Raw genomic sequence first — 121,896 nt, forward strand, 5'->3', positions numbered from 1 at the left:
ATATTTATATTGACTAATTTTGACCTGTCTACATTTAACTTCTCAAGAATGTTCTCTATGCAAAATAATTTATTCCCTAATGTTGTGTCTGACATGGGCACATGTACAAAGTTCTTTGCTCATGTTAAAAAAACCAAAAAACCAAAACCAACAACACATATTGGGTTCCATGAATAAGTATAGTAGCTGCATGATATTATTTATATCAATGGTCTCATCAGTGATAAGAAAAAAATCACAATCGCCTAATGATTTCCTACTTTGTCCTGTATATTTTGAATCCTGTCTTCATCATGCTGAACAACTGCATTTCCAGCAAATACATACCCATGTTGAGACAAAAACAATGAAAATTTCAGTCCATTTCTTCAGTTCAGTGATAGTTTCATTTTCATTTAACTGATTATTTTTCCTTTTTTCCATAATGGGATCTATAGTTGTCTTTTTTTTTGTGTGTTAGGAATAGTTTTATTGAGATACATTTTACATACCAAAAAATTCATTCTTTATGCAATTCTTTAAGTATACAATTCTTTAAGTATACATTCAGGCATTTTTAGTTAACTCAAAATGTTGCATAACCATCACTACTACTTAATTTTCGAACATGTTCAACATCCTCAAAAGAAACTCTACTCATTAGCAGATTCCTGCTGTCCTTCTCCCCCAGCTCCTAGCAACAAATAATCTATAGATTTGCCTATTTTAGATAACTCATATAAATAGTCATACAACATGTGGTCTATTGTGATTGGCTTCTTTCACATAGTATAATGTTTTCCAGATTCATCCACATTGTAGAACGTAACAGTATTTCATTTTTTTGGCCAAATAATATTGCACAGTCTGTGCCACATTTAAAAAATCATTCAATTGATAGACATGTAGATTGTTTCTATTTTTTCGCTATTATAAATAATGCTCCTGTGAACATTTATGTGCAAGTTTTTGTGTAGACATATATTTTCTTTTTTTGTGTGTGTGTATATATATACCCAGGAGTAGAATTTCTGAGTCATATGGTAACTCTATGTTTAATCATTTGAGGAACCACTAAACTATTTCCAAAGTGGTGGCATCATTTGACATTCCCACCGGCAATGAATGAGGATTCTAATATTCCTCCACATCCTTGTCAATATTTGCTATTATCTGACTTTTTGATTCTAGCCACCCTAGTGGGTGTAAAGTGGTATCTCATTGTGGTTTTGATTTGCTTTTCCCTGTTAACTAATGATGCTGAACATGCTTGCTGGCTATTCGTATATCTTTGGACAGATGTTTATTCAAATCCTTTGTCCATTTTTAAATTGGGTTATTTGCCTTTTTATTGTTAAGTTATGAATTCTTTATTTATTTTAGATACTTATCTCTTGGATACATAATTTGAAAATATTTTCTCCCATTCTGTAGATTGTCTTTTCACTTTCTTGATGGTATTCCTTGGAGCACAAAATAATTTCAATGAAATTCAACTTATCTATTTTTCTTTGGTGTTGTATTTAAGAACCATTGCTTAACCCAATGTCATGAAGATTTATGCCTGTTTTCTTCTAAGATTTTTATATTTTTACCTTTTATATTTAGGTATATTATCTATTTTGAGTTGTCTATGATTTGATACAGGGGTCCAACTTTATTCTTTTACATGTTATTATCTAGTTATCTCAGCACCATTTGTTGGGAAAGAATATTCCTTCCCCATTGGCTTGTCTTGGTACCTTTGTCAAAGATTGGTTAGCCACAGAGGTATGGTTTTATTTCCAGACATTCTATTCTATTCTATTGATCTATTTTTTAGGTCCGTTTTGTCTGTTCTTGCACCAATTTCACACTGCTTTGATTCTCATTGTTTTATTGTAGTTTTGAAGTCAGGAACTGTGAGTCCTCCTACTTTTTCTTTTTTTAATATTTGGCTATTCTGGATTCCTGGCAATTCCATATGAATTTTAGAATCACCTTGTTAGTTTCTGCAAAGAAGTCAGCTGAGATTCAGATAGGGATTGCCTGAGTTTGTAGATCAATTTGGGAAGTATTGCCATCTTAACAATGTTAAGTCTTCCAATCCATGAACACGGAGTATAATTTCATTCATTTAGATCTTCCTTAGTTTTTTTCAAAAGTTTTTTGTAGTTTTCTGAGGATAAGTTTTGCACTTCTTTTGTTAAGTTTATTTCTAAGTATTTTATTTGCTGCTGTTGTGAGTTGTTTTCTTAATTTTATGTGTGGGTTGTTCATTGCAAGTATATAGAAATGTGGTTTTTTAAAAGTATTAAACTTGTATCCTGTTACTTTGCTGAACTCATTTATTAGTTCTGATATATATATTTAGGTAGATTCTTTAGGGTTTCCTCTATATAAGATCTGTAATCTATTATATGAATAAAGATCCTTTCCAATATGGATTCTTTTTATTTATTTTTTCTTTCTTAATTGCACTGGTTAGAACCTCCAGTACAATGTTGAATAGAAGTGGTGAGGGTGGACATGTACCATATATCTCTCCTGGTCAAAATTATTTATGTCTTTGCTTAATAAAAACATTGAGTTGCTATTGTTATTGTTGCAGCTAGCTAAATTCATATTATTAACTTCTAGTTTCAGCATATTGTCTTTAGAGAATGTAAATTGTACACTTTTGGTGGGTCACCTTTAGAGTTTTCTCTGTTTCAATGTGCATGGTTTTGTGAAAAAAAGGTTGCATCCAAAGTTTGATATATGCCTTTTATCCTATGTCAATATCTGAAATAGTCATTCAAGGAAACATATCAGTTACAGATTAAATGCTTTTGAGGGTGTTTATGACCTCTCAAAACTCAACTCAAAAACCATAGCATTGGAATTGGGGGTTTAATATGCCTTTGCAAGAGTTACATCATTTGTAATTTCTTTCCCAGAATGGAAATAACCTGGTATCCATATGAATATATACTGAAGGAATAAGGCTTGGATGTGGCTATAATTAAGCCCCATATAGAGCCGCCAGTCATTTTCAGCTGAGAGGTCTTTACTGTATATTCATAGATCCTTAGGTGGGTGGAAGAAGGTTGCAGAATGTTTGGAATGTATTTCTGATCCCGCTGAAGACAACATTAGATCAAAATGTAAAAGATGAAGGGGATAAAAAATGATAGACAACACTCTGTGCTAGATAGTGTTCTAAGCTTTACAAAATGTGCACGTTTAATCTCCACCACCATTCTTTAAGGTATCCTCATTTTATAGTGGAGGAAACTGAGGTGCATAGACATTAAATAACTTGCCCAAGTTCACACAGCTAACAAGTGACAGAGCTGGGATTTGAGCCTAGACAGACTGACTTCTAAGCTGTGCTCTGACCGCTAAGCTACAGTGCAGTGAAGATCAATGGCAGAGGAGTGGTCAGGAGACTACTGGCTTTGGGGGCTTCACAGAGAAGTTATTTGGTATTCCTGACTTTCTTACACAGATTATCAAGAAGGAAACAGGGAGATTTCAGGCTGCATTTGGGAAGAGGGCTGGGAAAATATCTGGGTTAGATTTGTCATAGGGTCTTTAACATGTTCTTTTGCTTCAAAGGCTAGAAGAAAAGCCATGGAAGCTCCATTCACTTATTGTAAATACTAATACTTTCTCTGAGCATAGTACACTTCTGTCTACTTTCAGGGTGTGCCCAAGAAGTTGGTTCCCCTTATCTTTCTTCCAATTTTGTCCCTGGAAATTAAACGTCCATGGGTATACGTGTTTTTCTGCTTTCTAAATAGTACCTTACCTGTTAGGGAGACTCCAAACTCTGTTCATTTCTGCTATATATTTTTTGAATACCTTATGCTATTAGGTACACACATACAGATTTTTATGTATTTTTATATCTTCCTGGTGAATTTAACCTTTTATCATGAAATGTCATAAAGTCTATCTTATGTGAGTATAGCTACACTCGATTTCTTTTACTTGGCATTTTTATAGTCTATTTTTTCTACCTTTTTACCTTTAATTTTTCTGGGTCCATATTTTTCAGGTGCATTTCTTACAAGCAGTACATAGTTAGGTTTTTTTTTAAACCCAGTGTTTGAATTTTAATTGGAATGTTTAGTGTATTTACATTTAATATAGTTACCAATTTAGTTGGGTCAAAATCTCTCATTTGTCCCATTTTTTAAATGTTTATTTTTCTCTTCTTTTGTGCTTTATTTTGGTTCAGTTAAGTTCTTTTTATTTTCCCTTTCCCTCCTCCTTTTAGATTATTGGTTATACATTATTTTACTTTTATTTTAATGGTTACTTTAGAGATTACAACATGCATTCTTGAGTTATTAAGGTCTAATAAAAATTAATAGACTTACCACTTTCTAAGCAATGGAAGAGGTCTTTGAACACTTTACCTCTATTTGCGCATGCCCGTTCCCTAGTATATATGTTATTGCTGTTGGGTATTTTAGTTCTTTAAACATTTTTATACCCACAAGACATCAATATAAAATATAAAGACAAAAATATAAAGTTTTTCCTGATTTATATTCATTTGTGGTTATTCTTTTTTTTTTTTGGAGATGGAGTCTCACTCTGTTGCCCAGGCTGGAGTCCAGTGGTGTGATCTTGGCTCACTGCAACCTCTGCCTCCCAGGTGCAAGCAATTCTCCTGTTTTAGCCTCCCGAGTAGCTGGGACTACAGGCGCTGGCCACCAGGCCCAGCTAATTTTTGTATTTTTAGTAGAGATGGGATTTCACCACAACAGTCAGGCTGGTCTTGAACTCCTGACTTCAGGTGATCCACCTGCCTCGGCCTCCCAAAGTGCTGGGATTACAGGCGTAAGCCACGGCACCCAGCCCATTTATGGTTATTCTTTCTGACACTGTTTATTCCTTTGTCATCCCATGTGAGATCATGTTCCTGCCTGAAGAGTACCATTTAGTATAACTTGTGGTGTGTAGTTTTTTCTGCTGAATTATTTCCCCTTTTGTTTGGCTGCACAATGTCTTTATTCTGTATTAATTTAGGATATTTTCAGTGGACATAGAATTTAGGTGCAAAAGTCCTTAAGAAAATACTAGTGAGTAGAATCCTACAATATTTCTAAATAATGATAAACTCTCTGGTAAATTTATCCATCCAATTTATCCAGGAATTTAGATGTCCATCCATCTGTCCATCCATCCATCCATCCATCCATCCATCCATCCAATTTGATCGTCTACTATGTGTCAAGTATTGAGCTTGATGTCAAATATTTAGTGGTGAAGAAGACAGATATAATTCCTACCCTCCTGGAGCTTACTATCTAGTGGAGGAGACAGATATTAACCTAGTAAAAAATATAATATAAAATGTGGTAAGTTCTATGAGGGAAATGAACATAATACTGGATGGAGAATAACTAGAGTGGAAGGGGTAGTCAGGGTAGGTGGAGTGGACTTACATGTAGGAGTCTCTTGAGGTGACATTTAACTGAGACCTAAAGGAAAAGGAGCCAGTCATAGAAGGGCTCGGGTGGGATGTGAGAAAGAATTTTCCAGAAAAGCAAGGTTTAATGTTAATACAATTTAATTTTGATATAATTTAATATTGATATAAAGTGTTGCCTTATAAATAATACTGGGGAGCCCATATGATTACCTTAAGAGATACCGAAGAGGCATTTGTTCTAGTCCAGGCTCTTTTGGTTTTAGGAAATAAAAATGCATTCAAGCTGGCTCAGGTGAAAAGAGGATATCTTGTTTGTTTTTTGAGATGTAGTCTTGCTCTGTCACCCAGGCTGGAGTGCAGTGGCATGGTCTCGGCTCATTGCAACCTCCACCTCCCCGGTTCAGGCAATTCTCATGCCTCAGCCTCCTGAGTAGCCTGGATTACAGGTATGCGCCACTGTGCCTGGCTAAGTTTTATATTTTTAGTAGAGATGGGGTTTCGCTACATTGGCCAGGCTGTTCTTGAACTCCTGACCTCAAGTGGTCTGCCTTCCTTGGCCTCCCAAAGTGCTGGGATTACAGGCATGAGCCACTGTGCTGGACTGAAAAGAGGATTCCTGTAAAGGCTCAGGGATCAATAGAGCAGAGGTTGCTGTGAGCCAGGTATCACAAGAACAAGAATGGAAAAGTGCTTGGGAATGGGTGTGACTTTCTCTCTTCCTATTAGATGTGCTCTTTCTTTTTCTCTGTGAATCTGCCTCATTGCTTCCTTTTGCAAAATGGCTTCCTCAGCTTAGCCACCTGATTGCTCATGGCCCACCACTGATGGCCCCATTCCCTCAGCCCCATTTTTTCTGTCACAGACTTTCTCCTTCAAAGGAATTCATGGACTAACCAGAGACCTAAGACTTGTGTGACCAATGCATTGACCCCTCAGGGTCCGCAGGGCCTGCCACAGTCCAGTAACTGGGTCTGGAACAAAGGGACAGGGTATCTTGGAAGAAGCGGGAGTCTCTGGCCGACATCTTGGAAGGTGTTAGAGGCACACAGAATCCACATTTGGCAGAATGCCCAATGGCCATTGTTTGAATCAGTATTCTACGAAATCAGAATATCTGCATATTCAAAAGAACTTTTGGTTATGAGAAAAGAATCCAAATTTCATGAAAAAAGGGATTATTATAATTTTATTGTTAAAAAGTAATAATTGTAGCAGATGCTATTTTTGCCACATCATATACCCTCAGACCACCTAATTTCAGTTGCAGCTTTGGAAAAGCTTCCTGTGCTCAGTATCAGTGTCACATATCAGGCCCCTAAGATCTGTGCTGTGTGTGCGTGTGTGTGCGTGTGCGTGTGTGTGTGTGTGTGTGTGTTGGGGGTGGAGGATTAATGACTCTATGGCAACTCTCACCATTGGGTGCATTGGGTGATGGAAGTCAATCGTTAATGCCCAGCCTTCTGATCTGCAGAGGCTAAGTTCAGAGGTGGCATTCTACATATCTCCTTAGTGGGTGTCCAGTAGGATTGAGCCCCAGTTTTACATATTGGTAGTCAGCTCACTGCTAATTTCCTATTGCTGGCTTTTCCTCATTCTCTGTCTCACTCTTCTTACTCTCTCACTCCTGCTTCCTGAAATTGCCTCTAAAATAAAATATCTGTCCCCAAATTATTATCTGAGGCCCTGCCTTTGTGGGAACCCAGATTTAAAAATTTTGTATTATAGAGGAAGGACAGAATTTTGTAGCAAAGTCAGTTGCTGGGTCACTCTTAGACTCATTGTTCTGCCTATTCCTAACACTAAATAGATGTTCTGTTTTGGCTGATAGAGATTATATTCACATCATTGCCTGTTTGGATCAGAGGCCTCTCAAGGGAGCAGATTAGACTTCGAAGAAACCAACCACAAGAAGGAAATCTTGTAGACGAAAGCTTTCTGAGAAACCCCCTCCCATCTTTCTCCTCTCCTTTGTCTTCATGTGCAACTTCCTCCTCTCCAGTGTGAGCTCAGGGCTCAGGCCAGGTTTCCTCCTGTTGGAAGGTTGCTGGGGTGTAGACTGTCAGTCAGCAAATAAAAAGAGCTATGAAATCGTGACCATTCTCCAAAGAGTTAACTCTTCTGTGTGAGACTAACGCAGAGGGTAGAATGGATGTGATTAAAAATTTTTGTCAAATCCACCTAGGCTGTGACAGAATTCTTGGTCAGTCATGGGTCAGAACATACAATGTATTTTTGCCTAGAAGCAAAGCTCCTCATGGTACATAGGGAACCAGGGAGGGTCGCAAAGACCTATTTGACCTTCAAGCGTTCTGATTATAGCAGCCAACACAACATACCAATAATGCAGCCCCACAAGACCCAGGGATCCCATACGACATTGCTCTCTTGCCTCCAGAGACATACGGTGGTCCACCCAAAGCCTCATATCTCTAACGATTTTTTTCCACAGAATGTTACCATGTTACCTACCATGCCTCAGGCATTGCGCTAAATGGCCGGGCTACAAAGATGCACAGAGATTCCTTACCTTGAAGATTCAAGACCTGGGGCACAGAATGGCCAGAGGCGCAAGACAGCTCACGGAGAAGGAATGAAAAGTCCAGCACCTGAGATGAGTATTCAAACGCAAGTATGCAAGGGGCCTTCGGGTGGGGGCATTATCTTTTCATGCTCCGGAAAGGCTCCAGAAGAAAGTGAGGTGTGTGTGAGCTTGTTCTTGAAGGAACAGAAGTTTGCTCAGGCAAAGATGTAGAAAAAGTCTTTCCCAGCAAAGGGAACTACGAAGGTAGAGAGGCGTGAGGGGCCTGGCAGAGCCAGAGACAAGCAGACAGCTTGAGAGGGGCGGCTGCTAACGAATGGTGGCCTGCTGACAGATTGTGCTGGGGCCACAGAGTGGTTCTAAACTGGAACCACACTTAGGAATGGAGATATTTTTATGAAAAGGTCCAGATGTTCTGTTTCTCTTGAAAAAAAAAAAAAAATAGCGAAACTGACCTCCTGCTGGAGATCCACTTTAGACTGGAACTGAGAAGTGACTTCCCCCTTCAGCAGGGGTCAGTGCCTGCCAGTACATCACCGTGTCCACCGCAACCCTGGATTCAGACTCACTTGTGGTCATTCATGCTTTCATCAAGCAGCTGCACTAATTCAGATGACCCACTTCACTCCAGGAGGTGTTTGACTTTTCAACCTCTGGGTAAGCATCATTGGATACTAAAGAGAGAGGAGGGGGAAGACTGGCAGAGTTCTACTGGCAACTGTGGGAAGGCATTACCACCCCAGTACTGAAGGGGCAAGTGGAGGACGTGGTGTCCTGAAGCCCGGTGGGAGCGGGCCTGGGGAGTAGGGGCCCAGGGAGCCTAGCCTTGGGGACACAGTTGCTGCTAGGGAGGCAGCATTGGAGCAGGGAGGGAGCGAGGATGACAAACCCCCATGTCTCTCCTCCTACTCCCACTCCGATCTCCTGCCAGTGCCCCCCACTGGCTGAACTGGAAGCAAGAAGACAAGAGAGCCCCAGGGAGGCAGCCCACAGGGGTCAGCTTCTGGGCACAGGGTAGAAATGGGGAGAATGGAACTGGGAGTGGCAAATGACCGGCACACATAGGCACCTAAGGAGTGGAAAGCGCCAGAGAAAGCCCTCTCCTGATGAGAGTCACTGGGGATGTGGTCCCTGTGTGGGGACCATCCTTAGGATGGCTCTGATGTTAGGAGATGGGAGGTAAGGGGATTGAGCAGGGCCTGAGAACCCCCTCGATCACTGGGAAGCCCTGGGAGGACAGAGGCTCAAGTCTGGGCTCACAAAGATTATTCCAGAAGGGTGCAGTGGGAGGTGGAGGCTTGGAGCTAAATAGGGGTAACCCATGGACTCATAGGTAGGAGACCATGGTCAGATGCCCCAGGTCTTCTGGCTCATGCTCTAGTTCACCAGGAGACCCTCTGGGCCCTGGTTGGCACCCACCTCTGTGTGATTACTTTGGAGTTAGGAAGCACATTTGCCCAGAGGACAGCCAGAGCCAGCAGGCAGCTCTGACAGTGAAACAGAAGCTTCTACTGAAACAAAATTAACCTGTCTCCTGGACTTGCCCCTTGAGGTCAGACCAAACCTCCTTATGTCTGAAGACAGTTGTCCTCACTCCTCTGGGTCATTAACACTTGTAAAGGTGATGTCCTGAGATCATCAACCCCTGGGTTTGGTCCCATTTGATACTGGATCTATGAAAATATTTCTCATGAGCACCTCCCACCTCCCAGCTTCTTTTACCTTGAAGGTCAGTGGGGCACATGGGGAGGGGGGCCTCCCTTGAGCTGGACAACATATTGATAGCATTTAGGATCACACCAGATTTTTTTTATTCCAAGAATCAGGCTGTGCTTACGAGATTTATTTCACAACCCTGGGCTAAATCAGTGGAAATTAAACAGAGAGGCACAGGAGGCTCAGAAGGAAACAGTAACATCCCAGGGTGACACAGTCAGCAAGAAGTAGGCTGTAGTGAAACCCACTACAGCCTTTGCCTCCAAGCCTCCTCCCACCACAGGGTCTCTGGACCTCTGCACTCTGGTTAGGGGGCTCCTTGCATAAGGGCTGGTGGGAGAGTCATGCTGCAGTGGAGGGGCGTGGCTGTTTGCTCTGATCTGGTAGGACACGGTTTAAGTGATGCTGGCTCCTCACAGCCCAGTTCTCCTGGGATGTCACATGTCCAGAATCCCTTTCTGCAGTGTACAGGACCAGCAGCTGAACGCCCAGCCCCAGGTTGGTGGAGATGTCCTCTTGCCCAGCACTCAACTTCACCTACCTCCCACAGGGCTTCCCCTGCAGGTCTTGGGATGGAGGTCCTTGTGGACTCTGGGTCCCAGGCACCTGTGCAGATGCACAAGCCTGAGGCTTCCATTGGAGCAGATGGTCCTGGACAGTGGTTTCCCCTTCCTACTTTCTCTCTTTCCCTTTCAGCATAAATGCCCAACTTTCTTTTATTCCCAAGTGTAAAATTTGGCTCCTAAAAAGCCACTGCCTTGAGAGGCCAAGGCGAGTGGATCACTTGAGGTCAGGAGTTAGAGACCAGCCTGGCCAACATGATGAAACTCCATCTCTACTAAAAATACAAAAGTTAGCCAGGCGTGGTGGCTGGCGCCTATAATCCCAGCTACTTGGGAGGCTGAGGCAGGAGATTTGCTTGAACCTGGGAGGCAGAGGTTGCAGTGAGCTGAGATCATGCCACTGTGCTCCAGCCTGGGTGACAGAGTGAGACCCTGACTTGAAAAAAAAAAAAAAAAGCCACTGCCCACTTGTGCCTGACCTATGACCTCAAGCACCAGCCACAAGGCACTCCTTACAGGAGTACCCACAGGAGATTTCTCACTTCTCTGCCTTAGGCGATCCCACTTGAGAGGAGGCCCAAGCTTCTGTCTCCCCAGAGGTGAACATCTGCTGGATATTAAGGAATCTCCTTGAGGATGGGTGCGCTGGGTGAGCACCAGGTACTCTTAGCTCCAGGCATCACTTCTCCCATGCCACCTGCCCCCTGGGGCCTGGTGTATTCGAAAGGGGAGTAGGGTATGGATTAGAATCACCTGGAGAGATTTTTAAAGTGATGCTTAAGGTCCATCCCCATGTATTCAGATTCCTTATTGATCTTGGGTGACAGACACCACCCTATGAAACAGGCATCGCTAGACACAGCTTCTGTGACTGCAAGCAATTCACTCCTGACTTCTGGAGGTGAAAGGCTGTGGCAGAAACCTCAGAGCCTGCTGGAAGTAGCAAGTCCTGCAGAAGGCAGTTGTGGAAGAGGAATTTCAGGAGTCAGGGGGAAAAAGTGCTGGTAGTGAAGCTCTGAGCTAGAGAGGAAGCAAGGCAAGGGTTTTATACTCAAATGTCCCCAAACAGAGCCAGGCATCAGTCAAGGCAACCAGAAAAAATAGGGGTCTGAAGTTTGGGCCAACAGGATCCAAAAAGCCTGGACCCAAAGCATCCAGAACATGGCTTTCAAATTGTCAACTGCAAGTTACCTGGATGAGGAAAGGTCTGGCTTGATTCAAAGTTGATGGGTGCTTTTTCCTGGGATGGCTCCTTCTCACCCCAGACAGTCCAGTGCACCTGACCAGGACAAGGGACAGTCACTGGACCTTGGTTCTGGCAGGCAGGCAGCCTTGGCAGGTAGATGGCTTAGAAATTGGGAAAGAGGAGAAAAAATGGGGACTAGTGAAAAATCCCACTGGTTAGGAAGAAGGCCTGGAGATGTCTCTGAAGACTAAATGGGGTCATGAGGAGGAAGACCAGGTTTGGGTAGGAAGTCTCCCCACTCTCTTTCAAGAGGTAGGGAAAGAGTTTATTGAGGGCCAGATGCCAGGCCAGGGAGCTTGGGAGGAAGAATTGCTTGAGTTTCCATCTTTCTGCAAGTTTGGCTGATCCTAAGACCTCTGGGGTCTGGACAGCAAGCTCCACATGCTCGTCCCTCTCTACAAAGAGCAGAACTTTCTTTGGGGCCCAGGATTTTATACTATGCAGCAACGATTTCACTCTCCACTTTTCCGTGAGCGCTTCTTATGTTGCACGTGTGAATCCCACCCATGGGTTAGAAGTACAGAGGCCCGGCCGGGCGCGGTGGCTCACGCCTGTAATCCCAGCACTTTGGGAGGGTGAGGCAGGCAGATCACAAGGTCAAGAGATTGAGACCATCCTGGGCAACATGGTGAAACGCCGTCTCTACTAAAAATACAAAAATTAGCTGGGTGTGGTGGCACACACTTGTAGTTCCAGCTACTCCGGAGGCTGAGGCAGGAGAATTTCCTGAACCCGGGAGGCGGAGGTTGTAGCAAGCCGAGATTGCACCACTGCACTCCTGCCCAGGTGATGGAACAAGATACCATCTCAAAAAAAAAAAAAAAAAAAAAAAGGGCAGAGGCCTTACTATGGGTTTGTAAGATCCGGTTGACTGTTTTAGAACAATTCCTTATAATTACAGACTGGGTGGTGGGGAACAGGGGCGGGTGAGCCCGGTGGTGGTTGGGGGTATGGTGGGAGATGGACAGATCTATTTTTTTTCTTCAACTAGGCTGAGCAGAGAAGATCCTTCATTCAAGGCTACGCTTTCTGATGGCTATTACATTTGAACTCCAAGAGGTAAATTGTGTTTCACTTCTTCTGCAAAGCCTCTTCAAAGCTTTTCCATAAAACTGTAGTTCAACACTAAGTTGTCCTTTCACTGAGTCCCGTAGCATAGTAGTTCTTAAATTTGAGCATCAGCCAAGCGCAGTGGCCCACGCCTATAATCCCAGAACTCTGAGGCCAAGGTGGAGGATCGCTTGAGTCCAGGAGTTTGAAACCAGCCTGGAAAACACAGGGAGACCCTGTCTCTCTACAAAATTAAAAAATATTTAAAAATTTTGAGTATGTATTAGAATCACCCAGAGGGCAGAAAGAGTGTGGAGCACCCTCACAGTATAGTAGGTCTGGGCTGGAGCCCAAAGAATTGCATTCCTAACAAGTTCACAGGTTATACCAATGCTGCAGGTCTGGAACCATGCTTTGAGAACCACCACTGTTAACATATATTCTCTACCTTATAATTTCATGGCTTATTTGTATTGTCTAGAAATAGTCCAGAATTATTCTCAGCATATCTGTCTGTCTTCTCCACCAGATTTCAATTCCTGCAGTGGCAGAGATTGTATATTTTCCACCACATCAATTAGCATTATTGGACACATAGTCTACTAAGTACTTATATACTGGGAAGAGCTTCAGAGAACTTGAATTCTTCAAGAAGACAGGGATCAACTGTGGTTAATTATAGGATTTCTACATTTTGTAACAGATCATCTAATTTTTCCACATCAATCACATTTGCAGAGAAAAGTCTTCATTTTCTTGAGCGGTATCCTAATCTCATTAAAGAAACACTCCAGTCTTGACTTAGGAAAAAAAATTCATTCCTTCATCCTTCCAAATAAGGTACAGTACAACTGAATAACAATGCACATTACTGAAAAACACAATTGCATCTTATATTGCTCACTACTCTTGAAGTATAATTCAGATATTAAGGAAAAGAACTGCTAATCACATGAACACATTACAGAAATCAAAATTAACTTACCACACAAAATAAATTAAAACATTAAATATTAACCTTTTCAGTGCAACATATACAGATGTCAGAGTAAGGAGTTCTAAAAAAAAAAAGCATCAGGTTTATTATAATAAAGATAATGAAAAGTTGACCATTTTAGTAAATTATTAAGACTAGGAAGAGGAGTTGCTTTTTCAGTACTCTCTCTCTCTGCGTGTGAACCATTAGACCTTTCAGAAAGCCTGGTAAATCAATGGCTAGGGAGAACAGGTCTTATGTTAGAACACTTAAAAATATACACATGCTTGTCTTACTTCTGCAACGTCCTCTTGGTTTTGGGCATTTGAGTCATTCCTCCCTCCGTGACTGGGCAGGTAGGAAGAGATCAAAGCCCAGAACCAACTAGAGGGCAGAGGTCTCCTGAGCAGTGTTAGAGCCTCATTAGTCCATCCCGGCCAAACTGACTGAAAAAGCAACTGATGACCCATGTGCCCTGGAAAACCTGGCTTGAAGACAACAGACAGTTTTCTGTACTCGCAAAACACAATTCCTTGAGAAGCTCCAGAAGCACAAATTCTCCTCCCTTACCAGTGTGGGTGGGTGAGTGTCAATCCCACCTTTTCCTCCTTTCTCAGGAAAAAGGACTCCAGGGCCATTCTGCCCATCTCTCCCGCAGGGACACAATGGCCAGCGCATCCCTGGCTGGGTTCCATGTGTGTCCAGCTGGGGCCCTGTCTTCCAGATCAGGGTTGGCTGCTGTCTATCTTTCCATGTAGAAGAAAACATTTCCTGCCAGGATGCTTAAACAAAGTCACAGCCTGTAGAGCAGTGGGAAAATCCAGGCTCCATAAGAGTATTGGAGGCCTTTTAAAAAATGTTTGTTATTTTTTTAAATGGGGGCTTTTCATTGTCTCCTGAGCCATTGGAAACAGCGATGCTCCCCACTGCCAGGTGTGTGGGAGCTTACCAGGTCAGGATGTTAAATGATTCTCTAATTGTAGTGAACAATTCATTTTCTAAAGGGCAAGGAAACACAGGGAGCGTGCAGAGATGGATTAGAAGGTGCATTTTTAACCTGAAATGGAGTATTTTTACAGCTAACCAAAGACTACCATTGCCATTAAATGGCAGAGGGATCCAATGCTTATCAGTTATTTGATTTCTAGAAGAAAAATCTGCAAATAAGCCAGGCTGTTCTATCCTGAGGCATGGACAGTGGTCTAACCAGGCTTGCCTTGATGCAGCCTCTTTTTCAGACCTGCTGGTTTCCAAAGAACTGACTTAGAAGGCACTTCTAGGGAGGTGTATATTTGAGGCCTCTCACTGTGTGTGTGTTATGGGCATAAGGATGAGGGCACTGGCAGGTGTGACTTGCTGGACCTAGGAACCAGAGCATTCACAGACACTAAATCTCAAGTCTTTGCAGAGAACCTCTGCTTCTGCCATCTGTCCCGCCTCATCTTCCCATGCCTCTGCAAAGTCTCTTGGATGCTAACTACTGATCAATAGAGGTCTAAAAACCAGTGTCCATTGATTGGTCTCTAAGCAGGATGCTACAGTCAAGCCTCAACCCACATATCTGGCCCAAGGGATGTAAACTTGAACTTATTTTAATAATTTAAAAACCTGGAGCTGTGTCAACTATGTTGCTGGGAGGTCAGCTCTGAACAGATCTGAGGTCTGCATTTAGTGCTTCCAGTGTGGCATTGTTAAATAAGAGTGCCCAAAGTGAAGACATGGGTCAGAATTGTCTGAATTATATATATAAAAAAGAGAAAATTCATAGAAATCGTTCTTCCAGACCAAGGAAGAAGAATTAGGGGGAAGACAAAATTCTCTGAAAAGTTCAAGCCAATTTGACATATTTTAAATGTACCTTTCATGATGTAGTAAGCTAGGTGCACTTAAGAGTTAGTAGGGAGAAATCTTTCACTTTTCAAATATTAGTAGCATTTCCTCACATAAGGAGTTTATATATTATTTCTTCGTTACTCTGTCTCCAAATTTCAATGAAAATTCCTAGGGATGAGCTATCCACTCTGTATTTGAAGGGGCCCACTGCTTCTCACAGGCAGGCCCCACGGGTCAGACGGACCCAGGTGCTCAGGGGAACAATTGCTCCTTCTCTTGCGGGGAAAGGAAGACCCACATAGTGGAGGTGACTTATTAGAGTTTTTATTAATAAAACCGGCATCCTGAATGGAAATGAAGAAAAAAAAATAATGGAATAGTTTTCCTAGTGCTCGAAAATAAATAGCAAAGTTAAACTTCTCCTTTTAAAAATAAAGCAACAAACCAACCAAGCAACAAAATGAAAAATAAACGACTGGTCCCCCTTTCATGGATTTGGCCTGAAATGCCCATGGCTCATGGCTAATGCTCTATTTCTAAACATACTCACGAAGGGCTCATGAGGAAGTGAGCCCATTTAATCACTGAGCAGTACAGTATGTATTGGGTTTATCCTGTGTAGACACACACATTCTTCCTCTCTCCTCAACAGAGGGGACAGATTCCTGCTGATGGATTTGCTAAGTTTTCTCCCAGAATGTATTGAGGCATTTACTGGCTTTGTGGCTTCAATGGCACCACTTCTGAACTCCTACCTTTGTTCCTACCAGTAACCCAGCCTCTGGTTCCATCTCCACACCCCAGAAGACTTTTCCCAAGCCTTAGCTGTCTTGAAGAGGCCAGACATTTCTAATCAGTACAGCTTTTCAGTCAGCAACACATACATCATGAATGTAGAAGTCTGAAGGGGTTTTATGCTTTTTACATTGACTTAAGAGATTAAAAATGAAACCATTATCCATCTAATAAATAAGACATTATCTCCAAGGGTGGCAATAGCTTAGGACAGTCTTCAATGTCATGTGTCCATGGAAGATGTTGGGCTGGTCGAGGGTCTCGTGGTTAGAGGATACAGCTTCTCTTAAAGCTGGGGTCTTCATGTGACATTAAACAGTTTCCCCTCCTTCACTTTCTTCCCCAGTAGGTGGATGATAGAAAACAATAACTACAGAAATCTCCTGTGTTGGGCAGAATTCCGTTGTGGGGAGGTGGCCCATTAAAAAGAAATATGTAGCCCGGAATCCATGGCTGGCAGAAGACAACTGCACACATCTGGACTCAGACACCAACTGATGCACACGCCTCACCTAGGTGAACAGGAGTCCGTCTCTTTGCAGTTCTTTTTTAACCAGTCTTGAAATCGTGGTCCACCGATTTCTTCTCTAGGTCACACTGAATAACCCCAAGCAGACAGAGTTCTCAACAGAGTTTTGAAGGCCCACAAAAGGCTGCACAGGTGATTGTAGGCCAAGTAGGAAGGTCTGTGGCACGTCCAGGCATCTCTGGCAGTGCTGTCCTGAAGAAGCCTTTCTTTATCGATCTGCCACAGTCCGCCTGGCCAAATTCCTCTGGACTCGTCAGACCACTGGCAGGAAGGAAAAACGGGTTAGGTACTGTGGGCCACACCCTGGCCATGTTGGGAAAATAAGCTTAGGAAAGAGACTTGGAGATGGCACAGCCAATTATCACCAAGTTCTCTCGGGGAGTTAGGCCTGAGTCCAAATTCTGCTGGTTCAGTCTTGGGGACCGCAACCTCTGACATTGTGCTTTCAGTGCCAAAGGAAGCTAGAGAGACTGATTGAAAGTGAGTGAGTGAGTGAGTGAGTGGTAGCAGAAGGAAGGCATACGTGGGGGAGCAGGGGGATGCCCCCTGTTGTGAGGGTATCATTTTAATCTGGCCTGCAGCCAGCTTCTGTAAGGGGTGACTTGGTGGGCAGCCCTGGTCCAGGGCTCTGGTGGCAGAAAGGCTTCCCCTGAGGCCATACAAGAATGGACCCATTTATTTTTCAATGGCTGGGCCCTGAGGGTATCCTCTGTATCTGTTGTGGTGAGGCAGCATGGACCATCCTCAGTTCCTGAGTTCAACTTAGTCTGGACATCTTTCTAGGTCCTTGCCATGGTTCCTCTGGAGGTGCTCACAGGTGAGTACCCCTGGTTCACCCATCCTTTAGGCCCAGCAGGCCTGGCAGGTGCTACATGAGGTGGTGATATGCACCATCTGAGGGAAAGGGACTTCAGCCCAGGTGGCCATCTCTAAAGGCCAGACCCATCCCCAGGCTTAGAGCTAACTTCTTAAATGTGGGTAGAGAAGAAGTGACATTAACGAGAAACTTACTCCACCCCAAATGACTCTGTTAGGTTCAGACGAATGCTACAGAATCTATTACAAATTTTCTTAAAAGATTAAAAACATGTTTCTATTGGTGCTAAAAGAAAAAATAAAAAGATTTATCTTCATTAGCTCAATGGATTAGCCCAAGGTGATTGAAAGGAGATGTGGAGAGGGGTCTTTAGAGGCCCTAGTTCTCATCCTCACTCCCCCACTGACTCCCAGTGGGACCCAAGCAGGCTGTCAGCAGACTCAGTTTACCCACATCACTCATGAACCATCCTCTTCCTAAGGCCACTGTAAGGCTGAATGGATTTGCATCCTCAAGAGCTATGGCTCCTAATCTCAAGTGCTGCTCCTGCACAGTCTGTGTGTGCTCACTTACTGCACACAGTGACTATGGTGATTGAAATAAAGAACAAATGCATGTGTTCTTGAGCCTTCAGCTCCCTCCAGATGACCACGAGCTCTAATGAACACACGTGTGTCCAGACTCCCAGCAGCCTTCCTCCCTACCCTCTCCATGGACCCTGGAACTTCTGAACACCAACTGTTTACTAGGGAAGGACACTTCTGGGCGGATTCGCTTTAATGACTGTCTCCTGACCCACTATGTCCTCAAGAAGAACTTTACGATGGGCTCTCTTGGTCAAAACCGCATCCCCGAAAAGCTGGCCGGTGTGAGACTTTTCCTTCCCTGTTTGGATGAAGGACTCTTCACCTCCATGAGCCCAGAGCCACTGATGCTCCGAGGAGGCTCCTGAGGTGCAAGCTGGGCCCCACATCCTGATGTCCAATCTTCTTTATGGATGTTGGCGAAAATGTCCAGGAAAAAAGGTACACTTAATGCAGATCATAGGAAGGGTTTTAAAGTCCTTAGAGACCTTCTATAGGCCAAATGCCTCCTTTTACAGATGAAAAAGGGGAAGTGACTCGCTCAAGGGAAAGAGAATGAACATCTCTTGAGTGCCTACAATTTGGATGATACACTATACTAGGTATTTTATATCAGTACTCATGCAATTTGCACAACATCTTTTTAAGAATAAGAAAACCAAGGCTAAGCCGGCCACAATGGCTCACGCCTGTAATCCCAGCCCTTTGGGAGGCTGAGGTGGGCAGATCACTTGAGGTCAGGAGTTCGAGACCAGCCTGACCCCGGCGAAACCCTGTCTCTACTAAAAATACAAAAATTATCTAGGCGTGGTGGAGGGCAGCCTGTAATCCCAGCTACTCGAGAGGCTGAGGCAGGAGAATCACTTGAAACCGGGAGTTGGAGGTTGCAGTGAGTCCAGATCGTACCATTGCACTCCAGCCTGGGTGACAGAGTAAGACTCCATCTCAAAAAACAGAAACAAAACAAAACAAAACAAAACAACTCGAGGCTCTGAGAGGTTGAGTAACTTGTCAAAGGTCCCACAGCCACCAGCCAGGATATAAGGGGTCCCTCCTAAGTAAAAGGCACCTATGAATAAGCTAAACCTGACTTGGTAGAATGAGACAGTCTCTTCCTTTTCTCCCCTCTTCCTGCTTCATACTCCAGGAACCTCTGCCCTGACTTGGAGAAAGTGGTCGTTTTCTCCACCCAATAGTGTCTCCCACCAGAGAAGAGGCTCGTTACCTGTTTCTGAGTGGCAGCAAGCGGTTCTTCCCTTTAGGAGGGCGCTGGGCTTCTCGTGCCGGCAGATGAGGGCGCGGCACCACTCACAGTGTTTTCGGACCTGGCAGCAGCTGCAAAGACACAGGGGACCCAGTCTGGGCAGGAGCCTGGCAGGAGGGCCGGGGTGGCACAGCATCTGCCCAAGGGCCCTGCTGGGCAGCTCCAGCTCTAAACTAGCTCCCCATGGGGGCTTCTAGAGGGACACGCACCATAGCGGGGTGAGGGCTTGATAGGGCAGTGGTTTTTTGGGGCAGATGCTGGCCAACAACAGAAGCATCTGTTGGCTGCCCTCAAGTATTTGCTCCATTTCTGCAAGCCAACCTGGCTCCAGCTTCCCCAGCCGTCAGAGGGAACTGGTCCTCCACCTGGCTTTCTTGATAAAGAACCAGGTGGGTAACTCCACAAGTGTAATGGCCTCAGAATTGGGACAAAGGACTGGGATAAAGTGGCCACCTCCAGCTGGCATGGCTGTGGGGGTTTAGGAAGAGGTTATTCATCTGGTATTGCCAGTAGCAGAACAGGGAACTTGGATGGCTGAATTGACCCATGGAAAAAAAAATGGAAGAATGAGTTATGGATCTCAATGGCTTTGAATCCTGCTCTCAGGACTAAACTTCTCTAGTTTTGGAACATCTACCCTCTCTGTAAACCTTTGTGACCCGGAGTCCTCCCTCTGTGGGCAGGAATGGAGAGTTTTCAGAGTTTGCAAGAAAAAAAAAAAGCCCCAAAAGAAGAAGAGAAAAGAAAGCACTGAGTGAGAGAGGAGTTACCCACAGATGCTGCCAGCCGTTTCCCTTGGGATATCGTGGAGAACTTCATTTCCACTCATTCTAACCTTAATGCATATATAATTTATGTGTTCCTGGGCTAGGGCTGGAGTTAGGAGAAATTTCCTAAGATGAGCCAGGTGGCAGAGATGAAGAAATAAGACTGTTGCTGGGCTTCTCTCTTGGTATCCAGTGGGCATTTCATGATTCCCATCCCAGTCCCTGTCTTGGCACTGTCCTGCAGTGAGAAGCTGGACAGGTTACTGGAGCCCCTGAATCTTTGGACAGGAGGGCTAGGAGGAGGCTCTGAGACCTTCCCGCCCAACCTGCTTATGTCACAGGTGAAAACTGAGAGCCCAGAGCAGTGTGCCTGGGCATGAGGCCCTCCTGAGTTGCAGAGTCTGGACTGGAAACAGCACATCCCATGCCAGGGGGCTCTAAAGGCCTTGGTTCCAGAGCCATCAATGACTACTTTCTCACAGTCAGCCAGCCAGGTGGGCTTGTCCTTGTCACTTCCCAGACTGGAGCATCCCAGGGCAATGGGATCAAGGCCTCTAGATCCCTCCAGCATGGGACAAGCTGGTCCCAACTTGGACCCTGCAACTCAGGAGGGCCCTAAGCCCAGGAAGCCAGCAGCCTGGCAGGAGTGAGAGCTTAGTCTCTGGCTCATGAATTCTGAACTTGGTCTCTGGCAGGGAGACCAAGGCTGGGAAGAGACACAGGAGTTGGGACTGGCTGCCTCCCTGGAAATGAAAGATGCTGTCTAGGCATCTAGATCATTCCTGTTTCCAGACAATCTGCCAAAATTAGCTCTTAGGTCCCTCTGGGGAGGCCCACATGGGCCCCCAGTCTTATTCCTAAGTCCCTGTGACCCTCCTGGCCACAGAAACAGGACAATGGAAGGATGGGGCAGCACACACAGCTACTGGCCATGAGAAGTAAGGCTGGCAGCCCACTAGCTTGCTCCTGCTCCTTGAGGAGGGTCCTTCTGAGTGGCCCAGCCTGGGCTCTGGCCCAGTCTGAACCAGAGCTGCTTGTCTTCTCCCAGCAAACATGTTTTTCCAAGGCCTCTGGAGGCAGAATGGATACTGCCTGGAGGGGACGGAAAGGGCAACCCAGCTCAGACCCCATCCCTCACCACTCAGTGCTGCCTTGGTCCAGGAGAAGGATGTGAGCAAGCTGTGGCTACTGTCAACAAGCTGGGACTCTAAGGGGTGCCCCACTGTTACCAGAACCAGGGGCATGTGTTTCAGATGTCTCAAGAGCCACAAACCAAAGGGACAGTTTGTTTATCTGTCCAAACCTTAGGCAACCTTGGAGGGTATAAGTTTGGCTTCCTGCATCGACATGTAGCTACCGACCACAACCTTGCCAGAGGGGCCCACCCACTGATCGTCTCCACCATGAGTTAACCTACACTGAATTGAGTGGCAGCCTTTAACTGCTCTGAGACTTCCTTGTGCATATCCAATCAGGTATATCAGGTTGGTGCAAAAGTAATTGTGGTTTTGGTCTTAAAAAGTAATAGTGAAAACCGCAGTTACTTTTGCACAAACCTAACAAATCCCCTAAGATTCAGACTTCAGATATTTCCAGGGAATAAATCTGGCATCGTTCCAAATGCCAGGAATATGGCACTGTATTCCCAGGGTCTCTGACGCTGCAGAGCAGTCCAGTCAGGAGATATGGGCAAGCAAGTGGGGCCAAGACACACCTGAAAAGGTCTCTCCTGGTCTGGGCCCCAGGGAGGCTTCGTGGAAGATACAACACAGTAACTGAGTTTTGGAGGATGAGGAGGGGCGGAGAAGTGGACAAAGAGGAAGAGCTGTACAGAGCGATGGTCATCAGCCTGTAACAGCAACAATGGCCCTCGACATGGTTTAGTATTTGCAAAATGACTTCTGTAGAGAGAAAGCACGTTTGCTGCTGCTGGAAGGAGGCTAGGAGCTGTCTCCAGTCCTCTCTGGAGGACCTGCCCACTTCATCACTATTCTGAAGACTCCAACACAACCGTGGAAAGAACCAGCATGCCTTTGGTTCTGCACTGGCCTCCACGGTGCATGAACCCCCTAGTTGGGGATCCACCCAGCATGTACGAGGCCTTCATGCAGCTTGGCTGCCATGCCATGCCAACAGTCATCAAAGTAGCATTTAGCTTTGCTGACACCACTCAGACATCGCAGCAATAAGCTGTGCTGAGGTGGCCCTGTTATCTGGATGTACTGCAGATGTCCCTGGCAGGGGAGGCAGGCAGGGGACCTGGCCTTAGGAGCAGCAAGTACTCACTGTATCAGCACACATGTGATGATAAGGACAGCCAGGGCCACGATGGAGACCACCACCAAGGCGGTGATGGCCTGCTTCTTCTGACTGGCGGCCACCACAGCCAGGAGGTCCGCATGCTCACAGCGTGCACCAACGTACCCAGAATGGCAGCTGGGGAAGAAAGGAACGTCAGTGCACTCTCCTGACAAAAGGTCTTGTTACCCTAGCTCTCCACGGAGGGCTTGCCTGGAGGGACCCAGAGCCTGCAGGTAAAGCCCAAAGGGGCCCTGCCAGCTTTTGCAACTGGAGGGAAAGGTGTCAGCAAAATGCCTCCTGCGTCCCTGCTGCAGGCAGCACCGCTTATGTGGAGAAGGAAGGGGAATCGAATCATCCTTGTCATCTGAGGAGGCAAGCTACGCCTGAAGCAATCCATGACTATTGTGACTGTGCCACATCCTGGAGGAATAAAGGCAGTAAATGTGTTCATGACACAGGCTTCATTTTGGCAGTTCATAAAAAATCCAGGTTATTTTTAAACCAAATGTGTATTTTCAGAATTTCTGGTGATGAGAAAGAAAACATCTGAACCCAGTGGAGACATAGGCTGTGGTTTGCCTTTTTATCTTCTTCATCAAGTTTAATTAGTTCTTCAAGTATCTACCAGATTACCCAGCACTACTACCTGGTCACTGTAGGACTGTAGACGTCACTACTCTCCTGTGAACCCTGGTGTCCTCCTGTCCATCAATACCTGGTCTACCTCCATACCAGGCTTAGTAAAGGCATAAGCAAGGTCATGTTTGAATGTGCGTGTAGCCTGTACAGTGTGGTGCCAACACCAGGTGATGTAATTCCTGGTATTGCTACCATTCAGAGGTTCTTTGGCATTAATCTTTTAATCACAGCCCCCTGCTATGCACGAGTGGGTCTCAAAAGTGCTTCAGGATGTGCCCTGGCCATAAGGATGGGATGGTCATTTTCTTCTACAGGCATCCCCTCACCCTGAGCCACTAATCCCCCAAGCATGTGATTCTTCTCAATAAAAGATACTTAGCTTAGACACTGGTCCCTTTGTATGGAGTAACATTCTTATTGTCAATAGAAATGTAAGATCACCACCTCCTTTGCCAGGGGGGACTTCTTTGTTTTTTGAGATGGAGTCTCGCTCTTGTCACCCAGCCTGGAGTACAGTGGCGGGATCTCAGCTCATTGCAACCTCCGTCTCCTGAGTTCAAGCGATTCTCCTGCCTTGGCCTCCTGAGTAGCAGGGATTACAGGCACATGCCACCACGCCTGGCTAATGTTTGTATTTTTAGTAGCGACGGGATTTCACCATGTTGGCCAGGCTGGTCTCCAGCTCTTGACCTCAGGTGATCCGCCCGCCTCGGCCTCCCAAAGTGCTGGGATCACAGGCGTGAGCCACCGCGCCCGGCCTGCCGGTGGGGACTTCAGCAGAGCCGCCCCATATCCTATGCTAGATTTAAAGTTTTGTTTTGTTTTGTTTCTCCCCTAGACATGGCAATGATAGCTAAACTTTTTAAAAGAGTTTATCTTTTGATTAATTAGCCTCTAACCTTCACTTTTAGATTAAAAGGCCTTTGAAGACCAGGCACACTGAGAGGGGATCACAGAACTCTGAATAAGAACAGTGACTTTCAATGGCTCAGGGGGCTATGGGACAGGGACAGGGTTTTATTGTTTGTTTGCTTGCTTTGATTTTAATAACAAAATTACATAAAGGCAAAGGTCAAGAAACAGCTCTCCCCGCAGGCACCAGCCCTTTCCTATGAGGTGGAGGCGGAGAGTGGATTAGACTCCAGGCTGAGAGGTGATAAGCAACAGTCTTAGGCAGTGCATAAATCTAAGCCGTCCATATCTCAAGAAAATCCTGCAAAGGGTCCCTCCCTCTAGCTCCTCAAGTTTTCACGCTGCACCCAGATGGCTCTCCGACCTTCCAGATGAGGTCCCTGAGTTGTGCGCTTCCTCTGTGATAGCTAGCCCTCTCTCCCACAGGGCCCTATTCCACGCCTCTACTTTATCTCCCACCCACCTAGGTTCCAGCCAATCCAAGTTGTTGCCAATCCACACACTGCACCTAGCACAGTTCCCAGCATGTGGGGACTCAGGACACACCTGCAGAATGAATGAACAACTACCCTCCACTGTGAATCTCAACTCTGGCTACCTTCTCCACCTGCAATATCATTCTATCATTCCTTATCCTCCTCCTCAGGCTCCATTCCAAGGATCACATTCTCCAGAAGAATGTAATTTACAGACTCATTCACATTCCTTTTTGTCACCCATCCATCCATTCTTCCATAGCTCACTTTGATCTCCCTAACCTCTCCTCCTTGAACCCCCCAGGACTATGCCCACCTTTCTGACTGCTCTTCTCCAACTGTTTCACTTCTGGCCCCAGCCTTCTTGCTCTTGCAGGGCAGGGCCAGGCTTAGCTCTACAGAAACCTCTGGTGAACCACTGAAGGGAATGGGGCCGGGGAGCCTGGGCTTTGGAGTGGATTATCAGATTTGTAACCAGGAGTTGTAGACAAGCCAGTGAGACTTCTCTGCAAAAGGTTAGGGTTAGGGTTAGTGCTTCTTTCTCCTGGCGAAGGGTACCATAATGAGGATTTGCAGAGTCTTTTGTGAAAGTCTCAGGGTATAGGAAGGTGAACTACCCATGACAATTTCACACAACTTGAAACGTTTCTACTCTAACCAGCAGGCCCTGGGAAAGAGGGATTCTAGCACCTCACCTATTATTCAGCTCTAAAAATGCTATGACTTAACACATCAATACTGGAGACCCCAGTAAATTTCATTTAAATAAAATAGTGGCAGCCAACTGCTAATTACAACATGTAACATTTACTGCAAGCAGTAGGCTAAACTCCTACATGAATCATCTCTTTTAATCCCAACAATCGCAACTGACCTGTGAGGTTGCAGCTATTACTTACCTTGTTTGACAGATGAAGAAACAAAAGCTTCTAGAGGTTTGGGAACTAACAGTCTCACCCAATAAGGCTACCTTTCTGGGTTAATGCAAATTGGATTGGAAGATACCCCGGGCTAGTGATTTAGTGACAAACACAAACCTGATCAGACACAAGAGATGGGCTACTGATTGTCCTGTAGCGAGGTCTCCTCGCTGTCAGTGTGGCAAGGTGCAAATGTGCCCTCAGACAGTGCCATCTTAACACACCAAGGGAGACAACTCCCTGGGCTGGGACACACCTTGCTGACTTTCCATGCTTTTTCTCCCAGAGGAACATTTGCCATTCATGCATGCTGGCCCCTGCAAATCAGCTCTGCTTTAAAACCACCCCAGCAGGAGGCCCAGCCCCTTAGGAAAGTCTTCATGCCAACAAGAGTGCCTATCACTCTAGTGTAATAGCTGCAAACACTCAACTCCCAGTCCCACAGAGTGAGGGAGCCCAACATGCTTCTGAGCGAACACTTCCCCAAGGTGGGAGGCACGGGAGGCACCTGGGGAACTGCCTCATCGTTGGGACTCCAGGTCCTGACCTAGAAGAGCTCCAAGAACGCTGTTTCATAGCCCCAAGCAGCCCAGTGGGTCTCACCTACAGCTGGGACCTCCCAGATCAAAATCTCTCTGCAAGTGGGGCCAGGGCATTTTAAAGAAAGGACCAAAAGGTAATTCTGACACAGCCAGAGTTGAGAGCCACCATGAAGTTTTTAATAGTGAAACCAATGTTTCTCAACCTTGGCTGCTCATTGAAATTGCCTGCAGAGCTTTCAAAAATCCTGATGTCCAGGCCACACCTTTAGATCAATTAAATCAGAATCTCTAGGAGTCAGTCCTGAGCATCAAGATTTTTAAAGCTCCCAGCTGATTCTAGTGGGCAGGGGAGGGCGATCTTTTCTCTTCCTAGTTGTAATATTGGGAGTACTTCTCAGTTGCTCTTTATGACGGAAAAGGAAAAAGGTTTAGTGACATACTTAAAAAAAAAAACTTCCCAAGCTTCTACTAATATTAAACTTAATTATGCTGATTAGTTTAGGCACAAGTCACAGAAGGAGTGGGAAGAGTCACCTCACCTGGCTGCAAATGAATCATCACACTTGACCCAGCTGCTGTTCTCTCCTTGGCCTCAGGTAGGCGCTGGTTCCCACCTGGCTGCACATTCCACAGGGCTATGAGGCAGTGGGTGCACTAGGACCAAGGGCACGTGTATTGGACTCACGCATTCTCAGCCTTTTAAGAACCAGATTCACCAAGTCCTACAACCTCTGTGCTCTGGGGGCTGGGTAGGAAAGGGCTGGAGTATGGTCAGCCCTACTTACATACTCCTTCCAGCAGGACCTCACAACATCCCTTGGCTGCGGTGATGATGCCAACAGCGGCCACAATAGCAAACACTTGAGCTCATATGCTGTGCTGGGAACTGGGCTTGAATGTTCTCCGGTGCTGTCTAATAGAACTTTCCATGATCATGACAGAGTCTGTAGCTGGGCAGATGAATACAATAGCCACTAGCTACCCTGAGGTATTACATCCTTAAAATGTGGCTAGTGAGACTGAGAAACTAAATTTTAATCAATTAATTTAAGTAGTCCCATTACTTATGAGTCCAGTGGCTCTTGTCATAGGCAGCAATTGCTCTATATACATTATCATGACCGGGTCCCCATTACAATCCTATGAAGTATTAGTATCCTCATTTTGTGCACAAAGAAACAGAGGCTTAAAGGGGCCAAGTCATTTGTATGGGAGACTCAGCTGGACTTTACCTCTGTCTACCTGACCTCCAGTCCATGCCTTTAACTGCGGTGTCCTCCTGCCTGGTGTGTGACCCCCACTCTGGGAGGACCTGCACTTTCTCCAGACCTGTGGATGGGAGTGATGCCATCCTTCTTAACCCTACCCTCACCACCTGCTGATAGATCTATGTAAGGGGGCTCGAGTACCAACAAGAAAACTGCCCCAATCCTAATCTCTGGGGAGGCGCCACCTTGGTTACACAGGCAGCTGGCTATGAACTGATGGCAGTCAGGTCTCTTTGGGTGTTTGACTCTGTTCAGATTCCACTGGAATGTTCTGTGGCCAGGGCCAGGTGGAGTGTTTCCCTTGGCTGACAGGAATTTGCTTTCATACTTTGCTGTGGGAAACTTGTCAGGGAGTTGGGTCACCAAGGAGCATTTGGGACAGGTGAGAAACTTCAAACTGGTTGCCAGGGGTAAACTTGTCACCTGGGTGGCTTCCTTCAACGGCTTTCCTTTGTTTGAAGGCTTCTGCAGGCAGCAGACCAATGGTGTGAGGAATCTGCCTCGGGGAAAAAGTGATGAGAGTCCTAACCTTGCATTTCTATAGCTTTACTGTCTTTGCAAATTCTCTTCCCATTAGTTTTCTGCTGTGGTTGGGAGCTAGGGGATTTATTAAAGGGAGCTGTAAAATACCATCGAGGGTTCACCTGAAGCATAAATATCTAAGGCTAGTTTTCACCACCTATGGCAGTCTGTGACTAGTCATTTGTTTAAACTTCTTTTCTTTCCCTCATTTTATAGTGTGAGATGCCATTTTAGGTTCTCTGGAAACCTAAAGACTGTTGTTCTTATGGAAGACGGAGTTTATTAGAAAGGGCTCCCTCTGGAGACTAGAATCCTGGCTCCCTGTGGGTTTGCTTGATGAGGCCATGACAGATGGGGCCTGACCTCAGGGTTTGCAGGTTTATTGACCAGGATGTGTGTGTCAGCTTCCCAAGGCTGGGCAAGTCACAGGAGCAGGGACAGAATGTTCTGCTTTCTCTACATGCACTCAAGTGTTTCTGGTCTAGAGGGAATTCATTAATTAGAACATTCTTTTGGGTACTATAAATACAAAAAGGGATAAGGTATGGTTCTGTCTTCCCAGAGCTCACAAGCCATCAGGGGGGTAAGGAGTACTGCAGAGGGGCCTGTCCCAGGGCTGAACACATGCAAGCCCCAAGGGGTCCCGTGGATGGCAAAGTGAGCCAAGTGGGCTGGTGTAAGCAGAGCAGCAGGGCAATAGGGGATCAGGGACCAATGTTCCATGTTGCTGTCGGGAATTTTGGGGAGAGGTGGGGAATGAAGGGCTGGAGAGGGCGAGCCCTATCTGGGGCGGCACACCTGAGTGAGTCCCAGCTGAGGAGCTGCGTTTGGAAGTTCAGGCCCGGTGTTGCCATTCTGCTTATTCAAGAGGACACGGACGTCTGCATGGAAATGTGAAATCTGACTTCTAAAATGCTGACAACTGATTAAAGTCACCTAAGAACAGTGTGGCTCATTATCTGTTGCCACATAAAGCATTTCTGTAGACTGAATACCATCCCTGGGCCATCAAGATCCAGAGGGGAAAATGAGGCAAAGAGGTGTAATTGCTTGCATGGCTGTGGCTCCCCCAAGATGGTCAGCTTTTCCAAATGCAAGTATGTCTCAGCTGTCTCTGTAGCCCTGCACTTGGCCCATAGGAAAAACCTGTTAAGAGTCTGTGGTCAGGGGACTGGGCTTGGGGATGACCCTGACCTTTCTTAGGAGGAGGGTTAATTTGCAGGGGGAAGATGCCTGGAAACAAAAGAGCTGAGTGGTTTGAGGTGAATTTTGCCAAGCGGAGGCACAGCACACTCTGGGCAGCAGCTGGGAGTATGGGTTCTGGCGCTGGAATGATGGGACGGAACCCCACCTCTGCCAGTTACTAGCTCTGGGACTCTGGGCAAGTTGCTCAACTTCTCTGAACCCCAGATTTCTCACTTATACAACAAGGGTAATAATCCCTGCTTGAGAGGGGAGTTGTGAGGGATCCATGGTTACGGTAGGCAGAGTGCTGGGTACCATGCCTGCCACCAACTAAGCTTTTATTGAGCACTTACTATTACTACTAATAGTAATGTATATGATGTGAATGTGGAGAGATGGCCGATCACCCTGATTAGCAAAGTGTAAGGGTGTGTGAATGTGATGGACAGTTATATTTCCCTTGGGCCAAGAGCAGGGCTTGGGACTGAGGGGAGTGGGAGAGCAGTCACCCACCCCAGCGTTCAGGAGGCTTCCAACACTGAAGAGGGGACTTCTCTGCCACACAGGTGGCTGTGGCTTGACTTGCCTGGCTGCCAGCTCTTGGAAAGTTTACACCAGCCCTGATCTGGTGGGGAGGGCACCTGAGGAGAAAAACTGAGCTTCTGACTCACTTTGGGTCAGAACTTGGTAAAGACCTGCCTTTTTCTCCAAAGAGGACTCTCTAAACTCATAGCCCAGTGCACAAGAGGCCTGTATGCTTGATTCTGGGCCGAGCCCTGGACGTGGCTGGTGGGAGAGTACCTTCTGCCTGTTGCACAGGGAAGCTTTCTGGTATCTGGGTCACCAGGGCAAACTTCCTTCAGGGCCAGTGTTTTTCCACAATGACCAGGGCACCAATGAAAACAGCCCCATCAGTCCCCCAGGGGCCCCTAGTATGTTAATTATTAATAAGAATGATAATCATGAATAATGACAGTGTCTATCATCATCATCGTGCTTTGTATTAACAGAGTGTGGAGGCCTGTCATCTGGAGGAGTTTCTTAGCCCTGCGGTGTTCCGAGGAGGAGGGTGGCCAGTGTGCCTCTCCTTCTTCCTCTCCAGGTGAGGCTCAGAGGCACCCTGAGGGGCCTGCTCAGGCTCACACAGCTGCACCTCAGGCAGAGGAAAGCCCTGCCCACACCGCCTACTGCAGCAGGCTCTCCTGGTCCCCAGGCTCCTGGGCTGATGCATCTGATGGCCTTAAGCATCATAGCTAAGAACTCGGCTTCAGGAGCCAGAGAGGCTGGTTTGAGTCCAGGCCCTGCTATGTGAGCTGGGTATAGCCTCTCTTTCTTCTTCATGGGGTCAGTATGATTAAATGAGTTAGCACATGGATTGTACTTCAAACAGTACTTGACATGAAGCCAAAACCTTAATAGGTGCCAGTTTTTATTAACGATGAGTATGAAATTGCTGATCCTCAACCATATTTGACCTACAAAAACGGCAATTTCATATGGATCCGTGACTCTTAACTTGGGGTCAGTTTTGCCCTGCAGAGGACATTTGACAATGTCTGGAGATATTTTTGATTGGCACAGCCAGGGATAGTGGTGCTACTGGCATCTAGTAGATAGAGGCCAGGGATACTGCTGACACCCTTCAGTATACAGGTCAGTTTCCACAACAGAACTACCCAGCTCCAAATGTCATAGTGCCAAGGTTCAATATAGGTCCCCCAATAGTATTCTATTATAGACAGACTGATGGTCTTTAAATATGTCTTTCTGAAACTCACATGACTTCCATTGCCTAAAGAATAAAGACAGCTTTCAACAGGCTCTGGCCGCCAATTTGTCTCTAAGCTGGTCTCCTCTCTGTCTCCCTGGTGTAGCCACGCTCATCTGCAGTAGCAGGTCCCCCGAGCATGTGAGGCCTGGAACAACCTCTCTACTCTCTCCAGCTGGTCTAACCCTAACACCTGCTCTGGGGAGCTTTCTTCGAGTGACTTTCTTCCCCAACCTGGCTGACTGTGGCAATCACCGTGGCTCTGAACTAATGTGATTCCCAGCTCCCACTCCCTGAGATTCTGATTCCGTAGGTCAGAGCAGGGTTCAGTAATACTTCGAGAAGCCCCCCAAGGAGGATGATGATCAGCCAGGTGTGGAGACCACCATGCATGTCCTGCATCTTTATTTCTAAATTGCTCCTGGTTCTGTTACCATTTATGTACACTAGCCCTTCACCTGTGCTTCTGGCTTGTTTTATGACCTGGACTGTGAGGATGCTGGAGGGCAGAGACCACATCTTAGAGACTTTGGCCACTCAAAGGTATCCATCCCAGTGTCTTGTGCTCCAGAAATTCTAAGTTATGAATTAAATTTGAATCCAAGAATTTTCAGACTTTACTGGACCCATGAGTGACCTGAGATTCTTGTTAAAAATGCAGAGCCTCAGGCTTGAACTTCCGGGGGTTCTACCTCAGTGGCTGTGGGCTGGGTGCCCTGGAACCTGGATTTTTACCCAGCTGGTTTTGAAAAAGGTGTCCCTCAGTTCACTGTTCCAATCCTCTGACACATCTGGTTCCAAGGGTCTCTGGGCCTCTGGCAAGTCTTGTGGAGGTAAATGCTCTTCTAATTGGATGTCAGACTGAACCCGCCCCAGAACTCCAGGAGAACAGAGGATACTTACACACACGCTGGCTTGTCCTCCTGCACCAAAAACCTGCAGGTTCCATGGAAACAGAACTGAGTGTGGGAATCTGGGCAGTCATTAAAATGGGACACCACTGCTGCAGCCACGGGCGGGTCTGCTGGGGAGAGGAAAGATGCGGGGCTCAGATCCAGGAACAGCTGACATGCACACCCCACGCCTCCCACCCTACCAGTCAAGAAGGTGGAGCCCCCGATGGCTGGGACTTTGGGTTGTCACCTGGGGCACCCCCTCCTCGGCTCTCACTTACTTCCTAAAGCCTAGGACAGGCCTAGAGCTCCTGTATAGCATGCTTTCCAGCTTTTCGTTTTTGTAGACAGCAAAACAATTTTCCCCCCAAACTAAGGTAATTCAAAGATAACAGAGCAATTTTACTATTTCAACCCAAGAGCCACCTAATTTCACTTTTGCAAAGTGACAGTGATTTTTTTTAAGATAGCTTTCATAAGAATCTGTTTTGAAAGCAAGAGAAGAGAAAGGTACAAAAGAATATTCTGTAACCATTAAATTGATGCAGAAGCGGAAGAGTTAATGATACAAAAGTGCTTATGATATACAGTAAGTGAAGTAAATGGGTTTCCAGTAAGGTCTGTATAGGATGATCCTCCTTAAAAGCAAAACAAAACAACACAAATAGAAATTAGACATGAAGGAGTCTGGGAAGGACATGCACGAAAATGGTAGCAGGGCTTCTCTTGGTAAGATTAGGAGTGATAAGGCTATAAAGATTACTTAAAGCCCCATTACTAGGTATATACCCAAAGGAATATAAATCATTCTATTATAAATATACACACATGCGTATGTTCATGGCAGGCCTATTCACAATAGTAAAGACATGGAACCAACCCAAATGCCCATCAATGATAGACTGAATAAAGAAAATGTGATACATATACACCATGGAATGCCATGCAGCCATAAAAAGGAATGAGATCATGTCCTTTGCAGGGACATGGATGAAACAGGAAGCCATTATCCTCAGCAAACTAAAGCAGGAAGAGAAAACCAAACACTGCATGTTCTCACTTATAAGTGGGAGCTGAACAAAGAGAACACGTGGACACATGGAGGGGAACAATAACACTCACTGGGGCCTTTTGGGGGAGGGCGAGTGGGGAGAACATTAGGGGAAAGAGCTAATGCATGCTGGGCTTAATACTTAGGTGATGGATTGTTATGTGCAGCAAACCACCATGGCACACATTTACCTATGTGACGAACCTGCACATCCTGCACATGTACCTTGGAACTTAAAAAAATTAAATAATTTAAAAAAAGATTACTTAAAGCAAGAAACCCATGTGAGAGCAGCACAGTCAGTGTTGGGAAATTCTTTTCTCTTTCCCATAATGGGGAGAGAGAAAAAAGAGCAGAGTAGGGCCTGAGACGGTCCTACTCAGAGCCCTAGTACCATGACTCTCACGAGATTGGGGTGGTCGCCAAACCTCTCAGGGTTTTCCATCCTTGGCTTTCAGACAGGAATAAAAATAGCCAGCCAATTCAGGAGCACCATCATGCACAACAGACCTGCTGACCAGGCAGCACTTTGGGCTTATTTTATTCCACTCCCATTTTGTCCAAAGTAAATTTGAGGCACGGTATGTCGCTATTTCAGGACAGCTCCATCGATACAGTCTCCGTCGCTCCTTTCAACAGGTCCTCTTATGCTTGTATTTTGGGTATTTCAGGAGTGGGTCTTTCCCACTTAGTTTTTTTTTTGAGGAAAAAAAAAACCATGTTCCTGGAGCTCTTGCTCTCTGAGAAATGACAGAACATTTCATATCTTGGGAGATTTTAGACCATCTCTAAATATTAAACTCCTGTTGCTATCTTTCTATTCATCAGCTGCTTCTAGAAGTCTCATCATTTTAGAAATCCCATAATTCCAGGGGGGAAAAGCAGAGGCTAAAAATACAATAGAATCCTTGACATTGAAGGAGACACATTGTGTAGTGGTTAAAAGCATGGGCTTTGGAGTCAGAGACACGGGTTTGAATCCTGCCTCTGCCACCTGAAGCAGCTGGCCTCTCCTAGCCTGCCTCTATAGTTACAAGACAGCGGGTCCCCCTGCCTCCTTGGTGCCTCTGCGGTTGAATGAGGTAATGCTTGTTAAGTTCTGTACTCAAGAGATTGTCTGGTATGACACTCAGCTGTTAGCTCTCCTGTTGTCAACACTGACAATCCCAAGATATGAATGAATATCCACATGTGGTAAAACCACTACAGTATGTAATCCCCCCATACATTCAGTGAGGTGTAACTAAAAGACCAAGTGTCCCCTTTATCCCTTAATGACAGTTATTGTCTTTCACACCTGAGGACAAGCAGAGAAGCCCAAAGCCAGGTGGAGATATCGACTGGGGGCTGCCGGACTCTCCTCTGAGCAGGAGTCTGCAGGACTGCTGGGTCCAGTTGCCTGGACTGGTTACAGTCACCTGCATGTGCTTGGCCTGAGTGGTTGATGAACGGGCCCAGTCACTGGCTAACAGTAGATGCTGGATGTTGAATTGAGACAGGAAGGGTCTGCTGTGGTTTGCATAACTGGCTTCTCTGTGCTCACTGAATGTGTCAAGGAGCAAACACAGAGAGATGAAGGGGCTAGACCCCGGAGGCCTGATGCAAGCCGGCAAGGCAGCAAAGCTTCATCTGTACTTACAGCCACTTCCCATTGCTCACATTACCACCTGAGCTCCGCCTCCTGTCAGTTTAGCAGGGGCATTAGATCCTCACAGGAGCGGGAAACCTATTGTGAACTGTGCATGTGAGGGATCTAGGCTGTGTGCTCCTTACGAGAATCTAATACCTGATGATCTGTCACTGTCTCCCATCACCCCCAAATGGGACTGTCTAGTTGCAGAGAAACAAGCCCAGGGCTCCTCCTGATTCTACATTATGGTGAGTTGTATAATTATTTCATTAAATATCATAATGTAATAATAATAGAAATAAAGTACACAATAAATGTAACATGCTGGAATCATCCTGAAACCAGCACCCCTCCCAAGTCTGTGGAAAAATCGTGTTCCATGCAACTGGTCCCTGGTGCCAAAAATGTTGGGGACTGCTGGGCTAGTGGATCTCATTTGATGTACATGTTCAAAAAGGCTTTTGACAGGCTCCACAAAAGGCCGTTTAAACCACCACCTCCAAGCGGCTAGAGGAAATCCCTTGTCAGGGCTTTGAGCTGGGTTCCTCCAAGTGTGATCTGCGGACAGACAGCTTCACATTCCCCTGAGTCTGTCTGCCACCCCTACCCAGCCCATACCTTCTGAATCAGGATCTCTGGGGTGGGGCCCGGAAATCTGTGGGACAAGCTTGCCAGGTGATTTTTTAAAGTCAGGCCTATTGAAATAGAATTGCTATACTGTAACGTTTGCCCTGCAGGTGATTTATTTATTTATTTTTGAGACAGGGTCTCACTTTGTCATCCAGGTTGGAGTGCAGTGGCACGTTCATGTCTCACTGCAGCCTTGACCTCCTAGGCTCAAGCCATCCTCCCACCTCAGCCTCCGGCGTAGCTGGGATTAACAGGTACATGCCACTGCACCCAGCTAATTTTTGTATCTTAGTAGAGACGGAGTGTCACCACATTGCCCAGGCTGGTCTCAAACTCCTGGGCTCAGGTGATCCGCCTGCCTCGGCCTCCCAAAGTACTGAGATTATAGATGCGAGCCGCCATGTCTGGCCCCCTGCAGGTGATTCTGATGCACACTAATGTTTGAGATGCAGGCTTGTGTTACACAGAAGCAAAGGATAAATGGGCTCTTGGAAAAGTAGAAAGGCCAGGGTCCTTTTTGGAGTTGATTATCTTCCAGCTCTTCAAACTCCTGTGTGATTCTAAAGCCTTAAATCCGCTGAAGTTCTTCGTAGTAAAGTATTAGGTCAGTAGAAATACACTCAAAGACAGAGAAAACTTGGGATCTGTTTTGGAACACTCTCCTCCAAAACTGATGGGTGAATGGTGGACTCTGCTGTGGTCTCATTTAACCCCTACTGATGGATACCTTTGCCTCTTCTTATAAATGACATGAGGAGGTGTTATAAAAATAGGTACCATAAAAAGGCAACGCAAACGAGAAAGAAGTGTGTGTGGGAGAAAAAGAGAGAAGGAGAGAGACGGGGGACAGGGATATAAAAGGGAAGAAGGAGGGAAGGAGACAGGAAGGGAGACAGAGTATAGAGACATGGGGGGTGGGTTATGAGAGCGATGAGAGAGAGAAGAAAGAGAAGGAGAAGAGGGGAGGGAGGGAAACAGGAAAAAACAGACAAGCAGGCAGTGAGAGAGGGAAGGAGAGATTGGGACAAAGGAAAGTAAAGGTAAGGAGTAGCAATGAGCAAAACAGGCACCAGGTTAATACACAAAGATGGGTGTTAGAAAATCACACGCATGTACCGAAGCTGAGGGACAAATCTAACTCTATGCCTCCTGGCAGTCTTAGCAAGGATGTATAAGGTTCATTAGATAGGAATATATATACCTGTTCTGCACAAGCTGGACAGGCTCAGCTTTCCCTAAGTCTATGGTTGGAGAGCAATGGTCAGAGAGCAACTTCTCTTCTTTTGCGGGTGTTTTTGAAGGGGGCTTCATGTGCTATGATGGATGACATCCTGAACAATTTCCCAAAGAAGCATCTGCCAGTGTAAACCATCAGTTCCTTCACTTCACACAGCTCACTAAGAAGCCAGAAGAGTCCAAGCTGTGAAGAAACTCCATGCAACAGTAACAGTGATGGCAGATGACACGTGGTGGTCTCGCTCTGTGTATTCAGAGACCAGAGTGGAAACAAACCTGAGGCTTAGGGTGCAAGCTCCTGGTCCTCCGTAATTCCACCTGTCTGCCTCAGCCCAAAGGTCAGAGAGGATGAAGGGAGCTTGATGCTAGTGGACTATCATCAAAAGGTTATTTAAAAAAAAAAAAAACCCTTTACCTAACTACAACCATGATACATTCACTCTTGAAACTTTTTCAAGTTTCAAAACATTTTCTCATTACAAAAGTGATACATTTTAGGAAATTAAAATAAATCAATATATAATAAATACCATATTAGAGAATAAAACCCATCTGTAATCCACCATGTAGAGAGAACCATGTAAGTACACGCTGCACGTGAACACGCACCTAAGCTCACTCTTTCTATTCTCTTATGTGCATTCTCCCCCCGCTGCCTTGCCCCCCCCCATATAACCAAACATCTTAAAAACAAGCATTTGATTCAAGTTCGAGGCTCTTTGCACAGGGTGCTGTCCTGCCCCCGCCACCCAGAGGAGTTCAATGTGCACCATGTGCAGGACGGGTTCCGCTTCCACCAGCATATTCGGCAGCTTTGGAGCTTGTCACAGGTTTTCTAATAGGGGATGTGATTCAAACTTGAGACGTAAGTGGACAGGGAGGAGTGGGTCAAACCACAGTCCCAAGGGCAAGCCACACTGTGGCCACTCTGCTCTTCCTGTGCACCCTTCGGGTGAGCCAGCTGCAGGAGGGCGGCACTGGGGCTTGTGTGTCCCTAGGGTGCCTTGTGAGCTGATGTGCTTTACTAAAACCACCTGCAACAAGTGAGGGTGAGTCACTGTTCCCATTTGGGGGCCTTTAAAGGTGTTTGTCTTAGATCCTCCCAGACTCAGCAAAGAACACCCCCAATACCGCAGCAGGGCCGGCCCAGGCAGACAAGGCTATTCCTATGACAGACACTTTGGGGAAGGTGGGGGAGGGCAGGGACAGGGGTGTCACTTACTGAGTGCTGGCTAAGTGCCAGGGGCTTTCCTTACATCATCCCCCAAGTCGAGGCAGGGTAGGCGGCCTGCTTTAACCTAAATAGTCTCCATTTTTTAGATAAGAAAACTAAACTGAAGCTTAGATAACCTTGTCAATGGGCAACGGTTTGCTCAGTAACTTAGAGCACAATCTCCTCCTTGGGGGGCAAAACTGCCTCTAGTTATTTTATAAAAATGAGCATTACAAGGAAACTCCCAAATTCCTTGTATCTTTCCTAAGAATGATTCTCTCAGCCTCTCTCTCAGTCTCTGAGTCTGCCTCTTTCTTTTCTTCCTGCTTTTCTCTCTCTTCCTATTTTTTCTCTACTTCCCTTCACTCTCCCTTTCCCACTCTATTTTTTTTTTTTCCTGAAAATTCAGGAAAATAGTGAGTGAGGGAAGGAAAGGCCTAGAGACTTAAAATTTTTAAAAAAGAATCACTTAGAAAAGGAAGGTGGCAAAGGCCAGCAGGGAATGTCCAAAGAAAGTCTCCTCAAGATGTGCCAGCTGAGGGCAGAGAAGGACTGGCGCTGGCCCCCAGGACTCTGGCTCATCTCCTCCAGACACCAGGTCTGAGTAGCACTCAGGGCGGATGATAGGAAAAGCAAATGTTCCAGTTTTCGGAACAGACCTCATATCGAGCCCACCAGCAGCTGGAGTTTCAAAGCCACTCAGTTCCTGTTGCCATGAAATTTATGAGAGGCCCCTCCAGCATGTTAACCAAACGCACATCTCGCAGACACCACCGCTCTCTGGGGAAGCTGTGAAAGCTTTGCCCAGAGACCACAGACCCACTAATAGGGCCTGGAGCCCAACCCCACTTACAGGAAGAGGGTCTGGAATAGCAATTGAGGGGCAGGGAAATCCCCCATCCAATTCACAGGAGGGGCCTCCGCAGTTCAGAGCAGCCAGGGAGACAGCCATCTGGACAGCTCCTTCCAACAGCCCTGCTCCCGTGGGAGCAGCGTCCACACCACTGAGCACAATCACCCCCTTTAAAAGCAGCCCTAATTGGACTTCATGCTGTGCTGGTCAGTGGGAGCCGGCTGAGCCTGTGGCTCTTAACTCTCTTCCCCGGATGTCAAAAGTTGTGAACACGTTTGCCCATTGCAGAACTTACATCATTTATAGCCATTTCATAACTTCCTCAAATATCATAGCTAACTTTCTAACAATTTAATCATGACGTCTGGCTTTTTAGTAGGAATTTTCAGCCAAAGTTTCTGACCTGGGACTAAATATTTTGTCTTCAGATACTACAATGGCAAAGCCAACTAATACTTTTTGGATGTCTAGGAGAAAAGGCAGTAGATTAATTTAGTAAAGATGGGAGTCAGCAGTAGCTACTGGGGAAGCTGAGGGGGTGTAAGTCTGATACTCCCAGATATCAAGGCCTCCATTGCACCCCGAGGCCAGGCTGGAGTCACCCAAGGCTCTGGACTCAGCTCTGGCATGGGAGGCTGGCTTCAGGGCAGCAGCAGACCCAGTTTACAAGGGTGGCACTTCAAGTTCGGGAGGTGATGCGTGAACCTGCAAAGGCAGCTATGGAGTGAAGGAGAGGCTGGTGCAGAGGCTTACACTCGGGTGGCAGAACTGCTAAGCCAGAGCTTAGAGAAGTAAATGGTCTAGAACCCAGTGCCTGTCCAGAGAGACTTGGTGAGCGGGGGCCCTGCTCCCCTGGGCATGTGGGTGGGGGCAGGTGAGAATGATTCTTACTTTTGTGAATGATCCTGAAGAGGAAGAGCACTGTTAGCATCTGGTGTGGCATTGCCACTGACCTTTGCAGAGGGAGCAACGCCCCATCGCCCCATCGAGGAAACTGATTGATAGGGGTATTTCCTGGGGTGGTGTGTGCGGGCAGAAGAACAAGAGAGTTTTCAAATGAGCGGGGATGTCAGCAGGATTACGGAAAAGGAATCCCCGTCACATTAACAGTAGGAAATTGATCTCAAGTGTTACCAACTAATGAGGGGAATTCAATGTTGCTGTCTTAGAGGGGGGAGTGTGGGATGGTGGAGATGAGATAAATATAATTATGCAACTCATTCATTATAAACCCAAGAACACTGAATATCTTTTAAATGATGGATATAAAACCATTTGAAAACAGAGTTTAGCTTTGCAGTACCATCGTTTAAGAGAGAAGGGGCCTTCATTGTAGTTCAGCAGTGAAAGAGAGAAAGGTAACTACAGTGCTACAGTTCTCTCGCTGTTCCGCTTGTTCAGCTGGGTGGGGTGCGGCAGGGCCATTTTTGTCTCTACCATCCCCCAACCCCAGATTCTCAATTTACTGAGAGAATTTCTGTGCTTAAAAGAGAACATATTTTTCCTATAACATAATCCCTGGAAAATCTACTAGCTCTTCAGTGATCTTTTCCAATATTGAAGAAATTTGACTCTATTTGCGTTTTAACTTTCCCTGATCATACACTGACTTTAGATCCTACCCACCCCTCCATCCCCACTGAAGGGCAGGGACTCCATATTATCTCACTAAACATCAAAACCACCCCGTGGGGTTAGCACTATTAGTCTCTATTTTTAAGATAAGAAAACAAAACTGAAGCTTAGATAACCCTGTCAATGGACATGTACCTGGAATGTAGTAGAACTGAAATTTGGTCCCGGTTTTCTCTGACATTGAGAGACTGAAGAGCTATAGAAAATTAGGATGCTATTCAAGTCCAGAAACACAAATGCTGAGAAGGCACATGATCCCAACCCACAGATCACACTGCAGTGAGGAAGGGGAACACTTCACTTGTGAACATCTTCTAGGAATCAGAAAGGGGCACTTTCAGGAGAAACAAGAGGAAGTTATTTGGGGGAGGAGTGGGGAACTATACATATGGAACTTATTATTCACACAAGGGAGCAGTGGTTGAAAATACAGATGCAAAAGAGATTTCTACATGTCCAGGGATGATGGTTAATTGAGGAGCTGCTGGAAGTAGGGTGGTGGCTGGAACATGAGATGCTCTCAGGCCTTCCACTAAGGGCAGGAACCTCTGGGCTACAAAGTGCTCTTATCCAGGAGCTCAGAGCAGGCCTAAGATGGACTTCTGAATTGCTTTTGCAGCTTCAAACAAGATGCTGTAGGGGAAACCTAAGGGAATATCTGAGCCATTTTAATTCCCTCTGACCATTTCTCCCTTTGGGAAAAACTCAAGGGGCATCAGATGTGATGGAACCAAATTCAAACAAAGGTATTGGTAAAGAAGCAGACAATTTAGTTTCTACTTTCCTACAAAGATACTGGTTATTGATAACTCAGCAGCCGTGTGTGTGTGTGTGCACGCGTGTGTGTGTGTGTGTGTGTGTGTGTACTGGGAAAACAGATATAGTCAGAGAAGCCCAGTGGGGTTCATCACACTTACTTTGAAGGCAAAAGCAGAGTTTGCATCATTTTGGTACCTTTTTCTTTTCCAACAGGGAGAAGAAAATCAGATAATATGAACACAGAAGTATTTTGCCAGCTTTCAATTCCATCTAAAGTACCTGGTCTTAGAGTTTTTAACCCAATGTAGAATTTTCTGAGGTTGGACTGCGATGATGATGATGATATTATTAGTAGCAGCTACTATTAGATTGTTCACTTACTGCAAGTGCTATGCCCAGCATTTTATAGAGAGAATTCTATTTAATTCCCACAAAAATCTTGCAAGGGGATCCTCACTATCTCATCTTACAGATGAGGAAAGTGGAGCTCAGGGGGTTTAAGGTTGTTCAATGCTGTGAAGTCAGCAAATGGCAGAGCTGAAACCAGAATGCATGGTTGGTTTCCTCTAAAGCTCTCGCCCTTTCTAATACAGCACACTGACACTTCAGAGGGCATGTGTGTGTGAGAGAGAGTTGAGAGTTAAGAAGTCCTTGTGGGCATCTTCCACACACTCAAGATTACTCTCATTTGGAAAATAAACAAATCAGGAATTAACAGGAAAATTTAGGGGTATTTTGGAATTAAAAGGGCTAAGAGTCCCAAGGCAAAGGGCTTTAATTAGCAAATAGGCTCTGGGAAATGAAAATAAAACCTCAGTGGAATCATGTTAAGTGAAGGCTAAAACCAGAGATTGTATCCATCTAAAGATGCACGACATGCATATTTCAACTTGGCCTCTTACCTGTACCCCAACTCCCCCTGGGAACATCACTACCTCCCCCAAAAGGCATAAGGAGGAGAGAGGCAGGTGTGAGACTCCACAAGCAGCTTGCCAATCACCATTTTACATTCATTATGGATTAAAATGCAACGGAAATAGATGGGAAATATGCTGGACGAAGATCACACTCTCTCCCACTAAGCTCCTCTTCCTCCTCATGACCCCGTTCTCCAGCTCCCAGGCGGCTTCTTCTATCCTTACCTTGGTCTTAGTAATTTTAAGAAAAAAAAAAGAAAATTACAGGTCATGATTTTGATTTGCGGACTGGAAGCTAAGCCTCCCCCTTTTCTTTTAATATGTGATAATTTGATTTCAAAGAGACAAACCATTTCCTTCTTTCATATCTTCAAACCAGAAAGCCCCTTATTGTAATTACATCCTCTTGGTGTCAACCAGCATTTGGAAAATACTTTACTTCCAAGTTCCATTCACAAAGTAAACAAGGAGGTCTATGTTTGGCTCTCATCAGCTGGCTTTGAATGAGATTGTGAATGGCTCTGGGAACTGGAGGCCAGTCCTGCTGGATGGGGAATTCTGTTCTGGCTTTGTTGGAGGAGCAGCCCCGTTACAGCCCAGGGCTACCTGCCTTTGCAGTCTCTGTGTGCCTCTATTCTCCTTATAAGTATCAAAATTGTTAGGTAAAGTGGTTGGCAGGAAATTCTCAATCCACCCTTAGGAAAAAAGGCTTCCTCTTGTTGAGTCTTTGAACCATAATCCCTTTAAACCCTCTACACTGAGCACATATAAGCACTATTGGGATGATTGTTTTTCTAGAACATTTTATGTCCTCAGAACTTTTGACAGGTGCCTTTTTCATCTGTAGTTTGCAGATGCAGTGTGGGTGGAAGAAGGATACTCCTCATTTTAAGTGAGAAAACTGAAGAATACAGAGGTAAATTTAAGGCAAAGCTCAACAGTCTTAAAAACATAGAAGTGAATTTGTAGTTGGGACTATGTCCCATGACAAAAATGTGACTCTCTTTCCTATTCCCTCTGAGTTTTGTACAGATGATTTTGGTTGTCCTTAGATAAAAGCCCTTCAATCAAGATTATATTCAAGAGGAAAGAGCTGAGATGTAAGAGAGTGGTCGAATTATGCACAATTACTTTCTTTTATAAATTTTCAAATTTCATGAAGTGAGCATTTTAGAGTTTGAACACAACCATTTAAAATTAAAACCCCACAACATTATAAACACAGTTAAAGCTTAACCAATTTTTATTTTTAGTGTTTTATTCACAGACAGAATTGTAGTGTTATAGAAGACTGGCCTTCAGGAATCTAGACTTAATCTGTGCAAGAAAAATCATGTTACTGTCTCACGTTTTATCATTAAAAAGGAATAAGGAGGAAGGAGACAAAATAATCATTTAGAGAAGTCAGAAGATGCTCAGAAGAAAGATGTTTGGTAAGAGATGACCTCAGGCTTGGTCTCTGTGGACAGAAACCTCACACACTCCCACCGTAAACAACAACAAAACCCCAAAAGAGTACAGCCTATTTGATCCATTCCATTTCCAACCACTATACTTATGTAACTTTTTTTCTTTTAATTGAAAGAGTTCAGCTGGGAAACTTCTTTCTTAAGGGGGCAGGAAATATGCAAAAGATGAAGTGTGGGCCAGAGACTCCCAGGATTTCCCGTAAATCTGGAGTCCTTTTTCTTCTCAGAACACAGACTACATTTCCCAGCTTCCCTTGCAGTTAGGTGTGACCATGTGACCAGGATATGGCCAATGGATCTGAGCAGAGGTAACATGCTCCACTTCCAGGCTTGGTCCATAAGATACTCCCTATGTGATCTCCCTTTGTCTTTTCCCAGCTGCTGTCTGAATAGAGAGGCTCCCGCAGGACATGGAGGAGGGAGGAGCCACAGGATGGAAGGAGCCTGGGTCCTTGAATAAATACATGGAAAGAAGTCTGCAGGGTCAGGAAAACCTGCAGAGCCTTTGACATGAGCAGGAAATAAACAACATTCAGGGTTTATCTGTTACAACAGGAGTGTTACTCTAATGCCAAGTGTTAACTCTGAACGGTGTTCGGGGATTGGTTAGAGAATTTCTGATGTGGGACAAATCCTCACAATAAATCATATCATTTTTCTCTCTTTCTCTCACTGTCTCTTCTGGGAGCCTCACCCAAACACCAACATGCCCTGCACTTACAATCTGAAGTCAATCTGTCCCTGATTGGGAGACTCGACCTTGAAACCCTGGTCCCCAGCTTAAGGTCTGTTCTGTCCGTTCTCCATCCTGGAAGGATCAGGTCGACCTTCACAAACCTCTCCAGGGGTAGTGACAGTCTTTTGGGGTGAGGAGTGAGATTAGCTGTGAATTGAACAAAGTGTGGATGGGGCAAAGGCTGCTTCTGCAACTCTATAAAACAAAATATAAAGTGGTGCAGCCACAATTGACAGCAGGCAGGGCACAGCTGTTTTGATGGAAATGATATACAGCTAATGTAAATTTACTGTATTCTCAAAACCCTTTGGGCAGAAATTGCCAAGGCAGGATAGCATGGAAACTACTATAATATCAATCTTCTCGACATAGAAGATGGGTGCTCTACAGTTCTCCAAATGGCCATGATCATGTATCTCACCAGCTGCAAAATCTTAAATCGTTACCACTGGAAAAAAAAAAAAAAAGCACGACCATCCTAGCCCAGAATATCCTGATCATATCTTATTGTAACTGGGAACTTCTTATCCATCCATTCTTTAGTTTTACTGGTAATGTGTTACACATCAAATAACATTTTATAACAGCCCCCACAAGGGATTTTATAATTTGTTATTTAAAATGTTACGCATCTTCATTGTATAATTTTGGAAATACAAATATCCTAAGCAAACGACTTGCCGTCTTATCACTGAGAAGAAATAACCTGTGTTTAGAAAACATTTTACAAATGCTTATTATTTTTAGTAGGTTGCCTTTTTTGTCTTTTGTATAAAAGATCATGTTTCTTTGACTTCTTTCCTCTTTTGTGGTGATTTAGAATACAAATACCCTTTTTATTGTTTAAATTTTTAAAAAATTTAGTTTATTTTCTCAATTATCAATGTTAAAAATGAAATCTGATGTGTCATTAGATTAAAAAAAATAGCATACTTACTTCCTCCTTCTTTTTCTTCCCAGTTACCAGTTTTTATTTCTGTCATCTGATTTCATATCCTCATTATTTTATATATCACTTCTATTTCAATAATTTTGACATCTGTACTAGTATAACTAAACTGACAACAGTTGCTTGAACATATTATCACTGGCTTTGAAAAAATTATATCCTCCCCACTTGGGGGTTTTTAATCTTGATATAGCTGTTATCTAGCTGAAGAGGCTCTTTGGACATTTTTTCCAGGAAGGGCATGTGGGAGGTATGTCCATGTAATGAAATATTATATGTCTGAGAACATCTGTGTTTCATTCATGTACATGACTTTACATATGAATAACAACTTGGGTCATGAGCTTTGGACCCCATAGGCCTCCCACCACTGACTTCTGTCTTGTTGACGAAAAAAACTGAAGCTAGATTTACTATATTCCTTTGTAACCTGTTTTTATTTTCACCTCAGTGCTTATAAGACCTTTTCATTGCAATGAGAACTGGTTAAATTACCCTGAAGTTAATGCTTTCAATCTTAAGGACAAGTCTTTTTCAGCTTAAGAAAGCTCTCTTTAATGATCTTTGATGATTGTGTCAGCCTTGGTTTTCTTTTTTCCTTTTGGAATTACCTGTATATTGGATCACCTTGGGTCTTTTTCCCTTTTTTTCTCATTATTTTTGTTTTTGAGTCCTGAGTTCTGGGAGAAATTTCCCAGCCATTTAAACAAATTACTGACTTTACTGTGATGTCTAATCTTCTGCTTATTAGTGTACTATGGATTTAAAATTGGTCACCATATTCTGTCATCTCTTTGCAGCCGTTTCTTACTTATTTCATAGATGCAATGTCAGCTTCAGTTTTGAAGACATAAATTAGATTATTCAATATCTTTACTTATTTCTTAGGAATAGAGCCATTTGTTTATATTCCTCAAAAAATCTTCTCATATGATAAAATCCTTTCTTGTGGCCAGTGATTTCTTGCATCATCATCTTTACAGAGAAAGATCTGCTTTCGTGTAGCATGATGGGGAGTTACGGTGGGCTCCATCAGAGACAATGGCCCTATTCAATATTTTGGGCCCAGATAAAGACAGAAAAGGGGAAGTTTAATTATAATGCCTTCAAATATCTAAGAAATCTATTTGGTAGAAGCAGGAGACAACAGGTACACACTAAAGAGTTTTCTCTTTTCCCCTGTGTTTTCCAGACATTCATGCCATGCCAGTAGTGAGAGCTGACTGAGTTTGTCACTTATTGTGGCCTTGACTGTGTCCTTTCTTGAGGCACTGATAGGATCCAGTGGCCTGCCCTCACCTTCATACCTTGGCCTTCCAAGGTTGGGCTGTTTGGGTGATTCTGCTCCTGACAATCCTGTCTTCCAGAGTAGTGGTTGTTGGACTAGGGTAGGAGGGCTGCCACCTGCACTGGCATAAAGTCTTCAGAGCTTCCAGTACTGATATACATTTAGAAACAGTTTCATATTTCACTGATCATTTCAGGATCAGGCTAAGGGAGGAGTAAACATGGTATGCTCTAGTGTTAATGTCCCTGGAAACCCTTTGCTTATGGATGTTTTCTACATTATATGCCCACATGGTGACCAATATAGCAGTGCCTCGCCACCCCCATCAACAACTTAAAAAGTTTCCCCAGGCATCTATTTTAGAAATGAGTGCATTCTCAGTTCTCTCTATGGGAATCCCCAGCAAAGCATCAGCTAGTATTTTTGCATACTCAAAGAGTAGACCGATTTCCATTGATGGATATCTGAGCCTTCCCCGGACAATATCTCCCAGAGCTGCAACCCCCCTCCCTCTCTCCAAGGTGTGCCAGGATTCCCCGTGAGGAAAACTCAATGCCAACATTCCTGCCTCTTCCATGATCTAAAGGCTCTGCCTCATAAAAAAGTTGGGAATTCCTGGTTTAAATCCCCTGGGCTAAGTGTAAACCAAACAACTTGGAGCTCTGCTCTTAAAAGGAGAAATGTTAAGGGATTCCAGAAACACCAGGGTCATTTTACCTCTTAATAGTTTCTCTAAGCCATACTGGTTCAGAAGCAAAGATCTCATAGTTCCATGAAAAATTTATTTTTCCTCAAAAGTAAAAGAAATGAAGCCCTAAGGGTCTCCTTTCACAAAATTCTCCCCAATCCAGAAGTGAAATATCAAAGAGTCAGAGGTACTCACAGCTATCTTTCTACCCAGTCAGGGTTCTGCATATGGTGTCCCTGGGAGAGGGTACCCAACCTGTGCTCTACTCTTCCAGTACTCAGGGGCTCAGTCTCTAAGGCAGTACTAAGTACTACTGCCCCAAATAGAATGAGCTGCCTTAGTACTGGCATTCTGTTTGGGCAGATCATTGCTAGGAGGTTCTTCCTTAAACCACACTAACATCTGCCTTCCAGAAACCTGTGTGTATTGTTTTGAATTCCATCCTTGGAAGCCACACAGAATAAGTCTCCCTCTTCTATACAGCAGTCCTTTCCATTTCTATAGTCAGCCACCAAACCTCTGGGTCTTTGTGGTCCTAAACTCCCCTTGTCATCCAGCCTCCAAGATAGCTCCCAATGATCCCTATCTCCTGGTATCCATAGCCTTGTGAAATGCCCTCCCATACTGTCTCAGGGTTGGTCTGTGTGACCAATAGAATATGAATGGGATGTGACTTCAAAGACTAGGTCATAAGAAGCACTGTAACTTCTGCCTTGTTCTCACTCTCTCTCTCTCTCTCTCTCGGATTGGTCACTCTGGGGGAAGCTAGTTGCTAAGTCATTGGGACACACAATGGAGAGGTCCATATGGAAAGACAGAGGCCTCCCACCAACAGCTTGTAAGTAAGTGAGCCATTCTTCAGCCCCACTCAAGCCTTCAGATGACAGTGCACCCCAGTTGCCATCTTGACAGCAACCACAATGAGAGACCCTGACCCAGAACTTCCCAGCAAAGCCACTTCTGAATTCCTCTCAGACCCCATGTGGGAAAATAAATGTTTATTGCTTTAAGCTGCTGAATTTTAATTTATCATATAGCAATAAATAACATACACTTCAAGTTTCTGTAAGTATTCTTTAAGGAAGAAAGTCTGCAAACCTCTTGCCTCCGGAAAAATTCTTATTTATTTATTTATTTATTTATTTATTTTTAGTACCTTTCTTAAAATAATCTACTATAGAGTAATGGTGACAACAACAACAACAAAACACATTTACCAAATACGTTGGATGTTGGTCTTTGTGCTAAGAGTTTTGTACCTACTATCTAATTCTTATAAAAGCCCTGTGATATAGGTTCTATTATTCTATCCATTTTACAGATGAGGAATACAGGTTTAGAGAGGTTAAAAGCCTTGCCTAAAGATGTAGAACTAGGAAGAGGCAGAAGGGAAATCCAAAAATAGGCAGTGTGACCTCAGAGTCCTAGCTCTAAAGCTCTGGGTTACAGGAACAGAGTACAGTAGGAAAACCATCTCCCATGACCTGATTTCTACATTGATAGAACTTAATTATTCATCAATTTTGCCAGCAGTCCTGGAATGCTATTGGATTATATAAGCTTGTGGTCAACTAAGGCCTCTGGCTGTTTCTCCACTTAAACTACTGTCAAATTTGGCCTCATATCTTCCTAATTAAATCATTACTCTTAACCCAAATACTAACTGTTATTATAAATGTGTCACTGTTCAATTTAACTTGGTTAGTTGGCTGTGATCCATTGTTCTGGCTTAAAACTTTTTTTTTCCTGAGTCTTTATTCTATCATCCAATACTTCAGTTATCATTCTGGGCACGGTGTCGTCTCTAAATCTGATAAACTTTGCCTTACATATCTTCCTTCAATTTGCTCATAAAATTCTCAACAGGAAAGAAGGATAAAGCCTGCTGGCACACCGAGGAGGCCCCCTTCTAGGTCAATATGAATACATCAACAAATGTTTTCTGAAGATGACCTAGTTAAAAATGTCCTGCCCTTCCCAAAAGCTCCTAGGTGAACCCATGGCGGGTATGTTTGGGGATCTCTTCATTTAAAGAGGTCACTGGCATTGTTCCTTCTTACCAACTAGTCAACTGTGAACTCTTGTAACTCATATTTCTCCATTTTGTCCAACTGAATACTTTGATTTTGTCATGTGCCCTGCTGAACGCAACCTGTATTCTTTTATACAGCCTTATGCTGGTGGCATTTCCCTCATCAGTCTTACAACACTAAAAAAGAAGTAAAGTTAATCTGCTATGACTCATTTTGATGGATTTACTCAAGGGCCTAGGTTTTCATTCTTTATTTGCTGTAATAAATTGATCTCATGTTTTCCTGGGAGTGTCAAGTTTTATCATCTACATTCTAAACAATCTTCAGGCATTTTTATGTCGTTAAAGTCAGAAATGTATTTGTCTTTTTTCATTCTCTGAGCAATTTTTACATTTGCTGCTATTTCTTAAAAATCACCAACAGGGATGGGTGATTTTTGCTACGTTTCTCAGTACATTGAGGTGAAATTCATCTGTACCCTTGAAGAGTACCTCTGTGGTATTAGGGGTCTTTTACTAGGATACTCATTCAACCTTCTATTTCATATTTACTGTGTTTGTTTCATTCTTTTTGACAGAAAATATAAAAACAAAATTATGTCAATAATAGTCTTTTCCTGGTACTGCACTAACCTTTTCTACCTTCCTTTTCTTACCGGTCTGTTCCCAAAGATAGCTTTAGAAAACCATTGGTTTCGTTTGTGGCCAATAGCCATGTGGACAACTCTAGTTCTTTCTGTCCTTCAGTTTTCCTGGCATTTTCATAAACACCTGCCACCTAGGAGGCACCAACATGCTTGCTCACTCAACAAAGTGCCCTTCCATTCTATTCTTTGTCACCTCTTGGGACACATCCTTCTTTTGATGTTTTTGCATAACTTAGTAGATGATGTATCAGAGAATTCCTTCTGCAGTCACATTTGGGTTCCTTACAGTCTCTCTCCCCTTCACTTTCTCATGCACCCTCTGACTACGAACTCAGAACTCTATAAGCCTCTCAACTGGCCCAGCCATATTCCCTTTTAGAATCATGCTTGTGGGATCACATCTGGTTTTCCCCTGAATTTTTGGACACTCTGATTGCCTGAAATTGAACTCTACCTAGTGTTTCCTTCTCTCACTGCTGTAGCACATATAGATACCAATTTGTTATCCTTTCTGATCAAGACTGCATTCACAGAAGCAGGTGTCCCTGTTGTCTTCTTTATCTTCTGAGTAATACATAACCAACAGGTATGTAAAGAATTCTTCAGGTGTTCAATTTGTGGCATGCTGAGATTTCCAGAAAATGTACCCATCCGAAGTTTGCTGTCGAACCACATTCTATCCTTATGACTACTTTGTCATCAAGATCCAGACAATATTAATTTCTTAGATCATCTATCCACAGAATTGATCTATGATGATATAACTTTTGATATCCTCTTTTTTTCTTCTTGAAGCAACTGTCCATGTCATTATTGAGCCTGTTTATTTATTTGGGACTGCCTGGCAAACATTTCTTTACTTCCTAATAGCACTCGGGTTTCTTTTAGGGAATTACCTCTTTCCCTACAGGTTTACATGGCTTATCACCATGATCAGATGTGCTACCCACCCTTCCATCCTCTCTACCTAAAATATGAATCTTGATAAGAAAGACAAAAAGATAATGTTGTGGAATTCATACATTATAACTGCGGCACTTTGAGCACAGTTTCTCTTCTGAGATAGAACCTGCCATTCCCGATTCCTGGCTTCCTGGAGTCATCTAGGTTACTGTTCTGTTCTGTTAAGGGTGGTTCTCCAGCTTTCCCACAGATTCTGTGTGCTCCCAACAGCCTTCCAACAAGGTTGCTTTTGTTCAAGTTAGTTGGAATTGATTGCTGCAACCAAAGAACCCTAGCTGATGTATTCGGAACAAGGTCTGTTCTTCCACTGACCTTTTATTATGCTATTCCTTGTCACCAACTCTACAGTGCCCACAGGATCATGGAATCACCCATTCAACTCATTGCAACCATTGATTTACTTCAGTTTTCCAAAAACATTTCCTCAACAAGCCCACAGGCAGAAACTGAATTAAAATGTCGAGTTTCACCTATTCACTGCCCCCAGAGTGAGCTGTAAGTCTGTAGTTACCCAAGGTAGTAAGTCTTGTTTATAGCAATACCGTGTTCTGTAGCCTTACTACTCTTCCTTCTTCACTCAAGCTCACCCATCCTAAATTGATGCACCTACCTTCACAGTCCCCCCACCCTGCCACTTTTTTTTTCTGAGACAGAGTCTTGCTCTGTCACTCAGGCTAGAGTGCAGTGGCGTGATCTTGGCTCACTGCAACCTCCGCCTCCTGGGTTCAAGCTATTCTTCTGCCTTAGCCTCCTGAGTAGCTGGGATTACAGATGCCCACCACATTTTTGTATTTTTAATAGAGATGGGGTTTCACCATCTTGGCCAGGCTGGTCTTGAAATCCTGACCTCATGATCCACCTGCCTCGGCCTCCCAAAGTGCTGGCACAGTCCCTTTTAATGTTTTATGAAATTAAAAAATAAATCCAGTATCACCTCTGAGGACTGAGAATCAATCCAAAGGAACCGAGCACTGCTTAGTTTTCAAACCACCCCTGCTACCCTTCCCACAGCATCTGGCTTGATCATTTTGAGTCTTTTTTCTCTCCCCGCAATTTCAGCTTAGGGACACACTGATCAGCCTAGTGGCTCTTTTGCCAAACATGTACTTACTTATTTCCATGTCTTTGTATGCTACAAAGACATTATAGCTGAAATTATATTCATATATTGCATTTATGCAGGCAAACACTCCACTCTGGTGGCTGGCTGTATTGGCCCTTCTCCATCAAGTCTCAGATGAACAGTCAAGAGAAACCAGATACTTACTAATTTGCTACATCAGGGACAACACTGTATCCTGCAGCAGGAAGTCACAATTCACAATCATATTGCCTCCTCCTGGAACTGAGGACTCTTCTATACTCCCAAGTGCCAAGCTGATGGTATTTGAAAGGCAAAAGCTCACGAAGTATATATCTTAATTACAGTGCTCTGAACATATTTTTCCTAGCCTGCTACATCAGGAAGTCATTGCTTTCTACTGCCCACTGGAGTGGACTTTTCCCTCACCTACCCACTTATGACACTCTTCTTGCAGATGGAGGTCTATATTTTGCCTCCAGCCAATGTGGTAAAAATGACTTCTGTAGACTTAGATGGTGAAACAATGAATATTCTGACCTATTCCACAGTGGCCCTTAAGGGATGAAGGGTACAGGGAACAAAGGCAGGGTATTTTGCCTCCTTCCATCCATGTCTGAATACCTCTAAGGTATACTCTTGGTTGTACAAGAGCCCAACCACAAACACCTAAGCTGTCTCTCAAAAACATCTAAACAAATTCCAACAAGATCCTTACAATTGCACCCCCTGCCTTTATTCATTTCTTGTGTTTTTTGTTTGTTTGTTGTTGTTGTTTGTCTTTTTTTTTTTGAGACAGGGTCTCACTTTGTTGCCCAGGCTGGAGTGCAGTGAGGCAAACACAGCCTCCCACCTCTGCCTCCCAAGTAGCTGGGGCTACAGGTGCACACTACCACATCAGGCTAATTTTTGTGGTTTTTTTAGAGACGAGGTTTTGTATGTTGCCCAGACTGGTATCAAACTCTTGAACTCAAGATATCTGCCTGCCATGGCCCCCTGAAGTACTGGAATTACAGGCATAAGCCACCATGCCTGCCTATTTCTTGTTTTTAATCATTTTTGAAATTGCAAAAGCAATACACATTTAAGAGAGAAAACTTGAGATAACAGAAAAGTACAAAAAAGGATAAACTCAAAGCATACAAAAGTCATTCACAGATAACCACTATTAAAACTCTGGAATATAAACATTGTCTTTATTTTGTGTTCTCCTGCGTGCCCAACAGGGAATAAAATGATACTACTCATTACTCATGAACATTTCCCCAACTCAATTAAGTATTATGCTACAGGTTGAGTATTCTTCTTCTTCTTCTTCTTTTTTTTTTTTTTTTTTTTGAGATGGAGTCTCGCTTTGTTGCCCAGGCTGGAGTGCAGTGGCACAATCTCGTTTTGCTGCAAGCTCCGCCTCCTGAGTTCCCGCTATTCTCCTGCCTCAGCCTTCTGAGTAGCTGGGACTACAGGCACCTACTACCACGCCTGGCTTTTTTTTTTTTTTTTTTTTTTTTTTTGTATTTTTAGTAGAGACAGGGTTTCACTGTGTTAGCCAGGATGGTCTCCATCTCCTGACCTCGTGATCCACCCGCCTTGGCCTCCCAAAGTGCTGGGATTACAGGCGTGAGCCACCGCGACCAGCCCAGATTGAGTATTCTTGATTCAAAGTGCCTGGGATTGGAAGTGTTTTGGATTTTGGATTTTTTCAAATTTTGAATATTTGCATATACATATATGAGATATGAGATATCTTGGGGATCGGACCCAACTCTAAACATAAAATTCATTTGTTTCATATATACCTCATACACATATCTTGAAGGTAATTTTATACAACATTGTAGATAACTTTGTGCATGAAACAAAGTTTTAACTGCATTCTGACTGTGACCACATGAGGTCAGGTGTAGAATTTTCCATTTGTGGTGTCATGTGGGTGCTCAAAGAGGTTCAGATTTTGGAGCATTTTAGATTTCAGCTTTTGGGATTAGGGATGCTCAGTCTGGACGTGGTAATCTTTGATGGCTGAAGTTTTCATCTAATATATACTATTTAGCCAATCTCCTCTTATTGGGCATTGTGATAGTTTCCCAATATCTCATATAATATTATGAAGTATTATATGAAACCAAATATCCTTCCACATAGATCTTTGTTCATGCACATTTATGATTATTTTTCTGAGAGTAGAATTAGTGTGGCAAAGAGACACATTGTCAAGCTGCATTCCAGGAAATTTGTAACAATTTACACTCCCCTGAGGAGGAGATGAGTGTTTCTTCATAACTGTTCCAATACTAGATATTTTTCATTTCCCTTTTTGTCAATTTCATGGAGATGTATAAGAATCTCATGTTAATTGCATTTTCTTAATTTCTTGATGTAGATTTTTTTTATATGATTATTAACATTTGTATTTCAACTTTGGTTAATTAGCTGTTTATATCTATTGCCTACTTTTCTAGGGATACATTCTTTCTTATCTATTTGAAAGTGCTCTTTAAAATATTAATAACTCTGTATCCTGTTATATATGTTACAAATAATTTGTGGTTTGTGTCTTCCTTTTGTTTATGCAGAATTCACCCTGACATTATTAGAGGCCTTCCCTTCCTTAAGATTATACAAATATTTACCTATGCTTCCTTCCATTATTTTATTGTTTATATTTTATTTAATTCTAAACTATATATATTTTAGTGCATAAGATGTATTTCATTATTTTCTTTCTTTTTTTTTTTTTTTTTTGAGACGGAGTCTCGCTCTGTCACCCAGGTTGGAGTGCAGCGGCCAGATCTCAGCTCACTGCAAGCTCCGCCTCCCAGGTTCACACCATTCTCCTGCCTCAGCCTCCTGAGTAGCTGGGACTACAGGCGCCCGCCACCTCGCCCGGCTAGTTTTTTGTGTTTTTTTAGTAGAGACGGGGTTTCACCGTGTTAGCCAGGATGGTCTAGATCTCCTGACCTCGTGATCCACCTGGCTCGGCCTCCCAAAGTGCTGGGATTACAGGCTTGAGCCAACGCGCCCGGCCAATATTTCATTATTTTCTAAACAGCCAACTAATTAACCTAACTTCATTTGTTGAACAGTTTGTCATCTCCTTATTGATTTGAAATGTTACCTTTATCATAGGCTAAGAACTCTCTTTGAGTCTTTCTACTTAGTTCCACTGAGATTCTACCTCTGTACCAGCACCAAAGCATTTACTGTAACCTTGTAATATGTTTAATATCTGGCAGTACAAATTTGTCATCTTCCTTGTCCCTACCCCTCATTTTTTTTGAAAACACTTTGAATATTCTCCCCCGTTTGTTTTTCCAGATGACCGTTAGAATCATTTGTAAGTTCTCTTCCCCATATCCAAACTTTTAGGGGACTGACATTATAATTATACATTAAGTTAGAGATAACTGACCCATTTACAACAAGGAGTTTTCCTAGTCACCAATGTGCTATGCTTCTCCATTTATTCACATTTCTGTGGTGCACCCTGCAGTAAAGTTCCATGGAAGTTCTGCATACAACCACCACTGCTGGATTTATTATTTCTCTGTAACACCCTTAGCTTACTTTTAACCGTCCCTGACAGAAAAAGAAAAGGCCTCCAGCCACCAAGCCCTGCTATAATACTTTGGAGACTGGAAGGGTGTGCCAGGGCTGGAAAGACGGCACAAAAGATTCCGAGTCAGTAGCACGGGCCCCAGTAGTAGCTCTGTCACACTCACTCTAGATGACTTTGGCCAAGTCCTTCCCATCCCTGGGTCTCAGTTTCCTCCTCTGTAAAACAAAGGATTTGGTTTACACAGCCAAGATTCCTTTTAGATTAAAATTCTGATTCTATCAAAAAAGAGACAGAGGATGGGAGAGTCCCTGAGGAGCCCTATGGGAATTAAATGTTACATCCATTGTTAATGGAATGATTAGGTGCTAAAGGAATAAAGGTTGATTGTTGAAATGCAGCCAGTTTAATGTGAGAAAACTTGGAGACAGTGAGTTTGAATGTGGGATCTGGAAAGGCACAGCAAATATATGGAGTCAGTTTTCCAGTGTAGAACGTGTGCGCAGAGATGCAGAGGCAGGGTGGTGGGGGCGTTGGGGTGGTAGATGAGATCCAATGTGACTGGAAAGTAGGAATCAAAGTAGTTTTTTTTTTAATTTAGATGGAGTCTCGCTCTGTGATCCAGGCTGGAGTGCAGTGGCGCGATCTCGGCTCACTGCAAGCTCTGCCTCCCGGGTTCATGCCATTGTCCTGCCTCAGCCTCCTGAGTAGCTGGGATGGTTTTTGTACTTTTCTTAGAGATGGGGTGTCACCATGTCGGTCAGGCTGGTCTAGAACTCCTGACCTAGTGATCCGCCTGCCTCGGCCTCCCAAAGTGCTGGGATTACAGGCGTGAGCCACCGCACGCAGCCAAGGTAGACTCTTGACTATAGAGTAGCAATGCAGGAAAATGGAGCTTGAGTAAGTTTTTATGCTTCTTTGAGCTCCGTCTGGGGTGGCAGTTCTACAGAGTCCATCCACTCGAAACACAGAGGGCCTAGTCCTAAGATTTTCTTGGTTCAAAGGATGATCAAAGTCTCCAGTTAAATTGACTCAGGGATCTTGGCCTTGACTTAGACCCTCCCAGGATCTGAGAAGTCATGGGAGGTAGAGAGTAAGATGATCTTTCCTGGTACATAGAAGGAGACTTTTTGTGAAGGGCTGGGTGTGAGAGGCATGGGCAGGAGCTGCTCCCTTGTTCTAGGCCCCAGAGTGAGGCTCAGACAGACCATGTACCCACAGCCACACCAGGGAGGCAGGGCCTCTGTAGGCACTTGTGGGCACAGGCATCCTGGTGCCCTGTGCTGCCTGTCTGCTCCTGGGGAGAGGGTGCCTGGCTCTGTGCCACAGGCAGAGGCTCCCTGGGCAGGTGAGCGCCTTCTCCCACCAGCTGTTAGAGAAAGGTGGGCGTTGGAATGCTGCTCAGAGGTACCCTGGCTTCGCTCAACCTGGCGTTTCACACACCCATTCCTTAGCCTCATTCTCTCCCTATTTCATTCCTCTTCCCACGCAGTGTTTACTAAAATCTCTCCTCAACACCAGACGAAGCACGAGACCAGGATGTTCTGGGCTGCTTGGAGAATGTTCCCACAACGGTGAGCTGCTTGGCAGAGAATCACACGGTTGCCACCCATTCAAGGCGGGGGCACCCCAGTCTCCAACTCAGGGGTCACTGATGTGCTCAGGGACAAGAAAACCATCAGACAATGTCGGAGAGAGGGGCTTTTTCCTTCGGTGCTTACAAATAAACAAAAGTCCTCACAGGAAAAGGAGGATAAAGGCTGTGGTGGCTTTGCTGTTTGTTTACAAAGCAGTCAAGGGACAAGTGAGAACCTGTGTGGCATTTTATATTCACTGTGTCTACAATCTAGGGTCTAGCTATATGTTCTCTTTTATAGTCTAGGATCTTGCTGCTCAAAGTGTGGTCCACAGACGAGTGGCACTGGTGCTACCTGGGAACTTGTTAGAAATGCAGAGTGTAGATGTCACCCCTGAGCTGCTGAATCTGAATTTGCATTTTAACCAGGCCCCCAGGAGAGTCTTCCACACATTGTAGGCTGAGATATGTGGCTCTGGTTTACTGCCTGTCAATCTTCCACGTGCATTGCAATCACCTTGGAAAAGTACCCATGCCAGGGCCCACCCCCGCACCCAGAGATAATGATTTAATTGTGATGGGGTGCAGCCAGGACAATGGGGTTTTTAAAAACTCTTCAGGTGATTCTAATATATAGCAAAGTTTGAGAACCACTGGTCTAGTATACATATAAATAGATTAAAAGAAAGAATGAGAAATCGCTTCCTGGACTATAAATAGAATCATAGAAAGTTTATAAACAACTATAGCAAAATTTATTGAAAATAAATTGAACATACAACCACCAATCTGATGTCTTTACCATATAATGTCAATAAATGATGTACTTGAGAAAAACAATGAATTGCACTATTCAGAGAAGGTAAAAGGTAACATATTCTCTCCCCCATCTTCTTTCCACCTTGTGACTAATTAAAACAAAACCTCCCCATATAGTAATTTTCAAATGATGGCAAATGGGAATATTTTTATGCTTCAGCCTTAGCACAATTTTCCTTTAGCACTGGAAATTTCAGTCTGATAATGTGCTTTGCACTACAGTTACATAAGCACAGTGGAAGTTCTTGTGTTCACTTGTAGAATACAGAGTTTCCTTTTACTCACACACTCCTTTAATGCAGTTGGACATCAATCTTTCCCGCTTAGAAAGGAGGTTTTGTTTCACTGCCAGGGGATAGAACTTCCAAAAAACACAAATGTCTTTCAGCATCATGTTGAGTAAATAATCAAGGGGGTATGAATTGGTCTCTCTCTAACTTCCTGCCTTATTTTGCTTTCAACTCATAGGTGAGTTATGAAAAGACATCTGCCCTAACGTTCCAGTCACCTAGGCAGGATGTCAGCTCCAAAGACAAGTCTCAGCTTATGGTGCTTCCCGTGTCTTTTTTTGTTTATCTGGTCCTGGAGTCCACTTCAAAACATGAAATGTAGATATGTGTGTGGACCAATTAGTGCCTTTCCATTCAATTCAAGCCATTCATAAAATTTACTCAGGAAAATAGAAAATGGCTCTTGGTTCAGGTTTCCCCAATCAGATCAGGTTTTATATAGGATATGACATGTTGGGTTAACATGTCATAACTACGACCCTTTTACATGTTTCTTAATCACCAATTGTGCTTAATCACCAATTGTGGGGGAACTGACCACAGAAAAACTGACAGCATTCTGTAGTCCAAGCCCAGAGGCAGCACAGAGTTCACCCACCCACCTACCCATCCACTTGTAATTGAACTCCTATTACGAAGGCACTGTAAGCTCCTACAGCCCCACCAGAAACCCAGCAAGTTTGCTGAGATTGGGTCTGAGGACAACGAGTGGAGGTTCGGGATGGTGCTTCCTTCAGGTTATTCAGCAGCCAGGTATGTAGTGTCAGGGATGGGGATGGAATGGGGTCTCCCAGGACAAACCCATGTTGAGGCAGGGCAACAATAAGGTGTGGGGAGGTTGGCCAGGACCAGTGGCTTTCAGTTCAGTAAAGCGTGGGGGACACAAAACCTTCCCAGCCCAAACCAAAGTTTTCAGCTTGGTATGATTCAGAAGTCATCCATACCACACCAGGCCAGGAAAGCCCACTCCACTCAAGATGGTGCTACCAAAGCCCACCTGTGCTTCCATGAATCTCTGGATTGTGAACTGGCCTATACGAAACTTGGTTTTTAAAAATGTTCATTCCCTTTATCTTCTAGAAAATTCAAAAAGGACAAAAGTGTATAACGTCAAGTCTCCCTCTTACCCTGTCCCCAGCCAGCCATGCCCCTTTCCCGGAGACAGTGGCATAACAGGGTCCTATGCACATGACTGTTGGCACTGCCTTTATTCTTGAAAGGGCTCTTCCATTATGAGCAAAGGATACTTTTTGCTGTCCTCCGGCCCCCTAAGGAAAGGTTCACATATGGCTTCCCTGCCCTGTGCAAGATTCCATGGCTCTGTCAGTCTCCTGCCCTCATCCCTTGGGAAGTCCCAGGGCAGCACTGCACACATCACGGAGTAAGAGTGCATAAAACCCAGTAAATGAGCTGCACAATGGCACATCTCCAGCTTCTTGTAGGTGAGAACTTCAATTCTACATTTTTTTATTTCTTACCAAATATTAACTTAGCTCTTTCCTTGTGCAGGAATACTTGGCTAGATGCTGCAGAAAAGAAAAACCATGAGCAAATCATGCCTTATGTTCACAGGATCTTAAACCTGCGTGAGGTTGGTACCCACACTCCAATTTATGGTGATACAGGGAGAGGAAAAAGTATCAAGAAGGGAAGAAATGGAGGAAGGCAAGAATACAGACAAAATTTTGGGGCCTGACACAGCCAGGGGTTGGGAAGGGAAGGAGAGACAGCAAGCTTGTCTTATGTTGTTGGAAGCTATCCCATAGCCTATAATGGCACCTTAACAAATACTTGAATGTGCCATTTCCTTCTCCACACCTGGTGAAGGTGGAGCCCAGAGGAGAGGACTCTAGAGCAGGAATTAATGGGCTCTGGCTTGGATCATGGACAATCGAGCATGACCCTGGCATCTTCTCAGCTGGACTGTGGTCCCTTGAGGTCCAGCTTGGACAAGATGAGTAGCTGTATGCCCCATTTCTCACCATCGCCAGGCAAACAAGCATTATTTTCCCATTTCATAGACAAGGAAACAGAAACAAGAGGTTAGGTGACTTGTCTAAGGATGTTCTGCTGGTTGGCACCAGGGCCATGCCAGCGCCCCAGGACTGTCTGGTGATTCAAGCCCAGGCTTTTGTTTTCTTCACTCACTGTATGAGGCTTTGTTCACCTTGATGTTTCTGGACATCCCTTTTGATTACTGAACTGAATTTGTGTAAAGTAGGGGTTTTCCATATTCTCATCTTTAACTTCAAAATCCAGGTTCCATTTCACAACCTTTCCAAATGCTGGGTTAACATGTCATAACTACGACCCTTTTACATGTTTCTTAATCACCAATTGTGCTTCAAATGTGCTCTGAAAAACAGAGGTGCCTTTCATGTTACTCCCTGATAAAAAAATAACTGCGTTTAGTTAGAATGCTAAATTCTATAGCAATTTGTATCCAATGCTTATAAGATTAATTCATTCTGATTTTAAAACTCATTCTCACTTAAAAATTTTAAAATGTAGCCCTCATTCCCTATAGGCACATATACAAATATGAACACCACATGTATATATTTATCTTTCATATATTCAATCTCAAATGGTAATGAATATTGATTATGGTTCCTGTACTTACATATAGATGAAAGAATGTACATGATAAAACCCAAATGCTCCACGTACCGAATTATTAAACATGCCATATACCCTGTGGTATCAAGCAGTAACTCTCAGCATTCACATTTCAGTTTCCTTTAGTAGCGCTGACTGTGGCTTTCTGTGGGCCAGAGAGCATGTGAGGAGACTCAGGAGGCTCACCTTCCCTTCAGGACAAGTGACCGGGGAAACCTGGGCTGTTCCTCTGCATGGCCTTGACACGACACTATAGCTTCAAACTTCTCATTCTGTATGTGCAAACTTTTGCAGTGATTTTAGCATAGGAGTCTGGGTAGGAGGAATCTTTTAGGACATCTTTGCAGAAGGACCTAGGACCACTATGGAAGACTCTGTGAGGCCTCCACCTGCCAATTTGTTTTGGTTCTGATGGCTTCTAACCTCTGTGTTTGCCTCCACAATACCCTCTGAAATGTTTCAGAATCCCCCATATGAGAACACACTACTCACCCAAGCACCCACCCCAAAAAGGAAAATGCTAACAACAGTGTAACCAGCTTTCAAAACAAAGAAACTAAAATCTACTCAGCAGCCTCACCCATACTTACCAGGGCCATAACAATGACATATCTAATGATGGTAAACAAATGCTTAAGGAGGAACAGAACTTCAGAGCAAGAAGGGAACCTTAGTGATGAAGAAAAGGAGCTCTAAAGAAGTGACTTCCGGCTGGGGGTGGTGGCTCACTCGTCTAATTCCAGCACTTTGGGAGGCTGAGGCGGGCGGATCACGAGGTCAGGAGATCGAGACCATCCTGACTAACACAGTGAAACCCTGTCTCTACTAAAAATACAAAAAAATTATCCGGGTGTGGTGGCAGGTGCCTGTAGTTCCAGCTACTCGGGAGGCTGAGGCAGGAGAGTGGCGTGAACCCGGGAGGCGGAGCTTGCAGTGAGCCCAGATCGCGCCACTGCACTCCAGCCTGGGCGACAGGGTGAGACTCCGTCTCAAAAGGAAAAAAAAAAAAAAAAAAAAGAGGTGACTTCCTAAGGTTGGGACTAGAATCTAGGCCTCTGAACTTCCCACTCAGGACCAACTTGTGTATATGCTCTATATTAGTACAAATTTGATTTTTCCTCCTTTTCCAAATGCATTAGTTTCCCATCGCTGCTATAACAGGTTACCACAAATTTAGTGACTTAAAATCACCCACGTTATCTCATAGTTCTGGATGTCAGAAGTCTGAAATGAGTCTTATGGGGCTAAACTCAAGGTGTCATCACCATGAGGGCTGGTTCCCTCTGGAGACTGTAGGGGAGAATCTGTTTCATCTTTTCCACCTTCTAGAATCTGCTTGAATCCTCTGGTTTGAGGCTGCATCACTCCAACCTCTGCTTCCCTCATCATATCTTTTCTTCTGTTTGTGACCCTCTTCCCACCCTCTTATAAAGATCCTGTGGTTACACTGGGCCCACCCAGATAATCCAAGATACTCGTCCCATTTGAAGGTCCTTAACCCCACCTGCAAAGTCCCTTTTGTCATGTAAAGTAACACAGTCAGAGTTTCTGGACAATATGAGTTGGACATCTTTGGGGGACCACAATTCAGCCTTCTGCACCAAATGAAAATTATTTCCTTCTGTTTGTTCAATCATCTGTTTGTTGTCTGTAGAAAAAATACTTTTCCAGTTTGATGTCCCTTCTAAAATGCAAAACAAGTTAGAGCAGTAGGAAGAGGAAATCTATACTTTTTGTTCATATAATTATAAGCCAAGGGCCAACACAAGTCAGAAATTCAAGCAAATGTCTATATCCACACAAACCTAAGTAGGTGTGCAATGGCAAAACTGTCAATGAGAAATTTGACCCAAAATCCAAAGTAACTTGAAAGATACAAACTTGAAAAACTTCCATCAAAATGGGGAGAAAAAACACCCCAAACAATAGACCACCAAATGCATCATGGCCAATTACATGTATGCCTCATTCAACCCCCTGCCAATGACTTGAGTACAAGATGTTCTCTGTGGCCCAAGAACATCGACATAGGCCCTGCTCATCCATTCCAAAGCAATGCTAACCCTTCCCCAGCATCTCTTACCATCTCAGTGCTTGGAGTTTTCCTGATAAGCATCTGGCTGCAATGAACACTAAGCTAAGTGTTGGCACAAATCCACCCATGCTTATTTCCTTAGGATAAATTTTTGGAAGTGTTATTTCTGGGCCAACAGATAAGCAGGGCTTATTTTTCAGCCTTATGATAAGTATTACCAAATGGCTGTCATAAATGTTGTACAATTTATACACCCAACAAGTCTCTGACCTTATCTGCTTTGTATGCCAGCACTTATTTTTATCTTCACTAATTTGACCAATGAAAATGATATCTCATTCATTTGCATCTCTTTGATGACTAGTAAGGCTGGACATCTTTTCTTTGTTTATTGGCCGTATGTAGTTTTTCTTCTGTGACTTGTCTATTGCAATAATTGACTTATTCTCTTACTGATGTGTTAAAATTTTTATTGGTGTGCAAGTGTACTTTACATATTAAGGATATAAATCCTCTTTAGGATTCAAACATTAGCAAATATGGATTTTATTTATAGTGGTTTTCAGGAGATGTTCAGAAAATTATAATTTTTATGTGTCTATTTTCCTTTATGTTTTCTGTTTTCAATACTCTGATTAGTCCTCCTTTTGTGTAAGCTATATAAATATCCACTTATTTCCCTGGAGAAATTTTATGCTTCTATTTAAAAAGTATTTCAATCACCTAGAACTTATTTTAGAATGTCATTATGTTTTTAGATCTAGATTCTTTTTAAATGTTTAACCTACCATCTCAGAATCATTTGTGACATGATCTGCTCATTTCCTATGGATATGAAATGCCACTACTGTCACATGTCAACTTATGCATAAGTGGGTTTCTTTTGGAGCTTGCCATGCTGGCTCATGAATGTGTCTATTCTTGTCCCACTGTCGCAATGTTTTAATTATTTCAGTGTTTTAATGTTTATTAATATTTGGAGGTACAAATCCCTCCATATTTTACATCAGCACTTTCTTGTGCCTTGAAGGTGAACTTCAGAATCACGAGGTTAAGTTCCCCCTTATTCATCCTAATCCTGTGGAAAGAGTAACTAGAACTGTCTTGGATTTCTAAAGTAATAATGAGAAGAAGAGTTCTATAACCTTTTGCCTTCCCAGGGGCACAGGTCTCTCTATTAGTCAAATAAATTACCTTAAAAGGCAATTTTATGGTATTCTTCAAATAGATTCTGACACAACTTTTAAAGATTATTTCTACTTGGTAGAAATAATTACTCTATTACTTACTCTATTTTTTACAACTATTTTGAAGGTGATTCTCTCCAGTATATTTATTGTTACTATGATTATTGTCATTTGAGGGGGATTCTTTTCTTTTTTGAGATGGAGTCTTGCTCTGTCGCCCAAGCTAGAGCACAGTGGTGTGATCTCGGCTCACTGCAAGCTCCAACTCCCTGGTTCACGCCATTCTCCTGCCTCAGTCTTTCGAGTAGCATGGACTACAGCGGCCCGCCACCACACCCAGCTAATTTTTTTGTATTTTTAGTAGAGACGGGGTTTCACCGTGTTAGCCAGGATGGTCTCGATCTCCTGACCTCATGATCCGCCCGCCTCAGCCTCCCAAACTGCTGGGATTACAGGCGTGAGCCACTGCGCCTGGCCTTGAGGGAGTTTCTTTTAAGTGCATAATATCATTAACTATAAGCACAATGTCGTACAGAAGATCAATAAACTTTTTCATCTCGCATAGCTGGAACGTTCTACCCTTTGAACAGTATAATAATTCCCCATTTTCCCCTCCTGCTCAGTATAATTTTTAATTGGTTATTGATGTTTTATAGGAAAACTACTGACTGTTTTCTTACTTGCACCCTACTGGCTACTTTTAAGATTTCTAATAGGCATTTGTGGTGGTTTGTGTGTGTTTCCTTGATATATACTTATATAATTTGTAGAAATAGTGATTTGTCTCTTTTCCAACCAGAGGCTCCTGAGCACTGGGGAGCCTGGCTGCCATGGAGATCTCAGCTGAACACTGCGAAGCTGCTGCTGCACCCATGTTATGTGAACCTGAAGGCCCCGAGACTGGGGGAAGGAGGTGGTGTTACCAGAGCATTGTCACTGTTATCTGAAGCTTGGGCACTGCTTTCCAGTTGCCACCATAAATTATTTTTATTATTTTCTAAAAATGAGACTTTAAGACACATATTGCTTCTCAAATAAGAGTCATTCATAATGTTCACTCTCAAGCAGATCTCCACAGTTCCCTCCAAGATATGCTCCTACCAGAATGCTTTCTTGTTACCACCAAGTTCTTTTGCAGAAAATAGCAGGAAAGGATCTATTTCAAAGGCCACGGACAAAACATTTTGAGCCATAGGAAAAAACAGAATACTTTCTGCTATTATACCTATGAAAACACAGAAAGAGGCAAAAACTTAATATTGAACCATAACCTCAGACCTGACTCTGGCACAAACCTTTGTAGGCAGACAAATCTGAGATCAAATCTTGGCTCTTTGTGACTGACTAATTCTGACCTTGGGCAAGTCACTGAAACTCTCTGGGGCTCAGTTTCCCCATGAATCAATAGGGAATGTTATAAAGACGAAATGGGTGATATAAAGCACTTGGTATGGTGCATAGTGTTCCTTCCTTCTTTACTTCCTTCATTCATTTACTCACTCAACAAAATATCAAGTGTCTTGTATGTGTCATGCACTGTGCTGGGCACTGGGGATCCATTAATTAACTAGACAGACAAGGTCCCTGCCCTCAAGGAACTTAAGTCTAATGGGGGAGGCAGGCAAATAAGTAAATAAACAAATCATTAGAGACAGCACTGGGTGCTACTCAGGAAATGCACAGAGACGTGATGAAGAGCTACTGCCAGAATCACCATGCAGGGAAAACTTCTCCGAAATGGTGAAGCACATCTGAGACCCAAAGACATGAATGAGTCAGCCACTGGAAAAACTGGGGAAAAAGCATTCCAGGCAGAAGGAGGAGCAAGTGCAAAGCCTAGAAGTTAGAGAAGGACCTGATACATCTGGGGAAAAGAAAGGAGTCCAGGGAGCTGGAGCATAGAAAGTAAGGAGGAACAGGTATGAGCTACAGATGGGGAGGGAATGGGTGTTGCACCTGGCAGGGCCCTGCAGGGCAAGGGAGAGCTTGGACTTTACTCCAAGAGTATGTTACTATGTATGTTCTCGTAGCTGTTGATATGACGGATGCAGTATTGGGTTTGCCATTTAAACCAGAAGCTTACACACATTTTTAACTATTTCCTTTGCAACAAAGTATATGACATAGATCTTAACTTAGGAGGTTCATTTTAAGACTGCTAAGCATTTCTGTTCAATTCAGAGAATCTCCAAGGTCCACAAGCAGACCTAGCACCATGCATAAAATAATGAAAAGCACTTTCTGCACCTACTATATGAGAGGCACTGAAATAAGAAAAGCCTGCACCAGTGGTCAGTGCCTATAAGGAGCTGAGCTCCTTGAGCATCTTCTCCGTTGGGCACATTGCATCCCAGCCCTGCTAACTTCTGATTAAGAACCAGCTGTAGAAAGGAGGGTCAGGCTGGTGGGTAGGACAAGAGAAAGTGGCCTCCAGCTTTTGAAAAGGTGGTGGTGACCTGTGATCTGCTGCTTCACATAAAACTTCCACTACCAAGAACCTCGGCCATGTCAGCCTGACCAGTAAGAATCATTGTACAGAACCTATATCACAGCTATCCAGGCTGAGCAATTCTTTCCATCATTTTTTAAAGTTAATTCATATAAAATGCACAAATCTGCATTTTTCACAAAAGGTGTTACAGTTATTTACTTGAGGTACTCTTGCATTGTTCTGCCTTGAAAATTGTTAGACACAAGAGAAAAAATAACCAAAAACAGCTTATTCCAGCATTAACTCTTAGCTCTGCCAATGGAAGAAAGCCAATGTGGGATTTTTATGACCAAAGAAAACTGACTGTCTGTACAATTTCCAGTTTACATAACAGTAGTATTCCAAGAGCTTGTTTGCAAATCATTTGGTGAGATCTCAGAATCCACAGGAAACAGAATGTTATAAAAAGTGGGTGACAGAGCTGGAGCAGCTCACAAAAGCTGGTCTTACCTATTGCATACCTCACCTCTCAGAGTGCTGCTGAATCTGCCATTCTTAACAATATCACCAGGGACAATGTTGGGCACAGATTTTCTGAGAATATGGATTCCTTATGCTGTTCAAGCCATCAGCCAGCAGGCATGGGGCTCCCCCAGGCCCTGTCTTTCCTGGCATGGGACTAGGTGGCAGGTGGGAAATAGGCTGCAGGAAGAGGAGGAGATGAGGTTGCAGAGGACCAGAGGTTTGAGGCACCAGTTTCAGGTTAACAGGGAGTAAGGGGAACGGGGCTTGGGCTAAGGGTTTTGGAACAGGCTAGAGAGAAAAAAATCAAGACGAGGAATGAGTTTTTTCTTCTCTTTGTCTCCTTTATCATCAAGATAAGTGGAGGGGAGGGGAGGTAGAAGGGACCACCCATTTACTGACTATAAAAGGTGGCAGGTGCAAAGGTGTGGTGGATGCTGCCCCTCCTCTCCTGGTTTTATGTGTGGCAGTGAGATCATGTCATACATATATGACAGCTTGCACAGATCTAGTTTGCATAAAAGTCCACACCTGCCAGTGTATAATGGCCACTATTTGTTCTATATTATAGTTGACAAATGCTTTCACATTTGTTTGATCTTTACTGCCATCAACAGACACGCAAAACCAGATTCGGTCTGTGTTAAGAGTCAGGATTCCAGAGTCCTTCCCTCTTTTTCCCCTACACTTGTGGTTTTCAACCCTGGCTGCATACTAGAATCCCTGGGGGAGGTTTTAAAAATCACTGATGCCTAGATGCCATCCCCATGCCCTGTAAATTAGAATATCTGGGGTGGGGCCAGGACACTAGTATTTTTAAAACTCCCCAGGTAATGCTAATGTGTAGCCATAGTTGAGAACTCTTGTTCTACTCAATGGTCCTCAAACTTACAGTGAATATGAATCGCCAGGGAAGTTAAAAATGCAGATCCCCAGACCCTCCCTCTGAGATTTGCATTTGGCCTGCGAAGCAGACATTCCCATTGCTTACCAATATACACTCACCTCTACTTCTAGGTATGCAGAGGCCTTCCCCATCTCCTTGGAGCTAGGTATGGCCATATGAGTTGTTTCAGAGAATGAAATGTGAGTACTGACAAGTAACACATATCTAGGCGGGAGCACCCAGCCTGCCGCTGGATCCCACTTGCTGATATGGAGCTCTAACCTGAATTATCAGTTTTCCTGGGGAGTATCCCAGGGCCCAGAGTAGACACCGAGTGACCGAGAGTTAAACCTGCTGTTAAGCCAGTGAAATTTTGTCACTGCAGCATAATCTAACATCTTCTGACTGAACCTTTTAGTCTGGAGTAAATCCTAATTTTTACAAGCATTCTGGGTGATTCTTATGCCAACAGCCTGTGGTCCGCACTTTTAGAAGTAACCTCAATGCCATATTAACTTTCTGTACTTCATTTCTTTATAAAGAAATTGTGAGTTACAGAGAGCTAGTATTCATTTATTTGCTCAACTTTTATTTTGTATCTATTGTGTCAGACATTGCACTAGGGGTTCATCCCTATGCAGAGCATTTTCACAAGTACAGGGGGGACATGAGAAAGCACTCAACATCTGGCTGCAGCACAATATTGGGGTGAGACTGAGGAAAGATGACCCTGGGACTGGCATTTGGGGAGAAACCCAGGATTGAAGGAAAGGATGTGAGTGAAAACAAATGTGTTACAAGGTTCTGAAACTGTGAAATAAATGTAAGCCACATAAGTAACTTTATATATTCTAGTAGCCACCTTCAGGATAAAAAGGTGAAATTGATTTGAATAATGTATTTAGTTTAACCAAATAAGGTCAAAATAGTGTGACTTCAATAAACAAACAATGTAAACTTTTATTGATAAGATATTCAGTTTTAATGTACTAAGTCGTCCAAATATGGTATATGGTATCTATTTTTCAACACATCTCCTTTGGAACTAGCCATGTGTCAGGCGCTCCGCAGCTGCATGCAGCTGCCATATTGGAGGATGCAGTTCTAGACAGAGCTGCCAGAGGCTTCTGGGGGCATCCTCTTCAAGGAGGTACCACATGCAAGTGGCCTGGGCCTCAGGAACTCTTTTACTTAAAAACAAAAATATTAACTGAGAATCCTCCCTGGGCTAGATTTTTTTTTTTTTTTTTTTTTTTGAGACGGAGTCTGGCTCTGTCTCCCAGGCTGAAGTGCAGTGGCACAATCTCGGCTCACTGCAAGCTCCACCTCCTGGGTTCACGCCATTCTCCTGCCTCAGCCTTCCAAGTAGCTGGGATTACAGGCGCCCGCCACCGTGTCCGGCTTATTTATTTATTTATTTATTTATTTATTTATTTATTTATTTATTTTAGTAGAGACGGGGTTTCACCGTGTTAGCCAGGACAGATTTTTAGTAGTATCAGCCTTTGAACACCAATAAAAATACACTGATATTTTAAAATATTGGTATCATCAAAGCTCTCTCCCCAAACATCCTGGTTCAGGGGCTACATTCACTCACAAAGTTATACTACTTAGGCATAGTTTAAAAAGAAAAGTTAACTCGTCGTCTTAATGGCAAAATGTACTTTTGGAGAATTCTTGTGGCTAAATGAGTCAGTACTATTTTTTTCCAAGAGCAACTATTTGAATAGCCCTGTAGTACCAACACTCTTTACCAAGGTTGATCATTTTAATTCAAAACGTGACCAGTAGGGAGGAAGAACTGCTCAACTCAGCTCCTTGCCCCAATGCAGTAAAACAGACTGTCTGGTGCTGCCTCCACTGTATCCTAAGTCGAAGGCACTCTCTCTCCTAGAAGAGCTGGCCCTGGTCACCCTTGCTCTGAGCCATTTGAGTTCTTTAGATAGGAACTCCCTGTGTAGGCATATAAGCCCCCTTATCAGATGTATGGTTTGCAAATATTTTCTCCCATTCCATAGGTTGTCTCTTCACACTGTTGATTGTTTTCTTAGCTGTGCAGAAGCATTTTAATTGGGTATAATCCTTTTCTCTATTTTGTTTTTGTTGCCTGTGCTTTTAAGGCAGTCTCCAAAAAAAAAAAAAAAAAAAAAAAAAAAAAAAATTGCAGAGACTGATGTTATGGAGCTCTTTCCCTGTTTTCTTCTAGTAGTTTCACAGTTTCAGATTTTACTTTTAAGTCTTCATCCATTTTGAGTTGATTTTTGTATTTGTTATGTGATGAGGGTCTTAAGTATGTGAACTCATGCATATGTTAATTAGCTTGATTTAGCCATGCCCCAATGTATTCATATATTGGAACAAGTACACCACACATGTTTTTTTGTCCAAAAAATTTTTAAAGAAAAAAATTTTAAAGTGCTCTTTTTTTTCTCCTCCAGGGAAACTTCTTCAGTGCCCTCAAGAGAGGACAGCCTGCATCCTTCCTAACGCCATTTTGTTCACAAGTCTGGCAGGCAGTCATTTAATTCAGGCAATGGTTTGCAGTTCTATTTGTCACCTTCACCACTGAGAAGAACCCAAGGGCAATGACTGTCCTTGGTTCATCTCTGATGCCCAGTACAACCCTCTGCAGTAAGCCCTCCTGCTCACTCACAAAAATAGCTTAAACAAGAAAGAGAGAAAGTCACCTTAAATTGGGCCAAAGAGCCCTTCAGTATAATAATACCGTCTTTTTCCAGGGTACCGAAGAACTTTTTCTTTTTTTGAGCAGGTATGATTTTCTTCCATGTTGTCCCCCAGATGGTAAAGAATTTAATCCCAAACAGCTCTAGTTCCCCAATTAGGTATACTCTCCATTTAAGGATCTAATTATTTTCCATCTTTATACATTTCTAACCTGTACTCCCACTTCAATTCTTACAGCATTAACATCAAAAAGGAAATTAGGCACTAACTTTTCCCACATAAAGTGCTATGAATAGTCTCCACCTGTGATCATCACCGCTCCCTGAACCTTTCACACCCACCAAAGGAGAGCAACCTGTTTGTATTTTAAAGAACAGCGTGAAAAGGGCTTCCATGGAGTGAGCGAGCAAGTGAGAACATGACTTCCTCAAGCAAATGGTCCTGCCGTTTTCACCTCTGTGCTTGTGTGGCAGCTGCTGGGCACTTGCAGGGAGCTGAAACCTTCCTTCACCTTCCTCTTCTGCTCTCCCATGCCTCTGCTTCTCTGACCTTCAGCCTTTCCACACAGCAGCCCTGCTGGTTCCCTCCAATTTCTCGATGTTCCTCCTGAATCTTGTTGCTGGAATAGTGCAAAACATTCCACATCTCCCATAAGTAAAGGAAACCACCGAAGGGGTGTGTTTTCTCTGCTTTGGGTGCCATAATTCTAAAAGTAAAGCTCAGTGTTTTGGCAAATACTGGAATAGCGGGTTCCATGACCCCGCTTCCCAACAGCCAAAGTGTGGCTTCCTTTGATCTGTTTTTGTTTTTGTTTTCGAGATGGAGTCTCACTCTGTCACCCAGGCTGGAGTGCAATGGCGTGATCTGGGCTGACTGCAACCTTCACTTCCCGAGTTCAAGTGGTTCTCATGCTTCAGCCTCCCGAGTAGCTGGGATTACAGGTGCGAACCACCATGCCTGCCTAAGACGGGATTTTATCATGTTGGCCAGGCTGGTCTTGAACTCCTGACCTCAAGTGATCCGCCCCCTCAGCCTCCCAAAGTGCTGGGATTACAGGCGTGAGCCACCATGCCCAGCTGATCTGTTCTTTAAGTGTCGAAAATAACTCCTTAGTGTTGAGTCATGCGATTGATCCTGTCATGGCCCTTATGACTTTAAGCTCAAATCATGTCTCTGCCATCAATTGGCTTAGGCTATCTTGGTATTTCAGATGCCATTTCTTACTTGTATGTTATTGCTTTCTGTCTCTGTAAACCTAAATGAAAATAATTATAACAGATACTTACATAGGACTTAACCTGTGTCCTACGTAAGCCTGGCCCTGTTCTAAGTGCTCTAGGTATATTCTCTCATTTCGTTCTCACGGAGACCCTGTGGGGTAGGTTCTGCTGTTATCTCCATGTTACAGATGGGGGACTGAGGCACAGAGTGGTTAAGAAACTTGCCTAAGGTCATAGTCCCCAGGGGACACAGTTAAGATTAGCTAGGTCATCTGGCTCCTGACTTGAACCACTGTGCTATCAAATACTTACAGTTTTTATTTTTAGGCAACTTTTCATAAAGCCAAATTTAAATAATAAAAAGGCATGATTTCCTCACATGTTAATGAGAAGCGGAAATCAAACGATGCATTTGCTGTGACCTAGAGGCCTCGTATTTGGGCATACACCCAAGGTGGCTAGCAGATGGCGAGCTCTGTGCACAGAATCAAGCTAATGAGAGGGAAGACTGTCTTTTCATCCCCACTGACTCTGTGACTTTCGAGTCTGACACGTTCAATCCCCTGTGCTTCATAAGCCTACTGACACAGTCATCTTCAGTCAATTCATGAAAAGACTCTTTTAGGAAACATCTATTTGTGACCAGATTTGTGCAAAAACATTACAATAATAAGAACCTAGACACCACAGAACGAAGTCCATTGCAGGAAACAAGTCAGTGTTTGTTGAGTGGAGGAAAATATATACAGGCTGGGCACAGGGACTCATGCCTGTAATCCCAACACTGGGAGGCCGAGGCAGGTGGATCACTTGAGCTCAGGAGTTCGAGATGAGCCTGGGCAAAATGGCAAAAACTCACCTCTACCAAAAACACAAAAATTAGCCTGTGTGGTGGCATGTGCCTGTAGTTCCAGCTACTTGGGAGGCTGAATTGGGAGGATTACTTGAGCCCAGGAGGCGGAAGTTGCAGTGAGCTGAGATAGCGTCACTGCACTCCAGCCTGGGCAACAGAGCAAGACTCTGTATCAAAACCAAAACCAAACATATACACACACACAGAAAAGATTCCATAGTTTTGTGATAAGATAAAAATAAAAGCTTAGATATACATACACGCATATACTCACATGTGCATTTGTATATATGTATACATGTACACACTCACACACATAGTTATACACACACATACCTGGCTTTAAGCTGTATGTCTAAATTTTAATGAAATGAAGGGTTAAAAACCCAAGAAAGTGGTTTCCAATCTGTCTTGGAGAAGGGAAAGAAAGAGAGTCACACAGTTATTTAATGCAAAGTGTTTGTAAATCTCCCCTCAAATAACATCTGTGGTCTGAGTGAGATGTACGTGTATCTGTGTGTGTGTACGTTTTTGAAACATAGTGGTGAAGTGCTTAGAATTCTGCAACCAGTTACCTGGGTTTAAATCCCAGCTCTGCCACTTTCTAACTAGGTGACCTTGGGCAAGTTACTTAACTTCTCTGTGCCTCATTTTGCCAACTGTAAAATGGAGCTAATAGTAGTACCTTCTTCTTAGAGTTGTTGTAGAAATAAATAAAGCTAAATGGAGCAGCACCCAGCATATGGGGAGTACTCTGTAAGTGTTAATTCATATTATTATATAAATTCTATTGTGATTGATAAAATACAAATTCATTGTAAAGTGTCACTGAGTTCTCATAGCAGCTTTTGACCATGTTTATTAATTTATTTACTATAATTTAGGTTAATAGTAAAGGCACAACTACTCTCTGTGGGGTCTCACACAGTTTTGATGTTAAAAATGGATCTCTATTCTGAAAAAGGTTGGGAAGCATTGCTCAAGGGCTGAAACCTTGAGAAATTGCCCACAATGGCAACTGCAATCTGGCTATCATTTGTTCAGGTGTGGATCTAGGTTTCTAGAGCCTTTCACTGTGCTGGGCTGTTTATTTAACAGGATATCAGGTAGAAAGCCTGCTAGAAACTGAGTTTTATAGAGGCTCCCATGGACTGTTAGGTGATTAATTATATTTCTATTTTTCATACCTAAGAACACCAGGAAGATTCACTTGTGGCAGATTTCATAGCAATGCCTGACATGTTTCACTTTCAAGATCTTAAAAATACCTTTCTGGACCTACTGTGCAAGGCAGGGAGAGATGTTCATTAAATCCAAGCCCCTAAAAGTCAAAATGAAAAAAGACCCAAAAAGAGGGATTCCTCCTGAAGCTGCTAAGTGACAACTAGGAAGGAAAAAAAAAAAACAAACAAAAAACAAACATTCCCTTTTTGAGCCCCAGGCTACATTGTGAATAGAACTGAGGCCCTCCATTCTACTTCATCTAATCCATTTTATCCTGTGTTTTGGTATTTAAGAAACATTTTAGTCAATGCAGCCTGGTGATAAAAAGGCCAGATGTGTGAAATCACTTTCCATTACACATTCTGATAAGGTAATTGGGCCGTAACTTTCAAGACAGGAAACGAGGAAGGGAGATTCTGAACAAATCCATAAAGCAAACAGTGGGAGAGCCTGCTTGTGGGGACATCTGAGCCTCGCTGGATTAAAATAGCTGCAGGTCTCTTCATCTGTAAATAATCAGATGCTCCAGGTCAATCTCTGAACTCAGAAGCCAGGAGTTTAGGTTTGCACAGCCAGAAAACAGAGCTGATGTTTACCAGAAAGCCACCGTGTTCATCATTTCATCACAGTAAGGCCAATGAGAGAGAAGAGGTTTGAGGTTTGAGGTGGCCCAAGTTCTGAGGTTTTTGGCTTTTCTTTACCAAAGTCCTGGGTGAATTCTAGAAAGTCAGTCCTGGGTCACACACATTTCACAGACTCCCAGCGACCAGCACTGCCTGGCTGAGGTAAAGCAAGAACTTGGGGGACGGGGAAGTGCTGTCACCTTCTGGCGAGAGCATCTCAGCCTACAAGGACAGTACATTCAGTCTCATCTTCCCATCGAACTCTAACAAAATGTGGTTGATGACTAAAAATGCAGATTTCTGGACGGCATGTTGTGAGGGCCTAGGAATCTGCATTTCAACAGAATCAGCAGGATGACTGTTATGCACACTGAAATGTAAGACCACTACAGGAGGACTTACCTCCAGGTGGCAAAAAGTAACCATAAAGGTACAGCTTTGCTTCACACTATCTGCATCACCAGTAATGACAGTAAGGGTAGTAATAGCAGCAGTAGCTAACACTTAGAGTAGCTGCCGGGTATACAAACAGTTGCAAATGCTTTATAGTCAACTCTTAATTGTCACATCAACCCTATGATAGGTACTATTATTATTCCCATTCTACAGACAAGGAAGCCAGGCACAGAGAGGTTAAGTATCTTGCCCAAGGTCTCACAGCTAGTAAGTGGCAGAAGTGGAATTTGAACTTGGACCGTCTGGTTTCAGAGTCTTCACATTTGAGAGACTGACCATAGACCTGGGTGCCCAGAAAGGCCCAACCTCTCTGTTGAAACCTAGAAGTGTTAAGTACTTGAAATTTCTGCAAAGTGGATCAGTATTTAGGAGTCACAGGCACTGAAGAAGAGTTTGGATGAACATTCCCAGATTTCTGAGGCCAAGTGGCAAATGTTGGGGCCAACTCATCCAGACAGCAAAGGTCCTGTGAGGGCTGCTGTGCAGAGGAATGAGGCCTGGGAGCCAAGCTACAAAAATGGGTGTCCCTCATGCAAGGCACCACTGTTTCCCCATGCTCTAGAGACAGCTATACTGCCTGAGCCTCGGAGACAGCTGCAGTCACTGGATTGCAAGGCCGAGGTAGCCTGCACTCAGTGCACACTGACCAACAGACCTGCAGGGCAGCCACTGCCTCTTCTTTCTTTTTAGACACTGAAAAAACAGGAAAGCACAATGCAAATGAAGTTCATGTATAGTCTCATTAACCAGAGATCATTAATGTGAACAACTATATGCCCTGTATTTTTGCATCTCTGTATATAGTTTATAAATTTGAGTTACATCATCCAATTTTACATACTCCTTTTTCTATGTATATATCATGTGCATTTTCTCAATCTTTCAACATTCCTCATCAACATGCTTTTAAAGGGCTATATAGTAGCCTGTCTGTCTACCTGTTCCATTACTATTTCCCTCTTGTTGACATTGGCTGCTTTTCACTCTACTGGATAATAACTTAACATCTGATTGTTCTGTAAAACAGATCCCTAAGTGCAACAGTTGGGTCACAGGGCATATACAATGTTTAAGTTTTCACTTACTAATACTAAGGAATTCAGTTCACTATTACTGTTAAGCTGTTTCTCAGGCAGCTATGCCCATATCCACATTCATTAGTTTTGTCATTTGCCTTGCCTCTTTCAAAGATGGTAGATGCTCTATTAACTGAGTTCTGCTTAAATTAAGCCCCTGACTTGCCCAACCCCACACTCTCCATTTCTTTGCTAAAGCGTCTGCACCAATGCCCTCAGCATGCAAAAACTCAGTTGGTTACTCTAGTTTATCAGCCTATTTCTGTTTTCAACAGTTAGGCTATATATTTACCAAGAGGCCATTTGCATTTGTTACCAAACCTGTTTATGTCAGCTGTACTCATTATTGTACTTATGTAAGTTAATTACATATTATGTAAATTAATGAAATATCTGTGCATAAGAAAAGAGCTGTTGTTTCTATAAGTAGAGAGTTTTGGAAAAATGAAGATGAACTGCTGTCAAGTTAGGGGTGGATAAGACAACTATAAAAGACTAGGAGGGCCGGGCGCGGTGGCTCACGCCTGTAAACCCAGCAATTTGGGACGCTGAGGTGGGTGGATCATTTGAGGTCAGGAGTTTGAGACCAGTCTGGCCTACAAGGCAAAACCCTGTCTCCTCTAAAAATACAAAAATTAGCTGGGCATGGTGGTGGGTGCCTGTAATGCCAGCTCCTGGGGAGGCTGAGGCAGAAGAATCACTTGAACCTGGGAGGCAGAAGTTGCAGTGAGCCAAGATTGTGCCATTGCACTCCAGCCTGGGTGACAAGAGCGATACTCCATCTCAAAAACAAACAAACAAAAAAACTAGGGAGATGAAGGGGCGAATGTTATAGGTCTAGAAAGATTTGTGGCACTTACTCTGCAAGTGTCTAAGCTCTTATTTATGAATAAATCAAGTCTGGAAATTATAGAAGCGATATGGATGTAATTCATGCAAGTAAAGTAAGGCAGAATGCCAATATATGAATCTATTAATAAATAAAACAAGAGTCATGAAACGGTACCTGTCCTTCCTACATGTAATGTACTCTGAAATTCTCTATTCTAAACTATTCAGTTCCACTTTTAAAAATGTTGGTTATAATCCGTAAAGTGATTCTGTAACTCAGTTTGAAAAGACATTGACTTCATTCCACTCCTTCATTTTATTGATGGCAGAACTGAGGTTCAAGAAGATTTAAGAGCTCTATTAAGGTGTTGCAGCCAGTGAGTCAGAATTACGATTCTGAATTGCATATCCTGTGTTCTGTCTACTACCCTGAGCAGCCTTTGCTCAAAAGGCACTGACCCAGCACAATTTTCTTTGCAAAAAGTAGAAGGTGAAATGAGAAGGTGAAAAGAGAATGTGGGCAACAAAGATAAATCTTGAAGAGGAAAGGAAGAATCCCTCATTCCCTCCTAACGCTCTTCTAAGCATTCTTTAAAGTAAGCACAAATAGGTATATGTGGTTTTATCCCCAAACTAAGACATACCAACTGTCTTGTGTTATAGACACATATTTGGAGCAGGTGAGCAATGTAGTACCTGGGAAGAACACATGAGCCTTCTAATTTTAGAATGACTTCAGCTGCACACGGGAAAACTCTAGACAATGGAACGGGGAAGCAGTTCGCAGTTCTGAAAAGCTTTTGTTAGGTGAGATGAGCAATAACCAGATCGCTTGCTTGCTGGCTGACACACGTTCTACCTGTTTTCCAAACAAGTAAAGCCTTCAAAGGCTTTTCCCTATAATCTCATCTGCCTTCCCTCTGTGCAACCCCAGCTCAAACTTGCCACCTCAACGTATTTAAGCCCAGGGTCACCACTGAGATCTGATCACCATCTCCGTAAGCCAGCTGCTAATGGTGACATTCCCCATGAATAACCGCACTGTAAATTTCCATGTTCTTTCATCCTCACCTCTCAGAAGTCTCCCAGACACTAAATTAAGCACGCCTTCAAACATGCCTTGATTCCAGGTGGGTGTCCCTAGACACAGGCCAGAGGAAGGAGCAGAAGTTCAGAGGTTTAAAGTGCAGCCCTGAGTACCCAGCTCATGCAAGAAAGATAGCAGATGGAAGCCTGGAGGCTGGCTCCCAGGCGCCTGAGTAATGCCCTCACCACACCCCCTTGGTCATTAGAGTGAGTCTCATGAAAATTTGAGAACCAGATGGGAAGCCTGGGAACTGTGCAACATTTCTCAGGGTTAAGCAAGTAGCCACCCAACGACTTCTTAACCAGGGTGCATTCTGTCCCTTTTAAGGGACATTTAAAAGTGTCTTTTGAAGATAGGTCATAACTCCTTCCTGGAGAGGGTGTGACAGGTGTTCTAAGCTATAGGCGCTGCCACCCTTGTCCTGCCTCCAGCTAATGTTTCTCTGCATGCTTTACAAATTGACAGCCAACCTGGTAAAAATACTCTGTCCCCAGCCATACTACTGATTTCACTCCCATGGCAACTATTTTCTAAATCACGCATTAAGCAGTCAGCCAAGGATGCCCACATCATTGTGACACGTTCCGCCATGGGTTCCCATGCTGTCTTTTCTCACCTGCATGGGAGGCTCCTTGAGGGGAAGGCAGAGAAAGCCTGCTCCTTTGTTTAGTTCCAGCAACTAGAATCTTTGAACCTGAATGTAAAAAAGCGTCTGGTTCCAAGAAAATCAAATATGTGTCAGTGACACTACCACTTCCCTACCTTGGGCCTGTGACAATTGGCATCACCAATGGATCAGTGCAGTACTTCTAAAAACCTGCAGTCAGCCTTATAACCCTCCCCACCCCGGCTCTCCAAGTCATCTCTACCAATCCATCAGTGTGTGGTCATGTGAAAAATCTCACAGGCCACTTTTGATTCGAGTCCAATAGATGAGGAAACAAATCCAAACAGGAACCAGAAAATTAACTTGCCCAGCGACTGGGCAAAAAAACTAAAAATAAACAAACAAACAAACAACAAGTCAGAAAACTCAGAAAAAACTGAGACCAAATGACCCCAAACCCATGATTTCTCATCTCCAGCCTCAGGCACCACATCCCTCTGCTGTCCCACTCAAATTGTCTGAGAAGCATTTATTAATGACAATGCCAGTTTCCTGTAACTCTGGCATCATCTTCCCTCCATATTTGGGGATCTTAGAGAAAGGAAGAAACCAATGAAATGTCAAGAAGAAAGGCCAAGAGCAATGGTCAAGTAATAAGAATACAGAACTTTTTTTTTTTTTCCCCCAAAATGCACAAGAAAGGCCAGGCGTGGTGGCTCATGCCTATAATCCCAGCACATTGGGAGGCCAAAGTGGGAGGACTGCTGGAGCCCAGGAATTTGAGACCAGTCTGGGCAACATAGCAAGATTTCATTTCTGAAAAGAAAAGAAAAAAAAATGCACAAGAAAGCCCCATGTTCTTTTGAGCCCATTTGACACCTTTGATTAGCACACGGAGTTGACAGTTTTCTCTCCGTAATGTTCCATTAAAGTGTGAGGGCTTCACCCTGAGTATTCCTGTTGCCCTATGCTCTAGTGCTGTCACTCAGGAATGTATCAAAACCTATCTTACATCCATTGTTATTTCTCATTCCCGTCAACTCTTAGAGTGAGAAGGCCTGCAAATTTACATCATGGGCAAAGTCCTTATAGCTTTTGCTCTAAAATTACCCATTTTCACACCTAACTGTGGGGATGGTTTCACACCATCTACATTTTTCTGGGTGGTTTGTTTCTGGATTGATTCTGGGACTGAGTAAAGGAGCCCACCAGCATCCAGAGCATTGGGAGTTAGGGGCATTCAGACGTGAAAGTCACCCAGCAGAGACAGGAATACGTTTTATGAAAACAGTGTTCACCTGAAAAGAAATATAAGTAGAATGCAAGATACAAAAACATGAAAGTAAACGCAAATTAAAACGAAGTAGTACAAAATTAAATATAGCATCATCTACCTTCCATATCTGAGCATCTAACAAAAAGGAATCATCATTGCCTTTGCTGGTGCAGTCATGGAATTGCGGTAACGTTTTAAAAGCCTTTATCTGTTAGGTATACATATTGAAGTGTTACGAGTGAAGTGGGCTTTGCTTTAAAATGCCCCAGCAAAGGGAAAAATTGGAAAGATAGGGAGAATAGATCAGAGAAAAATGACAGAATGATGCTAATTGTCAAAGCTGGGTGATGGGTATACAGGAACTGATTTCACTCTCTCTTCTTCTGTGGATGAAGATTTCTCTAATACAATGTTAACAGGGAGTTTTACTTATTAGTCATGAGTACACACACACACACACACTTGCTACAATGATGGGCAGTGAGTGTGGCTGGTGGGAGTTGGTCCCCAGTTTGAGCTGTGCCCACCACAGGATCTCAGCCCTGTGTGGTGACAAGAGAGTGGGTGGGATGGGGTGGGAAGGCCTACCAGGGCCTGAGAAGTCCTCTAGGAGACAGGAAGGTCACCCTAAAGGAAAGAAAGTTAAGCATAAGCCTGATCTAGTCATAAAGCCCCAGCCTTTGGAGGTGTGACTATAACACAGTCATCACCACTTGGACTTTTCTCCTGGCCCAGCCCTCTCTGGATTCATGTCTGGGTCTCACTGGGCAGGGCCAAGAGTAAATAACTCTGGAAAGAGTAATTTCATTAAATCTCTAAGCCCTGGGGCACAAGTTCTGTAGCTCAGCGACCCATCAAACAGGGAGCAACAGAGAGGGCAGACGGGCAGCCACTTCCCTTCTCTGCAGACTGCCGGCCAACCCGGGGGGCTTGAGGCTCTCTGGACTTTAGAAGGTGTGGCACTGCCTCTGCTGTCACAGACCACCTGAGGCCCCAGAGTGGCATCGAGCCAGTTACAGGGTAATATGCAACACAGCAGGGGTTCACCTGCTGTTTTCTGACCACACATCAAAATGAGGGGAAGTAAACCTCAGAGATGTTCTCATAGAAAGAAGTTCAGGAAGAAAAGATGGAACAGAGGTTGTTCATGACTGCAAAAGAATAGTCCCGTTCTGGACAAATGTATCAGGTCTGCCCACATCTGCCCAGCAGGGCCTGGGGAACCCCAAAAGGCCTAGGCAGGAGCTATGCCAGGCTCCTGGGGAACAGGCTCAAGGGTGACATCCCTTAGGCCTTTCTTGTCTGTCTGAATGGATGGAGACTTGGAGGGGGGTGTCAAATAACCAACGGGACCCCCTTCTCTATGCATGGCAGTGTCAGCGCTCGCCATCATTGCAACTTGTCACCTGACTCAATAGAGGACCTGGCTCTTGGCCTACCAGGTCTTAGAGTGAGAATCAGGAGGAGCGGGAGGAAGGCTCCACCAGAGATCGGGGAAACTAGGGGTAGAGGCCTGGGGCACAGGACTCCATCACCCCCTTCTGGCTTAATCTCAAGGCCTTTATACCCCAGTTCCACCCAACTTGACTTAGAAGAGAGCAGGGAGGGTGAGGAAAACACAGGAGGCTTCTCAGCCCATGGAGATACCTGGAGATAACAGTGACAAGTATCAAATGAGTGGTAACCCCCAACTGGCTCAGTGTCCAGGTTCTCTCAAATGATACCCAGTGTGTAAGTGTTGCTGGAGTACCAGTACTTTCTAGTGTTTGGGCAGGTCACCAGAGGTCTATCTGTAGGAGGGACAGAAGGTGAAGCTTGGGGCAAGTGCATTCTAGAAAGGGGGTTCGGGCAATTCTGAGAATGGCATGGTGGAGTTACTAAGCTATCCTCTTCTTCCTCCCTATGTGTTCATATCTGAGTCCTTTGTGGATGGGAGGTAATTTAAAAGTGAAAGTACTGCTTTATGGAAACCCTAGTAGACCCTGGACTCCAGAAGCACTGTTTTGGGGTGGACACACTCACACCCTTCCACCTCCAGCCCCAACAAAGCATGACACAGAGTGGGAGAGGCATTTTCTCCTGTGTCATCATGGACCAGCAAGTGGCTTAGGCACCTTAAGAGTCCAAGCACATCAAGGATAACAGTAGCAAGGGGGGCTGGTGGGGCTGCGGCAGCAGTGGTACCCAGTGGGACTGACAGTGTCACCTTCAGTGGGTTTGGAGGGAAAGGCCTGGAGGAGAACAGCAAGGTACCAGGGACACAGTGTGGTTGGCTACAGAATTTATGAATAGATAAGAAACCTGCCCCTCCCACTGGAACCTCCCTGAAATAACTATGGAGACACAGCAGGAGTTTAGTGCAGTAACAGATGGGAGCAGAAGTTAGTGAAACACACTCCATGCTAACCAGGGAGTCGTGGGACTGGTGCACTCACACACTGCTGGAAAAATCAGCACCATTCACTCGGAAAGCTATCTGGCAGTTTGTACCAAGGGTCATAAATCTGTATTTATTCCTGTTTCCGGAGATGCTTTCTGAGGAAAGAATCCAAAAGGAGCAAAAAGCTTGTAGGCATGAATAGGTAACATCATAACTTAAGAAACTAGAGGCACCATAAATATCCAGTGGGGAATGTTTCCTTAAATCACACATGTTCACTTCAATGGGACAGCATGACATTTTAAGAGAAGAGATTTCAAGACTTTCAAGCAACATGGAACAATACACAGTCCCAACATTTGAGCTTAAAAAGCAGGAATCCACATTGTTTCCTCACCAGGACTAATTGTATAAAAATATTAACACACATGGAGAAAGAGCAAAAGCAACATGCAAATCAAACAGAGGTTTCTCCCCTGCAGTGCTGTGACCACCGGTGGTTCGCCCTCGCACATGTCCCAAGCTCTCTACTATTTTGATTTGGGATCTTTAAAATATATATATATATACAGTGATTTTTTTTTTACTACAAGTATTAAAATGTAAACCGAAAATAACTAAACAAAGGTCACCAGGCAGAAGCAGATGGGGGTTCAGAAATCTGGGTTCTACTTCAGGTGGACTATTACGAGAGTGGGGAAAACATGGCTGGCCCCGGGCTCTGGGGTCCTGCAGGCCCTGTTTCACACACTTGCCCACAGGAATTGTTTGAACAGCAGAAGAGAGACAGGGAGGGGAGGCCCCTGAGGGGGCCAGGAGCAGCCCCCACTTGGGCCTGCAGTTAAGGCCTTCCAGTGAGCGCCACCTCGCCCCTGAGGAGGAGCAGAGAGGCCTCTGGGATAGGCGTGTGCTTGGTGGGCAGGAGGCCAGGGACGGAGCTCTTGAGGTTCCACACAGCAGCAGGCCCGCTCCCTTCCCACACACCATCCACACACCCACGGCAGCTGCACTCACCGCTCAGCAGGGACGTGCTGTTCTCCAAGGCCTGGCACGCTGCCAACACAATACCTGTTGGGTGGAGGGGAAGAGGGAAAAGGTCAGAGTCTGCTTGGCAAACGATGTCCTTAGACGCTTAGAGGGCAGACCCTTTGACAGGCAAATGCTTGGTGGTTTTACAGAGTGGCCGGTAGACAGGCTCGGCTACATAATTTGTGGATATCAGTGCAAAATGAGCACATGGAGCCCCTTGTTGAAAAAGCAGGAAGAAAGTGCCCATGAAAAGCACTGAAATCGAGAGCCTTCCACTTCTTCCCAGTATCTCCATCTGTCAGGGTGGTTTTGGCTTTTGTTTTTTCTTAACGCCATATATATATATATATTTTATGGTGGGAAAATACACATAACATAAAATTTACCATTTTAACCATTTTAATTGTACATTTCAGTGACATTAAGTACCTTCACCCTGTTGTTCATGTCATCATGTTTGTTTGCTATTCACGTCATTGTTGTCCTTTGGGTATGAGGATACCCGCAGGTTGAGTGCAGCCCCTCACAGGTGCACCCCAGGGACAGAGTGTGTAAGGGAGCAAAGGTTCCACTGCCTCTGGGGTTTCCTTCCAGCTGGCAGCCGGACCAATGTGCTGTGACCCAGCTGGGGGTTGAGGGGTCTAGTCAGGTATCTCTTCTTTCCAGGAACTTGCTGTCCCAACCCAAGATGGATGGGTGACCCCTTAAGGATACTGCCTCCTCCCTGTCAGGATGTACTAGGTACCTGGATTGGGGGAGTCAAGCAGCTCACCTCTCTCTAGTTGCCCACTGAGGATGCCATGGAGCTGCCAGTCCAGAATGGGGACAGCTGCCACCATGCCAGACCCTGAGATGCCATGCACTTACCCCCAACCCTTTTTGTGTCCAGGCCCCGCCAGGGACAGAGCATGGCAAGGAGCAAGAAAACCTAGGGGAGGCAGGGAGATAGTAATAGGCAGGACCATGGGAACCAAGGCTCTAAGCCCCCAGTGCATACTGTATTGTCCCACTGGGCTTCACCTACAAGACACAAATTCAAAGATAAAACTACAAGATTTTCAAGACTGCAACTACAGAGTGTTAAACCTCAAGCTTAGGGCCCTTGTGAGCATGGGGTCCTGTGGGACCTACACAGGTTGCATGCCCATAAAGCCTGCCTTGCCAATCGATGACCTTTATGTGCCTTCAGATTATAGTACTTGAGGTTTCTGGAAACAGCAGCAACCTTCCAATGAAGAAGGAACTCTTCTGAGTTATGCAACCAGCATGAGCCACATCAGAATGACTTCCCAAAACTGAAATGCAAAAAAATACCACGGTTGCCATGCCGAGGGGCTGGGCCTCTGACAGGTTAGCCCAGAAGGCAGATGAATCAAGTCAGCACAGGAAACAAGCAAAGTTCTGTCTGTTACAGGATCGATGCGGCCCCCTACTCTGCAGGCTGTGAGGGTTTCTTGCCCCTTTTCACTTAGGGTGTAGACACAGAAGTCCTGACTCTCAAAGAAAAAAAAAAGCACTTGGAATAGATAAAGCAATCATGTTCCCAATGTTCTTTCAACCTCTGAAATGAGAAACATAAGAACTTCAGGCTGCTTTTACTGGAGGTCTGGTATGGACCTCCCAAAGACTTTTACAGAATCCTAAGCCAGATGTTTGGGTTGGAGTTGGAGGCAGGGCAGGGGGACAGGGAGAGAAAATCAGTAAAATCATGCATGTCTTCCCTGTGCAATTCTTTCTTGCTCTCCAATAGATGCTAATTTTGGAAGCAAGGCTCCCAGGGCCCCTCTGTCACCCACACGCCAGTGTTAAAACAAGGCATCCCCATCCAAGCCGGGAAAAGTCAGCGGTTGCCCACTTGAAGCTGGGGAACAGTCACGTTCTGACTTCGCTGGCACTGCCACAAACCACCCTTGGCTAAAGTCAGCCAGTGACCCATAATAGCGTCCAAGGATGACACTGGGGATGCTTTGCATACTCTGAGGGGAAGCGTGACTTGCCTGTCACAACTGCCCCTGAACTAATGAATTATTTTCACGCCCTGTTCCTGCTCCATATCCTGTCGGTCAGGGTGAACCCAGTCAGCATGGTTCCTGGGCTCCATGTTAGCCTCTGCTTAAGCAAAACCCAGACAAGAAAGCAAACACTGTGCAGCTGAATCCAGGACAAGGCACTGATGAGCACCACTGCTCCAGGAAGATGAGGGTGTGCGATGGGGGCCTGCTCCCCAGCCTTGGGGCAACTTACTTCACCTTCTGTTCCTCACCTGTGAGCTCGCAGCTGCCAAACTCACAGAGGTGTTTTGGGAATGAATTGAAGTTTGCAAAACCACGATGTTCCACAGATGAAAGACACTGGCTTTTTATTCATAATTTGAGCAACACAAGAAGAATAGGTCCTTTCTATACCCTCACGCTCCCATGGAAAACGACTTCTTGGTGCCCTGGGTTTCACTCTGCAATCTTGATCCATGCCCAGCATCAGCTGAGGCCCTGTGATGAGCGGCAAGGCCTCTGCTTCGTCTTCATTACATGGTGAGCCTAAGAGGACCCTGGAGCAGGAGGACAGGGCTCAGGTCTCTCACTGTGCAGGTGGATATGCACTGGACCTAGTCCCAGGCCCACTGCTAAGGTTCTGCATGTGTTCTCTTACTTAGTCCTCATAACAACTCATGACATAGGTGCCTCCCAACCTTCTGGTCCAGCTGGTAGAAATGCCCAATCATAGAGATGAAGAAACTGAAGCTTGGAGAGGTTGAGAAATTTGCCCAAGTTCCTGCAGCCACATTCAAACTTAAGTGTGTCCAACTCCCATGCACAAGACAGTGTCTAATTACCAGACCACACCACAGTCCTTCTGACCATAGCCAATTGTGACACAGGTGTGTATTCAGCAGTCACAAACCCCAGGTGAGTCCAAACAACAGACTCTGCAGGCCCAGTGGCTGAGCCTTGATCTCTCTCTCCCTGAGAGCCACGCATTGCCTCTTGGGGATTCTCCCACTGCCTCCAATCTCCCTGCCATGAACAAGGTCTACTGAGGGGCAAAGGTATGAGCATCCAGGCTCACCAGCTGCCCAGCCCTCTGGCCACACGACTGTGCTTAGAAAGCCAGGCTGTGTGGGGGCCTTCCAGAAACACATGACCTTGGCAGGCTCCAAGGGTCATCCCAAACAAAGGAAGGATGGGGAGAGGACAGCCACAGGGACCGCGGCAACATACAGTGGCTCAGGGAGACACGCAGTGCACAGGCCTGGTGGCCCACAGCCACAGGCTCCTCCTGCCTAAGTTTCAAAGCTGGCCCTTGCCTGCCACAGGCCCTCGGGACAGGAAGGCTTCTAGGAATCCCTTCTAGGCCACTCCTGCTGGCATCCTATTTCTGTTTAAATAGCTCCAAAGAGGGGAATCCCAAGACTGCAGACTTCAAAAAGAAAAAGGAAAAGAAGCGGGTGGTGTCAAGGGGAAAACCACATGCAACGGAAGAAAACCCTTATGAAAGGCTGATCCTGTGCCCCCCAAAATAGAGTGGGAACCTGGTCTGCCCTTAGGAAGGACAAGTGTTGCTATGCTTGTAGTTCAGCTGTTTGGTACTCAGGTAAATATTCCCAACAGAAACAAGGTAAAAAGGAGCCTCACCTATTTAGCTCATGAGTCCCCAGAAGGGAAGCCATCCCGAAACCTATGTGCTGATGTGTCAATGGGAAATGCTCTTGAGAGAGGCTGGACACCCCTCTCCCCTGGGCCCCAGAGCAGGACACCCCTACTCCAACCCCTCACTCAGGCACGGGACTAGCAATTCTGCACAGATACCCAGGCTGTGCCTTCAGCGTCCAACACCCTTCATCCTCAACCACCCATTGGCCTGGTGACCACCTCTTCTGTGGACACTTAGCCACAGTGCCTGGAGCTGGGAGGAGTATCCTCCGGCCCCTGGCCACCTCAGCAGAGTGGACCATGTCCTGCTCTGGCCTCTGCTGGGGCTGGTGTTTGCTTTCAGGCCCCTACCTACTCCATGGCATGGAGCAGTTGCTCCCTCTAGAATATCAAGAGCTCTACCTTTCACCTGCTTGGGATCCTCTCAGCCAGACTTCCTGCATGAAGGGGCGAAGGGTGAGTTTTTGTTTTCGGGGGGATGTGGGAGGATGAAGAGGCTGCAGCAGGTCCTTTTGGATGAAGGATGCTCCGGATTCAGAAGAGGTGATGAGGAAAGGTCTTTGGATGAAGAACACACTCAGGGCAGGAGGATAGGAATTGTGCTAGAGGGCAGGGCAGAAGGGAGTGTAGGTATTCAGAGGGCAGCAGGTTTTCCCCTTCCTCCCCTACCATTCTTAGACCTGGCAGGTCCTAAGGAACAGGAAGTAGTCAGTGGTACATAGAGGGTGGGAATCCCACTGCTCAGGGAGAGGTCTGCAGAGGTTCCCATGTGGGCACAAACTTATAAAGAAATGGGCCACAAAGAACCCAGGGCCAGTCAGTACAGGTTCATGGCATCTTCCTGTGTGAATTATATCTCAACATTTAAATTTTATTTGCAAGGATGACAGGATTTTAACTGCATAGCAAAAATCACTAAATTGTATGATTTCATCAATATTTTTAAATCCAAGAGGTTGACAGCCAGGTGAGGATGCTGGCTTCAGGGTAAGAACTGATTAAGAAGGAAAAAGGGAAGGCCTTGCAGAGGAGGACTACGAGCAAGGCTGGTAGGATGAGCGTATCATGGACTATCCACAAACTGATTAGGATATTAAGGCCAAAAGCAGCCACATGGCATCTCCATTGGACAGCAGCAAGTTCCAACTTGATAAATCTGGGGAAATACTTCATGACTATGATATCACAGGAAATGATCCAGCATTACCTGAAAGCTCATAGGAATTTTCCATATCCATCTAAACATATCTGATAATAGCAAAAAACAAAGTATTCAGAATGAACCTTCAGGATCAGGGAGGCAAGAGAGATGGGCAAACGGCTGCCTGCACCACAACCCCCTACCACTTCCTAGCCTGTCACAGCACAGCAGAAAGGGGCTTTGCCATCAGGCCTGGGTGCAAATCCTGGCTCTGCCACTTCTTCACTGTGAGACCTTGTCTGTATTATGTACCCTCGCTGAGGTTTGGTGTGCTCATCCATAAAACAAGGATAACAGCTCTTCATGGGACTTGCAAGGATTAAGTGAAACAAAATGAAATAGAGCACATGAGGTCCAGAAGTCACGTGAGCACCCACTGAACACAGCAGTTGATGGCGCTTCATGTTGCTCCTGTTTCAGCATAACTTCCAGGAAGTTCAGGATGACAAGGAGGTGGTCATGACCCTCCTCCCTTTGGAAGTCACTAAGGCAACTTCAACAAAGGGTTTTATTTGAGGCCCGGGGTCACTTAGCTGCAGGCTACTGATGTTCCATGGACTGATCTTGAAACAGCATGCCCTTTATGCCTTTTGAGGGTTTAAATAGTCAACATGGCGAAACCCGGACTCTACTAAAAATACAAAAATCAGCTGGGTGTGGTGGTGGTGGGTATCTGTAATCTCAGCTACTTGGGAGGCAGAGGCAGGAGAATTGTTTGAACCTGGGAAGCGGAGGTTGCAGTGAGCCAAGATTGCACCCCTGCACTCCAGCCTGGGTGACAGAGCGAGACTCCCACTCAAAAAAAAAATTGTTATTTACTTATGTTAACTAATCAAATATTTATTGAGCACCTACCTACTGTGAGCAAATTAAGTAAAAAAAGAGAAATCTGAGACCTGTGACTTTCCCTTAAAATGTCCAAGTCACATGGGACAGCAACTACCAGAGAAAATGGAATCTTCCACACTTCAACAAAGGCAGACAAGTGTAGGCTGTTGAAGTTATCACTACAGCCCACCGAGGCACTGGACTGACCCTATATTCCCATAGATGCTTCCCCTGCTTCCATGCCCAAACACTATCTCCAACCTCCACCACTCTCCCCAAGGCCTGTACCCCAGATCATGTGTTCAAAATTAAACTCACGTCCTCCACCTCTTACTTGGTTCTGGGTGGGACTGATAACTAGGCAGTCATTGTCAGTACCTCCCTCTCCTTCACCAGTATCCAAGCCAAGCCCTCCTACACACCTAGCCTCCACATGGTCCATCCTCTCCATCCCCCTGCATCCCTGCTGTTACTGCCCCAATTCAGGCCCTATCGTCTCTCCCTGCACTATCACAATAGTTGTTAGAGTGGTTTTCTTGCCAACAGCTTAAAAAAAAAAAAATCTTTGCTCCTACTACTAGACTGACCTTGCTGAATGAAATCACTTCTTTCCTCTAAACTCTCCACGGGCTCCATATCACTCACAGAACCCAGCACAGAGACAGAACCCAGCCCCAAGTGCTGAGTGGAGATTTAGCATGCATAACCTGGTCCCAGACCCCGTTTCCACCTAAACTCCGCCCATTCCCTCCTGTTAGGTCCTCTGACTCCGCCCATTGCTGAGTGGAGATTTAGCATGCATAACCTGGTCCCAGACCCCGTTTCCACCTAAACTCCGCCCATTCCCTCCTGTTAGGTCCTCTGACTCCGCCCATTCCCTCCTGTTAGGTCCTCTGACCCCAGCAGCCCAGCACTGCCCCTTTTCCCTGCACAAAAATTGGCACTCCCAGCTTGGTGCCTTGGGCTCATGCTACTAGGATCCTCACCCAACTTCTTACGGCTGCTGACTTTAGTTTAGCTGCCTGAGCCTCAGTTTCCTTCACTGGAAAAGCAGATAAAGATATCCAACTCCTACACAGGGTTGTTTAGAGATTAAACAAGGGACACATGAGAAAAATGTGGTATATTGAGTGACACGCAATAAACATGAAACAAATGGTAGCTGCTACTTTTGATAGTTTTTTTTTTTTTTCCTTGAGACAGAGTTTCGCTCTGTCTCCCAGGCTGGAGTACAGTGGCATGATCTCAGCTCACTGCAACCTCTGCCTCCCGGGTTCAAGCGATTCTCCTGCCTCAGCCTCCCGAGTAGCTGGGACTACAGGCATGCACCTGTAGAGATAGGGTTTCACCATATTGGCCAGGCTGGCCTTGAACTCCTGACCTCATGATTCACCTGCCTTGGCCTCCCAAAGTGCTGGGATTACAGGTGTGAGCCACTGTACCTAGCCTATTGACAGTTTTCATTCATATCATGCTGATCTCTCAAGTCGGCATATCCCGTCCTCTACCCATGGGAATCAAATTGGCCTCTCAAAGCCTTGCTCAAATGTCAGAAATAATAATTTCTGGCCGGGCGCGGTGGCTCAAGCCTGTAATCCCAGCACTTTGGGAGGCCGAGATGGGCGGATCACGAGGTCAGGAGATCGAGACCATCCTGGCTAACACGGTGAAACCCCGTCTCTACTAAAAAATACAAAAAACTAGCCGGGCGCGGTGGCGGGCGCCTGTAGTCCCAACTACTCGGGAGGCTGAGGCAGGAGAATGGCATGAACCCGGGAGGCGGAGCTTGCAGTGAGCTGAGATCCGGCCACTGCACTCCAGCCTGGGCGGCAGAGCGAGACTCCGTCTCAAAAAAAAAAAAAAAAAAAAAGAAATAATAATTTCTTCCTCAGAGGAATCCTTACTTTATTCTGCCTTGCAGTTCAGAAGTTTTTACATCTTATCTGTTTCTCCTCTCTAGCGTGGTCAGGAGCTGTGGCTAAATCATCTCTATCCTTACACCTGCCGAATGCACCTACATAGGACTTTAACATATATATATGTTGAACTGAATTTCTCTAAGAGGTCACCAGCTTGAAAACAGAGTTAAAGTATTATCAAAGACGTGGACTAGGGGCTGGGTAGTGAGTACTGAGGGTGTGCAGATGGGGAATGGGAAAACCCACAGATCCTCGGGAATTCCTTTCTTCTCTTCTAGATCCCTGCCGCTACAGCTCTAGGTCTTGGTTCTTACTCTGATTTCAGTGGCGATGGGGAGCACTTGAATTTTTATTTCTAACATTTATTTATTTTTTTATTTGTTTATTTTTGAGATGGAGTCTCACTCTGTTGCCCAGGCTGGAATGCAGTGGCACGATCTCAGCTCACTGCAACCTCCACCTCCCAGGTTCAAGCAATTCTCCTGCCTCAGCCTCCTGAGTAGCTAGGATACAGGTGTGTGCCACCACACCTGGCTAATTTTTTATATTTTTGGTAGAGACGAGGTTTCACCATGTTGGCCAGGCTGGTCTTGAACTCCTGACCTTAAGTGATCTGCCTGCCTTGACCTCCCAAAGTGCAGGGATTACAGCCACCTTTTATTTTCAGTTCAGGGGTACACGTGCAGGATTGTAGACGTTTGCCATGGTGGTTTGCTGCACAGAGCACTTGAATCCTGACATTCATCCATTCAACAAGTGCTCACTAAGTACCTGCTGCACCATTAGCGGGACATTGTTCTAGGTGCTGGGCAGAGAGCAATGAATGAAAAGTCCCTTCCTATGAGAAAGAATCCTTCCAATTCTCAAAAACCATTGAACTCCGTTATAAATGGCTGTACCGTTGTTCAGTTGGGTGGTAAGTTAAATCTGTGTTTTTCTATTTTCTGTTTCTATTAATAACGATATTAAATAGTCCCACTAGAATACTGAAAAATCCATGAGGAATGAAGGAACTGTCATCCTTATCCAAAGCCTGGAGTTAAGTCTGCTAAAGAGGCCTGTCAAGTTGATCCTGAGTTGTTCAGTCACCCGATGAGAGGACCCCTGCAACATTTTATTTTCCACCCTTAACTTAAAAGCTGGCTTTTCCTGAAACTTTTATGAGAACACAAAGACTTCCATCCAGTGACCCCAAAGAGGCCTGGCTTAGCCTCCCAGGGAGGCTAAGACAGAGAGAGTGAACGCTTACTGTGAATGTTCATTGTGAACGCTGTGTTCCGGAGCTCTTCAAGCAAAGGCAAGACTTGCCCCAAGGAGTTTACAATCCAGATGATCAAAGCAAACACACTCAGTGGTGTTCCTGTATCTCTGATGCTCCCTATTTCAGCCCTTTCTTCCACCCAAATGTGTTTACCTAGTACAGGTCTGTTACAAACACTTAATTCTCTCTCTTCTGAGTAGAAAAGCCTCCTCACTGCCTGATGTCATTTCTACCTGGCCTTCCAGGTCCAGCCAGATCCCCAGGTCCTCCACGATGCCCCCTGACCACTCTGGCAGGCAGGGCTCTCTGCCTGCACCTCCTAACACCCACCAGCACTGGGCTGGGTGTAAGATCAGGTCACTCACATGGACCAGTACCTCCTGCCCCTCCTTCTCTCAGCCCGGACCTCATTTCCTACCATTACTGATTTAGGAGAGCTGGTTACTATCTTTCCCAGCTTCAAGAGACAAATGAGAATATTGGCAAAATGCTTTGAACTCTTTAGAGTCAATGCCCTAACAAGTGCCCAGAACCGACACCTTAGAAGTAACATAGTTGTTACATAACCCTTTGCAGCTATGTTAACAGAGAAGTCACATAGCTGCAAAAGGAGGTGAAATGCTTTTCCCAACATGCATTTTGAAAAGCATGCAAAAAATAAACAACTAAATTAAAAAAAAGCACAGAGACCCTTGGAGGAGGAGCCAGGTGCTTCCTGTTGAGACATTTTTGTTTCTAAGGCCCGGCCACTGTGATGTAACACCTCACACTGCCACACAGACATCTTCCTGTATTCTCCCCAACATGTTACCCACTTCAAAGCCTTATAGGATAAGGCTGCCCACTGATCTGGTGGTCCAAGAGAACCCTCTCTCATAAAGCAAAGCAAATAGCAGACAGGTAAAACATCTTTAGCCAACAATGTTAACCAGGATGCAGCACGCACCTGGCTAGAGGTGAGGAAGGCCCTGTGCTTGCTCCCACCTGTGCAGATCTATGCCACACCCTTTCGTGCCAGGAGGAAGCAACTGTCTCTTCTGAAGAGTTAAAGCCTTATCAAAGACTGAGACCAGGGGCTGGGTACTGAGTCAGCCTTCCTCTTCCCCAGACCTGCTCACACACTGGCTGGCTGAGGGCCCCCATCCAAATTCCTGGAATTGCAAGGCAACAGGGCGAGTATCGCCGAGCCCTCTCGGGCTGGCTGGAGTTCCCCAGCTGCTGAATCACTAACAGGCTCTACCAGGGCCGAGTTCTGAGGTTGCAGAGAAGCCGTGCCAAGCTGAGGTACTCTGAAAACCTGTTCCAGCTGACTGGCATTGTGACGCGAGGCCTTGAGGTGTCTCTGGAAAGGGTGACACTTGATTTTCCCAGAGTGCAGGAGCGAGGAAGAAGGGGATGGGGGTGGTGGGCTAGGGACAAGGCTGGGGATAAAGTGGCAGATGCCATAGCTATATCCACAGGGCCCCAGGCCCTCTGCATTGTGAACCAGCTGAGCAGAGGGCACCTGGCTGACAAGAAGTACAGGAACCAAACACCACCTCTGGAAGGATCCATGGGGATGTTATAAGTCCCTCCCTATCCGTGAAGGCCCATCGGCCCCATCTCAACTTCCCTGGCCTGTGACGTCTCAGAATTGCCATCCTCTGGGCCCAGGTGAGCAGTGGTTCTGCTGGTGTGCAACTCGGGCCAGTAAAGTTAGACTCTTGGTGACTGAAATCAAACCAAGTCCATCCCCTCAGCTCAGTCAAGGCCATGTGTGGGCATCATTCACACAAGTGGCTTGAAAGTAGGGTATGAGCAGGGAGGAGGTAAAAATAAGCAATCCTTGAACTCTGTCCCATTTCCTCCATGTGAATAGCTCGGTGATGACAAACTCATCCCTGCCCCCTGGTGCACGACACCCTGGACACCCTGGAACCACCCTGCAGAAGGCATTGTGAGGCTTTGGGTTTGGGCCAACATAAATACCAGTGTGACTTGGCAGAATCTCAGATCAATGCGGTATCAGCCTGGAAGTAGGGGATGGGGGAAGGGGACAGTGCTGTTCCATTGCTAATCCCCACCGTCCACCTCGGGGGCTGGCCACAGGACACCCCTTAGGCATGCTCACTTGAGTCAATAAGGGTGGCTGATTAAGAAGCAAGTTCAATCAAGGAGGAAACAAATCCCCAGAACTACAGGTTTTCAAGAGTTAAGGGGTAAATACACTTACTTCTTGTAGCTCCACATTTCTCAACCCACATCACACTGCAAACTGGCAGAATCTCTAAGTTCTCCTCCTTGGGCCCCAGAAGCAAGGGGCAGGAGGAGGGAGAAGAAGTGAGTAGGGGAGAAAGGCCTGGGCAACAAGTGCAGGCTCCAGGTGCTGAAGAGGAGGAGTGGAGGGGGTGGTACTCAGATTCACTCCCTTTCACTGGGAGACCTTGACCAGACCACCCACTAGCCCAGGGGGTTCTCACTGCTGGTAGCAGATGCCCCTTAGGGAGCATCTGAGAACCTGTAGAGGGAGGTGCTTTCTGACCATCGCAAGGACTAGGGGTGCTACTGGTACTTAATGGTGCGGCCAGGGATGCTAAGTTTCTGATTTCTGTAATGCACAGAACCTTGTCTTGCTTAAGATATTGACAGTGCACTCTGTTGAGCAATTCTCAGCCCCGACAGAGAAAGTCCCTTCAACTGCAGGTCATTTAGTTTCCAACTGTATATGGGCAGATGTACCCAAAACTCAGGGGAAATGGAACAAGCTGGTAGTCACATGAGCAGACAGGGCCACTCATTAGGGCCTTGAAAATGGTCACAGAGGGACCATGGTGATCCAACCTGCCCCCGTTTACCTCGAATGCTCTCTTTCCTGTCAGCTCTTCCCTCTATTCTCCAGGTCCTGTGCCTATCTTGTCTGGCTCTTCGTATTAACCCAAAGCATTCAGGTTACACAACATGAAGCTTATTTATAAAGTAACAAGACTGACAAGTCACAAAACCCACTCCAGGTGTTTTATAGTCGTGGGCTTCCAATGAGACTCAGGAGCCCTGAGAGGGAAGAAACACACGGGGGTGATGCATTTGACTCTCTCTTGGTCCACTGCCAGATTTTAGGGCCCCTAATGTATCTCCCTCAGGTCAATACATGTTCTTACCAGCCATGTGTAGCAAAGCTATTCAGTTAATGCCCCAAATGCACTTAGTTGTACGGGCAGAATCTCATTTACTGACTCGAGACAAACCAGTAAGCAACAAGGCATGCCATCCCCGGAGCTGTGGGGCAGAGAGCATCATGCACCTTTCAGCAGTGTCAATTTAAAGCATTTTAAAGGCAAACAAAAATCCCGGAGAACACGCAATAGCTCTTCTATGGGAAAATGGGTGTGGGATCTCCCCTGCCAACCCTGCTTTAGCCCATTTTCCCCTTTAACTTTTGTTGGGAAAAGGGCAGTGATGAGAAGCAAAAGGGAGGGAGAGGGAAAAGAGCAAGTTTCCTGCTAGGATGGTTTAGTTCTAGCAAGAACAGAGACCAGCAGGAAGACTACAGAAAGAAGAATGAAGGTGCCGGCATTTCACGTCTAAGTCCCATGTAAGAGGGCAGTGAGAAAAGGGTTTCAGGTTATTAATAGTTAGTGCATTTCTGAAGTATTTCCTGGAAAAATTAGACTCATCTAAATGAAAGTGGTTCAGGAGTCAAAACCAGTTGATGAAGTGGTCCAGACACTTCAGAAGATAGTTTTTCAGTTTCTTACAAAACTAAACATACTCTTATACAATCCAGCAATAGTGCTCCTTGGTATTTACCCAAATCAGTTGAAAACTTATCTTCAAAGAAAAATCTGCATATAGATGCTTATAGTAGCTTTAGTCATAACTGTGAAAACTTGGAAGCAACCAAAACGTCCTTCAGTAGGTAAATGGATAAACAAATTGTGGTACATTCATACAATGGGATATTATACAGCAATGAAAATAAATAAGCCATCAAGTCACATGGAGAAAGCTTAAATGCATATTGCTACGTGAAAGAAGCCAGTCTGAAAAGGCTGCATATTGTATGATTCTAACTATATGACAGTCTGAAAAAGGCAACACTGTAGAGATCGTAAAAAGATCAGTAGTTGCCGGGGCCTGGGAGAGGGAAGAAAGGGATGAACAGGTGTAGCACAGGCAATTTTTAGGACAGTGAAACGACTCTGTACAACACTATAATGGTGGTTATGTGTCATTATAAATCTGTCCAAACACATAGAATGTACAACTACAAGAATGAGCCCTAATGTAAATGAAAGACTTTAGTTTATATCTAACTTTAGTTAACTAATATTAACTTTAGTTAATAATGTACCAAAATTGACTCATCAATTGTAATAAACATATCACACCAATGCAGAATGTTAATAATAGGGGAAACTATGCAGTGGGGTAAAGCTCTCTGTGCTTCCTGCTCAATTTTTCTATAAATCTAAAGCTACTCTAAAAAAGCATTCTATTACCAGCTGATGACAGTTGCAGCACTGTGAAGTTGGATGACTTTACTCTGCACTCTGGATTGTCCAGTCATACTGTTTCCCTAGGTTCAACTACAACGTCCTTCTCCTAAGGAGGCCATGGCAGGGGCAGCTTGAGTCAGACATTTCTGGAAATGCAGAGGAGACACTGCTTAGTTGGGGACGAGCAGCCTTCTACGGAGCACTGTGGCTCTCAGCCTCATCTGCTGCCCTGTGGGCTTGGCTGATTGTAAAGACAGACAAAGTTCACTTCCAACCTTTGCCATCACAGTGAATTTTACCCTGCTGAAAACAGAGAGGGCAGGAGCACGCTTATTTCTCACTTATGGTGAAACCTGTCGAAGGGCTATGTTCAGTAACATCTAATTTTAGTCAACTAGTCTTAACTTTAGTTAATAATGTATCAATATTTTTGATACATTTTGAACAACTGCTCATTAACTGTAACAAACATACTACACCAATACCACATGTTAATAACAGGGGCATAGTAGCATGTATTCACAGTGGCTCCCAGGGAGAAGCAATTACCAGCTTCGATCAGTAGCTGATCTCACCGGGCTGGGCTGCCCCATACCCCAAGCCTCTCTCACACTGGGAGCATGTCAGATGAGGGGAGGCCAAGAAAAACCATGATCCCTGTGGAAAGAGTCCTGGAAAAGGCAGGGGTGGAGGAAGTGGGGAGGGAAGGGTAGAAGGATGTGGGAGGGGGTCTTCCAGAGAAGTCATCTAGTAGAAAGGTTGACAGGCACACAGTCAGGAATCTGAGCAGCCTTTGAAACAACGAAGAAAAGCCAGTGTCCTGGTTTCAGCGCAACTGGCCTTGCTTGTGTGGTTTTCCACAAAAAGGACGATGTATCTTAGGTGTGCTGGCTCTCAGCTGGGGATAAGTAATCAATACAATTTTTAAAAATCTATTGTCAGTGATCTCTGTGACCAAGAGGGCAGAACCTAAGAGTTACTACAAGGGTGGTTTAATTCAACTTCTTGATCCTCCAGCTACATAAGGGAGGGCTCCCAAGTGGGTATAAGACACGGCCTTTATCATAAAATGAAGCTACAACTACAGAGAACTCTTCCAGCCTCCTCTTCCTGTTCCTTCTTATACTTCAGGAGAGAAAGAAACAAGAGAGCACTGGGTGGGATGAGGGGGGCTCTCAATTGTCCAGCATCCACCTCTGGTAAAAATGTGCAGCAAGCAGCTCACTCCCATCCCTGGCTTTATCTTTGTTCCCAGCACTGTCACAACCTGACATTTTATGGTATGTGTGTCTGTTTGTTTTCTGTCTCCTTGGGACCAAGTGAGGTGTGTGAGGTGGAGGGGAGTGTTTTTGGTTCACCATATTCTCATTGCCCAGAACAGTACCTGACACACAGGCAAGCTCTTAACAAATACTTGCTGAATGAATTGTTTCTTTTCAAGCCAAACCTGCCAGGCAGTTCCACAGAGACATCCAGGGCACGTGAACTACAGAAGACAACACTTGGACTCCTATTTGAGCAGCAGAACTTTGTAAGGACCTTGTGGAATTTAGGTAATTTCCATCTGGAGTAAGGAGACACTGTTCAAACCTTTCTGTGATGACAGTTCTCCAACAAATAACACAGACCCTGGAGCATTTTTCATCACGGGTGCATGTAAATAGATAAATAGTCATCATGGATGTCTTTTCTGAATAGGTGACATCTGACACAGGCCTGAGTGAAATGAGGGAGCCAGACCTGGAAATATCCGGAGGAAGAACACGTACAAATGTCCTGAGGCGTGAATCCCACTAGTCCCAGAAAAAAGCAGGCGGCTGCTGGGGCTGGGGGAGGGTATACTGGGAAATGAGGCTGCAGAGATGCGGGAGCAGACACCTCCAGTGGGGAACATTAGGGGCCTGGACTTTATTCGAAGCTGGGCAGCCCCTGGAAGACTTTGAGCAGAGGAGCAACAACATCTGATGCATGTGTCAGAAGAGACACTCAGGGTCCTGGGGACAGAAAAGGCCTTAAGGAGGCACAAGTGGGAACTGGAAGAATAGTGTGAGATCACTGTAGAAGTTCAGGTGAAGGTCACAGTGGGGTGGCCGCTAGGACATGAGAGTTGTCAGACATAGAACATAACAGAAACAGCCAGCAGAACTTCCTGAGGGACTGAACGTGGAGGTATACTTTGGCGTCATTCTTCCCTCTGCCTCCATCTGCCTCTATCCTTGATTTTTTGCCTCTTACTATTCCCTGCCTTCTCCTTCTACTTCCTAGGCCATGTTCAACCTCCAAGGCCAGTTCAAGTACCAGTGTCTTCAAGAACCTTTCCTGACCACCTCAGATGGGGGACTCTGTCTCCCTCAAAAAAATTTAAAAAGCAAACACATGAATAAGTAGGAACACAGGCTTAGAGACATCCATTAGCAGGCTCAAATGCTATGAAGGTCAGACCTACATCAGTAAATATTATCTTGGTCTGGATAGTTTAAAACTTCTCTAAAGCACTTTCAAGTTCCCTTCCAGGGTCTGCCCACCATCCCTGAAATATTCATACTTCAGGATGCTGCCACCTGGAATGAAGGCTTTGTCTTTGGTCGTTCACAGGAAGATCTCCATCTAAGGTAGGGGTGTCCAATCTTTTGGCTTCCCCGGGCCACATTGGAAGAAGGAGAAGAACTGTCTTGGGCCACACATAAAATATACTAACAATAGCTGATAAGCTAAACACAAAATCACAAAAAAAACTCATAATGTTTTAAGAAAGTTTATGAATTTGTGTTGGGCCACATTCAAAGCCCTCCTGGGCCGCAGGTAGCCCGTGGGCCACAGGTTGGACAAGCTTGGTCTAAGGTAACTCCAGGTTTACTTATGAGAAACACATTAAACACCCAGGATAAATTAGCCTCCAGATGACAATGGCTATGCCCAAGGCTTTCTGGAAGCTCACATAGTGTCTTGTCCGGCTCAGCACAGACCTCAGCAATACCACCCGCAGACAGGTCTGACAGCAACCCAAGCTCGGAGGTGAAGGGTCCATGAGGAGCAAAGCAAACAGGCTCAGTGCCAACCTGGTACCAGAGCACGTGCAAGCTGCAAATGCCCAGCCCAAGACTGTGCTCTGCTCTAGGTTTCTATGCCCTCAATGTACCACCTCTGCAGCAATCCCTGAGGCCCCAGGTCTTAACTTTCCTTCATATCTCCACACGGTGCCTGTGGGAGAGAATGTAACAGAGATAGCCACCCCCACTGAAGTGGGTGTGATGATGCTGAGCTGGCTGCTCGGGCAGGAGCACTCAGATATGCCCTATATCCTCCAGGGAAAGGAGTCCTCCCCTCTAACAAAAGGTAGAAGGCAGTGTTCCTTCTAACTAGGAGCCAGACAGAATACTCCTGTGATAACTTAACAAGGGCCCAAGGTTGACAGACCTGAACATCCACACAGAGTATGGTCAGTCACATTAGCTGTGATTTTTTGCCTCTTACTTTGAGGGGAGGCAAATACCCCAGTGTGTCCTGAAGGATGACAAACATACCAGTCCACACCCTCATGGGTTCTCTGCCTTGTTGGGAAGCCAATCCTGTCTAACAGGACTTAGTAGTGCTTCTCCATGGCTATGGTACTAGGTTTATGGAACACCTTTTAAAACCTCAAGTACTGTATTTAAAAAAATAAAAAGCCATGAGATATAAGCAACATAAGTGGGGACACCTTCAACTAATTCTTAGAAACACATATTTTCCTCATTCTTAAGGAAAAGAGTCACCATCTCAAGAAAGAATGCAAATACACTGTGCTTGTATCACCACCTCCATACAGAACCCACAGCAGACATTATTAATTGATCACAGCACTATTTCCTGCTGAACGCAGATGCAGCTTCCAAGTCCTTCTAAACAGTTAGTTCCAAGTGATCGCAATTGGCACAGAAGATGGAATATTTCCCACTTACGTTCAAACAATATCTGCTGCTATGTCAAGGATGTGGGCAGAAGGAAAAAAGAGGGAAGCGAAGAGAGACTCTTAAGGGTAAAGTATGTCATCAATGAAAACATTGGTCAACCCTTGAATGTCACTGCAGAGGCTGAACAGAAGGGCAAGAGGAAAGGTGAAATAAAAAGTCAGTGAAGTAGGAAATGAAACTTCTACTTGAAACACACCTACACTCTCACATACTCACACAAAATTATTGCCAATGGAGCAAGAGGTCCTCCAGAGACACTCGCTGGTATTGACTATAAAATGAAAGTGGATTCTTTACTCCCCAGTATAAGGGAGACAGTACACAAGAATATCAACAGCTATTCATACCAATCTATCTACTTCCTTAAAGCAAATGGTTTTTATATAAACAAAGCTCCAGAGTTTTGGAAAGTTTCTGCCTGTGAAGCCTCTGAAAATAACTGATCAGGTGATAAATAGCCCAGTTGAAAGCAACAGAATCATTTATGGAAGAAGCTAAAATAGAGAAAACCCAAACCAGCAAATAGCTAGGGAGTTTAGAACAATCCAGATTTCGTTCTTGTTTTCTAATTATCTTACTGGGAAACTAGACACGAGTTTTCCCAAAGTTAATGACGTTATCTTCAAGGCCAAGCAGGGAGGCCATTCATCTACTTTTGCTCTGCCCCCAGTGGAGACAGATGACATCACAGCCCCCAGAGGGCAGGCACAGCCTTGGCTCAGGGAAGAGGAGCATGCACACAAAGATAGGGATTCCCTTTCCAACGCAATCCTCTTCCCCATTCACAAGGATGGCTGGTGCCTGCCTTGTTAAAAGTGTGTTCAAGGGAAGATGCATATCATATCTTATTTGCTGGGATAAAAACCATACCCTACCTCTTATGCCTGTGGTTCATTTCTCAAGGCTGGGAACTCAGATAAACTGCCCATCCTCTCTCAGCCAGTCCCCATCTGTGGCCTGTGAACAGTCACCGCTAGAGCAGACCCCTCTCCCTGCTTTAGGCAGTTCCTCCAACAGAGGAGCCAAAAACAGCCAGAAAGTGCTGTTCCCTGATTGTAGGTGAAGCACATCTCCGAATAATTGAGCAAGTTTATATTCTTTTTTTTTTTTTTAAACAGGGCCTCACTCTGTTGCCCAGGCTGGAGTGCAGTGGCACAATCATGGCTCACTGCAGCCTTGACCTCCCTGGGCTCAGGTGACTCTCTCACCTCAGCCTCCCGAGGAGCTGGGGTGACAGATGCACACAACCACTCCCAGCTAATTTTTGTATTTTTTTTTTTTTCATAGAGACAGGGTTTCACCATATTGTTTGGTCTCAAACTCCTGGGCTCAAGTGATCCACCCACCTCAGCCTCCCAAAGTGCTGGGATTACAGGCGTAAGCTGCCACGCCCAGCAGTTTATTTTCTTTCCTGCTAGAAAACAGCGTCTTTTACGTGTTATCATTCACCAGCTCTGTGTAGTTTGGGCTCCTTGTGTTCTGAGGTACAAGCTGAAAAGATGAAGAAATTTCGACCCAAAGGGACTGCTCTGTTATAAAAGGTGGAACCTTTTCCCCCACCCCACCCCCCCAACGCCTGCTGAATGTTACAACGGAAGCACATCAAGCAGATGAGGAAGACAAATTTCAGATTGGGGGGCACAAAGATTAGCCGGCCCAGATGAAGATCAAGGAAGCCTAGAGTGCAATGTGAACAAAAACCGCAGGAAATACTACAAGGGCCTCTGCTCTGAGCAGCAGAATTTTTTAAAAGAAGCTGATGTCTGTGTGTTTAAATCTCAGGAGATAGTTTAGTTTCCTGGCTTCTGAAAACATCAACTCTTCCTCCTCCATAGACTAGCTGGATAGGCTTTTACACAGTTAACAAGTAGTCAACTTTTGCCGGGGAGAAGGGGTGGGCACTGCAGTAGAGGTAATCTGCTTCAAGTAATCCAGAGATGTGAATGATTCGGAATTATAAGCAAATTAAGGGGAAACTCTCCTAATGGAAGACCATAAGGTCCTTTAAACAAGAGACAGATGTTTAAAATTTACATTTTTTTTTTCCAGAAGCTCATTCATTACAAAGAATTCTGTCTCACTGGTTGTTTTGTGTGTTAGCAATACACTGTTTGCTAATGCGTACAACTCTCTTTATCTAAAAAAAAGAAAATACACCTTTAACAAACATTTGTAGACTGTACATACTGTGGCCCTGCTCTAACACATGGGGATCCAGACCCGAACCAGATACTGAAGACTCCACTATTGGGAGGTACAAAGACCACTCAAAAATGCTGCCAGCTGAATGAAGTTCTTACATACAAGTAAAAGAGCAAATGCTATTTTTGTTCTCATCTGCTGTTCCTTCAAGTCAGTGGAAATGCCTATGCTTTTTGTAGGTACATGTCATTGCTAAAGTTGGTGGGGACAAGTCTGAAAGTAAGCCAGCTATTAGCAACTGTGCTCACACAGGTTCTATCTTTAGTTGGACTGTGAAGAACTAAAAGTGTTAAAGTAAAAGTGTTAAAGACTCGGTAACCATCATTCTCAGTAAACTATCGCAAGAACAGAAAACCAAACACCGCATGTTCTCACTCATAGGTGGGAACTGAACAACGAGATCACTTGGACACAGGAAGGGGAACATCACACACCGGGGCCTATTGTGGGGAGGGGGAAGGGAGGAGGGATGGCATTGGGAGTTACACCTGATGTAAACGATGAGTTGATGGGTGCTGACGAGTTGATGGGTGCAGCACACCAACATGGCACATGTATACATATGTAACAAACCTGCACATTGTGCACATGTACCCTAGAACTTAAGTATTAAAAAAAAAAAAAGACTCGGCAGCCTTCTGCCACTGTTTGGGGGAAATGTTGACCGAGAGGTGTAGAGGGGGAAGAGGATGAGGTGAAGCCAGTGCCCCAGGGGCTACAGCTCACATGCTCCATGACTTCCAGGCATGTCACTCACTGGGGGACAGACTGCCTACACCAACAGATCACTCTTCAAATCAAACACCTTTTAAAAAAATTTATGGTAGGAAGGCAAACAAGCCCCTGTTAATGAATTTGTTATTAGTGGTTCCTTGGTCATAATAAAATATGTCAAATAGCATGCCTCATGTGATCATCTGAACACCTGAACTGTTGACTGAAGGAGGGGGAAAAAAAACCACTCTACCATACTTGTTTTTTTATGATATTTCCTAGCACTGGGAAGGGCAGTATTTCTTTTTAACCAGTATGACAACCACCTGTGTAGGAATTACTCTCATCATGGTAAATATGTTGGAGAGTGGCTGTCTGAAAGTCTGGCTGCATTTAGCCCAAGTCTGTTACACGATGGTGCTCTCACACACAAACAACTCCAGGCACCTCAGCATCCACAGCCTTCCATGGCTGACATGGAGAGTCAGAATGGAAGGGGGGTGGCTAGGATGGCAGGCAAGGGTCCTGGGCTCAAATCCTCATTCTTCTACTTGCTGGCAGAGGGAACTTGGGCAAGCCACCTAACAATTTTGTGCCTCAGTTCCTTTTTTTTTTTTTTTTAATCTATAAAACAGAGATACCATATCTTTTAAGATTGCTAGGTGGGTTAAAGGAGTTTGTACAACATGTAAGGTACTTGAAGAACTATGAGTCAGACATCCTTCTAACTGTTGGCCATTATCTTTTAGAAGAAAGCACCCTTGCCCTGTCATACCAAGAAGGTGCCCAAAGTGTCCACTGTGTACCTCATGTCATATTGTAAAAAACTGTGTGTCTGCTCCTGCCACGATCTATAAGAAATTCAGGAGCTGCGGGCAAGGGCTAGGTCATGGTTCTCTTTGCATTAATAACACCAGACCCAGCAGAGTATCTAATATATAGTTAAATGTTTACTAAAGTGAACAATCCACAAAATAAATCACCAAAATAAATATGTAGATACATAGCATCTCCCACTTTGTGCTGATCTTAGTTTTGTTATTCATTCCATTGCCTCTATAAGCATTACGTAAAGAAAGTAGCTACCTCTGGTGAATTAAGCACCAAATGTTGCATTAGGGCCCAGCTCACAAAAATCACAACTACTGTTTGATCACTTAGATATATTCTACATGGGATGATAGCAGAGATATTCCACATGCCTCTGCTCTCACTATTAAAAGAAAAATGCCCTGCTTTTTATCCGAAATCCAAAACATCCATTTTAGTTGAAAGGACTGTTTTGTTTATTTTTCCCTCTGTTGCACAGTATGGGAAAGAGACACTTCACAAGAAAATAAGGTCATATTACATAGTGAGTTAATGTTGTTTTCCTAAGTGTAAATCCCTAACTTTCAAGTGGTTCACCAGTGCAACACCAGTCTGTTAGCCAAAATCTTGTATGTGCACCTAACAACAGTGTCAAAATCCATGAGGCAAAAACTAATAGAACAGTAAGGAGAAATAAGGAATCCACTATTATGGGTAGCGACTTCAATATCCCTCTAGCAGAAGTGGTTAGATCCAGCAGGCAGAAATCAATAAGGGACATAGTTGAGCTCTGGCAACAGCAGAATATACATTCTTCTTAAGCTCCTGTGGAACATTCACCAAGAGAGATCTCAGGGCCATAAAATATACCTTAACACATTTAAAGGAATAGAAATCATACAATGCATGCTCTCAGACCACAATGGAAATAAACTAGAAATCAATAACAGAAAGACAGCTGAAAAATCCCCCAATACTGGAGAGGAAACAACACACTTCTAGACAACACATGGGTCAAAAAGGAAACTCAAGAGCAGTTAAAAATATTTTGAACTAAATGAAAATAAAAATACAACTTGTGTGGGATGCAGCAAAAGCAGTGCTTAGAGGGAGATTTGTAGCACTTACTGAATATATTACAAAGAAGAGGCATCTAAAATCAATACTCTAAGCTTCCACTTTAGGAAACTAGAAAGAGAAGAGCAAATTAAGTGCAAAGTAAACAGAAGAAAGATTAAGTTATTCATTTTAGTTACTGTTTTGTGGTGTGCTGAGTATCTGAAAATTAGTCATCCACATGGGATAGCACAGGCATATTTCATTTTATAGAACTTCGCTTTATGGTGCCTCACAGATACTGTGGTTTTTTGTTTTGTTTTCTTTCTTTTTTCTTTCTTTCTTTTTTTTTTGTTTTTTACACATTTAAAGCTTGCAGCATCTATCCAACAGGAAGCATTCACTTTGTGTCTCTGTATCACATTTTGGTTGGTAATTCTCACAATTCATTATTATTATAATATCTGTTATGGTGACCTGTGCTCAGTGATCTTTCATGTTACTATTGTAATTGTTTCGGGGTGCCATGAACCACACCCATAGAAGATGGCAAACTTAGCTGATCAATGGAGCAGTCAGAACACACAACATTTATTGGTCATTTCTCCATCTCTCTCCTTCTCCTCAGACCTTCCTATTCCCTGGGACACAATAATGTTAAAACTAGGCCAATCAATAACCCCACAATGGCCTCTCAGTTTTGAAGTGAAAGGAAGAGTCGCATGTCTCTCTCTTTAAATCAAAAGCTAGAAATGATTGCACTTAGTGAAGTCTGCATGTTGTAAGCAGAGACAGGCCAAAAGCTAGGCCTCTTGCTCCAGACAATTAGCTAAGTTGTGAATGCAAAGGGAAAGTTCTTGGAGAAAATTAAAAGTGCCACTCCAGTGAACACACAAATGATAAGAGAGCAAAATAGCCTTATGGTTGATATGGAGAAAGTTTTAGTGATCTGGAAAGAAGATCAAACCAGCTAAAACTTGCCCTTAAACCAAAGCCTAATCCAGAGTAAGCCCCTAGTTCTTTGATTCTGAGAGAGATGAAGAAACTGCAGAAGAAAGTTGGAAGCTAGCAGAGATTGGTTCAAGAGGTTTAAGGAAAGATGCCCTCTCCATAACATGAAAAGTGCACAGCGAAGCAGCAAGTGCTGACATAGGAGCTGCAGCAAGTTATCCAGAAGATCTAGCTAAGACCATTGATAAAGGTGGCTACTCTGAACAACAAGTTTTCAGTGCAGATGAAATAGCCTTCAATTAGATGATGCCACCTGGGACGTTCGTAGCTAGGGAAACAATGCCTGGCTTAAAAGCTTCGAAGGACAGGCTGATTCTCTGGTTAGGAGCTAATGCAGCTGGTGACTTCAGGTTGAAGCCAATGTTCATTTACCATTCAAAAATTCCAAAGTCCTTATGCTAAATCTACTCTGCCTGTCCTCTGCAAATGGAAGAGTGAAGACTGATTACAGCATATCTGTTTACAGTATGGTTTACAGAATATTTTAAGCCCACTGTTGAGATCTACTGCTTGGGAAAAAATATATTTCTATTCATTGACAATGTACCTGGGTCACCCAAGAGCTCTGATGGAGCTATACAAGGAGATTAAAGTTGTTTTCATGACTGCTAACACAACATCCACTATGCAGCCCACGGATTAAAGAACAATTTCAAATTTCAAGTCTTAAGACCTACATTTTATAATGCTGTTGCTGCCACAGATTTGTGATTCCTCTGATAAGTCTGGGTAAAGTAAATTAAAAATCTTGTGGAAATGATTGGCCATTTTAGATGTCATTAAGAACATTTGTAATTCATGGGAGTAGGTCCAAATATCAACAGGAGTTTAGAAGAAGTTGATTCCAACCCTGATGACTAACTTTGAGGGGTTTAAGACTTCAGTGGGGGAAGCAACTACAGATGTGGTGGGAATAGCAAGAGAGAGAACTAGAATTAGAAGTAAAGCCCGAAGATGAGACTGAATTGCTGCAATGTCAATAATATTTGAATGGACGTAGAGTTATTTCTTTCGGATGAACAAAGAAAGTGGTTTCCTGAGATGGAATCTACTCCTGGTGAAGATGCTGTAAACATTGTGGAAATGACAAAACAGGACTTAGAGTATTCCATACACTTAGTTGGTAAGGCAGTGGCCGGGTTTGAGAGGACTGACTCCAATTTTGAAAGAAGTTCTACTATGAATAAAATGCTATCAAACAGAATCACATGCCACAGAGAAATCTTTCATGAAAGGAAGAGTCAATTAGCATGGCAAATTTCATCGTTGTCTTATTTTAAGAAATTGCTCCAGCTACCCTAACCTTCAGCAACCACCACCCTGATCAGTCGGCAGCCAACAACATCAAGGTGAGATCCTTCACCAGCAAAGATTATGATTTGCTGAAGTCTTAGATAATTGTCAGCATTTTTAACAATACACCATTTTTAATTAAGGTATGTAATTTGTTTAGACATAATGTTATTGCATACTTAATAGAACACAGTATAGTGTAAACATAACTTTTATATGCACTGGGAAACCAAAAAGTTCATGTGACTCACTTTATTGTAATATCTGCTTTATTGTGGTGCCCTGGAACTGGGCCTGCAATATCTCTGAGGTACACCTATACTTCTCAAACTTTTCCATCAAAACCCTCATAAAATGGAAAAGAGAGGGAACTCATACCTATCCCTCTAGTCTGGGAACACAGCCTGAAGTAACCCAATGGAAGTAAAAAAAATCACAATTTACATAAAGTCTTATCTTTTATTCTAAAAATTAACTTTGATATTTTTGTTTGTTTGAGGTGGAGTCTCACTCTGTTGCCCAGGCTGGAGTGAAGTGGCACGATCTCAGTACACTGCAACCTTCGCCTCCCAGGTTCAAGTGAGTCTCCTGTCTCAGCCTCCCAAGTAGCTGAGATTACAGGCACCTGCCACTATGCCGACCTAATTTTTATATTTTTAGTAGAGTTGGGGTTTCACCATGTTGGCTAGGCTGGTCTTGAACTCCTGACCTCAAGTGATCTGCCCACCTCAGCCTCCCAAAGTGCTGGGATTATAGGTGTGAGACACCACACCCAGACAACTTTGATATTTCAATCTTGCATCCTATTCATTAACATATCTAAGTTTGTTTTAATATAGAAAACAATGTTATGACTTGCCAGTTAAGTTCCTTTTTCATTCTCTAGTTGTTCCTGTGCCAGGTGTGGTCTGTGATTCCACATATGCCATGGCATACTCTATACTAGCACTCCCATTTGAGAAGGGGACATGAAAATATACAGTCTCAGTTCACCAGAATGTGGAGGATTGCAGGCCTGCCTCATGACCCAGCCCAATTCTTATAAAACACAAAGTTCCAGAAACAATAGGAGAGAGTATAAGCAGGTTCACCATGCCTTTCAGTACAGTGAGACCCAGTGCCCACCAGTCTCTGGCCAAGTGAGACAATGGCCAGAGACCAGGGAAAGAAACGTGGTAAGTAATCCTTCCCTTCAACACCACCTAGGTAGGAGGGAAGGCAAGGTCTCCTTATGAGGGTTAGAAGTGATGGGTATCCACTGCAATACACTTTATCTTCCTGGTTCTGAATATTTTCTGCCTTAATTTTCTAGTGCAATAACACATTCCAACTCATAAGAGTGGTTCATTGTAGCCATGATCCTCAGATCAATGGAACAGAACAGAAACTCGACAGACAGACCCAAGTACTCCTAAGAATGTATCAAGTGACAAAGTGGGATTTGAGATCAGTGAGTGGAGAATAAACTTCAAAAAATGGTGTTAGAATAACTGGATCATTATTTGACAAAAAGACAAGTTAGATGTTTATCCCACATCTTACACCAAAATACATACCCAAAGAATTAAAATTTAGATTTGAAGGTAACTACATAAAGGTGTGAGGGGAAATCAGAGATCGAAGAGTCACAGAAAATCCTTTCTACCCCAAGACTAAGCATTATACAAAAGTAGAAATCATAAAGGGATTATGAACAGATTTTTAGTCCCTAAAGGTTCAAAACAAAAATCACACTTTTAGTAAACCTAAATACAACTCACATAAATTTAAAAGACAAGATGACAAAATATTTTCAGTGTGTATTTTAAAAAACTGCTTACAAATCAATAATAAAATCACTAACCTACCCAAAACATGGCCTAAGGATACAAACAGGTAACTCACAAGAAAATAAATTGAAATACTCAACCATGAAGCAGCATTCAATCTTACTGAAAACCAAAGAAATACAAATTAAAATAATGAGATACCATTTTGCCAACAGAATTAGCAAAGTCTAGAGAATGACAATGTTCACAATGAGCAAATTTGGCAATAAATAGGCATTCACACATAGACAATAGAAGTATAAATGTGTACAGCTTTTCTGTTGTCAAAATATATTGAGACAAAAAAAAAGTGTAAAACTTTTGACCTAGTGATCAATTTCTGATGATTCATCTATAGAAAATAATTTTAAAATGCTGATAATAACTCAGTAGCAAGAATTTTCATTTCAGGTTTGAATATTTAAAAGTTTAAAGCAATCTATATCTCCATCAATAAGGGATGGATTAATAAGTGATAGAGTTGTATAACAGAATATATCCTAGCCATTAAAAATTAATAGTTTATAGATATATTTATATATGTTTGCCACAGAAATATTTTCCCCACATACTGTAAGCAAAAAGCAGATTTTAAAACAGAATCTAGCAATGTTGTGAAGGGAAAAAAACGACTCTACAAATATCTGTATCCTTGCCCAGAAAGAAGGCTGGTAGGACACCTGGTAGTTAAACCTAGTAAGAGGATGTGTCTGGTGAGTCAGTCTGGGGGTGTTTTTACACCGTTTGCAGATTCTGATTTCTGCTTCATTTTGGGAAAACAATGTGCAGGATTGAACTGAGGCTGGTGGAAAAGGAGCCTGTCGTGAAGAGCTCACACAGGGAGATGGCAGCAGAGGATGCATGTGTTCTACGTGTTCTACGAATGAGAAGAGGCCAGCCCAGGGGTGTGCTTGTTTCGAGGGTTTTCTTTGTTGGGGGAGGAGAGTGCTTGATGAGATTCAGAGAGAGCCCAAATCCAGAAAGATTCTCCATCTGTGTGATCTATGAGTTTACCTCACATTCCTAAAAACTGCTCAGGCCCCAGGCTTGCTTTCACTCCAGTTCAGGGACCTATGATTCATCCCTGAAACCCTAATTATAACACCCGAGGTCTGCTATGTGCAAAAAACATCTGTCATTGTTGAAATCTGCTGGCAGGGAGTGCATACAGCACGCAGACCGGCCTGATGATGCGATCCTCCAATTGCAAATTTAAAACCCAGAAACCATCCCAAGGTGAGAAGGGTTCCAGCCCAAAGTTTTCAGCTGCGCTCACTGACAAATAAGATGGACAGGTTATGCACACCATAATTCATGTTGCAATTCCTCAGGGCTGCTGCCGTGGCAGAAGTTACAGATCTTAAGCTCTGTCAATCAAAAAAAATATATATCATAAATTTGAGTTTTCCTTGTTAGTTGCTAAGAACTGGGAGAGGGAAGGGAGGAAAGTATGTAATTGCAAACCCCTTGTTTATCAGCTTCAGCCGCTTTTGTGTGACCACATTACCTGAACTATTTAGCCAGCTAATCTCCTCTGCCTCTTGGAAGTACAGTAATTACAAAGAGAATGCCTCAGACCTGGCGAGAGATGACGAAAAAGAGTAAAGGTACATCTATCCTCTCAGCGCCCAGGAGAATTGTTTACTGACCTCATTCAAAGTCAGAGTAAAACCCCTAAGGAACCCAAGCTGAAGATATGGTCTCATTGTAAGAATCTACTGTTTTAACCTAGAAGTACTGACTTTAAAAACAAGACAGAAAATAAACAAAAAAACAACCAACCAACAATAAATTCTCTCATATAAGCATTGGTTGTGCACCTAATGGACACGGTGGTAAATTTGGAGGTTTTTAAGGTGTATTTGGAGGTTTTTAAGCTTTTTAAAATTTAACAGAGCATCAAGATGCTGCTTAGCAGCCTCAGCTACAAATTACAATGTCATATACTCTCCAAATCAGAACCGGCATTGCTATAACAACTGTGGTATATGCATGTATGCAAACAAACTACAAATAACCTGAGCTTATGGGAACACTGTTACTTATGAAACTTTTCCTTCAATTTTATTTGAAAGAAGGGTATTTGCACTTTGGGAGGCCGAGGCGGGCAGATCATTTAAGGTCAGGAGTTCGAGACCAGCCTGGCCAACATGATGAAACCCTGTCTCTACTAAAAATACACAGATATGCTGGGCGTAGTGGCAGGTGCCCATAATCCCAGGTACTTGGGAGGCTGAAGCAGGAGAATCGCTTGAACCGGGAGGCGAGGTTGCAGTGAGCAGAGATCGCGCCATTGCACTCCAGCCTGGGTAACAAGAGTGAAACTCCGCCTAAAAAAAAATAAAAATAAAAACAAAAAATAAAAGAAAGGTTTTTTCCCCCCCTAAATATCATCAAGAAAAACAAACTTTAAAATATGTCTTATCTTGGGGGCCTTGATACTTACTTTATTTCACATTTGTTAAAGTCTTATTCACTAGGCTTGGTATGGTGGCTCATGCCTGTAATCCCAGCACTTCGGGAGGCCGAGGCAGGTGGATCTCTTAAGTCCGGGAGTTTGAGACCAGCCTGGCCAACACGGTGAAACCCCGTCTTTACTAACGAATACAAAAATTAGCTGGGCATGCATAGTACACAGCTGTAATTCCAGCTACTTGGGAGGCTAAGCAGGAGAATTGCTTGAACCCAGGAGACAGAGGTTGCAGTAATCTGAGATCACGTCACTTCACTCTAGCCTGGGCAACAGAAAGGGACTCTGTCTCAAAAAAAAAAAAAAAAAAAAAAAAAAAAAAAAAAAATTACATTAACTGGGGCCACAGATACAAAAAAAAGTTTCTTTAATTAAAAGGAGTTCATTTATAAATCTATGCTAAAATTTTAGAAATTTGAGTTGAATAGACTGTGAAGAAAATACACAATTACCAAAACTGACTCAAAAAGTAGCAAATTTGAACTGACCACTAAAAAGGAAGCAGGCCAGAAGCTTCATAGCAATTTCTTTGAAGCCTTCACAAAACTGTTGGTTTCCCTGATACTTCGACTGGCAGAACACAAAAAAAGATGAGATGCTTTAAAGTTTATTTTATAAAGCTGACATAATATTGATATCAAAATCTAAAAAAGAAAACAAAACCCTGAATACTTTATAATGGATCGGATCTAGCAGTATATACAGAGAATAATACCACACAGCCAAGAAGGGTTTGTTTCAAGAATTTAAAGGTGGCTTTAACATAATTGAGTCAATTGATGTCCTCAAAACATTTGGGGAAAAAACCCCACACATTATCACCTCCTGCTTTAAAAAACTAACAAAACAAAAATGCCGACTCTTTTAGTAAATTATGATGAGACATACATTTTAACATCATAAAGAATATATGTGTATATATACGTATATATAATCAAAAAGTCAGCTTCATGCTTAACTGTTAAATGCACAAACATTATCTGTAAAGCCATGAAAAATACAAGGAAATCTACTGCCTTTTAAGAAATCATGCTCTTAAAGTCCTAGTCTGCGCTACAAGAAGAGATTAAAATATTAATAATTTAACATTTAATACAAGATTAAAAGATATTTAATAAGAGATTAAAATATTAAAAGGAAGGAGGCAAAGTTATTATTATTCAAGCTTAAATGATCATCCACCTAGAAAACCTAAAGGGGATCAACTGAAGGACTATTAGAATTAACAAAACTCATTAAGATATAAATATGAATATAAATAAGATATAAATATGAATATAAATAAGATATAAATATGAAATTTATAGAATAAACGAGTGAACAAATTCACAGTAAGGGCAAAAATACAAAATAATAGAACCAAACTGATATTCCATAAACAGATTCCAATACTTAAGAATTTAGCATATGAAAATAAGCCAGGCGCAGAAAGATAAACTTCACATGTTCTCACTTATTCATGGCAGCTAAAAATGAAAACAGTTGAACTCATGGAGACAGAGGAGAATGATGGTTACCAGGGGCTGGAAAGGGTAGTCGGTGGTGTGGGAGTAGAGGTAGTTAAAGGGTACAAAAAATAGTTAGAAAGAATAAGATCTAGTATTTGATAGCAGAACAGAGGACTATAGTCAATAATAATTTAATTTTATATTTTAAAATAGCTAAAAGAGTATAACTGGATTGTTTGTATCACAAGGGATAAATGCTTGAGATCACAGATGCTCCATTTACCTTGATGTGTTTATTACGCATCGCATGTCTATATATCAAAATATCTCATGTGCCCTATGAATATATATACCTACTATGTATCTACAATAATTAAAAATTGTAAAAGTGTTGGAAGGAGACTTTAAAGAAGAAGAAGAAAGCATAGTGTGTCTCATTTGAAACTGCTAATAAGGCAGAACTGAGATTTGAATCCAGAGTCTGTGAGAGTCCAAGTCTTGTGTGCTTAGTTCCTATGTGACAGTATGCCCCATTTCTTATCATTTTACAGAGAAACGATTTTAGTTGTTTAAAAAAAACCCAGAATTTATCATATGAAGAAAATGGAATTTCAAACCACAGGGGGAAGAGTAGATTATTCCATAAATAGCATTTGAGACTACTAACTGGTCGACTGTTTAAAACAATGAAAATGAGTTACATCTCACAACATACTCTAGAAAAATTATAGATAAAATATTTCAACATATGAGACCACTAAAGAATTCTAAGAAAAAAAGAAAATATTGACTGTATCTTGGAATAAGAAAAGGTTTTTCTAAATATATAAGTAACGGTAGAAAGCTAATGGGGAAAGATGTATAGTTTCTGCTACATAAAAATAAAAACCTTAGGTATGTCAAAACACCATAAACAAAACAGTAGAAGATAAAAAATAAATGGGGAAAATACTTGCAATATATGATTGAAAAGGGATTATTATTCTTTTCATATAAACTGTTATTATAAAACTCCAAGAAAAGGATGCTCAATCAATAAGGAAAACATTTTTAAAGGTTAAGATGCAAGTAGCAAAATGACAAACGTCCAACAAATTTACTGACCCTAACAAATACTAAATACGAAAACTGGGCTGAGTTCATTTTTCTCCAATCAACTTGGCAAATGTTAAATCTAACTTACAGTGTTATGGAAGAGTCAAGAAAGTGAGAGAAAAGGCCAATTTCTAGAAGTTTATTCTAAATATTAAAAGCTGTGCCAAACATTTATGTACAAGAATGTCTGTTGTATTACTTATCTTCTTTGACTTTAGGCACTATAGATTTAATATATGCTTCTTATAAAAAATTAACCAATTCAGAGCAAGACACTCTACTATACATATAGTACTGGAACCTGCCCTTTAAATTTAGTGTATTGTGAAAACCCTTCATTACTTTATTTTATTTTTATTTTTAATGTCAGCTTTTATTTTTAGATTCAGGGGTACATGTGCAGGTTTGTTACATGGGTATATCGTGTAATTCTGTGATTTGGGGTATGATTCATTGTTACCCAGATAGTAAGCATGGTGCCGAATAGGTACCATGCTTTTCAACACTTGCTCCCTCCCTCCATCCCAATGAAAACCTTTTTTTTTTTTTTTTTTTTTTTGAGACAGGGCCAGGCTGGAGTGCAGTGGCTCAATCATGACTCACTGCAACCTTGACCTCCTGGGATCCGGTGATCCACCAGCCTCAGCCTCGCCAGTAAGTAGCTGGGACTACAGGCATGTGCTACCACACCCCGCTAATTTTTCTTTTTTCTTTTTTCTTTTTTTTTTGCAGAGATTGGGGGGAGTCTTTCACTGGGAGCTGCAGAGTGGAGCTGTTCCTATTCGGCCATCTTTGATCCAGCCACGGAGGGAGTCTTACTATGTTGCTCAGGCTGGTCTTGAACTCCTGGGCTCAAGTGATCTGCCTACCTCAGCCTCCCAAAGGGCTGGGATTACAGGTGTGAGCCACCTTGCCTGGCCAGAAAACCTTTTAATAGCTAAATCTTTTAAATAGCTACCTAGTAAATCATTGCACTGACATAGAAAAATAAAGGATTTAAGAAATCTCCTTAAATAATTGTAGCAGTGTGGTACTAGCAACTTGTTCTTACAAACAATTCAACAGTCGCCATCTTCTACATTTTTCTTTGCACATTTCAACATGTATTTATGTAGGATATATCAAAAAGTGAAATTGATGACTCAGAAGTTATGCCCACTTAAAATTTGTAGCTATTGCCACATTGACTTTTAAAAAAATGTTGTATCAGTTAATATTCCCACAACAATGTGTGGAATATTCATAATAGTGACAAATAGGAAAAATCTATATGGTCAAAGTGCTTCAAAATTCATTAAAATATATATAGTCAAGGGAATATTTCCCAGACACTAGAAATATTATAGATGAATGTTTAATGACACAAAAAATGTTTGTTGGCTGGTGTGGTGGCTCACGCCTGTAATCCCAGCACTTTGGGAGGCCGAAGCAGGCGGATTGCCTGAGGTCAGGAGTTCAAGACCAGCCTGGCCAACATGGAGAAACCCTGTCTCTACTAAAAACTCAAAAATTAGCTGGAAATCACTTAAACCTGGGAGGCAGAGGTTGCAGTGAGCCTAGATTGTGCCACTGCACCCCAGCCTGGGCAACAGAGTGAGGCTCCATCTAAAAAAAAAAAACAAAAACACAAAAAGCAACAACAAAAAACTATTATGAAAGATTAAGTTACAAAAACAAGTACATTAAACAGTGTGAACTCACTGGAATACATATACGCTTTTAAAGAATACTTGCCCTATCTATATAATAGTATAAGAATAGGATAAGAATAGATACTTATACTATCTATATAATAGATAATACAAGTATAATAGATATTATACTATCTATATAATAGATACCTATATCTATAAAAGATCAATAGTATACTATAAAGAATAGATCCATCAAGTTCTAAAACAAAAAATCAGTTATCTTTCAGTGGTGGAAACATAGGTCATTAAAACACTCTCTTTCACTTGTCTTAATTTTCCAAGTGTTCTAGAGAAAAAATATGTTTTTGCAATTGTGAAGACATTAAATTATAATCTATTTTTTAAAAACAATAAAACACCATCCTGAAGACTACAAGTATTAGTGATGCAAGACTTTATATGCAACCTCCCTTGATTGTCATAATAAAAAATTTTTCGGGATTAACATGAATACCACCAAGTGTTTGCCAACTGAATACCTCAGAGTATCCTGCACTGAGTCCCCAAGAGGTCATCAAATACTTATTGGTCCCTGCTGAGGCTCGGCCTGTGCTCAGAGGTGCCAAACACAGAGATGAGGAGGAAGAAGCCCTCAAACTGATAGAGGAGAGAGGTTAAGCACCAGCCAACATTAATCCAAACCAGAACACAGTGGGGCCAGGGCTCTGCTACTGGGGTTCCCAGCCGGAAAAGTTAACACATTCTAAGATGAAAACTGGTGAAGCAATGGCAGCCTGCTTGTTACAAAAAGGGGTTCCGTCTTGAGGAAACCCTAACCAGCAAAAAACACTTCAAGGGTACAAACGCGAAGGTGAAGAAAACGGAAAGCCTTTCACAGTAAGGGAACAACAACAACAAAAAAATTTAAAGCCAAAAGTGCTGGGCATAGAACTCACTTAACTAGGAGAGCAGCTCCATGTGAAACAAATTTCCTTCCTCTGACTTAGAGCACTAGCAAAACACATTACATTCCATCTCAATGAAACAAATTTGCTTCCTCTGACTTAGAGCACTAGCAAAATACGTTAAATTCCATCTCAATAAACTTCCAACTTTTTCTAAGCCCAGGTAGCAACTATTTATTTCTTAAGTCATACTCAGTACAACAAATGTGTAATCTTCAACAGAATTTACCATTTTACCCAGTTTTTACCTAGATTTTTAGTGTCATTCTAAAGGGAATGTGCCTTGAACTTGAAGAGCTCCTAAGAGATGGTCTAGATTTCTGGCTTTCTTGAGTCTCTGAAAGATTTTTATACTTGACATTTCCTAAGGGGAAGAAAAGGCTAAACAAAACCAAAAGCCATTGTATAAGTCTCCCAATCTTCCTCTGTCTAGGTGCAATCTTAAACATATTAGCCCTTTAGCAGAGAACTATGTTCATATTTTTTAATTAGGTGATTAAAAATATTTGAAACAGCAGCAAAACAATGGTCAGCTTTTGGCACTCCAAAGGAAAAGGTGACATGATTAGTACTGGTAAGCTTAAGTTTAATAACTTAGGGTCGTTATATTTTCCATGGATAAAGAATAAGAACACCTAAAATTAAGAGGTCTCAGTGAGAGGGCTAACTCTGTCCTGGTCAGCAAGACAGGCCTTAGAATTGCCTTTAATAACAGCTTGTAAATTCACGGTGGCATTTACAAACGTCTGAACATACTTTAGGTAAGATGCAATTGGTTAAGCCAAACGTTTCCCTGACAGCAACTGACTGAAAAGCAGTGGTTCTCCAAGTGTCCCTTCTGCCCTCTCCCCATCAGCAACATAACTACACCTGGGAACTTGTTAGACAGGCGAAACTCCCACCCACAGAATCACAACTGCAGCAAAGAGGGCCTGGCAATCCACTTTAACCAGCCCTCCAGGTTATTCCAATGTAAGGCCTGCTGTAGAAGATACTACAGAGGTCTTGAGTATGACATCAAGCACAACATGCTTAATTCAGTGTGTACAAGCCATTTTCATTTCCGTTCACCAAACCTCCTCTTCCCGTTGCCCATCCCTTTTAGAGGGCAGTGCAAAGAGTAGGACTTTGTTCAAGAAACACTTTGAAAAGGTCCTTAGATAGGCCTAATGGAAAAGTCATCTATTTTTCATGTTACCACAGTAACAGTAACAAGAAGCATCATTTATTCCTATAAGAAAAGTCCCCATTGCAGGGGACATTGAGTATTTACAGAAGGATCACTTTATCCTGAGGAACCCAAAATCTGGAAAAGCAAATATGGAAAACTCAGCCTCCAAGGCTTCCATATTCACCTTTACAGCCCATGTTCTAAGCGAACACTCCCTAATTACGGCTGCCCAATACGGAAAACATGTGTCCTAGGAAAACCTCCACTGTCTACTCTGAAAGACATCACGTCCAGTAACAGAGAAAACGAATGTCTTATTTCAGTTCCCATACTGGTCCCTCAGTCTTGACTTAAACAGGGAAGGTGATCTATTTCGCCTCTGCCCATCCTTAATGCTACTTCGTGTCCTATGACATCATTCTTTAGGTCCACATACAGTCCTTACTTATGGGAGTTGCCATAAAAATAATAAAGCTTATCTCTGGATTATAAAACCCATTTTTGTATCATAAAATCAGTTGCATTTTGTGTGTAGTCCTTATTTTTTTTTCATAAATAGCTTCCATATTTACCATCTCATTTGAGTCTTACAACAGCTTATGAGGTGGGCACAGTTTTATTATTCCCACTTTACGGACGAGAAAACTGGAACTTAGTGCTAACCTCCATAAACAACTGATCGTTGAATATTAAAGAGGAGATACAAACGCTTTGCATAAAAAAATTAAAGAATTCATGATGTCTAAAAGAACCTCCAGATTTGCTTGAATTTGTCATCGGCCAAATAATATTCACCAGAAATTACCTAGGTAGGTTTTTAGGTTGGATGATATTTTTCTAAGAAATGGTAAAGAGCCTGGAGATGAGATAAATGAAAACCTACAAACTCTCCCAGTTATACAACTCATATAACCTGCAATGATGTCCGGAATTCTATGGGGTTCAAAGTAACAACAACGACGATGATGATGATGATGATGATGATGAGATTAAGCTCTTACTACATACCAGGTATATATATTTAATATATACATTAAATATATTCAACAACCCTGTTAATATCCCCATTTTGCAGGTGAGAAAAACAAGGCACAGAAAAGCTAAGTAACTTGCCCAAGATGACACATCTTGCTCTGTGAACACAGAGGAGGAAATGTAACTGGAAATGCCAAGCCCCTGTGCGGTCTGCCTGCCAGTGATGGAAACCTGACATGGGAGGGCAGCCACCACAGGAACCTGGATTATGTTTCCAGTGTTGCCATGTGGGCAACGGTCTTCACATTCTCTTACTCAAAACGTTAATCAATGCTCAGGTTCCAAGTAATCAAACATTAACTGAGACTCCTAACAGCCTGTTCCTTCTCAGACTAGGCCCACGAAGGTTTCCTAGATCTTGGGTAACGATGGAACACCGGTTGACTCTCCTGGAACTGCCTTCAACTATTTAAGAAAAATCAGAGGGGAAAGCAGCTTTGGAGGAAACGTGCAAAGTAAAGCTATATGTGGGAGGCAGCAGTTCTAGTAAATGCACAGAACTCACAGATCTGATTTTTCTTTTAAAGACATGTAAATAAAAAGGAGTCCTCACTGGTATAAATTACTCCTGCCTTTTTTTTTTCTCCACTTTTTTCAACTGCTCACATTTTGAACTGTGTGAACCAGCTCTTACATATTGATCAATCTTTTAAAGTTTATACATCATTTTCTTAAGGAAGGAAACAAAGATCAAGCTGAAAAGAATATTCAGGCAAAGGAGAAAAATCACACGATGAATGAATGCAGTCTTCGTGGGCGAGTATTCTGGGATGGCAGCGTGGGGTATAGGGACAACTTTCAAACCCTTACTCAAATGTGCTTAGCCTCATCATTTCCTGCCTCTAATTTTTACCGAATAACCACCTTGAGATCCCAGGAATTCAATAGGAAACTCAATTGAACAGCAAGTTCCAGGGTATTCCACATAATCTCTCTTTAAGGCAAAGTCCCAAAACTGAGAGATGGGACTATAATCACCACAAGTTAGGTGACTTTTCATATTCATATTCCTTCCACGTTCTTTGACAATCCTGGTCCAACTACTTACTAATTGTGGACCCTGTGTGCTTTACTTTCCTCTGCTATATAATGAGTATAATATTAATACCTTCTTTATCAGGTTGGTGTGAAAACTGCATGAATAAATGTAAAGCACTTGGACTGTGTCTGACAGAGTAAAATGCTCGAATAGTGTCAGCTGTTATTATTACTACTACTTACTACTATTATTTGCAAAAACACTACAAGGGATAATTATATCCAGGAAGCTTCCCTTGTATCGGTAATGTTTTATTGCTTTTTCTAAAATTTAAATCAGAGCAACAGTCAATACATGCACAAAAAAAGGCAATTATTCAAAAAAGTGGGGGAAAAGCCTCCCATACCCATGTCACCTGCTGGTGAGTTTCAGGTAAGGGTGTAGCTGGGAGCATCCGGTTCCAAGACTGCCTTGTATTTCTCTTAGAGGATGCCTCCCCTTCTGTTGCGGTTTTTAATCAGCGTTTCTAGGGCAGGGTTGCAGGCGGGGTCGCGAACCCCCTGGAGTTGAACAGGGAGCTGGGTGAGGCTGCGGCTCTGGGCATTTCTGGGGAGGGGTTCCACAGCTTTCCACAGACTCTAACGACCCTGTAGCGAGCCGCATGCTATACAGGGTTAAACTCGCGGCATATCGAACGAACAATTCACTTCACCGAAAACTGTAGCAATAACCGGGACATCTGCACTGTTAATCAGCTATCTCAACACCAGAGAGAACCACCAGCACAAGGGGCAAGAGCTGGCCAGGCGGCGCAAGGCGCTGCGCCCTCACTGCGTCCAGACAGACCTGTGAACTTCACCGCCAAAGAACTCACCGCTCCGCAGACCCGACCCGGGAGAGGGGTTCAACTTCCCCTCCCCTTCCCCATCCCTCCTTCATTGGCAAGGACATACTCAAAGGAAACTGGCAACGCTCCGTCTAGGGTTTCGCTCCTGCCCTCGGCTGACACCGAAACCACTTCTCCAAGGGAAGTTAATTAAAGGAACCATTAATCCGCACAAAAATCCAAAACCTACCCCCAAAGCTCAAGAGCCCTGAAAGGAGATTGAGGGCGCCACTGCGGATCGTGAACATCTCTGCTTGTCGCTGGGGCTTAGGGGTGGGCAGGGGGTGCCAAAGGGGCGCAGGCAAGACCCGGCCAGAGCGTCAGACGCCGGCCCCCATTCCGAGGCGGCCCAGTCTACACGCCAGCGATGCCGGCTGAGCCGGGCTTGGAGGCGGCCAGGTAAGCAGGTAGGTGTAGGCATGTGTCTGAGCAGACACACAGCCGCGGCGGATTAAAGTTCAAGCCCGTTCACACTCCGCTTCCCCTTCTCAGGCGTTCTCAGGCACGGCCCAGGCAGCCACTTTCCCGGGGAAGCCTGGGCGCTCGACCGGACAGTCCCCTCTTTGTCATTCTTAATGACTCCCCTTGCCTCCCAGGCGCCAACCCGTTGAGACTATTCGCTTCTCTCCACTCTCCCAGGCGGGCGCAGAAACCCTCGGAAAGGGGAGCTCGGCGGGGACCTGGGGAAGCAGGGTGTCGCGGGGCGCAGGGGGCGCAGCAGCCAGAGTACGTACCCAGCGCGAACAGGGCGAGCTGTCCAGCCGAGGGGACCATTTTACGGGCGGGCGGGCAGCAGGCGCTCCAGCCTCCTGCCCTACCTGCGGTGCCCGAGTGGCGGAGCGGCGCCGCGGTGCGGGGGAATAAGGCGCAGACCAGGCCTGCCCCCGGCGCGGGCGGGCGGAGGGAGGACCGAGCGACTCTCTGCTGGCACTGGCCCCGCAGCGCTGCCCGCCGGGCGGAAATAGGCGGCTACCGTCACCTCCTCGCCACTCGGCGACCGGGGCACGGCTGACCCCCCCTCCCGCCCCGATGGGGGTGCCCCCCAGAGGGCACAGAGGGTGGGGGTTTGGGGTAAGGGGCGGGGACGCTGAGTGCACCGAGCAGGGCGCGGGCTGCTGGGCGGGGCGACCTGGGATCCCAGAGCCTGGCGGCGCGAGCTGGGCACCCGGGCCAAGGAAAAGGCAGGAAGCGCCTGACTTGAGACACCACCCCCGACTGCCAGCGCCGTGCGGCAGCAGACTCCAGCGTGCGGGGTCGGCGCGCGCCGCGCAGCCGGATTGTCCTGGGCCGCAGTGGCGGCTTCCAGGCTCTAGGCGGCGGAGCGGAGCCGCCTGGGCGCCCGTTACCTACATCGAGGGGCCGCTCCTGGGGCATCTCTGGGGCGGGGAAGGCTGGAGGCTGGGGACGCAGCCAGGAAAGGGACCTGCGAGTTTCGCCGGTCGCTTGCCAAGACTTGGCTCAAGGAGAGTGGTTCCCGAATCAATGAAGAATTTGTT

At 44.0% G+C, this 121,896-nt stretch overlaps 1 protein-coding gene across 2 annotated transcripts; it reads right to left on the reverse strand.

The window, feature by feature from the left end:
- Nucleotides 1-13,301: 13,301 nt before the first annotated feature.
- LOC105465222 (transforming growth factor alpha) lies at nt 13,302-121,621 on the reverse strand. Of its 2 annotated transcripts, none has more exons than XM_011713509.3 (6): nt 121,135-121,621; nt 82,522-82,575; nt 31,502-31,622; nt 22,352-22,501; nt 19,260-19,369; nt 13,302-16,894 (listed from the first exon to the last, which is right to left on the reverse strand). In XM_011713509.3, exons 1-6 carry the CDS (start codon nt 121,172-121,174, stop codon nt 16,887-16,889), a joined length of 483 nt encoding a protein of 160 aa, XP_011711811.1. In that variant the 5' UTR covers nt 121,175-121,621; the 3' UTR covers nt 13,302-16,886. The 2 variants fall into 2 exon arrangements, with proteins under 2 accessions (XP_011711811.1, XP_070932986.1); XM_071076885.1 differs by having other exon boundaries at nt 31,502-31,619; nt 121,135-121,618.
- Nucleotides 121,622-121,896: the final 275 nt, after the last annotated feature.

The sequence above is a fragment of the Macaca nemestrina genome, chromosome 13 (genome assembly GCF_043159975.1).
Source record: "Macaca nemestrina isolate mMacNem1 chromosome 13, mMacNem.hap1, whole genome shotgun sequence".
NCBI classification, from domain to species: Eukaryota; Metazoa; Chordata; class Mammalia; order Primates; family Cercopithecidae; genus Macaca; species Macaca nemestrina.

Coding starts and splice junctions, on each gene's coding strand:
- LOC105465222 (XM_011713509.3), bottom strand. CDS start 121,174: ATGGTCCCCTCGGCTGGACAGCTCGCCCTGTTCGCGCTGG. Junction 31,623..82,521: donor CAGCACGTCCCTGCTGAGCG/GTGAGTGCAGCT, acceptor TCCTCTCCCCAG/CAGACCCGCCCGTGGCTGCA. Junction 19,370..22,351: donor ATCACATGTGTGCTGATACA/GTGAGTACTTGC, acceptor GTGTCTTTGCAG/CTGCTGCCAGGTCCGAAAAC.